We start from the raw sequence: 106,043 nt of genomic DNA, 5'->3' as shown, positions 1-106,043 counted from the left end.
CGGTCAAAACGTGCCTGGAACTACGTTCGCCGCGCGTTTCCCGTTCATCAGCCAATCAGATTCAAGTACATATAAACTACTGTTGGTCAATATTTTTTTAAAATTAATACTAATGTATAGAAAGGAATCATTAAATTGTTCAAGAGTGACAGACAAAGCATTTGTGTTACAATAGATTTCTATTTCAAATAAAAGCTGTTGTTTTGTACTTTCTATTCATCAAACAATCCTGAAAAAGTGCAACTGTTTTCAACACTGATGTTTATTGAGAATCAAATCAGCATATTAGAATGATTTCTGAAGGACCATGTGACACTGAAGACTGGAGTAATGATGCTAAAATTCAACTTTGCCATCACTGTAAAATATAGAAAAGTTAGTTTAAATTGTAATAATATTTCACAATATTATTGTTTTACTACTGTGATGTTGTTACTATATGTGTAAAAGCACTTTTAAAAAATTATAACATTTGAGCTGCAGTGCAATTCAACATCATTAATCCATTTTAAACCTGATTTAATTTTCTAAATACTTTTTTGGGTTTCTGCAGCTTCAAAATTTATAGAAACAGACCTATTACTGTGCCCCAGTAATGGCACAAAGTCAAATTATTGCACAAAGTAAATTACACACTTCAATATTAATTTTTCTTCATTACAACAAAAGTAAAAATGACCTGATGTTTAAGTTAATATTTATTAACATAAATAGACTTTTTACTTGTTCATCACATACAGACAGCTTTTCTTTGAGCATATTAAATCTAGTAATGCATAAAACCAGTTCAGCACTAAACCTTTTTGTTTTTAAATTACTGATTAATATATGTCAGCAGTATTTTTATAGTGGCTTATTTTGCAACTATAACAAAGTCCACATCTCAAAAAGCACCATACCTGCTGTGAGGTGTGAATGTGATGGCATTATGCTGTGAGGGAGATTTCCATCAGCAGCAACTGAACATCTTGTTAAAAATGGAAGACAAATGGATAGTGCAAAATACTGGAAACGTTCTGAACGTTTTCTAATAAAACATCTTTTAGATGTTTAAAGTATTACAGTATCATACAAAAATGACAAGAATTGGTTAATGCTGTGAATATTTTGAATCAGTATACCTAATCTGAATCATCATGTGTGAGCTATAATTTGGAAGACTTCTTAGATTCACTCTCCTTTTTGTCAGGATTTTGTGACTGAAGAAAATCAGTGATTATGGAGGCCACAGCCTCTGGTTTGTTGAGGTGAATGTGATGATCCCCTTCTACGTCAACAACGGTGGCCTGCAGAGGAGTGAGAATGATATATCTACTTAATAACAGACAGACATTTTGCACTTATGTTTGTGTGTATGTGTGCACATCTCACTTTTTGATCAATCCAGCTCTTCCGAATCACATCACCATATCCATTAGGTAGAGTAAATGTTTTGAACAGACCATCTTTTGCCCTGAAGAAAGACACAAACAGCAAAGTATGTCACAGGACACGAATGCAAGATACAAATGCAGTCTGAGAGTGTATGTAATTGTTGTGTAGATAAAAAGTGTTTTTAATAGTTCACTCAAATTGAAAATTCTGTCAGCACTTGCTCACCCATAAGACCTTAATTCATCTTCGAAACACAAATTAAGATATTTTTTATGAAATCTGAGAGCTTTGGGACCCTGCATAGACAACAACGCAACTACCACGTTCAAGGCCCAGAAAGGTAGTAAAGACACTGTAATGTCTTTAGCAGTACCACACATAACGGACATGATACTCTTGTGAATGTGCGGCAAAGACTGACATGGATGAGAAAAAAAAAAAAAAAAACTGTTGAATAAAGTAGTTATTTTTGTTTTCTTTGCACACAAATAGTATTCTCGTAGCTTCATAATACAGTTGAACCACTGATGCCACATGGACTATTTTAACAATGTTCTTACTACTTTTCTGGGCCTTGAACGTGACAGTTACATTGCTGTCTATGTAGGGTCAGAAAGCTCTCGAATCCCATCAAAAATATCTTCATTTGTGTTCTGAAGATAAACGTCTTGTGGGTTTGGAACGATATGAGGGTGAGTAATGAATGACAGAATTTTCATTTTTGAGTGAACTAGCCATTTAAGATTGATTTAAGTCACATTTATACATTAAATGTTTACGGATGCCACTTTGAGTTTATACCTCTTATTATCTACTACAATGACATTCAGGCATTTCAAATTTGACTTAACCGTCTTAATCGTTTTTGAGACCAGTATATTTCAAATAGCAACACATTTTTCATACTGTACATTATAAAGCTGTGATGCCTAAACTTTTTAGCTTTTGACTTTTAGCATTTAAAAATGACTGAATGTTTTAGTTTGCATTTATTTAGACATAATAGTAGAGAATTTAATATCTAACCATTGATATCCGGCCATAACATGAAAATAATTATCTTCTTATCAGTACTGGACAGAATTTTAATAATGGTGCATCTATTGCTTCTATTGTATAAAAGCGTCTGCTAAATGATTAAATGTAAATGTACATCTCGAACAGTTGCGCATAAATGTGCACAGTGTTTCTCTTGAAGACTATGAAAACTATGGAAAAACTGTGTGTGTGTATGTGTGTGAACTCACAGCACTAGCATCACTCTGGCTTTAACTTGTGACAACATGTGGAGGCACTGTTCCATATTATTATTTACAATGTTTTTCTGAAACAAAAAGAACATTTTTAATGATGTGTATAGTGTTTTTTTACACATTCCTTTCTAAACGGAAAACATCTGAATAGCTGAAAACATGACATAAAAGGAATAAACTGCTGTACATAATAACATGAGAAGATATGAGTATGACACGGATAAATATGGGTCAAACAGTCAAACTAAATCTGAAATCTTGTTGTCGTGAGTAAACAAACAACTAAAATGTCAAGACATTAAGAAATATATGCTCACCAGGTTGATCCTGAAATCTCTGGTAAATACAAATCCTTTAAGAGAAAGGATGTAATTTAGAGAGGAAAAAGTGAGAAAATCTAGGTCCCTAGAGTGAGCGTACAGTATGTCTTACCTCCCTCAACTTCTCTGACCGCTCGCTCTAACAGAATATCTGCAGATTGATCGGTAAGGAAAGGGCTTGCAGCCTTCAGTCTGGGTGATTTCACAGACAAAGACACTCAAATTGTGAGAAATGTGACAAACTCAACAGAAAACGGGAACATTAATGCACTATACATGTTTGTCTGTAACCAAACTTCACCTTTCTTTGGCTTTCTCATAAGTGTATACCCTCTCTTTCCTCTCATTCGTCTTGTTGTCATACTGGATTTGATCATTTATCCCTTTCCTCATGTTTTTAAACATGTCCGTCTAAAAAAAGGACAAAAAACATGCATGTTGTTATCATTACTGCATGCACAATGAATAAGTCTTCTCTATGATTTACAGACTATTTATTCTTACCACGTGTGTTGGGAGGAATCCATAAGCATCCAAGAGAACAACATCATCAACCATCTCTGGGTACAAGGCACTAAACTAGAAAACCAGAAGGAAATGCTACACACAGTGCTACAACACTGGTTGTCAGATGTTGCAAAAACCAGAAATGTATCCATTTAAGGACAGCAGATAAAAACAATTCTAGCCAGCATTATACTCATGCATACCAAGATAGCAAAAAGTTAATAATTTTACAAAATGTTGGACCATCATCTTAAATAAAGACATTTTTGTTTCCACTGCATCATTTTAGTTCTGTGATAGGTTGTCCTTTTATGTCAAATATGGGTCATGAAGTAAAACCTGCGGAGAAACACTATACTAAACAACTATAACATTTACATAAATAGAAAACAAATATTATGAATACTCACTATTCCTGCCACATTCCCGCCTGTTAAACAAAACAAAACATAAAATTATGGTAAATGAACAAATAATTAATCCAGTTTAAAAATGTGACCCTGGACCGCAAAACTAGTCATAAGGGTAATTTTTTTGAATTTGAGATTTACAAAAGCTGAATAAATAAGCTTTCCATGATGTATGGCTTGTTATTTGAAAATCTGGAATCTGAGGGTGCAAAAAAAATCTAAATTTTGAGAAAATTGCCTTTAAAGTTGTCCAAATGAAGTTCTTAGCAATGCATATTACTAATCAAAAATTATGTTTTGATATATTTACGGTAGGAAATTTACAAAATATCTTCATGGAACATGAACTTTACTTAATATCCTAATGATTTTTGGCATAAAAGAAAAATCAATAATTTTGACCCATACAATGTATAGTTGGCTATTGCTACAAATATACCCATGCTGCTTATGACTGGTTTTGTGGTCCAGGGTCACAAATAGTTTCCACTTATTTGAACGTCATGAATATGTTACTGATATGTGAAATGTATAATTTCTTTTATTATAATTACATTTATATTCCAGTGTTATCCAGTAACCATGATTATTATTTATTATATTTAATAATAATTTAATTGCCCAAACTGGATCATCAACTGTCATGAATAAGGGTGATATATAGAGAAGTGGTGATGCTATAAATAGTAGAGGAATACAAAGTCAAGTTTGTGGCATTCATCCCAGTGTCCTCCTAATGCTCTCTTGCTAATCTACTAACATATATTTACGTCACTGAAGAAAAGCTATAAAATATATAAATACAGAAAAGACTTTACAGAGCACTACAACAACACAGCTTAACAATAATGATTTATCATCAGTTAACATACAATTTGCATAGATCCTCTGACCTTTCACACACTAAAGAGTACTTTGACCTGTCAGTGAATGAAGACAGCAGGAACAATGCTGACTCACCCATACTATGTCCAATGATAGAGAACCGCTTCCACTGAAGAGCTGAAAACAAATGGAAAAAAATAAAATATAGTCATATCTATGTTTTAAATTAGTTGTTGCCTTGGTTTCAAATAATAAAAAACAAAAAACAAAAACAAGATCACTACTTTAGAAGCAACTCTTAAATCTTGTTTTCACAGATTGTATCTATATAATAGTGTATTTTCTCTCTTGGTTATGTATAAAACAAGAAAAACGAATTGCCAGAATCCACTAAAATCAAATTTACGTTTGAAAAGTCTTCCTGTTTAAAGCTGTGTTGCTTCTCAAGCATATTTATCTCTTTCCAAGGATTTTTTTTTGTTTGGGTTTTTCTTTTGTAGTCAAGATAATTCATTAGTGGTTTGTAACAAAGGCTGAGTCGCTTCAAACCTTCTACAACTCGCCGAACATCTGCCACATACAAAGGGAAGGTGTAAAAACATCCATCAGGCCTGTGAGACGAGAGACCGTGACCTGGAAAATCAATGGCTACGAATCTCCAGTCTGAGAGAGATGTGGAGAAAAAAAGAGAAAATGAGAACCAATGTTTGTAGATGAGATATGTAATAATAAATGGATGTCCAAAATGTTAATAAATTCTCTGGAATCAAACACCGCACCTTTAGGAAGCAGCGGAATCAGAGTATTGAACGTCCCACTGTTGTCAGCCCAACCGTGCAAGCACAGCACGGGACGACCATTGGAAGGACCCCAAACCTGACCTCTCATCTCTCCCCATGGGACAGTCATTCGGAACTCAGACACTGTGTTGAAGTACAAAAGGTCATAACATCTTAACACAACATAACTCATAACATTCATGTATATTCTATAAAATATGAAGCAACTACAATGAATGTTAACCAATTTAAATATTCAATACATTTTCTTACCTGCTCTCCTCATGGTAGTTGTGGAAAAGTGTCTGAGGCTCTTAAAGGCAGGAAGCATTCTCACACCTTGTAGTGCAGTTTAAACCCCCTTACAAGAGAGAAAGAAACTGATGTTTAATGGAAAAACATTTTAGTAAAATTTCTGAAGGTCTCTAATTTTGTAGACAAAGAAAGTTCGTTTTCAGATTAACTTCACAAATGCAGAACAGATATGAAACTCGAGTAATTTAACATGTATAAAATACAATGCTGTTATGCTTATAAACTCTCCTGAACTTATATGTACGTAAAACATATGTTAAATATATATTTCCACTTTTCAAATTAATTGCAAACTTACACGAAGGACATAAATAGCCGGTTCTTCAAGTTCACTATTTACAAGCGCATCACGCACTGTGAACAAAGCGCATTCTGGCCAGTAACTTTTGACGATTTTAAAATAAAAGTCACTGCCGCTGAATCATCATTTCCTTAAAATGCTAAATAAATAAATAAAACAAAAATTACATTTTCAAAACTGTGAATTGAATTAGAACTACAAAACACGTTGCTTTATTTCTAAAACATAAATTCATTACTATTTCCAGTCCTACTTTTATTTTGAAAATATCCGGTGACAATGGAAGAACAAGGATTTGCACTAATCCTGGCTTCACGCATCCGGAACTGAAACCCAAACATCAGGTAAACGCCAATAAGCCCTGAAATATGCTTTGATTGTGATACCAGCTCTATAATTTCATAATTTCTGTACGAAGTGCCTCGTTTGCCGTATTATCTAGTTCCTCTACAATCTGCAAAACCTAAAATGCAATCAAAGACCGGCTGTTAAATACATCATAAGCGTAACAATGAATGACAAATCAATGAGAACCGACATTTATGCATTCGGAAATATGTTTTGCATAATATTATATGCTGGTTTTATAACACAAACACTGTTTATATTACAGGACTCAAGCACGTTCATTTTTTAATTCAGATTGTGATTCACTTTCGGTGTGGACGGAATGGAGGTGCGCTTTACGCGAGGAAAATCTGCGATTCTCGAGCGCTCGCTCACGCGTCCCAAAACTGAGGTGAGCGTGAGTGCGTTCGCGCTGCTCTTCTCTGAGATGGTGCAGTACTGCCAGAGCCGTGTGTACTCGGTGTCGGAGCTCCAGGCCCGGCTGGCAGACATGGGCCAAGGTGTTGGAGCCAGTCTTCTGGATGTTCTTGTGATGAGAGAGAAAAATGGAAAAAGAGAAACCAAAGTATTAAACATACTTCTCTTCATTAAGGTATTACTGTTTATTTGTTTACAGATTGTAGATCATTTTTAAATAGTTCACCCAAAAATGAAAATGTATTGAGTTTGTTTCCTCAGAATTGAGAGATATTTAGTATTACATCACTTCCTCAGCAATAGATCATTTGCAGTGAACGGGTGCCGTCAGAATGAGAGTCCAAACAGCTGATATAAACATCACAATAATGCACAAGTAATCTACATGACTCCAGTCTGTTAATTAATGTGTTGTGAAGTGAAAAGCTGCATGTTTGTAAGCAACAAATCCATTAATAAGGCACTTCACATAACCTAAAGAGGGTTTGCAATTATGTCGGATGCGTGGCCATACTGGAGATACTCAGATGTAAACAACAACGTTGATTGCATGATGAATGTACTACTGAATACGTTGTTTTGCTAATGTACGCTGTCTAAACCACAGAAAAACGTGTGGAAGCTGCTAAATCATATAGAGAAGGACTTAGTAAGCAGGAAAGAACTAAAGTTAGTAGGTGGTAAAGATGCGTTTGATCAGTATTAATTAAGATATTAGCCTAATATGTACCTGCCTGGAAATGATAAGCACAAACGTGAATGTTGTCAAGATTCTTGCCCTGGAAATCGTGGTTCAGTTTGGCCAAACACAAACACCTTTTGTTCCTCAGACAGTTTTTTGCACTCTTCTCCTTGATTTGTTATAACTTTTGGGAGTCTATAGTACTCCAAATGTTTTTCCTGGGTCTGACCGATTAGTACAGCCCAAAACATGACAATAATTGATCATTTTCAGCAGCAGTAATTAGCAAAATATCCAAGTTTCATTCGATTCAGTGGCATTGTTTACGTTCAGTGGCAGATTGATGACGCGTTGTGAAAACATTCAATTACATCACTTGCTCAGCAATAGACCCTCTGCAGTGAATGGGTGCCGTCAGAATGAGAGTTCAAACAGCTGATAAAAGCATCGCAGTAATAAATTAATCCATGTCTTGTGATGTGAAAAGCTGCATGTTTGTAAGAAACAAATTCATTATTAAGATGTTTTTACTTTTGTTGTTTATTTTTGGGTGAACTATTCCTTTAAGCTTCACATAGCCGAAAGTGTTAACTCTTTCTTTCTATCTTCCTAGGTCAATGTATGGAAAGCATTATTCGGCAAGGAAGCAGACAAACTGGAACAAGCCAACGATGATGACAAAACATACTACATCATTGAAAAGGAGCCTTTGATCAATGCCTACATTTCAGTACCTAAAGAGAATAGCACTTTAAACTGTGCAGCCTTCACCGGTGGCATCGTGGAGGCGATTTTAACCCACAGTGGCTTCCCAGCCAAAGTCACAGTGCACTGGCATAAGGGAACCACACTGATGATCAAGTTTGATGAGGCAGTCATTGCTCGTGATAAAACTCTAGATGGCAGATAGCAAATTGCTTAGTACATCTAGTCTTAAGTTTTAGCATTAGGTGTGGAGTCTCAACATTGTTTTTTGTCATTTATTTTTATAGCTTTGCTTACAAATTCACTGTATGTAGCACAGACCTAAAAAAGTCTGTCTCTGGTTGTCCTTTTTTTTTTTTTTTTTTGTGATGTTACAGAATATTGATGAGGAAAAGCCACATCAACACAGTCACCTCACCAGTCCATTCCAGTGTAAAATGACCTCTTTACTGATACACTATACTGATATAAAATTAACTATGAACTGTATGTAGTTTTTGGATGTTAGTTTTACACATGTACCATAGTAAGACATGAATAAATTGTAATAAATCATAAATTAAATCAGTATTGAATTTAGGCTTGGATCTCAATGGAGTATCACTGCACTGATATTGGGTGAAAAAAAAAAAAATCACACATTTAACAGTTAGTTGCTACAGTCTCAAAATTGTGCAGATCGATGTACATATGTCAAGATAAAAAAATAGTGCTAGCAGAGATTCATATGCTTATATACAGTAGCAAAGAAGTTTTATTTACAGCATAAATTATTACATTTGGACTGTTTGATTTTTGTATTATAGGGAATTATTCTATGTATGTTTCATTTGTTCATATGTTGTTTTATTTTTCATCAGACAATATAATAAAGTCTTTGTAACCTGCAAGGAGAGATGAGGAAATGTTGTCCCTTACAAGAATGTACCATGATAATATTTTCTGTCTAAATGCTGTACAGTTGTTACGATAGCTATTGTTAATATTTTAATGTAATGTAACATTTTGCCTGCTTCATTTACTTTCTTTTTCTTAATGACAGTTGCAGCAGCTTAATTCCACTAACAATAACTGAAGCAAATGATAGGAACATTTGTCAGGAACTGGATTTAGCAGTTTTGTGTAATAAAGTGTAATCATGACCTTTAGTCTCGATTTCCTGTAATTGCTGTCATGTTGTAAAAAATTAGCAGTACGTCATATGTTAAGCTTCTCACTGATTTTTGAGTACTGGGACAAAACAGGCTAAAAAACTGAAAAATTAAAGAGATTAATCTTAAAAAGTTCAGAGGTAAAACGCTACGTTATATTTTAATTAAAAAAAACAACAAATACAAAATAATATACTTATTCTAAATGTATCGAAGAATCTAGAATGTTTTAGTGCATTACTGAAAACTGTGCTGACAAAATTACCACGTTTTACACATATTAAACAGTAGTCGTTTTATTTTTCTGGTGTTGCTTCAAATAAGAAAAAAAAATAAACTTTATAATTTGTGACAGTTAAGTAAATGTAAGAAAAACAACATATAAAACATAATACAGTTGTTAATTAAACTTTATATGAAAGTGTAACATGTTTTAATATATGAAGTATAATGCAATGTATTCTTTAAAACAAAATAGAGAAAATCAAATTGTACAGCAGTGTTCTAGCATTCCAGTATAGTATGAAAGCCAGTTACCGCAACTAAATAAAAAATAAAGGTTTTTTATCTCACAATTATGACTTTTTTCTCGTAATTGCAAGTTTACATCTCACAGTTCTGACATTTTACCTCAGAATTGCATGAAACAAACTCACAATTGCGAGTTATAAAGTCAGAATTGAGATATAAACTCACAATTCTGACTTTTCTCCTTAGAATTACGAGTTTATATTTGGCAATTCTGTATAGCACGAGTTATTAAGTCAGATTTGTGAGATATAAACCTTTTTTCCCGCGCTTCAAAAGAGAAATAAAAATCAGAACTGTGTGGCGGGAAAAGTCAGAATTTGCTATAAACTCTGATAGATATAAACTCTGTGGTTAGTTTGCGAGCAATAAAGTCAGAATTGCTAGTTTTTATCTCGCAATTCTGACTATTTCTCGGAACTGTGAGTTTAAGTTCCATAACGCAATTCTGAGAAAAAAAGTCACAATTGTGAAACGGGCTTCCATCATCTGATTTATTTCAAAGTAGATATGAGAATACATCCGCAAAGAACTCCCTTTTTTTCACTATCATATATCACTTAATGTGAATAATACACAACAAGCTCTGTTTACAGTATCCACAACAAACCATGAAAGTTTTATGGCGCCTCAGCAGCATCAGAATTGTCACATGATGCTGTCTAGTCACATGACCTCATCGGAAGTTGCTTGTGCTGTTCGCCTGTGGATGCATGTAAACATGCGGTAACCGGAGAGGAACCCTTCAACTAACCACAGAGGGACAAAACAAGCTAATTGAACAGAGTCGGGTCTCGTTGTACTGTGAATTAAACTGGGATTTTAATGCCGACAGCCTCTGCACGTGATTTTAAATCGCTGACATGGCCGAGGTGGACGCGAATAAAGTCAATCATATTTCCTCCGGTGAGTGATCGGATCTGACGATTATGAACTAGATGTTGAGTATAATGTCTATAATGGAGCCTTTCGGTGCGTCGACGGGATGTTAAACCGCAAGAATGGAAATATAGTAATATAGTTCTGTATTCTTAGGAAATGGAGTACAAAACTGCGTTTATTTTCTGTTTTGTGAAAGTGTAACGTATATGTTGTGCACAGACGTGCTGAGGGTGCACAAGAATATCAAATGTAAAAGACACAGGAGTCTAGACTGAGTATTAGTGGTAACGAGTGGTTATCAGTGGCTATTTACAGTCTTAGTCTCGAACTTTTTACATTTTTTTTAGAAGTAAATAAATGTTCTGTAAATAAGGCTGCTCTTGTATGTATATTTTAAGTGCCATTATGATGATTCATGTAATTGTCTTAAACAGTCTTTCTTGTCCTACACCCTCAGAGCCGTTTCGAGCAAACTAGTAAACCTTCATTCATAATGCAGAAGCATATGGTCACCATTTACAGTTTCACTTATGCTCAGGGCCACAACTACCATTGATCAGGAGTAGGGATTTGTGTGGAGATGGCAATGACCTGTATCTTCCCTTTGGTCCTTTAGTCCTAAATATTTGTTTGCGTCCTATTTGCAGATAGCCCTGTTTGATGTTTGTTGAAAGTTTTGTGGTTTGGATGATTCAGTATTTCATCATGAGACTGGATAGACTGCTGTGTTAGTATATGGATTGGTGTGATTTATTTTCCACTCGCTTGTTTTCGTGTTTTCTTCCTCATTTGTGTCCCATTGACCTTATTTCTATAGTAACACCAAATTGTGCTTATGAAGTCATAAAACTTTATTTTCAAATTATAACTTCATTTGACAGGTGTTTTTAATTCTGTTTCACTGGGTTTATAATGACCATAAAAGTCACTAAATGTGAGAATTTAAACCTGATCTGCTCAACAAGAGCCAATGAATGGGATTTGTAGACTGGAGGCGTATAGTTTCCAAACTGTGTTTTATACCACAGTATTACTGTTCATTCTAATTGTTGATGGGTCCTACTGCAGTTTCTATTCATGGTATTCTGTCTAAAATCCCGCCATGAAATTGCCTGGCAACTGCATTTTTAGCCTCAAAGTAGTTCAGGTTTGTGACTAAAATAGGTATATCCATGCTAAAAAAAAGTAAAAAGTAAAAAAAAGTCCTGTATTTGCTTTTGTATTTTTGTCTTAGTTCCTGGTCATATTGTGAAAGAGTCTTCGTCTTATTGTGAAAGAATGTTTTTTTTGTTTTGTTTTTGTTTGTTTTTTTTAAAAAAAATGTTGTAATCTTTAGCAATTTGTTCCCCCCCGTTGCAAAGACTTTCTCGTGGTCATATGATAATGTTAACCAATAGTCAAAAACCTATTTAGGATTTATTATAGAACATTTTCATTCATTTTAACTGTGTTCTTTAATGTAATACACACTTATCAGCATCCAATCAATTCACAATGGATTAAAGCACATTTGTGTTCTTAATAATTATGTTTTGCTCAAAAATATGTTAAATTATTATGATTGCATACATTAATTCAAAAGGTAAATCAGTTGCATAAGGGGACGTTCACACAGAACACCTTTAAACATTTACAGCTTTTCAATCCCTTTTCTTTGAAAAACATGCGCTTGACAGACAGTTTGCATCTTTTGCCACATCTAAAATAAAAAGAAAATGTAGCACTCAAGTTAATAGAAGTTCAACTTTTAAACAAAGCTCCTCTTTTCTTAAACACAAAAATGTTTTTCAGTGTTTTTCTCTGTTAAAGGAGAAGTCCACTTCCAAAAGAAAGATTCACATATAATGTACTCACCCCCTTGTCATCCAAGATGTTCATGTCTTTCTTTCTTCAGTCGTAAAGAAATAATGTTTTTTGAGGAAAACATTTCAGCATTTTTCTCCATATAATGGACTGATATGGTGCCCTGAGTTTGAACTCTTGAATACACAGAGATCAGGAAGAGAAAGGCAAGATGAGCATTTGAGATTAAAAAGTATTTAAATTGTATTCTTTAATGAAAACAACCGATCGTTTTGCTAGATTAGACCCTTCTTCCTTGGCTGGGATCGTTTGAAGCCGCATTTAAACTGCATTTTGGAAGTTCAAAATCGGGGCACCATACCAGTCCATAATAATGACTTCTACACACAAGAAAAAAATATTGAGAATATTTCATAATGTATTTTTTGTCTAGTGTTGCACCAAAATTGTATTTTTTTATTTTTTATTTTATGTATTTATTATTTTCTGTGTTTTTTTTTTGTTGTTGTTTTTTTTTTTGTTTTTGTTTTTTTTACAGAAACCAATTTTTTTCATTGAGCTGAAAATAAAGTTTCTGTAATCAGTCATAATGTTCTTTGGGAATGAGCCACCTCTCAATATTTTAACCAAATACAAATTTTACATACTACTGTTCTATCATATTTTTTTGTTTGTTTTTTTTGAAGATGAAGTGCATTTAGTGCACACATCTGACATGATCAGCTGTTGAAGTTTATCCACATTTTTGTACATCAGTGTTTTAGTCAGTAATTGTGGCCCTTGAAAACCATTTTAACCATTTGAATACTTGTGATGCACTGAAATTTTAGCATCCAAAAAAAAATTTAGATGGGGAAAATGAATGAATGAATGAATGAATGAATGAATGAATGAATGAATGCATATATATAACACAAGTTTTTCTTAATATATAAATTCATAAGTGTGTGGCCTTATATGTACCGACAGATCTGTCATTTGCTTGTATTGTGTTTGCATGTCGGTGTGTAGTTCATGGGTGGCTCGGGCAGAACGACAAACCCTGATGTCACCTGCGATAGAGTTATTATAACATGCTGATAGTCATACCCTTGACTTATTATGACAGCAAGAGCGTGTGAGAAGCCAGTGTACGCTTGTGTGCTGAAACATGGCTACCTGTAAAACTGGATGGATGAGATTTTTCAGTTTATTTTTTGGCATTTGAATGACTCTATCACTTGTAGTCAGGGTTTGTGAGCAGCTTTGGATGCCCGTATCCACCGCAATTTTGCTGTCAAGATTCCTATCGCTTCACTGGGCTGCATTATCAATCATTCTGCTATGCAGAAACTAAAATGTCCTGCGTTTGAGGCACTGTGCTTTAAGGCAAGATTATAGTATCTTGGCTGTGACAGACAGACTGGCACACAGATCTGCTGCTAGATGAACGATGGTTTTGATTAGAGAGACCAATGAGAGCCAGTAGGTAGAGTTTCAGAAACACTCTCAGTCTCTCTCAGTTTTTGCTTAATCATGCAGTCATCGGCAGGTCAGATGTTCAGGAAGGTAAAGAAATCAGAGAAATAACATCAGCTTGAATACTCAGTGTGAACATTACAGGAACTTAAGAGTATGAATCGGTACTTTTCTGCTGTGCAGTACTACAGCTGCATGAAATTTCCCCTTTGTCAGGCCACACACGCTGTGATCATTAATCACACTTAAGTGGCTTGACCCACTTACTTTTGTCTTTTGTATTTCACTTTCCGTTCATCTTAGATTAGATGCTGTCACTTTGGATTGTGATTAATGTGTTATTTATGAGGCATGAAAAATTGTGTTCCACTATACTTCCGTTATATGTAGGTGTGTAGCTGTGTGTGGTATGATTAATCTTAATAAAACAGAAATTCATTTGGCTGAGTACCATTATCAAACGTGATCCTGGACCATGAAGCCAGTCATAAGAATCAATTTTTTGAATTTGAGATTTAAACATCATCTGAAAGATGAATAAAGCTTTCTGTTGATATATGGTTTTGTTAGAAAAGGACAAAATTTGGCTGAGTTACAACTATTTGAAAATCTGGAATCTGAGGGTGCAAAAAATCAAAATATCGAGAAAATCGCTTCTAAAGTTGTCCAAATTAAGTTTTTAGCAATGCATATCACTAATCAAATATTAAAGTTTGATATATTTACGGTAGGAAATTTACAAAAGATCTTCATGGAAAATGAACTTTACTTAAAGGAGTAGTTCACTTCCAGAACAAAAATTTACAGATAATGTACTCACCCCCTTGTCTTCCAAGATGTTCATGTCTTTTTTTCTTCAGCCGTAAAGAAAGTATGTTTTTTTGTTTTGTTTTTTTTTTAGTTAAACATTTCTGCGTTTTTCTCCATATAGTGGACTGATATGGTGCCCCAATTTTGAACTTCCAAAATGCAGTTTAAATGCAGCTTCAAACGATCCCAAATGCAGTTGTAAACAATCCCAGCTGAGGAAGAAGGGTCTTATCTAGAAAAATGATTGGTTATTTCCATTAAAAAAAAAAATAAAATATATATATATATATATATATATATATAAATAATCAAGTAATCTAATCAAAAACTGTATTCTGACAGTTAGGTTATGTCAAAAAACTCCAATCAAATTTTTTTCTTCAACTTCAAAAATCATTTCAAAATCATCCTACATCGCTGCAGAAGTACCGACCCAGTCTTTGCAAAGTAAACATGCAAACAAGATCAGACACCCTCAACAAAAAAGGTAAAACAGCGATATAGGACGATTTTGAAGTTGAGGGAGAACATGAGATGGGTCTGTTATGAACCGGAAAAAAACAGTTCAGGCAAAGTGAGACAAGATGAGCGTTTGACATTAAAAAGTATATAAATTGTATTTTTTTAAATGAAAATAACCGAACGTTTTGCTAGATAAGACCCTTCTTCCTCGGGTGGGATCATTTACAACCGCATTTGGAATGGTTTGAAGCTGCATTGAAACTACATTTTGGAAGTTCAAAATCGGGGCACCATAGCAGTCCATTATATGGAAAAAAATCCTGAAATGTTTCTCTCAAAAACATATTCTTTACAGCTGAAGAAAGAAAGACATGAACATCTTGGATGACAAGGGGGTGAGTACATCATCTGTAAATTTTTGTTCTGGAAGTGAACTTCTCCTTTAATATCCTAACGATTTCTGGCATAAAAGACAGTGTATTTTTGGCTATTGCTACAAATATAACTGTGCTACTTAAGACTGGTTTTGTAGTCCAGGGTCACAAATCATTTATTATTTAATTAAATAAATATACGCAACATGTTTCAGCAACATTTTGAGCCAATTTGTCCATCCCTACAATCACAGCAAACCTTTTTTTATTGAATTAATTTTTTTATTTTATATATATTTTTTTATATTTATATTTCTTGGCAGTTCTTTGTCTGTAGTCATGAAAGTCATGAGATAACCGGTCATTGTGATAGAGCAATTGCATAAATAACACAGGATCTTTACAGAATTGCACAAGAAAAACATGCTTATATTTTAGCCACCACTTCCAAAAGTCAGATTTCCAGTAGTTTCAGACTTAGAAATGCTTTTGGAAAGTGTTTAGTCAGTGATTTTTTTTTTTTTTAAAGAAAGAAAGAAACGAAGCATAATTTTTGACTCTACATAACAGCAGTACAGGAAGTGCATAGGCAGGATTGACGTTATTGACACTTCTTCATTGTGTGAAATGAAGACAAGCTGATAATGTTTTGTTGAACTCACAGAGCTTTGAGGCCATAGTAAGAGACTGGAATAAAATAAATCATTCATTCACAAACCAGCCGTGCTAATTTAAAGACGTGTCCTTGACAAGCTAACTAAGCTAAACAGCTTAAGGCCCTTTCACATGACTCACTATGGAGTGAAACATCAAGATTTGCTGCATTGCAGGTCAACAATGAAGCTTTGACAAATTTTGTTCTTTTTTGAGTAGTCTTTGACAATCCAGCCATGGTTTTAAAGCCTTCAGAACATTTCTCAAGTGATTTCACATCACTTTAAAGAAGAGAGCACTCATCAGATCTCAAGTTTTAGGTTGTGAACATATAGGTGATCCCTGACTTACTAAAGTAGACTGAAGGTCATGGCCATCTTCTCTTTCAGTCTGTCTCTCACTTTCAAGACACAAGTTCACCACTGTGTTCTGGTGAACTAAGTGTGAACTGTGATTCATAATGAATGAACTGTTCTGTTGTTCTTGACTGTATGCATTAAGTAGGGTAAGTGTAATTTAATCCTGTGATGCAAAGCTGAATTTTCAGCATCATTACTCTAGTTTTCAGAGTCACATGATTCTTTAGAAATCATACTAATATGCTGATTTGATCCTCAGGAAACATTTCTTGTTATTGTCCCATTGTTGTTTATTGTTTTGCTGCTTGAAGGAGACCTATTATGCACCTTTTTACAATATGGAATATACATCTCAGGTGTCCCTAGAATGTGTCTGTAAAGCTTCAGCTCAAAATACCCCACAGATCATTTATTATATCTTATATAATTTTAAAAATACCTATTGAAACACGTTGTTTTCGTGCATGTTTCTTTAAATGCAAAGAAGCTGCTGCTCCCCGCCCTTTTCCAGAATAGGGCTGTGCCTTTACAGCTCATACTTCAGTTACTCTGCTAAAAAACATCTGTTTGGTTTTGATTATCATGTTTATTGTGCTGAAATCATGCGTTAGTTTAAACTTCTGATATAGAGTTTTCTGAGCGCACACATCCGAAGCACATGTACAGAAAGCAGCTGTTACACGGCATGTGAGTACTAAACTAAGTTCTCTTCCATGTCATATTGCGCGTAAACTGTCAAATACACACAGGTTTATGTTAAAAACACACTTGAGTTACAAAAACTGTCAGTTATGTCTGTGAAGGTTAACAGCTTGGAAAAAAATGGCATGTTTATATTAGATCTGTGTGGCAGCAGGGTAACATACAGTGAATAAATCAATAAATCCACTGCTCTCTTGTTTCCTCTGAGGCTGAGACTCTAAACAGTGTTCTGTGCTCATCTGTGAGGCCAAAGAGGGAACAGTTAGCTTGCATTGCTCAAACTTTCGCCATGGCGTTAGAACTGGTACACCATTGTCGCTTGCGAAAACAAAATGACCGCGCCATGGGTGGAAACGTGCATATTATGGGGCGGTAATATTATAATAATATCTTACGTGCTCGTTTTTTCACATGCTTGCAGAGAAAGGATTACCAAAACAAAGTTACTGGGTTGTCCTTTTTCACATTTTCTGGGTTGGCAGATGCACTGGGGACCCAAACATAGCACTTAAACTGAAAAAGTCAGATGTTCATGATATGTCACCTTTAATGATTTGTGCATGTTTTTTCAGGATTCTTTATATGTCATTTGATTAATTTAATGTATCCTTAGTGAAAGAAAGTATTGATTTCTCAAAAAAAAAAAGTGAATGTAATTAAAAAGGTGAAACAAAGAGACAATTTCATTGTGATTTATCTCACTGGTACTATATGTGTCTCTCTTTCGCTTTCAGAAGGGGATAGGTTACTATTTCCGGTGACAGACTATGGTTCGAATGACCACAGGGATGAGTATAGCAACCCCAGGCCATCCCCAGTAACAGGTGGCTGGATAGGGGCTGACCAAGAAGAGGAAGCATTGCGCAGGAAGTTGAAATATTTCTTCATGAGCCCCTGTGAAAAGTACCAAGCCAAAGGCAGAAAACCTTATAAACTGGTGATGCAAATACTGAAGATTCTTATAGTAACTATACAGGTATTTAAATTACTCTTTTCTTTTCTTATTTTTCTTATTTTCCACCCACAGCTCATATACTCAACCCACAGCTTATTAAAGTCAGCGTTGCAGCACAAAGTCTCAGTTTAACCCTCAAATTATTCTTTAACCACTATGATATGCCCTACTGTGGGCTCATCTAAATTCACACCCTGAAGTGTCACAGAGTTTGCTGGCTTGACTAGTAAGCATGAATGTAACTCTGGACCACAAAACCAGTCTTAAGTAGCACGGGTATATTGATTTTTATTTTATGCCAAAAACCATTAGGATATTAAGTGAAGATCATGTTCCATGAAGATATTTTGTAAATTTCCTAACATAAATATATCAAAACTTTTAGTTTTATTTAGTAGTATGCATTGCTAAAACCTTAATTTGGACAACTTTAAAGGCGATTTTCTCAATATTTCGATTTTTTGTCACCCTCAGATTAAAGATTTTCAAATAGTTGTATCTCAGCCAAATATTGTCCTATCCTAACAAACCATCCATCAATGGAAAGCTTTTAGATGATCTCAAATTCAAATATTACAATTAAAAATATCAATTTCAACTGACCCTTATGACTGGTTTTGTGGTCCAGGTTCACAAATATCTTTAGTGGCGTTTTAAGACATTTATTAAAAAGTGGCTCTTACAAAATATTTAGCTGACTGATACAGAAAAAAGGGGAAAAAATGGTCTCATTTGACACGTATCACATTAAAAATGTTTCCTCTCTCTTTTTTGCTGTCTCAATATCTCTAGCTGGTACTTTTTGGCTTAAGCAACGAGATGGCGGTGACGTTTAAGGAGGAAAACACGGCTTCATTTAAACATCTTTTTCTCAAAGACTATGATGATTCAAATGATGGCCTTGCTGTTTACACACAGAGTGATGTTTATGACCACATGTTTTACGCAATAGAACAGGTAATGTAATATTTTACTAATGAATATATTTATAGGGATATTTATGGGTGGTGAGCTCAGTGTAATCACAACACAACCTGGATTACAGTCATTCTTTGTCTTCTGAAAGTATCTGGCGATAAAACTGCCTAAATGTAGTTTAATATAGTTTTCGAATATTCTGCATTGCTCATGTTTATATTTAACACCTTATATAACACCAATTCTTTTTACTTGTCTTTCAGTATCTGGCATTGACGGAGACGACAGTGGGCCGTTATGCGTATGTATACAATGTTGGTGTGAACGGGAGTGCGCTTTCTCTGTGTCAACAGTATTATAAAAAAGGCAGGATTGATCCAGCTAATGACACCTTCATCATCGATCCACATGTGGTCACAGGTGACAGTTTTTCAGCTTCTTTTTCATCCCAGTTTGTTCCTGTTCTGATTTTAGTTTTTTAGTTTTAGTTGCTTTAACCATAACGGATGTTAGGATCCAGTAGGATCAAGGCAAAGACTTAATGAACCTGAAATATTTGTTTTCTAGCACCTGTAAATTTACTGTTAATTAGTGGATGAACTTGATGAAACTAAAAGATCTTGTTACTTCCTCTTTCGCTCATTGTTGTTACTTGCTGTTCCTTCTTACTGAGAGAACCACATGAATCACTTTCTAATGTTAATCTAAAATAGGTCTTGTTGTTGACCACACTTGTCTGCTGAAGACCACTGAAGCTGGTTTAGTTGGTGATGAATTTCTCACTTCCTCTTTGTAGACTGTATCGGCGTGGACCCTTTGTCCACTCCCACAGTAGGTATGGGCCGTGATTTCAGGAACTTCACCCTTAAGTTTCACAAGTGAGTTAAACAGGACTATTTATGTAAGTTTCTTCTTCTCAGATATTTCCATTGATAATCTAAAACGCTTTTAACACACTTTCTCTTTTAGGCTCATTAATGTGACCATACAGTTCCAGCTGAAGGCTATAAATCTACAGACCATCATCCACAATGAAATTCCTGACTGTTACACTTTCTTCATCACGGTGAGTTTACACATAAAATGCTACTTTCACCCAAAAACAAAACAAAAAAAAAACGCAATTGTAAATATAACTTGTTTTTTTTGTTTGTTTTTTTTTTACCTAAATGTAAACGTAATTTTTTAAGAAAACAGTCACGTTAACAGGGCTGTTAATGGAAATTTGACACAGAGAACAAACAATATATATATATATATATATATATATATATGTATATATACAGTATATATACATATATATATATACAGTTATAAATGTATATGGAAAAAAAGACATAGATAGATCTCATATGTAGAAATACATAAAAATATATTCTTTAGTTTAGAGCAGTATGTCTAGATTTTGTTTCCAAAAAGCAGTATGTCTCAATTTTGTTTGTAAAGTATGTTAGTGTCTAACATACATTATCATATAATTATATTTATATTTATTTTATTTATCAAATTATAAAATATAAAAATATATTCTTTAGTTTTGAGCAGTATGTCTAGATTTTGTTTTCAGTTTGCACAGTATGTTAGTGTCTAGCATACATTATCATATAATTATATTTATATTTAATTTATTTATAAAATATAAAAATATATTCTGTAGTTTTAGCAGTATGTCTGGATTTTGTTTTCAGTTTGCAAAGTATGTTAGCGTCTAACATATATTATTATATAATTATATTTATTTTATTTATAAAGTTATAAAATATAAAAATATATTATTTAAAGAATATGTCATTTAAAATGCCTATAAAAGGAAACTTTATTTGTAATTTTACTTTTCAGTTTTGAGCCAGTTTATCTACATTTTCTTTTTTCCCAATTTGGCCAAGTAATTTATTTTTTTCAATACTAACAATGTGAGATATTTCTATAGTCATTTTAATTATGTAATTGGTTCTATTTTATATTCAGATTCTGCTGGATAATAAAGCCCACAGTGGTAAAGTTAAGATCACTCTTGATAATCAGGCCTCCATTAAGGAATGTAGGGACCCCAGTGTGTCTGGACACGGTAAGACTCAACTACCATTACCATTTTTACATTGTGGATAATCAATATATGCTTGTACTCATGCTGTCTTTTTGTCTCCAGCTGATAGTTATGCTCGTGTGTGGTTTGACGTGGCTGTTTCAGTAGTGTGTGTTCTGTCTCTGGTCCTCTGTGGCCGCTCTATCATCAGAGGAATCGTTCTTCAAAATGTAAGACACTATATCAAACAAATCCACATTAAAATGGCAAACCTGTCCTAACATTCTCTCTTGTATTTTTCTCTTCAGGAGTTTGTGCAGTACTTCAGGACCTCTCTGAAGCGTGATGTGTGTTGGGGAGACAGAATGGAGTTTATTAATGGATGGTATATTCTGCTCATCATTAGCGACGTGCTCACTATCGCAGGATCTATCATTAAGATCGGGATTGAGCTAAAGGTTAGTAATCGCAGATGACCGTCGGCTTCAGAAACCCTTATGCATATGGAGGCATTGCATTGGGTCACAATCAGCAGTGATATTTCATGATACTTTGTTTCAACCCTCAGAACGTCTCATCCTATGATGAGTGTGGGATCCTCTTGGGCACCTCAACGTTATTGGTTTGGGTTGGAGTTATTCGCTACCTCACCTTTTTTCAGAAGTACAATGTGAGAAACAAACGCACCCACACACCAGTGTTCACATTTTCTTGCCATTTGCACATTTTCTTGATTGTCAGAACTGAACTCACTATGATTTTTTAAAAATATTGTTTGTTAAATCATTAAATACACCTGAAATGTCACCACATCTCTAGTGGAGATTTGCTTGCAAAAAAAAAAGATGTTTTTTAGAATGTGGATTTCATCTACTCTATTATGTTTTCCATTTCTCAGATTCTCATTGTCACTTTACGAGCTGCATTCCCTAATGTGATCCGTTTCTGTTGCTGTGTGGCGGTAATCTACCTCGGTTATTGCTTCTGTGGGTGGATTGTGCTGGGACCCTACCATGTTAAGGTACACAACTTAGGCCTGACAGAGGCAAAGCAAATAATAATTCAATAACTCCACATGGTAATACATGGGACATGTCCAAAAATGGAATATTTGGTTCTGGGTAAAATGAAAAATGTATCCAGTTGGTTATTAGAAGTATTCGTAATTTACCAATATGCAATTTCCTTTCGACATTTTTTAAGGGCCTGAGCACCGATGGTGCAAGGACCCTATTGGAATTGCTCAGTTTCTTCTTCTTCTCCAAAATGACTTGCATTTTTGATGGCCTAAACATGCGCAAGAATTCTGAATCTTTGTACACACGCTGAAAAAACTAACATTTTGCACACAGGCCAGAAGTGGTGAAAATTATTAGATTTTAGAACGGTGTGTGTCAAAATGTCTTGATAGCGCCACCTATAAAATTTAAACGAAGTGCCACTTAAGCTATGTTTCACATACATTTACGAATTTCGGTAGACACATGTAACACACCAGTACCTACAAAAAAGTCCTAGTACAAAGCTCGAAACCCCACAGGAAGTCTGTTGTTTTTAATTTCCTCAGCCAGTTTTATGCCATTTTTGCCATTTTCAGGCATTTTAACAAACTCCTCCTAGAGATTTAAACAGATCAACACCAAATTTGGTCAGTCTAATCTAAAGCCCTTTGTTATGTTAAGTTGTCTGTGGCGGCCTGACAAACTTTGATGTTTCACCCTGAAATAGGAAGTTGTTATAACTCCGCCATACAGTGTCTGATCTGCACCAAAATACACATTTGATATCATATGTTTGAGTCGTGTTCTGAACACACCACCATGCCCATATTCAGTTGTAGTCATAGCACCACCTGCTGGCAACAGGAAGTGATATGTTTTACACTGTAACAAACTCCTCCTAAAGATTTAATGACAACAACATTATATTTGGTCAGTCTAATCTAAAGGCCTTTGCGATGTTAAATGTTAAAAACGAAGATCCAGAGTTTTCGTTAAAGGGCGTGTCTGTGACGGCCTGACAAATGTTTCGCCTTGGAAAAACAAGTTGTTGTAACTCAGACGTTCAATGTCTGATCTGCACCAAACTTCACATGTTCGATAAGAGTCCTGGTCTGAAGACATCTAAAGGCCAATATTCGGTTATAATGATAGCGCCACCTGCTGGCAACAGGAGATGACTTGTTTTACACTAACTCAAACATACCATGTTCAATCTGTAACAAATTTCACGTTTGATAAAAGTGCTGGCCTGAAGACATCTACATGCTAATATTTAGTTATAGTCATAACACCACTTTGACATATTCCTCCTATATTTACGAGTTTAAATGCAGATTGCTCACCGTATGTTGTTTTCCTAAAGCCACCGACATTGACATTTATATTTTTTGTTTGAGAAAGTGACAAATGATTTTAATTTCCTACATGCTGTGATGTAATTAAATTCAGAGAAATCCAAAAGAGATAATGTTTTTAGAGTCTGTAAAATAGTAGTATTTATACTATTAATACATTGTTTCAAATGTTTGTAGTCAATAAGATTTATTTTTTTAAACAAATTGATTCTTTTATTCAGCATAGATGCCTAAAATTCACCCAGTGACAGTTAAGACATTTATAATGTTATAAAATATTTTCGAACAACTGTTTCCAACATTAATAATAATCACCGAATCAACATATTAGAATGATTTCTGAAGGATCATGTGACACTGAAGACTGCAGTAATGATGCTGAAAATTCAGCTTTGCCATCACAGGAATAAATTATGTTTTAAAACATACTTAAATAGAAAACAGTAATTTTAAATTGTAAAAATATTTCACAATATTACTGTTTTTGCATATGCATATATAATAGAGAGCATATGAGACTTTCAGAAACATTTAAAAAACAAAACTTTTGAACAGTAGTGTATATGTATATGTGTCTTCTCTTTCATTATATATGGTGTTTGGTGTTCATAGTTTTGTTTTGTTTCCTCAGTTTCGCTCTCTCTCGCTGGTGTCTGAGTGTCTTTTCTCTCTGATCAATGGAGATGACATGTTTGTGACCTTCAGTGGCATGCAAGAGAGCAGCATGCTCGTCTGGGTCTTTAGTCAGGTGAGTTTCACCCTCATGTCCTCACACAGGTACTTACGACAAATGCTACAGAATTCAATGCAGTAAATGTACTATGTTCCTTTGCAGGTTTACCTTTACACGTTCATCTCTCTGTTCATTTACATGGTGCTCTCTCTCTTTATCGCTCTCATCACTGGAGCTTATGAGACCATCAAGGTAAGAATGAAAGATGAGGTAGATGAAAAGATAGAAGTGAAAAACATGTTTTGTTCCTGATATAATTTCAGCACACGCACGTGTACAAACATGCATGCATAATACTCAGTGTAAACCATAGAATTCAATTCAATAATTATGTTTTTGTGTATGTAGGTGATTGTGTTTCTTTATTTATTTATTTTTTAATAACAATTTTTGTCTTTTTTTTATTATTTTAAATACGTTTTACCCAATTTTCTTAATTATTTTTATATTCCTATTATTGTAAATGATCAGTATTGATTTTAAATTTAAGAGGTGTTATATTTAGCAAGTAGTAAGACAATTTAAACAACTTGATTATAGTAACATGATGATATCCTTTCATTTCCATTCAGCATCAAACTCAGGAGCCTATCCATATCACTGACCTGCACGCGTTCATCGCTGAGTGCACCGATACGCCCAACTCTGGAAAGTTCCGTGGCATTGAGACCTCACCGTGCTCCGTCTTCTGCTGCTGTGACAGGTTTGTCACCATAGAAACAAAGAAAATGCATCTTATACAAATTTAGCTGTCACTAATTAACACAAATGTATTGCTGTAACATTCAAAATAATTAGAATGCAGTAGAGAAGGGCACAAATAATGCATATGCACACAAAAATACATTGATGTTTAAGAGAGATACCAATTCTTAAAGGCAATGTATATCATTTAAAATGTGTGGGGTGGGGGGGGGTTGCCCTTTTGATTTGGATGCAGCATGCTATTTATATCCTTAAAGGAGTAGTTCACTTCCAGAACAAAAATGTACAAATAATTTACTCACATCCTTGTTATCCAAGATGTCCATGACTTTCTTGCTTCAGTCGTACAGAAATTTATGTTTCTTGAGGAAAACATTTCAGGAATGTTCTCCATATAGTGGACTTCTATGGTGCCCGGAAGTTTGAACTTCCAAAATGCAGTTTAAATGCAGCTTCAAAGGGCTCTAAATGATCACTGCAGAAGTACCAACCCAGTGTTTACAAAGTGAATGTGCAAAGAAGGTCAAATGCCCTTTACAAAAAAAAAAAAGTTAAAACAGCGATGTAGGATGATTTTGAAGTTGGAGGAAAAAATAAGATGGGAGTTTTTCGACCTGCCCTAACTGTATTGACCCGGATTACACAGAGTATGCATGCGCATCACAGAGCTAGACAAGACGAGCATTTGAGATTAAAAAGTATATGAGTAGTAAAATTAAACATTTAAACTGCATTTTGGAAGTTCAAACTCATGGGCACCATAGAAGTCCATTATATGGAGAGAATTCCTGAAATGTTTTCCTCAAGAAACATAATTTCTTTATGACTGATGAAAGAAAGACATGGACATCTTGGATGACAATGGGGTGAGTAAATTATCTGTAAATTTTTGTTCTGGAGGTGAACTTCTCCTTTAACAAATGAACCAACTTACGTTTTTTACTGCACAGCAAGTCAGCATAAAGTAAAAATTCAACCTATTTTCTAAATGCATGTTATAGATCTTATTGTCAACAATTAATCTGTGCATGTGTTGTTGTTTTTTTGTTTGTTTGTTTGTTTTTTTTAAGTTTGACTTTGTAATGATAAATCAAAATCTCATAACTGGATTTTCTGGTAAAAATGCCAGACTTTTATCTGGTGACGTAAACAGGACTCTCTAATCATTTAGTGTGCTTAAAACTCTGCAAGCTTGCGTTCATCTACATCTGCATTGAAAAATTAAGTATGGAACCAGTTTTCACTCAGGAATGTCTAATTTCACAGAAATAACAAATAACACATTAGAACAATAATACAAGTAGAAAAATCGAAATTGTATTTTCTTGTAAAACAATAATTGTTTTATTGTTTTAATGACAAATTTAAAAAAAAATTACACTATACTTTGAGTGCAACGCCTACCTCCAATCAGCAACTGATGGATAGAATAAAGTCCAACCCTAATTTTTTTTTTCACTTGGATATATGTAAAAATTTGGAAGAAAAGATATACTTCTGTTTCATTGTGACTTTAAACTGGGATAGGAAAAAATATTATAACATTTAAAGGGATAGTTCACCCAAAAAATGAAAATTCTGACACTAATTACTCACCATCATGTCGTTCCAAACCTGTAAGACCTTTTGTTCATCTTTGGAACACAAACACAAATTACCTTCATTTTACGAAGCTACGAGAACATGTTTTAAGAGCAAAGAAAACAAAAATAATGACTTTATTCAACAATTTATTCTCCTCCGTATTAGTCTTAGACATGCATTTACGAAAGTAAAGTACGACTGACATGGAAGGAAAGGAATTGAAAAATAAAGTGATTATTTTGTCCTTACTACCTTTCTGGGTCTTGAATGTGTCAGTTGTGTTGCTGTCTATGCAGGGTCAGAAAGCTCTTGGATTTCATCAAAAATATCTTAATTTGTGTTTCGAAGATGAACATGGGTCTTACGGGTTCTAAACACCATGAGGCTAAGTAATTAATGACAGAATTTTCATTCTTGGGTGAACTATCACTTTAACGTGAATTATTTTAACATAAGAAAATTACATACTTGACTTACTTTACTATAACTGAAGGCTGTAATGGTGTGTGTTGGTGTAACCCTGCAGAACCACCACATATGAGGACGTCCACCTCATCAACTAGTGAAGTCATGGGACATGATGCCTGAAGACAAAACCTCCCTCTTCTGGTCACACTGTGGTACTGCAACAGAAAGAAAGCCAGTGGCGATGTGAGGGAAAACTCCAGACAAAAAACCCAAGAAGTCAAAGCCGCTTCATTTAAGTGGACCTTAAGTGGAGAAAATCATATTCGATTTTTACAGAAGAACTGCTCCAGTTAGAGAAAATTGAAGTTTTACCTCAGTTTGTTGCTAGTTTTAATTTAATTCTGGAGGTTGCTAAAGGCAGCCAAGTACACTCTTAGTCTATTCTGATAAAAACACTCAGAAAGTTTGAATTGAGACAATATTAGATAACAAACTGTACAGTATGTACAGTACTCATTCCCTAAAGGTTGATCCCACGTGTTTGTTCGGTGCACGTGCTGTGGTGTGCAAATGGGTCATCAGTCGCCAATACTGAGAGACATAGTGGTCAGTGATTCATAACTGTTGCAGTTATTTCTGTTGTCTCTGAGTAACATCTAGTCTTGTGTAATGTCTGCATCAAAAGGAGATTGGCAGGCCTAAGTGTTTAGCATATGTAAACCTCTGAGACAGCAAAAAATGAGGAGACCATGTGATTTAAACATCACTCCTATTCAGCACTTAGAGCAGAACACAGCACTCCCCGGTGTCTTAATATCATCTCCACTTATTCATAATAAAAAAAACATGCTCTGCTAGTATGAATTCACAGAGAAACTTAGCCTTAACACTTTCCTGATGTATAGAGCTGATTGTATTTTGGAATGTAATACCTCATTGTTAAATAGAATGACTTTCAGTTGCTTTTTTTGTATTTTAATGAGCTTTTCACCAGTAATGACACCTCCATGGTTTTATTCCAAACTGATTCTTTGTTTTATATAAAAACGGAATCAAATGCATACTGTAATGTGAAATCTAATTTCATAAATTCTGTTAGACAGTAAGCCTTAACTTTGATGATCTAGTGTTTTATAGAGAAGTACACACTTTTATGGCCAGCCTTCATCGGGTTTGTTTTAAAACAGAGGCCTTCAAGAACGCTATTATAAGATTACTGGCGAGGGCACAGTGTTCTGTTACCATGGTGACATATTAGAACAATAGAACTCATCAAAAATGCTTGACCCTTGTGTGACTCTCACTTCAGAGCACAAATAAGCCTAATTTTAGCTTTTCCATTATACTTGACTGATAAGAGAAGGAAGTATAAATATTTAAATTTTGGGGCCTGTGCAACTCAAGTACACAATAAGTGGGACCAGTCATATTATTCTGATGTCAGCTAACTGCTTTTTGGTCATATTACATAATTTAATTGTCCTTGTAATGCTTCTGTATTGTTTTAATGTGTGATTGAATCATGTTCTAGTGTAGAGGTTTATTTATATCGTGTTGGCTCTGTTGCGTTTCTGTTTCAAATTAATTTAAAGCGCACAATCTGCAAACAGACCACACTTTCTATTACTAACCTGTAAAAGTCGGAGCAAATGTTGTCTGATGATCCCTGAAATATTTTATATTTCATTTTAGCCTAATAATTGAGTGTTTTTTTTATGTTTTGTAATGAACAACTTGTGCAAATAATTTTGCCAGCAAAGGCAGCACAAACAGAATTATATATAAAAATTATGTTATCAATTTTCTTTTCAAACTGGAGGATTTTTCAATTCTTGATTTTCTTTTATTTGTTTTAAACACTTGTATAAGTGTCATTGCACGTTTTTCCAAATGTTGGTCTTGACAGAATCATGTTTTTTTATGTTCATGTGTATTCGTTCAATACAGAGATTTTCTAAAGTCTGTTTAATATAGACATAGTCTTTTTCTTCTCCTGTTGTTGTTTCACATTAGCGTGAATTATAAAACACACTTTTGAACACTGTATTAACCACCTACCCACCTTATTTTTGCAGTAAGAGCGGGCGCGGCCATTTGTACATTTTTATGAGTCTGACTTCCGGTCTCATCCGCGTCCACCTAGTTGTTTAGACATACAAAACACCTCGTTTTAATGCTTGATATTGCAAATCGGTGTGTCTTACCATATTGTATTAATGTATTATCGTAATTATGAGCACAGTGGTTTGTAGTTCAAACAGTTTTACGTTTACTGCACTTTGTTGTTATTCTCGTTAATTCCCGAAAGCAGCTAATGAACCGGAAGTCTCGCCCAAAAGAATAAGTACATGTACTCATTTTCTTGCTATATCGTATGACCACTAGGTGGTACAAAGTGAGCATTTATCACAAATCTGAACCGCTTCAAATTAAAGGTTGTGTCTGTGGCACCGAAAATTGCACTTGTAAAATATGAAAGTTGCTTAAAAATATTGATCCAAGATTCCTGGAAGAGCTGAGTTTTTAGGCATGTTTGAATAGCTGGTCTAAGCAGGTGCACTAACCATTGCACTAGCCAGTGTACATTGTTTGAATTGGCTATCTGAAACCACAGAAAGAGATTACACACTGTTCAAACAGAGCAAACCCCCCTCAGATGCTGATCTCATACCTGTGGCCATTCTATAAAGGCTTTTGCTTTCCTATTCTCAAGCTGCGGTGGGAGTCTGAATATGAGCCACACCCAGCAATTCAAACAGAATGAGTTTACCAGGAAGAGAGTTCATTTAACCACCTCAATAAGCCCATTGTGATAATATGCAGACAGGTTTTACAGCAGTAAACCAAGAAGAATAATTTTCTAAGGGTTAATTTTGATTTATAGTTCTGTGATGCCCAATGGGCTCAGATTCTCACAATATCTTACTTATATTTTAAGTTAACCTTTTTGTAGGGGTGAGCATAGCAAACGGCAGACTTAAAATGGTAAAGAGGATCTGTATTAATGGTGTTATATGAGATTCACATTTGCATATTAAAGACAAAGCTGATCTTAAAAACTAGACAAGAACAGCGCTGTAGTATAGAACAGTGCACAGCTGTAGGCCTGTGAGAATCACGTGTGATGGGGTAGAGACTGGACTGTTTCTTCTTTTTAAAAGTTTTCTATGTTTCTCTTATGTATGTAAACAAAATCAAGTGTTGCTTGTCTATCAATGACTGATTTTTTTCTGTCTGAATGCTACTTTTAGTCTATGAATGCACTTACACTACAAGTCAAAAGTTTTTGAGCAGTGTTTAAATGATTTTAAAGACGTCTCTTCTGCTCACCAAGCCTGCATTTATTTAATCCAAAGTACAGCAAAAACAGTAAAAACGTTGAAATATATTTACTATTTAAATAACTGTTTTTTATTTGAATATATTTTAAAATGTAATTTATTCCTGTGATTTCAAAGCTGAATTTTTAGCATCATTACTCCAGTCACATGATCCTTCAGAAATCATTTTATTAGCCTGATTTGCTGCTCAAAAAACATTCACGTATTATGTATATATATTATGTTGAAAACAACAGAGTAGTTTTTTCAGGTTTCTTTGATGAATAGAAAGTTCAGAACAACAGCATTTATCTGAAATAAAAATCTTTTGTAACATTATAAATGTCTTTATCATCACTTTTAATCAATTTAAAGCATCCTTGCTATAGTGTATGCTGCAAAAGCTTTTTATTTCAGATAAATGCTGATCTTTGGATAATTCTATTTATCAAAGAATCCTGAAAAAAGTACTCAGCTGTTTTAAATATTGATGATGATGATAATAATAATAATAATAAAGTTTCTTGAACAGCACATCAGCATACTAAAATGATTTAATGTAATCATGGTAATTAGGTAATTATGCTGAAAATTCAGCTTTGAAATCACAGGGACATTTTAAAATATGTTCAAATAGAAAGCAATTATTTTAAACAGTAAAAAATATTTAAAACATATACGATTTTTGCTGTACTTTGGATCAAATACATGCAGGCTTGGTGAGCAGAAGAGACTTCTTTAAAAAACATTAAACATTCAAAACTTTTGACTGGTAGTGTATTTGCTTTAATGCTTACTCTTCTGCTTGAATAATGAAAATTTCATCACATTTGCACAAAAACAATCAATATTCCTTTTGTCTGATTGCTAATAATTAACCCTTAATGTTCTTATGTAATTTTCATGGCAGATCCAACCTATAAAAGTGTAAATAAAACATGTTTAGTCCTAGCTGTGTGGGAAAATATTAATACATTAACAGTGTTTTTATTTTTATATTCCTGCCCATTAAATCCAATGTTGAGTTAGTAGTCCTCAGTCATGCATGTTTTTCAAACACATGATGGAGATACAGCGTGCTGGATGCTAAAAGGGCGGGGCCATAGTTTGTAAAGTGACATCACTGCCCTTTTGAAGTGAATTTCGGTACTTGACCCCATTGGATGAAAACTGAGAGTCCGATGAGCATTTTGGTTGCTTGATCCTTTTTGTTTCTGAATTGCCACGTTAGGATTTGGTCAACTTCCTTCACACTGGTTTCAGCTCACGGTGAATCGCGAGAGTGAAGCAGGGGGTTGAAATAAAGGGCTTTTTTGCACGTTTGTATACTTTAAGCGATTTGCACAAGAAACCACACGCCTCCCGTATCACCTTGTCGCCGGTGTGAAGTCGCGGATTGTCCGCTTTTCCAGACTGAATCGGAGGAGTCGAAAGCGGGCGCTTTTAAAATCATCTGAAGGTAAATGAATGACATTTTGGAGCGTGTTTACTTTGCTTATCTTTCAACCTGTTTGCCTGCTGGTTCACAATCAACTTGGTTACGTTCTGTTTTCGTTCTGAATATTTTCTGGAATCTTGGTTTTGTTCCGATTTTGCATGTTTGGGTTGGGCTGGGCTTTTAAAGGATGCATCGATTTATACACACATGGTATGAACTGAACAGCGGCCTGTGCTCCGTTTGTAACATCGATTCATTTTAAATATACAACGCGTGAAGGGCATCGTAATCAATGAAGTGACTCGTGTCTGCTGTGGTTACATGTAGCGATTCATCTTCGTTAAATAAATAAATCATATTTTCCAATGCAAATATAAATGCGTCAATTATTTATCTCTCTTGAAAACACAAAGATATGGGCTTAAAATGTGAAGTGCAGTGCTTGAGAATGTCATGATTTGATGTTGAGGAATTCAAATTCATTGGAATCGAAACGCGCACGGATAGCATCGCTTCACTTGACAAACCAATCTAGTGCACATAGCTGTCCCGTGTGTTATTCTGACCCGCCTCGCCTCTTTTTCCCCGAGTTAACTACTAAACCTCAGAGAAAATCGATAGTGTAAGTGGACTATCATGGATTGACGTCGTTTGATATGGATATGGTGCTGTCTGTGCTACTTCTTGCAGCTCGTCTGGCCGCTGCCTCGTTTTGACTGGAAATTATCGTTTGAATCGCGTTGATGTCATGCTGTTATCACCCTGCCCTTGTAACGCCAGCAGGTCTGTAGATAACAGCGTGTCTCTCATCACACCCTGTCTCTGTGTACATTCTAGAATTCAGTTCGAGAAGTTCACGACCGCTTTTAACGCTAATGGCCCGGATATTTACGCGGCCTGAGGAAACTGTTGCCCATTCACTAGCATGTCTTTCATGGGCGGTTGTTTTTTTTTGACTCTGATTTGAAGATACATTCATTGATTTCTTTGTCAATTAAAAGGGTTTAGACACAGAGGTGGGCTGAGAAATATTAAAAGGATACACTCGCATGTCAAAGCTGTTTAATTCTACCTAGAGCGGGTCGCCTCTCATGGGCGTGGCCATGTTGAAATCACGTGACCAGCCGTATTATAAAATGAACTGTTTACTTTTTTAACAGTACTGTTATGTTCACTTTGTATAGTGATTTTAGAAAATACTCAATGTGAACTTGTAAGTATTTCTAAGCGAGCCAAGTTAAAGGATAGAGGGTTTGCACTTGCGCCACGGTTTGGTCATTCGGATGCGTGGCCATATTGGTGATACTCAGATGTAAACAACAGCATGGATTGCACGGTTAATGTACTACTGAATATGTTGTTCCGCTAATTTATGCCGTCTAAACCACGGGAAAAATGTGTGGAAGCTTCTAGATCTTATAGAGAAGGACTTAGTAAGCAGGAAAGGGTGCAGTATTTTGACAAACTAAAGTTAATGGGTAATAAAGATACGTAAGAGTAGTATTAAGATATTAGCCTAATCTTTCATCTACCTGACTGGAAATGATAACAACAACCATAAATGTTGTCAGGGTTCTTGCCCTGGAAATCCTGGTTCAGTTTGGCCAACCATAAACGCCTTTTGTTCCAGACAGTTTTTTGCACTCTTCTTCTTGATTTGTTATAACTTTTGGCAGTCTATAGTACTAGTATCTATCCAAATGTTTTTTTTCCAGTCTGACCAATTAGTACAGCCCAAAACATGTCAATAATTGACCATTTTCAGCAGAAATAATCAGCAAAATATGCAAGTTTTGTTCAGTTCAGTGGCGTTGTTTACGTTCCATGCCGTCAATTTTACATTACGTAGTTACATTGGAAAGAACACACGTGATGTAGGTGTAAGTACCAACCCAGTGTGTAGAGCCCCTTGAAGCTGCATTGAAACTGCGATTTGGTCCTTCATTGAAACATTGAAATTTGGACCTTCAACCCATTGGCTCAAAAACTTACATTTCTTTTCGACTGAAGAAAGAAAGACATGAACATTTTGGATGACATTGGGATGAGTAAATTATCAAGAATTTTTCTTTTTAATTTTCCAGATAAAATGGATCAGAGTGCGTGAGATCGTCAAGACAGTCCAAATAAGTACAAGTGGAAAAAAATGCATGCATCCAAGCTGCTAAGGATTACTATAAAGTCTAAAAACCACTGGTACTGTTATGTCAAATAAAAGCCAGCTAAACAAAAACTTCGTAAGGTCAATTTAAGTAATTTGCAAGAGTTCAAACTCTTTGCAGGCTTATTTTAAAATAACCTTGTTGATGTCATATAATGCCATATTGAATTCACTATGATGTCTTGCTAAGACCATAATGGTCTATTGTGTCCTCCCAGTTGTCTCAGGAATTCGTCATCCACTTTGTAATGCCAGCTGCTGTAATGGTCCCCCCCCCCCAAAAAAAAACCTGATTGACTTGACTGAACAGTCCAGAACTAAAACCAATTTGATGCTAGAATTGTAGAACAAAGAACACATGAAAACAGAGCCTGTTTGTGCTAAGATTTATGATAGCCCCTATCTGTTTAGACGTGTGCCTGAGCTCAGGTCGGTCAGAATGGAGCTGAACAGGGCAGCTGCTGTCATTAGTTGTTTTAGCCACACTCCTCAATGAAGGACTCCTGGCACTAACAGCTTTGTTTAAACAGGACACCCACACCAGTCTCTCTTGCCGCTTGGCTAGATTTGGTTTAGAATTACGTAGCGATTGATTGTGCTTTCTGTTGCATCCTATGAGCTAAAGATTTCATCACTTGTTAAGTCATGTTGTGCTGGAGCCAATACAGGTTTTGTCATTGTGGTTTTGTGTTTTAGGTTCGCTGATCCCTCTCAAGTCTGTGGTTGGTGTTTTTCAGCCATTTTTCCGCACATCAGTTTTTTTGCTGAGTTAAGGTGCGGTCGCATTAGCAAAATTTCCGCTAATTGTCGCAGGCGAAATTCAGTTATTTCAGTAGGAATCCACCTACTCCACCCACCATGTTTTAAAGGGATAGTTTACGCAAAAATGAAAATTCTGTCATTTACTCACCTCATGTTATTCAAACCTTTCTTCCGTTGAGCTCAAAAGAAGATATTTTGAAGAATGTTGTTAACCAGACAATGCTATGGAAGTGCCACCATTCTTTAAAATATCTTCTTTTATGTTTAACAGAAGAAAGAACCTCATACAGTTTTGGAACAACTTCATGGTGAGTAAATATTGACAGAATTTTCATCTATGGGTGAATTATCCCAGCATTCATTGTTGATCTTAGTGAATTATTCACTTCATTTAATAAAACTGTGCTAAAGGGTGTTTGTATTAATATCTGTTGATGTCCTGGCCAATGCAGCAGTCACAGATTGTACCATTTAGCAGGTTTTGAAATGTCTGGTTGGCTACAGCTTAGTCGTGACCTCACAGTGGGGTGGTTGAGTTGAACAAGCAGATGCCCAGCAAGGAAGACGCCCCAATTTTCTTTAGCGGATTAATGAAATAAACCATGTTAAATCAGTTTGCTTATGCATCAATCCACTGCCTTACAAATATTCCTAAATTTAACCATAATATATTAATTAATAGAGTTCACATTTGATAATACAAACTGAATTGGCTCCAGTTGCAGTAATGTGAATTCCAGACTTTCGTCTAATAGTGGTACTCGTCTGTTTCCTATGAAACAGATTCCTGAGTTTTTACCATCGGGATAATCTGCTCAGCGCTTGACGTCAGTTTTGCATTTGGAAAGAACATTTTAAAATGCCATGTTATTATATTAAATCTCTTTCGGTGGTTTTATAACCCAGTAATCTGTTAAAACACTGGCACTGACAAAAGAGCTTTTAACTGTCAGCAAACTACTGCTAGATAACTTGGCAGAGAGTTTGTTTGTGTGTGTTTTTAGATGGAGCTGATGTCCTGTTTTAATCCTCTTGGGCTCCGTCCCTATCCATCACAGCGTCCTGCTGCGTGTCCAGTATGCAAACTACACCCATACCATAATGCCACTGTTTGCCATCTGTTCATTCTCTCCTTCTCTCTCTCATAACTCCCTCCATCTTCTATGACACTAATCTTTTTTTGTCTGTTTGTCTTGAACATGTGAGGCGGTTACAGCTTTTGCTTTAGTCCAAGTCTTCCCTGTCTTCAGTAAGATGTGAGTTTCTTCGAAAGTCCTTTTACAGCACTTTTACTTTTGTCCAGTGCCATTTTGCTGCCTGTTTTTTGTCCAATATCTTTCATGGCGTTTTGGCAGCTCCGTTCTAACCATGCCCAGCCCCCGTCAGCATGGTGCGCCGTACACAATGGGGAATGTCCTCTCTTAATCCTTACATTACGCATTGCAAAATCAAACCCTGCTGGGTCATTAAGCCCCATTCACACCCTATACTGAGACAACGCACACAACTCGCTCGTCTGGAGATAATCCTGCTGGGTGAGAGGGAGCGGGGTCGTTGCGTTTCTTCCTGTTTATCTGGATCGTTACTACCGTTTCACACTCTCGGGGTTGTCCGACACTTCAGCTTGACCCCACACACAATACCCATTATCCTTCCCTACACCCATCTAGTAACCATTCACCAATGCAAATGAAACTACTAAAGGTGCTGTTATGCTAAAGTTGAAGTTCTTTTTCGTTCTTTTCTTGGGGGTAAAAAGTAACTGGAGGCTTAGTTTAGATAAATGCATGTAAAAATGTCCTCCAGATGAACTTTGTTTTGGCCTAATTTTGTTCGAAATGACATCATAGCAGTTAGTTTTTTTTTTTTTTTTTTCCCCTAAAGTATATTAGGGGCATTAATAGAATAGTTCACCCAAAATTGAAAATGCTATTAATTTATTCACCCTCATGTTGTCTTTTTCTTCAGTAGAACAGTAAAGATGATTTTCAGGTGAAACTGTCGTTATTGGCGATTCATAAAATTCAAGTCAACGGGTACACTTTGAGAGTTAAAAAAGAAAATCAGGCAACACAAAATTAATACCAGTGGCTCTTGACAATGTGTTACGACAGCGTTTTAGTCCCACGTTAAAAAAAAACGTCTATAATTAAAGTGTAATATTTCAAGAATAAAGTCGAAATGTTTTGATATTAAAGTTCTAATATTTTGAGAGAATATTGTAGCCTATTGCGCATGCAAATGGCCCGGATTGAGAGCATCGGGAGATATTCCAAAGTCTTTCAAAATACAGCTTTTAAAATGTGTTAGTTTTAGCGAAATACAAACCATATGTCTATTACAATGTGTTTTTCACGCTCTTTAATGTAGTTTGACAGATCGCTGTATTTGCCTCTGTTTAAGTGGCATGTGAATCAGTCATCTTTCCGATCACAATGACCCATTCGTTTCATTAAATTAGGCTATACTGTTGTTGTTTTTTTTTTTAAATGTCTTCTGATGTTCCTTTGCATTTATATTGTGCTATAAACTTGAAATAAAGAGGAAGAACACATTTATAATTTGTATTTTGGGATTAAAACTGACAGAATTTGAAAGCTGAGCCGTGTTATGCCTGTATTAAAGGCAACAAAGCACAAAATTATTGCGATTACAAATATGAACAGAAGGCGTTAATTTATTTCCAATCATTTACTGTACTATACCGTGGATAAACTGCTTGTGAATAGTCCCTTATATACCTCAGAAAAGACAACAAAATAATGTATTTTAATGAGGACTTTTAATAAGTCCACTTTAACCTTTATAAAAAAAATTTATTGTTGTTTTTAATTAAATACATGTGAGGAATGAAAGACTGGACGCCACAGACGTTTTTTTTTTGTGGAGTGGGTGGTGGAATTGTCATAAAGAAAACAGTATAATTTAATAAAACTAATGTCTCACTGTAAACGAAAAAGACGAATGATTCGCATAAATACAGTGATTTGTCCCGCCACATTAAAGGGCATGAAAAACATTATTGCAAGACGCACTAACTTTGTTTTATATTAAAAGTACCAAAAGCACAAAGCTTATTGCTATTATTGGGTGGCTTGCGCACTACAAATAGGCCTAATGAATGCAATTGAAGACGGGGCTAATAGTCCCACATATATTCAAACAAGTTCCGGTGCTCCCAGTCTGGGCCATTTGTATGCGCAGACTATACTCTCAAAATATTATAACTTAAATTAAAATCATAGTAATTATCGACATTATTCTCAAAACATTTTGACTTTATTCTCATAATTTTGTTTTTATTTTTAAAACATTTCAACGTTATTCCTGTAATTTTGATTTTATTCTCAAAAGATTACAACAATCTTGTACTTTTAGATTTTTATTTTGGTTCCCAGACCTTCTGCCGTCAATCTGGAGGTCTGACTTCGCAAGACTAGATTCTTTTCTGCGAACTGGTACTTTCAGACAGTTCAATTCAAATGATCGATTCACCAGTTTATTTACATAAATCACTAATAATCAGTAATGAAACCTGTATGAATAAACATAATGGACTCATTTAAATCAACTCGCCTTTTTATATAAACTGTGAGAAACCATAATAATGTTCAGTTTCTTGCACAGACCTATCGTTTCGCTTCATAATATATCTTTAGGAGCCAGGGGTATTTAATTTGTGTTCCTTGATGTGCTTTTTTTATTCTCAAAAATGGGACGCTGCTGTCTTGCATTTTATGAATTAAAGGACCACACTTTCAGCTAAAAATCTTCTTTCTGTTCTACTGAAGAAAACGTCACCTACATCTTGGATGGCCTGAGGGTGAGTAGATTAGCAGCTAATTATTTTTTTTTAATGAACCGTCCCTTTATGGTGACCTGTTGCTTTAGATTGACCAAAATAAGAATTGAAACCACCTAATGGAACTACTGTGAACTGGGGAGCAAATGTATTAAAAGTGTTGATTTGTACAATATATATATATATGGTAGAATTATGTCTCTGTAGGTGGTTTTATGTGATAGTGAGTCAAAAAGATGACTCACACCCACCGCTGGGAACCGTTTTATTAGCTTGAGCATATGAAAGAATTTCCCCTTTCCTGTGAGGAGCCTATTTCACAGGGGTGGTTTTCACTCTCACTGTCGTGGGTGTATATGAATGTTGCGACTTCCCGTCTCTTGTCCATTTTAAGGAATGTGGTGTGCTCATAAACATGCCGAGATGTTACTCAGGGAGAAAGATGGGAATCTGGGTTTTTGAGCACTACACAGCATGTTCCATTTTGTTCTGAATGTAACTGATATGCAGGCAAAGACGGAATCAGTGTTTTTTTTTTTTTCAGTGGTGGTTTTGGAAAATTCTCCGCACTAGGTTTAAACATTGTAAAATGTTTTACAGTTCTGTTTGTTTTTTAAATGTTTTTGCTAATTTGAGCATGCTTTAATCTGTTTTTCCTTCAGCTTTTCTTTCAGTGTTAACACTGAAAATGTTTGGCCTAGTTATTCCTGGCTGTTGTTTCCTATATGGGAAGAGTGAAAGTAAAAAGTGAACACCCACAGACTGATACCCATGCAAATTTCAGCGGTTGGTTTCAAGTGTGCAAATGCTGAACACTGAATCATCAACTTGAAAAGATGATTTATGTAAGCATAGACTTGATTTCAAGTGATGTTGAATTGTATTTATTCAAAATACTTTTTGTAATTTGCCATTATATTTCATTTGCATATTTTCTTGTACAGTCTGAAAGCATAAAGGGTTAGTTCACACAAAAATGAAAATTACCCCATGATTTACTCACCCTCAAACCATCCTAGGTGTATATGACTTTGTTCTTTTAGACTAATACAGTCAGAGTTATATTAAAAAATGTCCTGGCTCTTCCAAGCTTATATAACAGCAGTGAATGGGTGTTGAGATTTTGAAGTCCAATAAAGTGGATCCATCCATCATAAGAAGTCCTCCACACAGCTCGAAATATAAACCATAATTTATTTTAACTGTCGGACATGCATTCAGGAGAGTTGGACGTAGGTGTAGCATAAGCTCTGGAGAGAAAGGAAAGGAAAAGTCTCCTCTTGGCTTATATCAAAATCCTCCAACATTTTTCTTTATAAATCTTCGTTTAGTACTTCTAATTCATGACCTGTGAGCTTACGCTATACCTACATTCTACGTCATCCGCTGGAACGGCACTCTCTTGTGAACGCGTGTACGACAGTTAGTGGAAGCTAGAGATTACGATTTATAAGTTTTAAATATCCATATTTTTTTACACAAATGCAACAGTTTGATTTAGGAGGCCTTTATTAACCCATCGGAGTCTTGTGGAGCACTTTTTTATGATGGATGGATGCACTTTATTGGATTTCAAAATCTTAACACCCGTTTACTGCCATTATAAAGCTTGAAAGAGCCAGGAATGTTTAATATAACTCCGATTGTATTGGTCTGAAAGAAGCAAGCAAGCTAGTGTAGCTTGAGGCTGAGTAAATCATGGGGTAATTTTCATTTTTGGGTGAACTATCCCTTTAAACAATGGCTTTATGCACAGCATTTTAATCTTTAGTGAGAGTGGTCTCGTGGAGTCGTTATGGGAGTCAGATGAATAATTGACTGTAATGTGAAGGGAGTAAAAGAGAGGGAATAGGAGGGGTGTGTTGCTGCGCGCTTTCAATGTTTTCATGTGTTGATTCTTTGGAGTATGTGTGCCAGTAGTAGAGTTGTGAGAGCACTGCCTTGTATGGGCAGAGTGCATGTGAAGTATGTGTTTGTGTCATTTCTGAGCGTTTTTTTTTTTACCTTGCTGGTGAAATCTGTTTTGGTATTCTTAAACTATCCTAAGTATTTTTCTGCTTTTGTTATTGTTAAAGTTACAGATGCTAACTTTCATGTAAAATTAGAAGTTATAGCCAGTCGATTGGAATATGGCATATCTGATAAACAAAGGCCTGCTACTGGGTCTTATTACAAGAATGCAGGATGTGGCCAACTACAGCTGCATGTCTGTCTGTGACAGCTGGTTATGGCTCGGCCCTGAGGAACTAGAGGCCCTGTGGAGGAATTTGGGTTTGTAAGGCCTCCTTATTTGTTCCTTTTAGTTTCTCTCAGAAAGGTTCTCTCGAAACTGAACCTAGAATGTGGCATTTGCTTTGCACCTGTGTGTGTGATGCTGGCTGTCACCTGCAGATGTTTCTGAAGTGCTTAGTTGAAAGCCGTCACAACAGTCCATCAAGCTACTACAGTGCGTAAAACATGACGGATACCCTTTGTTAAGGACATCCCGGTGTGGAAAGCAGCTTTATAAAGGTTTTATTTTAGATTTGATAAGTCCAGGGGTTTATTATGGGGTTAGGTTTAGGATTAGGAAAGCGCACATTTGTTTTAAAATGTCCTTGTGGCACCTTTATAATCCTCTGTCTATACATGTAAATTCCCTAATCCAAACAAATGATGGATTACGATATTGGACAAGATTGGGATGAGGTTTACTAACAGCTAACTGATGGTGGAGAGGCAGAAAGGGTTCCTGCTTTCATTGAAATCCTGGAAATGGCAGAAAAATTGTGTTAAAGTAATGGAAATTTTTACAGTGAATATACATCAGTATAAGCGGTTTCATTTGAGCCAGTTCTTTTTTTTTTTTTTTTTTTTTTTTTTTTAATAAACTGGGTGAATTGGTTCATGCATCTGTCTGAAATTCATTACCCGATCAGTTTGAATCAAAATGTTGAACAGCTGGAAAGGCCATGGAAATTTGTTGGTGGAAAAGAGTTATCTACACTCTTTACAATAAAGGTTGTTTATTGGCATCTGTGGTTCCATAAAGAACCTCTGACATTCATGGAACCTTTCCATTCCACAAAAGCTTATGGATACTAATAGAAAAAATGTTCTTCACACTAAAAATAAATGGTTCTTTTATGGCACCACTGCAAAACCCCCTTTAAGAAACCTTTTATTTTTAAAAGTGTGGACAGCTTTGGTTTGGATGATAAAGCAGGTTTTTTTTTCATGAGCACCTGAGTGTGCCCACAAGTGCTTTTTCTGTTAGATTTCCCTGGAAGAGGTCTGTTTTATTATTTGAAGTGAGTGAAATGTGTGTGTGATGTGTGTGTGTCTTTGTGTGTGTCTGTGTGTGTGATGTAATCGCCAATGCTTTTTGATTAAGCTGTTTGCATTAGAAGGCTTTACCCTTTTCCGCTGTTATTGTGAACACTCACAACTGCTTCATGCAGTCAAACAAGGACACACACAAGAACCTACCCTACCGCTTTATAGACGCAGTCATTATAGAATATCTTATTCTTTCTTACCCTCCCCTTATTGTTTTGTTAGTTTGTTCTTATACTTTACTCTTTTCCCCTGGTTTCTCTTTTATGTGTACCAGAGTTATAGTAAACTGAAACTACAAATAAGACCATTTTTTTTTCATTGCTTAAAAGAAACTAAATGTTAAGTGGAAAAAAAATACAGCATTTTGTTTTGGCTAGTTGCAAAGGCAATTTCTCTTTCATTTAGTTCAGCTTGTTCTACTAGAATGAACTGAATAAAAAAAATGAATAAAAGTAATATAGACATTAAATTAATATATTAAAAATGACAACAAAATTACTAAAACTTTTATGAAAATATGAGAACAAAAACTTTTCCAAAATATTAGTAAAAATATATAATGATATGATATAGTATCATTAATGGTGCATTTCCATTACAGATTTGCACAAAACTTTGGTGATATTTTATAAATGTTGATTAAAAACCATTGCAAAATAACAATGTTCTATGTTGTTTTTGGCAAACTGATGATTGTTCTGATCTGATTCAGTTCATTTGCTATGTTTTTTGCATTTTCTTTTTCGTAACTGTTCAACTTTGGGTAAAATGCAGCACTCATCGCTGACACTCTTTACCCAGCCATCCAATCAATAAAGGTGAGGCAGGACAAGAAGTTGCGTTAGACTAACATTGTCCATGATTTTGACAGACAGCGTCGTAAAAATTCTGTCATAAACTATTATTACCCGTCTTTTTAATTTTCATATTTTAATTATAATAACACATTTAAATGCTTTTATTTTTGTTCACAGTTTCGTTTTTATTCATGAACCTACAGGAAAACAGCACTGTGTTTAAACACAACAAAATATGCTAGTGCTGGGTTAAAAATTTAAATTTTTTTATTTTTTTTTTTTTTTGATTTTTAACGGATTCTCATTGTAATGAACCAATATCTATTCTTAAATCCCAATCGATCTATGCTGTTTTCAGTTGATGAATGAACGGTGCATAGTGCGCCTCCCATCCAATAAATCACAACAGGCTGAGCTCTGTGCTTTGTTACTTTTGATAGGAAACAAAGTCTCAGATTTCACATTCTGTCCATTTAATTTGGAAATTCAAGCAATTAATACCATTTTGGCGCTCTTTAATGTGGCGTAATAGATCGTTGTAGCCTTTAGGTACTTGCCTGTGCGTAATCAAACGCATGGCAAAAGATTTGTGACAGAGCACTGGATCCAGAACAAAAATGAAAGTGTCATGAAACTGGACAGGGGTGGGAATTACAGCTACAATTTACAATAGATCACTTTCAGTGTAATCTGTCAAAGTGACGGATGGCCTTCAGATTTTTCTGTTACCAAATTTTTAAAATTTATTTATTTATTAATTTATTTATTTTTTAAATCCTGTCAATGATGGACAATTTTCGGTTAACACCGTTTCTGGGCGGGACAAATACCACACTGACCTACCATTCTACTTGTACAACAATGGAGATGTTAATGTTACTGGTTACTTAATTTTTCTATTCAGTAATATTCTTCAAAATGTGATACTAGTAATAAGATACTGTCGTGGATCATAGCAACCAAAGCGTCTCAGCTGGGAAAATGCTGTGCCGCCAAAGCGTTCTTAAGCGCCACCAGCTGGCTGTTTTCGGAAGAGCGCCTCACATTTTCAACTGGCTAAAATGGTTTGGTGGACATGTTAATTGAATATTCATTGTTAGGCATATGGTCTATTAGTCTTTTTTTGCAGTTATGCAATATACTCCAAACCTGAGATTGGAGTCCAGAATATTCCACTGCATTCTTGGGCACCTAATTTATGTAGTTGTAATTCATAGGTGGGGATTATGCTAATTGTGGATGAGTGTGCACACACGCCCTATTTACAAATGATTAGAATTGATTAACGTACACGTTTAATTATCTATTATGATGTTTATAAAGCATTTGTGAATCTGGAGAAGAGTTTTCGGGAAGGCCTGTTTTACATGCAAATTATGCCGAATTTACTCACATTTACGCAAGTTGCATGCATGAGGCCATTTGCTCTTGTGGAGAATGACTAATGGAGTGATATTTATGGGAAACAGTCTGAGCAGTGGATATAAAACAGCTGTACTCGTAATTGTAGATTCAACTTATTTTCTTGTTTTCTGAGGATCTGTGCTGTGCAAGTTTTATACTGAAACTTTGTCTTCTGAATAAATTGGATTTTTTTTTGTTGTTGTTCAAATGTCCCCTTGTTAATCTTCACATCTCCTTGGAGACACATCAGCAGGACTGCTGGGTAATTTTTGTCCTGTTGTGGGCAGAACGATGACCTCCCAATTTATCATCTTGGCCTCTAGGGTGACAAGTTTTTAGAACGCGTGTCATGCATCCTCTTTGTTTTCTGTCTCCTGAGGGACATTTCTGAGGAGCTATCGTCATTTTTATTGACAGTTTTGTGTTTGTTTTTGTCTTCTTGATTCTGTCACACATACTTGAGTCCACTCGTTTCTTGGATAGTGCCACATTAAAATTTGATTTCTCTGCTTGCCTTGTCATTGTTACTTCATCCCACGATTTCCCCCTTTCTCTGTCTGTATTTGCTCTCTGGTTTAGTGGCTTGGGCTTGTTGGAGAGCCAGAACAATAGCTCAGCTGCTAGGGCCATCTGTGTGGCTGCAGACAGGGAACGGATCTGATGGAAAGGAGGAGGGGAAGAAGAGTAGAAGAAAGAGGGGGGTTGTGGTTAAGGAGAACTGTTTAAGGGGGGAAGAGGATTCTGAATAAAGGAGTTTGGAGAAAGGACAGGGGTGAATGGGTTCACAGCCCCCCTCTCCACCACATTCAATCTTTATCCTTCTTTCTTCAAATCTCATGCCACAATCTTTTTGCTGACGATGTTTTGCGTCAGTCCCTGAAGGAAAAAAGACGACTTGCGTAGTCCAGTGCTCCAGTGAAATGGTTATATTGAAATTCTTTTCTTTTAGAATTCTGCCAAATTTTGATTTGGGGTTATTAAGTTGCAGATTTGAATCTGTGTTCATGAGAAAGATGTACACTGGGACATGGTGATTCTTTTCTAATAATGCCATCTCTGTTTACACTTGGCAGACAGAGGAAATTACTAGTTTGTATGAACAGATAGATGAAGTCCAGATAATGGCATCATATTTCTGTAGAGCAGGTGGTGGTGAATGCTGTGTAAATGAGCCACACAAATAAATAAATAAATAACCATAAATCATCTTAATACTTTAATTCACGGAGCCTGTTGTTGAATTCAGACTAATGTCTTGGAGACCAACTCAAAATACTTACAAAAACACTTTTCTGCAGCACTCTGCAGAAATGTTTTAGGGTTAGTTCACCCCAAAATTAAAATGGTCATTAATTGCTCGCCCTCATGTTGTTCCAAACCCCTAAGAGCTTTGTTCATCTTCAGAGCACAAATTAAGATATTTTTGATGAAGTCTGAGAGCTTTCTGACTCTTCAGCAATGCAAATGACATGTTCAAGACCCAGACAGTTAGTAAGGTCATCATTAAAATTATGGCCTTATGGTTTTTGCAAGTAAAAACTATGAATTACTGTATAATTACAGTACTACAACAACCCATTTATATATGAGTATTGGTCTTTAATGGACAGGCATCTATAAAACATGGTCAATACTCGTATTTAGTGCAGAGCGTCATACACACAAAGACAAAGCATTGAGGTAAAACACTAAATTAATGCAATAAACATTACCAAAAATTTCCGTTAAATATAATATATATGTGTAACCACCTGTATTATCATGGTATAAAGTACAAAGTAAATTTAACAGGATACTCCATTCTAGACTCTAAACAAAGATGACCTGGACTTATGTCGGGTGTTCGACCTGGACTTGATCTTTTTGTATTTTGGTTCTTACATAATGTATCACTTCCTGTATTTTCCAAGTTTCCCTTCATAGGGATGGTTCCCTTTAAAAACTGCTGTTTCCTCTTGCAGTGGAATGTTTTACTTTTAAACCCTCTTTCAGTTCCATGGTTACTTAGAATTCTTTAATTCTGTTACACACAGCAAATCACTTCTCTGCCAAACTGCGACTGTTGCTCTCCAACGGAGTTGAAATGAAGTTGCTTCAGGTGCATAGAGCCAAAAAAATCACTGCAAATAGCCTTTAATCGTCTTTCCTGTTTTCTTACAGGGCGGTTATTGAGTTGGCGAACACATCTGTTATCTCTGGGTTCAGTGTGTGAGCTGCACTGAATCCAGCGAGCATATTAAGCATCAACTGGTCATCGGGTAGTATTGGCGATGAAACCTGATGGGGTGGCCACAGCACCGTCTGAACCAATGGAAGCCGAAGCAACAGAACCCGTAACAGAACCAGCCAGCAATGACGGGGCATCTCAAAATGGCACTACACCATCACCCCCACAACCTGATGAACCCCAAAATGAGCAAGCGGCTCCTCCAGCTGTAAAGGAAGCTTCTGGGAAAGCAGCAGATGCGAAAAGCAAACCCAAAGGCCCAGTCAAAAGCAAGATTGCTGCAGGTCCAGCTACCACTGGACCAGGCACACGACCCAAAGCAACCCAAAGCCGTGTGGCTAATGGAGTCACGAAGACTGCATCAGGTACCCCAACCAAGAAACCCATTCCTGCTAGCACTGCGGCAGCAGACAAGAAGAAACCCACAACTACCGTTGGATCTTCTGGTCTAAGTAAGAAACCAGTTGGCTCTTCCACTGCCATTACAACCTCAAGGGCCCAACCTAAAGCCACAACTGTTGGAACTAGCAAATCAACGACAACCACCACAGCCAGTGGAACAAAGACAGGACCGGCTGCCAGCACAGCCACCAGCCTGAGTAAGAGACCTGCCACTAGTGCTACAACCAAACCCAAAACCACAGGTAAGATGGCCTGGCATGTATGGATTTACTATGTCACTTACAGAGTTTAGTTCTGGTCTTCTAAGTTTGGATTTGAGCATATACCAATGACTAAACATAATTAGAAAATGTTCCTTTATGGGTTCCATTATTAAGATGCAGTGAGTCATTGTGTAAAATAGAAATGTAATTTTATTTAATTATAGATCTTTTCATCTTTACATTTCACCAGTATTTTCTTGAGCTATCCCAGTTGGGTTTTTCTTTAAAACATGATTTATTTCAATTTCATTTCCTCAGCTCCTGCTCCAAGGCCAGCTGCTGCCCCTGCTGCCAAACCCACTGCAGCTCCCAAGACTAACAGGTAAAGCAGCTTTTTGGAGATTTAGATAGTAGTTTGAGCTTGGACATTTGACTGCATTTAAATGGAAAATTGGAATGCTGGGAAGTGTGCGATTGCACAACTTTTGATGTGGCTTTAAGGTATCAATAAGGCAGATTTCCTGCATAGATTTGGATGAAGTCACGCCTGGGAACTGCTTTGTGTTCTGCACACCATTTAGTGGCCATGTCATACAAATATCAATGGCATGCTTTTTTGCAGTGAATGATCTTTGGTTTGTCTAGTGGTTATTGGCTCAAGTTTCTGTCCTTTTGTGAGTCAGACTCCCTGAAAGACTGCTTAGATCAGGCTTTACCAGAGTATAGGCTCAACAGTGCTCTTTTTGTTGATGCTACTCTCTGGGAATGATAATTGGTATCTTCGCTTGAGTTAAATGGCTTTTATGATGCAAGTTGGCTACATTTATCAATTATGTCTTTGTTGTCTTCAGTTTCTTGTTAGTTTCTTTCAAACAAGATTATATATTTTGTATTTTACTTAGCAGTTTTACTTAGAGATTTTAGTGTTTTGATTCTGATAATGATTAGGATTGATATGTTTTTTTTTTTTAAGAAAAACATTCCAGGATTTTTCTTCATACAGTGTACTTAAATGGGAGCCAATGGGTTGAAGGTCCAAATTTCAGTTTCATTGCAGCATCAAAGGTTTCTACGTGATCCCAGCCAAGGAATAATGGTCTTATCTACTAAAACAATCATTCATTTTGTTCAAAAAAAAAAAAAAAGTACATGCTTTATAACCAGAAATGGTCATCTTGCAGTAGCACACATTGCATAGAAAAGGAAAGACATGCTTTGCATTTCCAGTCTCCAGTGTTTCTAGTCAAATTAGAGTATAGAGTTGATTGATCTAATGCGAAACCTATTAAAATGTTTTTAAAAAGCACATGGCTCCATAGCGTCATCACCTTGCAATGCCGCAATGACCATCATTTGTCAGTGTTTAATGAGTGTAAGAGCATCCAATCGGAAGTTAGAATTCGTAATGACGTTGCTTATCGTTTACTCAGGAAAAAGGTCTATACAAGGCTGTTTAGACTCACTTTTGTTGGATGTGCGTTGTTTTAGGCAAACAGGACTATAGGGTGTGGTTTGTGTGCACACTGTGTGTTTCTGCGCTGACTCTGAATTCAGTCTGGAATGAAATGTCTGTAACTCAATAGCCATTGAATAGTGTGTGTGAATATGAACTCATTTGATCTCTCTGTTTTCCTTTTTCATGTCACACAATATATATACTCACTGCAGCTGCAAATGAAATGTTTGCAGTGCAGAAACACAATCACACTCCCACTGTGGGAAATGCAAACTAGCTCCATCAAAGTCTCATCATGATGCAATCACAGCATCTCCCCCTCTTCTCATCTTCTCTTTCACTCTTACTTTGTTCTATGTATATATTCTGACTAGATATTTCTGGCATTCCTAGGAGAAGACTTTTTGCCAGTTTGTGGGTAATGTTGTGAGGTAAAAAAAAAAGGTTACTTGCCAGGGTTGTTTGCAACCAGCCATCTCGCTTACTTAGTTTGTAGCTTCATGGAACTTGGATAAGTGCTGTGCTTACCAAATCATATTTCCCTTGCATTCTGAGTTTTTTTGTCTATGTTGCAAAGTGAGCCTCTTGAATGTTTCAATTCTTGTGTCATCGACCATTTTAATTTCCCTTGAACCAAACTGCTGGTTAACCTTTCAACGTTTGTTTTCCTTTTTTCCTTTGCTACAAAATTACTGGTAAACCAGATGGCTTCTGTTACATTACACCACAAGACAAATATTTAAAAATGAATGAGCTTATAAATTTTGAAATGGTGCTAATGAGGTTGAAAATAAAAGGCTCACACACCCTTAAAGGTCTAGAATGAATGGAGTAGCTAAAAGTTTAAAAACAATTTCTAACTGGAATGTAAGGGAAATTCATTGCCCCAAGGCTTTGCTGAGTGACACTCATGTAATCCGGAATAGTACCTTCATCCTAATGGCTATTACTTAATTAAAACTTAAATATTGATATGCAAATGTCTGTGCCAGTGGATGTTGTGTTCTTTCCATTTGTGTTAAAAGGAGATTGTTCCTATAGGAACGTCGTTGACCTTTTTTTTTTTTTTTTTTTTTTTTTTGTCATCTTAAACTTCTCCATAACATTATTTTGCTGGAAAAATAATACACATATTGGACAATAATCTTATTGTCTGCTAGTCTTTTCTCTTATCAAAAGGACAGCCATGGCAATTTGTTCTGTTTGGCCACAAGTATAATGAGCCCTAGAAAAGCAAAGTTTTTTTTTTTGTGAAAGCCTAAGCATTTGGATGCCTGAGGTCAACATTTCTGTGGAAACTTCTTGGTTTGTACTTTCCATCTGCATCATTTTAATTGAGTTTTGGTGCCTTTAATAGGCATAATGCTACAGAAAAGAAGATAAAATTGCAAAGTTGTTGCTGTGCTATGCTTATTTTATACTGTAATGCTTTCTATTTATGTAAAGCGATTGCAGTCCTATGTCTCCCTGTAGTTGTGGTCTTTAATTTGGCCAAAGATGGTTTAATCGGTGTCCTTGTTAGTACAAATAAACTTTATGTAGGTCACAGAATTGTAATGGGAAACTCCAGTTCTTTTGTTCTCATTCTTTAACAATTGGCCGTTGTTTCTAAATAATTTGTGGGGGAGATGTTATAGTCTTGGAATTTGGGGCCAAGCCATTTGATTCTATTGTGTGCTACTATAGAAGTGTTCTCATTGCCTGTATCGTCTGTGCAAAGAGCTGGACTATGTCTTGAGCTGTGGTTACTGGCATTGAATTGAGCATGCTTATCTTTTGAAGTTCTGATGGCTCTGATTCTTGGTTACAAGAAGTCTTTGATCATAAAGGCTAATGCAGAGTGCAGAGGTCATGACATTTAAACAGACGTTAATCTGTTCCAATGGCATTCTGCAGTGTTTTACTGTATTTAATTATATCATGCTAATAAGTCATCAGTTTTTCTTGCATATTACTCTGATAATGATTGTCTTATTACTATTAGGTTTCATTAGTTGTAGCCTGTTATTTTGGTTAGTAGATTTTATCACAGTGTCAAGGTGTATGGGTGTAACTGTGACCATAGCATTTTCACTAGCGTTCTTTGTTTTTGTGATGCATACCCTGTTGTGCACCAAATAAAGCAGGCTGTAAGCGAGAACCTTATCAGATCCTATTAGAGTGTTAGGTCCAGTTAGGGCAAATATGACTGTCAGTCATCTAGTTAAGGGCAATTTGTGAACTGCAAAGCTGCAAGCCTAAAAGCATCTATTAAATTGCATGTAAGATGATGCAAGTGATCTTCTCATGACTAATTCTCCCCTATGAGAACATGATAGGGGAAACTAGGAAGCAGCTGCATTAAGGAGGTGTAGGCTGGACTGAAAGAAATGATCATCATCCATTTCTCCCTAATGCAAAACGCTTTACCCATCTCCATTCCTACTCCCTTCATAACACCACTTCTCCCCACCTTTTCCTGTTTCCTCCCTACCCAAGTCATTTTCTCTCAGGTTCGAGAAATGGGATGTAGATGCATTAGTTGATGAATGGCCCCAGTGGATTGGTTTTCTAGTGCTGCTTGAAATTGCTTGATGGTACGCATGCGGACTACAGATTTACTACCCAAGACAGGAAGCTGGTTTGATAAGAGCCTGTTTTGTGCATGTGCCGGCAAAAAAAAACAATATCTCGGAAGGCGTTACAATGAAACAAGCAACTACATCTTAAAACTCCCTCATCTGAATGTGTAAAACACATGCAAAAATGGCAAACATCAAACAGGTAGCTTTTTCTAAGCTGCTCACAATTTTCTTTTGTTTTCTCTCGTAGGGCAACTGGAAGTTCTGCCCCACGACCAGCTGCTACTTCAGCTACAGGAAGAACAGTAACCGGTACAACTACATCTACTTCTGCAGTTCCAAGAACAAGCCGCAGTGCTGCACAACAGCCTGTTAAACCCTTGGTTACAGCATCAGCTGTTCGGAAAGGTGGTGTACCTTTTGTGGGAATGTTTGTATTTATGTTTGTTTTTTTTGTTCATTCCATAATGTTATCAATATTTGTCATTTATAGATGTTGGAAAAACAAATACTACAGCACCTGCGAAAAAAACAGTTGCCTCAACAATATCCCGTCCTGCTGCCAGCAAGCCTTCAATTTCAGAGGCTCCTAAACCAGCAGCAGCTACCAAACGACCTCTACCTGCCGTCAAAGCACCTCAACCCAAACCAGATGACAAAAAAAGTGTACCTACACGTAAGGTTCCTCCTAGTCCACGAAACAATCTCTCACGACCAGCATCAGGCAAGAACACTGCGGCATCTCCCAGTCACAAACCACCAGGTAGCATGGTCAGTGCGAAGCTTCAGCCAGCTAAACCGACAGAGTCTGTCAAAGGAAAGCCTGATGATAAAGAACCTGCAACAAAACCTGAAGATAAAGAACCTGCAGCAGAACCTATGCAGCTTTCAGCAGCTGCAGTAGCTACTGTTGCTGTAGCCACAGCTGCAGCAATAGCTGGGGAAGAATCTGTTTCAGAGCCTGAAGCTACTCCAACTGTAGAGAGCTCTCTGGATGTCCCAACCTCTTCTTTAGATGTTCAGGAGAAGGTAGACATGCAGGTCACTAATGTCAACTCCCAAAATGTGCTGGATATTTCAAACACTGAGCCAGAGGCTCAAGAGGCCTTAATAGAAGCTGGTTCTGTTGAAGTGGTTTGTCCGACATCAACTGTAGTTGATCAAGAATCTGAAGAACAGCCATCTGGAATAGTTGACGAAGTTGCAGCTGTGGCACCAGTTCCAGAGGAAGAAACTGAGCGGGAAACCTTAACGGCTTCACAATTTGATAACTCTGCTGCTGCCATAGTGTCCACTGGCATAGAGGCGGTTGAAAAAGCTGAACAGATTAACAGTGACTGTTATGAAGATGTGGAAGAAGAAGAGAGGGAAGGCAGTCAACAAGTGTCTCTATCAGAAATGAGTGGCACCCAGCCTACTGAAGAGTCTCGACCTGGGTCTGCTGGGCTTGCTGGCTCCGTTTGGCGGGCAGGAGCTTTGCTCTCTGAGCTTGACTCTGAGGATGTGAGTTGCAGCCAGCAGGGAGCATCAGAGCTAAGTGCTCCAGGTGTCCTGGAGGGCACAGAGAGCATGGATGATCTAGGGGATGCAAGCCTTAAAGGAGCTGATGGTGAAGGTGCATCTGTTGGGTCCCCTGACTTTGAGAAGGTTTCTGATATTCTTACTAATGAGGATGAAGATGATGAGGAGGATGATGATGATGACGATCGAGTCTGTGACATGGAGGTTGGGTCAGAAAGAGCAGAGGACTCTAATAGGCAGCATCATGACAATGAGGATGACGAAGAAGATGAAGATGTAGAAATGGCAAGCGAGGGCATTACTGAGAGCGGACTTGAAAGTTATGGGAATGCAGATGAAGATGACTTGACTGAAGACTATAGATTAGACAACTTGAACCGAATCCAGCCTCCTCCATTGGTTCCTTCTGCACCTCTGGCAACCCAGTGGAACCAGCCTAGTTACTTTGCAGATACCTGGGCCCAGCCACCACAACCTGCCTCAACACTTCTTTCAAGTCCTTCCCCTGAATGTTGGCAAGCAGACCCAGAAACCCCAACACAGACACCTGCTCAAGCAAGACTTGATGTTACCTCTGAAGGAGGCTCTCCATCAAACCTTTTAGAGCCTCCACCTTGCACACCTCAACTAGCCCAAGTAGCTGCTGCAGAGGGGAGTGTTAGCCTCAAACCAGGGTTAACACCCTCTCAAACTTGCAAGTTCCTGTCTGATACTTCCAGTGACCCTGACCTAGCATCCGACAGTCCCAGAGACACAAGTATACCAGAAGAGCTGAAAGACAACAACTTTTTGGATATTGAGACTCATTCTAAAGTAGAGCTCCAGCCAGAACCACTAAACCCAGTCCCTGCTGTCTTGCCAGACATCATGCAGGATCTAGGCATCCACCTTGAACGTGCTGATGAGGAAGAAGAACCCGAAACTCTGCCAGCTGATGATGTACTGGGTGGTCCAGCAACTGCCCCATCATCTCCTTCGTCAGCAACTGAGGATGAGGCAAGTGACACCGAAGGTGAAATGCAGATAAGTGACCCTCAAGCTGAAGTATCTGGCACTGGGAATGTCTTTGGAACAGCACCTGTGGAGCATAACTTGTCCACTCTCGAGGAATCTGAAGAAATGAGTGGGGAGAACGGAGGTGGTGGTGGTGGTAGCGAGACCCCTCAGTCTGCCACTTCTGCTGCATCCTACGGCTTCGACTACATGACTTCCAACTCTAATGCCCAGTCATCTGCCGAGAGTTGCAGCAAGAGTCCTGGCATCTTTTCTCTAGAAAATGAAGAGCAGCTCCCAGATGAGGCAAAGGATCCATCTCTTCTTAAAGAGTTGACCCTAATACCCACTTCTGCATCTGGGGACAAGATTGACCCTATTAACAGCCAACATGGAGAGATCCGGTCACACCCAGAGCAGCAGTACATGCTGTGTGGAGAGTCCAGAGAGCTGCCTGAGCCTGATTCGGTACCAGGAGCTGTACCATTAGAGTCTGGCTTGATTGATCCTTCATCCCCACAGCACCTGCAGGAGGACCAAGATCTTGACACTCAGCATCCCTACTACTCCACTATATGCGAAAAAACTGATAGTCCCCTGGCAGGTAATGTATAGAGTGCACTTTAAAAATCCACCTTCCAGTGTACCTTGTTGATGTCATCTCTATATAAGGGTTTTGTCTAGCTTGGGGTTTCCCTGTTAATGATGTCTTTTTATTCAGTTAAGAAAACACTCATTCAGCAGTGCCACTTTCACAATATGATACAGCTGTTGAAATTACATTTATAAGTATATGGCTTAGAACCTGTATGTGCAATAGCTACTACCATTTACACTAAAAGTGACCGTTTTTTCTCAACTGTTCTTTTTAAATCTAATAATGGGTGTTGGTCTAAACTGGCATGAAATTGTGGAGTCGTTCAAAATGACAAAAGTAATCGTTGAAGAAAAATGAACAATGTAATGGACTTTCAACATATTTTGTGTGTATTTACCAATTCTTTTTTACTGAACGAATGCATATTCATTGCTTTTTGTATTCTGTTGTCTATTAACTAAATACCAGTCTTTCATCCCTTTTCCATCGTCACCATATCCTGTCCTCACGTTTCTCTCTTCTGCACTTTAGGGTTTGCTAACCCCTTACTTTTTTATGTCTGGTTTATTTGGAGTACTTCATGTCTTAGCGTTAAATAAAGGTTAGATATTTAACATGATTTCTCTTTTCTCTGTATGTTTCTTGATGTTTGTTTGGGTTTTAAGATTATTTGCACTGGTTTGTTTTGATGCCAACTGTTCAATCACTATGGACTGTCGCAAATTGGTCACATTTTAAGTAACAATGAAGATTTCTTTGTATATTCATTGTATATTCATTCGATCAAGGGTCTTCAGACTTGGTCCTGGAGGGCTGGTATCTTGTAGAGTTTAGCTCCAACCCACCTCAACACACCTGCCTGGAAGTTTCTCGTATGCCTAGTGAGACCTTGATTAGCTAATTCACACGTGCAATTAGGGTTGAAGCTAAACTCTACAGGACAACAGCCCTACAGGACCACGTTTGGAGACCCCTGCATTAGATATTCAATTTTTAGAAACAAAGTAGAACTACTACATAAAGCTGAGACACTAATTCATGGTATTCATGGTGTAAACTTGCACACAAAACACATTAAACATTCTATAAGCGAATTATGTAAAGAAAACGGGATTCTTGCAGCAGAAGGAGAGTGTTTTTTCTATGCCAGTATGTTCCTTCTGCTTGTATTCCTCCTCCCTTCCTTTTCGACCCCGCCTTCCTCTCAACTCCCTACCATCCAGAGGAGGAAAAAGAAGATCTGACCCCACCAACCTCCTGGATCTCACCCTCTATCAAGGTGCTTTAAGTCCTCCACCTCCTTTTTTTTTGTTCTCCATCTTTGTATTTTGATACCGCTGCTTCTGGAGTAGACTTTGCACACCTTCCACTTTGGGACTAACTGGGTGCAACTGCTTTAATCAGTCTGATTATTAACAGTTTGAGCTGAAGCTATTTGAAAGGACCTGGCTTGACACATTTACCTGGACTAATTGGACTTCAATAAATCCCAACGCTGGGTTGTTCTTAATGGCCAAAACTGGACTTGCTTTGCACAGTGCACTTTTCTGTAATTTTTCCTGTTTAAGCATGCTCACCCTCATCAAAGAAATATGCTGTACACTGGGGTGGCTTATTGTGTAAAGCATGTTTTATTTTATATGCATGGGTCTATTGATGGGTCATGTTTTCTCATTGTAAAAAAAAAAATGTTTGCTTCACGCTGTATTGTACTGTGCATGGTGAGCGCTCACTTTTGCATGTGTTCAGCTTGTCACATTAAGGGAGACTGTTTATCTCATCTGCTGCTTCTTTTTTTGTTTGCTCTTCACAATAGTTACTGCATATACAGGGTGTAGCCACTTTTATTGCACAAATATCTTCACAAAATGTTTTTGAGAGAATGTCACCAATTAGTTATGTTATTCATTTCTTCTCCACTAAAATTATTTAATCTTCTATCCAACAATTTTGTTTCCCACAATGCTTTTTCTGCTTCACCACACTCTACAGTCTTTGACGTTATTGCTTTATTGCATTCTGCTTAACTCTCCTTTTTAACACGTTTGCTTCATTCACAGAAAGAAACTCCCACTTTCCACCACAACCAAATGACTTGCTTTCCATCCAAATGACGATGTCATCCAAACTTCGTCTCCGGCCACGTGCTCCCCATGTGACCCAACCACCACGGCTTCCCACCGACCTCCCTCCCAGAATACCAAACATGGTGTCAAACACCCAGCTCCGATGTCTAGAGCAACACCAACAGCACCTTCATGAGATCCAGCAACGGCAGGAGAAACGTAATCGAGAACAAGCTAAACCGGAAGAAGCAAAAGAGGAGAAACAAGCAAGGAATGAGAGAGAGCAGCAAGATGAGGAACAGAGGAGATCTTTACTTGAGTTACAACTTAAGCAGCAAGAGCAAGAACTGAAGCAGCGACAGCAGATCATGCAGTGGCAACAAGAACTTGAACAACAACAACAGCAACAGCAAAAACACAAGGTCCATACACCAGTTGTCCACTCTCCTTCATCAGGTCTCACCACCATCTATGAAACTGTGGAAACGAGTGACTCAGAAGACGAAGAGGAGGAAGGCCAAGGAGTGGTTGAGGAAGTAGAAGATAAAAATTCCTTTAATGTAAGCCCTGGAGAAGATGTGCAAAGATGCACTGAAGAAAATGACTCTGCTGAGCTTTATTCACAATGTACAACACCTTCCCCAGAGTCTATTACTCGGGGTCCACAGCGAGAGCTTCAGGAGACAGAACCTTCAGCAGACCAAGACAGTTCTCCCTTGGGATTTCCTGAACGACCTACACCTCTGGAGTTCGACTGGTGCAAGAAGGTGGACATTGTCCAGCAGCTTATCAATCAGACGTTACTGCTTGCAGGTGATGGTTGCTCGCCACTTCTTCTGCTACCTGGAGGAGCAGGTGGGACACTCAGCCCTCTTGAAAGCAGCCTGTGGCCTAACTTGTTGCCACCTTTGACACCCCCTTCAGCCACTGTGACATCTGTGAGCAGCTTCTCACCTGAGGCTCCAGGCAGCTCTGCTCAGGGTGAGTGGACCGTTGTAGAACTGGAGACACATCACTAAGGAAAGCTGAATGCTTACCAAATATAAACTTTTGGACTCAAGATACTTGAGATGAAGGTCCACCAGTAGGAAAGCGCATGTTGTAGCATTAGATAATGGAGTCTTCTCTTGGCAAAATCTTACTTAGGATGTAGTCACGCATTTGACTGGTTCATCCAATTTTGTTCTGCAGTATTTCAGAGTAGAAAATTGTGTGAACCTGAAACTGATACTGCACAGTGTGCTGGACTATCACCATCTTGCCCTCTCTTTGATTTGTGTTCATACTGACAGTTATTCTAGTGCAGCAAGCTTTCATTTCCACTCCCTGCTCATCCAAAAGCAATGAAACACTACAGTCCATGCTTTATGCCGCTGATACAACCTCCCTGCCAAATTGATCAGCCATATCTGACCTGCCCTCATGCCAAAAGGCCATTTCCTTGAGGCTTAATGGAGATGTCTAGCTGGCTTGAGCTACATACATTTATCTCTTACTCATTATTGAGCCTTCTACCCACAAAGGAGGCAAGATGCCAACTCCGTGACTGAGCAAGTTAAAACCAAATGGGCTCCTTTCTCTGACTTTGAGCAGAAGATTAGTGAAAAAGATAAAACCTTGAGGTAAATTGAAACATGCAGGTTCAAAATTCAGATCAAGCAGTCTTTGTGCACTATGCTGATTACAAAAAAAAAGACCCAAACACGTTTAATTTAGTTCTTGTGCAATTGCACAAAATTATTAGTTATTGAACAACTCTCTGCTTGCGCATTCTACTGTTTGACACGATTTGCAGGAGTTAAGGAGAGTATTTTAAAGTAAATTTGCTGATTCAACAGCTGTAGTTGATCCAAATGGAAATGTTTAATTAATTGAGTAATTGTGATAATGCTAAAATACAAGACGGTATTGCATATTTTCCAAAGCATGCACAGCCATCCAAAATTTTAAACTGATTTGGTTTTGTTTTTGGTTTAATCCTTATCTTAAAGAAGCATGACTCATGAAGTACTAAGTAATGATTTTTTTTTTTCCTCAAGTATATGCACTGCTGTAGCATTTTAAAAATGGCTGACACCAGACGCTTTGCCATTACAGGGATTTTTAATTATATTATTATTATATTTTTAATGACACAGGAAAAACTGTGCAGCTATATCAAATGATCATCTTTACTGTGAACCTTCTGAACACTGTGCCTCCCCTACCGGTCCGAATTATGAATGATTAGTATCTATCTGAGGAAAAAGGAGCAGCTCTTGTAACTGCACTCATGCAGTTTAAGTTTTCTGGTTTGTTGTGCCTGAGATTGACTCTGACATTTAGAGGACCTGAAGGACTTTTTGCTAAATAAGCACTCTCATACACTGTGTCACAATAGCCTCCCAAGTGTTTACTGTCTCTAATTTGGTTAGAGAAATTGTTAGATCTCATCTAGTATGAATGGAAAAAATGTCTTTCTGAAGTGCTCTGAATTGTTTGGTCTCTACGTATTTCTCTGCCACCACCGAGAAAGAAAAAAAAAAAAGAAAAGAAAAAAGTTGGCCTATTATGTTCACCCAAATTTATACTAATAATGATAAAATTGAATGTTGTTTAAACATTGATGTTTGTGAGTCTGGTGAGGAGTTTTGTTTGTCTGAATGAATTGAATGAGGTTGGCCCAGTGAAACGTTCAAGCACAATTTGATTATTGTAGCCCCTATTATCGTTTTTTTGTCATATGTGATGGTACATGTATATTATTTTAAAGGGACAATGATAAAGTCTGTTTACTGTATTATGAAGAGAGATTACTGTTTTAATTTCATTTGTGCTGTACTGGTGTGTACTGCCGATTTGTCTAGTGCTGTGAAGTAGTTTAGAGATTTGTATAATATTGTGTTTGTACACTGTAAATGTAGGAGCATTTATTTAAATCAAACTTTTATCAAAGGAACCGCTTTACATTTTAATCAGGGAACAGGGATTCCAGGTAGATTTTGTCTTTCATTGTATTTTGGCTTAACTACTGTTGTTTAACATATCACAGTTACAAACACCATACAGGGAAAGCTACTGTATCGACACACGAACCAGCAGTAAAAAATGCACTGAAAATAACTTTATAGCTTTGACTGGGTTGATTTACAAGACATATGAAGGAATACAACAGCATTATTCATAATGCTCTACCCATCTCCACTGATCTTTACTGTGTTTTCCAATTGTGGAAAGACTTAACTGCTTCTGTCTTTTATTGTGTATATTTTTGTAATTTATTGTTTTAAAAGGAAGGATTGTTTTATTTCTTTGTTTTATAGAGAAAAGTAGGCAGTGAGCCTTGGCTGCCAGCAGGTTTTGTTTCTGGACTTTGTAACGAATTACTTGGACAGCCACTGTATTTTAATGTTTTCATGAAAAATAAAGTTGGTTTGACATTTAATCTTGAACTTTCACTCTGTTTAATGAGTTTTCTATCGCTAGTGTAAATTATTTACCATATAACAAACTGATATGGCAGAACAATAACCATAACAGCTATGAATGAACTATAAAAACAGTGTTTGAAAATTTGTAAAAACTGACAGGCGTTAGATTTTTCTGTCTGTACTTACATCTGATTTCAATAAACCAAAGGCTCTATCCAGAATGGGTGAGGCCCTATGCAAGCACCACCTCAAGTTTTCATGCCAAATGTGCCATCTGTTTCCTGAGACAACAGCACCCCCAGCAGGCAGTCTGTAGCAGTGCAGGATGAGGGCTCCTCACTTCCCAGACACAATAGCTGCTTGTACTGACCACAAGGAATTGAACACAGCGCCCTACAAAATATACACAGAATTAAGTTTCGTCTAGGTGTTGTTCTTAAGTTACATATTCACACATTGATCTCTTATCAGATATGTGTTTATCAAGAATTAGCTTGTTTTTTCTTTGACTTATGGTAGCTTATTGTACTGTAGCTACGGAATTATAAAATAATGTATAGATGCCATATGTTAAATGATGGCATAAGTAACTATAACTCATTTAATCATCATTTTCTCCATCTTTTCATATGAAACTGAAGGTTTAAGTTAAAAATGCATTACCAATCAGTGACGTCCTCTGTGTCTGGGTCAGGGTATGTCTGGATCCACCGGCCAATAGACCAAATCCTCTCGACTCTATTCTCTCTATCGGTTTCTGTATTTTGCTTCTCACAGCTTCCGTCTCCATCCTTATCATCTGCTGCCTCAATGACATCCTCACAACACAGGAAGTAACTGTGAAGGTAGGAAATGGTCGTTATAAAGACGAAGATATGACATTATCCCTTGCCAGTTAGGCCTGTAATTGTTTCCCTCTGCATCTAACATGTGCTAAATGTTGCTTGGTTGCATTCTATTTGCTGAATAAAATTCAGTACTTGATTGAGTACTTACTAATTTTGGGGTGCTGATTCCAAAAATAGTGGCTGTTTTGCTCTAGCACATCAGACTTTCTCACAAAATATGGTGCGTTTTGTAGCATTTTTGCTTTCAATGACATGATTCATATCATCCTCTAAGCCAGGTTGCAAATATTTAATTCTCAGCCAATTTGCACAAATATTAATGATTCCAAGTACATTAAAGGTGATAGCTGGAAGCTCATTTCAGCCACTGAATAAAAAAATTAAAAAGGTAATTGTGACTTTCTATCTTACAATTCTGACTTTTTTTCTCGGAATTGTGGGTTTGCATCTCGCAATTAGATTTTTTTTTTCTCAAAATTGTGTGATACAAACTAGCAATTCTGACTTTTGCTTTCAGAATTGTGAGATATAAACTCACAGTTCTGACCTTTTTTCTTGCAATTCTGGCTTAACACAAAACTGTGAGTTAAGTCAGCATTGTGAGATATAAACTTGCAATTCTGAGAACATATCAATCTTTTTTTTTTTACCCTTAAAACTGAAACTTTATAACTTTTATATCTTACAATTTAGAGAAAAAAGTCAGAATTGTGAGATATAAACTTGCAATTGTGAGAAAAGTTAAAATTGCGAGACACAAACTTGCATTTGCGAGAAAAAAATTTATAGTTTATATCTCGCAATTCTGACTGTAACTCGCAATTGTGAGTTTATATCACACAATTCTGCGAAAAAATGTAAAAATTGTGAGTTTATATATTGCAATACTGACTTTATAACTCGCAATTGTGAGTTTAGCCTATATCTCACTATGAGAAAAAAGTCATAATTGTAAGATAAAATAAGATAAAATATAATATAAACCATTTTTCTTTTTTTTTCTCAGATGCAGAAACAGGCTTCCACAGATAGCTGATATACATAGCTGATATATAATATGAAAAAAGAAAGACAAATTTGTATATGATGCGAAGTTAAAGTTTTATTGATGTTTTTGAACTGAGCAGCACCAAAATTAGGTAATATTAGGCCTTTTTGCAAGGCTGTTATTAACTGATAATAACACATTATTATTATTATTATGAATAATAAATAAATTATATATACAATTGGCAAACTCCTTTTTTCATTTTTATAAAGAAATGGAAGAATCCCTCAAATTCTACTCTGTTCTATATCTATTCTATCTACTTGTTTTCTTTTTATTTATAAAAAAGGTAACCCTCTAACACTAGTATTCTCTATTTTTTTTTTTTTTTCATTTCATGTACTCGTTTTCCTTTTAATTATTATGAAAAATAATAACTTGACACTTCACTACAGTGTTAGACTAACTGGGACTTATATATTGTTGCTCTTCTGTTGTTTTAATTGCTGCTGTTATCCTCAGTTGTAAGTCACTTAAGATAAAAGCGTCTGCTAAATGATTAAATGTTAATGTAATTCTCTCTGACTGAACCTCACTTACTACTCTGCACCATCATATGTCTGTCCTTCTCCTTCTCCCTCTATTTCTCGCTTCACATTCCAGCGCATACGTTTGTACAGGCCCGTATTGGCTGAGGCAAGAAAGGGGGTGGGGCAACAGTAGCGGAAGATTGACAGCTTCATGCTGTCAATTTGACACTGGCCAATATAGAAGTGTGAGATACTGTAAAAAAGATACATAGTAAAACATCTGCAATATTGAAAATCGTAATAATAGAAATAACCCAATGTGAAATCCCTCTGTATTTTGTGACTACAATCCTCACATTCATTTGTAAATCTGTCTATGATTTATAATCTGTTTGTACCTCAGCGGATCAGATTCCTCCAGTAAAAACAAACTGAAGGAGGCGTACAGCAATACCAGCTGTTCTAGACGAGAACACAGTTGCTGAGAAAACTGCAAAAGCTGTGATGGGATACAAACACATTAAATATGTGGGTTGTGCAGTGTAAGATGTGCAGAATAAATCAGTTTCTCACCTGTGAGCGTATATATGTGGATAGAGGTGGACGGAAGGGGTCAGAGTTTCTGGCTGTGGACTCCAGGTAAGTGAAATATGGCTGACAAGTTTGCAAAAACATTGGGACAATATGGGCAAACCCATAATTCTGGAGGCAGTCTCGGCTAAAAAAAAACATACAAGAGTAGATGCTTTCAAAAAGCATTTGTTTGTTAAAACAAAGACAAAAATATCTAAAATGTACCTCCATAAAAGCTGTGTTTGAAGCTCATCCGCCTTGTTCAGCAAGTACTCAAGTTGCCTTTCAATCGGAGAGATTTTTTCATCCATCATTCTCTTATCCTGATTGGACAAAGCACTTCCTGCGCCTTCTGCACCTTCAGCTAAGAAACCCCTCTCAACATCGAACGAGGGCGCCATTGCGTCTTCTGTGAAAAAGAGCAATATTATGTGCATCAGTGTGCTGGGATTTGGAAATAATTACTTTTAATTTCTTCTTGATTACCTTCAAAAGCTTGTGTATTCGTTGCTAATTCTGTCAGAGACTGGTCCGCTTCATTTTCCTCGCATAGTGAAGACTTCAACTCCTCTTGCTCTGTGTTAGCCATTATGAGTTAATCAACCTAGCATGAAATAATAAGCTCTGTGAGAAAAAAGTATATAAAAATACATTTTAAAGTAACTGACAACTGCACCGTCGCAACACAATCGTTAATCGCATGTAAACACTTCAGTTAGCGTAATACACATGACAGCAGAACTACAAATACCTGCAATTTCACAGACTTTGACGACTAATTGTTAACTTGTCCATTAATATAAATCTGTACATTATATTTCACCAGTGACTAGCCTAATAAATAAAAAAAAACATTGGTTAACTGTGGCAAACTGTCGCGGTTAAAGACTGAGTTAAGTACTTACTATAAGCATATAGTCCGTTGTAGTGCCACTACCATATTTGTATTTCCTCAACCGTTGGCAGGCTCGTTATGACCATATTTGTATTTCCTCAACCGTTGGCAGGCTCGTTATGACCATATTTGTATTTCCTCAAGGGCTGTAAGGCCACTCGTTATGACTATATTTGTATTTCCTATTCTAATCCTGCTGCAATCACGAAAACAGGTAGGCCTATCCGAGTTATACTTGCCTGTTAAAGGTAGGGTATGTTTTTTTTTTTTAATTTATTTTTTTATTTTTTTATTAATGTTTTTTGTTATACTGGTTGACAGTCTCTTCACAGCCTAAATATGATAAAGTATTATTTAAATATTATGAAACATTATTCATCTTCTGTGGATGGCTCAGGACCATAAAATGTTTGTCCAATCATTCACAGTTTGGGGCGTGGCTACTGTAGCAGGCTGAGCCAGAGGGTTTTCAGGACAGACATGTATATCTATGTTGTCTGTATGTACATGGGTCATTCTATAATTAGGGGTACATTTAGAATTTGACAATGTAAAGAAAAAGATTTTCCTGTTTCCCAAAAACCCAAACATGACCTTGCATAGCTGCTTTGAAACAATCTTTATTGTATACAGTGCTATGTAAATAAAGATGATCTGTAGGAATATGTGCATAAAATATGACAGCTAACTCATTTGACATTTTTAGTGTTTTGGGCCTATACTCGACATGGAAGCCTAGAACTACCATGCATTTGGTATGTTTAGAAATATATTTTCATTGACACAGGTTTGCTAACAGGTTTGCTAACAAATTTAACCAATATTAGAGGAAAGAGAGAGAACATAACTTCTAGTGTTTCATCTATGTGCTTCTAGAGGAAATATCATCATACTGTGCAAATGATGTGAGAATGGGACAAACCATTCCTTTTTGAGGGGGGTTTTCTAGTGGGTAACTTAGTTGACAATGGTTTTTTTGGACACAAATAAAACAAGTTATTTCACAATGAACACTTATTATTTTTGAAGCACACACCCAAATGTCTTGATAACCTAATATAAACTGTTGATAACTATGAAATTAATTTATATTTGAGTTCATTTTCATGCTTAAATGCAGAGTAGAATGAGCAACTTTACAAAATTGGCCAGCTGAATACCAGGGTTGTATGTGATATGAACATCATTTTTTAACAAAAGACATGGCTTTTTCAAAATATAGTATTGTGATATTTGCCTATATTTAATTCTGTACTATAAATCAGTGGTGCAAAATCAAATCTTGCATGGTAGTGCTGGTGCAGGTCTCTCAAAACCTCAATAGTTTAACCATGCTATTAGTAATATGCAAATATGAATAGTTTTAAATTCTATAAATAATTAGTAAATCATTAGTTTTTTGTCAACTTTTGCACTACTCTGGACTAAATGATTGGAGAAGTTCTGCACAGAAACAATCATTTTCAGAAGACCAGAAGGTCCCGAGATTATGAGGAAAATTTCCAGTGATAGTAAAACGTAAAGTTTTAATATTTTATTGGTGCACAGATGAGTATGCATAGAGATTATGATGTGTTAATACATTTTTGTAAAAAAAAATACTTGCAATCTTGCAACATTATAAGTGTGTCTCATAAAAACGTTATACACACAAACTCGCGATTTTAAAGCCCACTTAAACACTAGGGAACAAAAAACAAATGGTCAAGTGGAAGCCTGGTAGGTTTAAAGGATTAGTTCACTTCCAGAATAAAAATTTCCGGATAATTTGCCCGCCACTATGTCATCCAAAATGTCATGGAGAAAATGAAGGTTTCAAAAAGAAATTAAGGTTTTTGAGCAAAACATTCCAGGATTTTTCTCCATAGTGGACGTCAATGGGAGTCAACAAGTTGAAGGTCTAAATTGCAGTTTTAATACAGCTTCAAAGCACTCTACACAATCCCGGCTGAGGATTAAGGGTCTTATCTAATGAAACGACCGCTCATTTTCTAAAAAAATAAAACATGTATATACTTTTTAAACACAAATGTCATCTTGCACTAGCGGAACCTCATGCATTACGTAAGCATTTGTGCGTGACGTACCCAGTGTTTACAAAGTGAATGTGCAAAGAAAGTCACACGCTCTTTACTGACAATTTTGAAGTTAGAGGAGAAAATGAGATGGAGTTTTTTGCCCTACCCTACCTTTTTGAACCGAAGTACACAAAGAACCAACTATGCGTGACCTTTCCAACATGATCACGCGATGGTGAAGACACACATGCACATTGCAAGGCTAGTGCGAGATGAGCATTTGCGGTTAAATAGTATATGCATTTTCATTTTTTTTTAAATGACAGATCGTCCCGTGGATAAGACCCTTATTCCTCAGCTGGGATCGTGTAGAGCCATTTGAAGCTGCATTGAAACTCCCATTGAAATCTACTATTATGGAGAAAAATCCTAGAATGTTTTCCTCAAAAGCCTTAATTTCTTTTCAACTGAAAAAAAGAAAGACATTAACATCTTGGATGACACTGTGGAGTAAACGAAGAAGGGTCTTATCCAGCGTAACGATTGGTTATTTTAATAAAAATTATACAATTTATATATTTTTAATGTCAAACGCTTGTCTTGTCTTACTCTGCCTGGAATGTTTTTGTTCCGGTTCATGACAGTTAGGGTATGTCAAAAAACTCCCATCTCATGTTCTCCCTCAACTTCAAAATCGTCCTATATTGCTGTTTTACCATTTTTGTTAAGGATGTTTGATCTTCTTTGCATGTTCACTTTGCAAAGATTGAGTTGGAACTTTTGCAGCGATGTGGGATGATTTTGAAATGATTTGTGAAGTTGAGGGAGAAAATACAATTGGAGTTTTTCAGCATACCCTTGAGTCAGAATACACAGAGTTCAGGGAGTGAAAGGCAAGTATTGAGATTAAAAAGTATTTAAATTCTATTTTTTTTTAATGAAAATAACCGAACGTTTCGCTAGATAAGACCCTCCTTCCTTGGCTGGGAACGTTTACAACCGTATTTGGCATCGTTTGAAGCCGCATTTAAACTGCATTTTAAAAGTTCAAACTCGGGGCACCATAGCAGTCCATTATATGGAGAAAAATGCAGATATGTTTTCCTCAAAAAACATAATTTCTTTACGACTAAAGAAAGAAAGACATGAACATCTTAAATGACAAAGGAGTGAGTACATTATATGTGAATCTTTGTTTTGAAAGTGTACTTCTCCTTTAAGAGAAAGTAAAGACAGTTGCAGACAATGAGAGTAGTAAGTATCATATTTAAGATGTTAACAATACTAATCTTAGTTTGTAATACATTTTGTGTTAAATGAGATTCATTTTAAAACACAAATTTGTTAAACACCGTGACCTTTAAACATATTTTGCAGTGTGAATCAACAGTTTGAAATGCTGCTTGCCACGAGAGAGTGATGAAACCAAATTCATTTGCTTGTGGACACAATGCGAAGTCACGTGACTCGCAGGAGCGCGCAACCGGCATACTGGCTGCGTCCACAATGCTCGCGCCCGGGGATAGTAAACGACCCTCCCGCGCGAGCAATCATCACTGGCGCGAGTCACACAGAGGCGAGCGGCGACAGTATCTTTTACAGAGGACCGGATTCTTGTATTATTCACCGGCTGTGAATGTGAGCTCGGGCCTCGTTGATGATGAGGCAGCGCTTGAACTGAATATACGCGTTCGTGTTTTCTGGTGATGAACTGAGAAGAAAAACTGAACTCTTTTGACCAGTTACCCTGCCCAGTGCGGTACATGTATGCAGCTCTATCGAGCTCCACCACAAGAACTATTTCAGGACGCTATCATGGAAAAATACACGCGACTTTCCACTGGTCTGTCGATATGTCAGAGGATAGTTTGAATGGACGTTTTCATTTATATAGCTAATGCTTTTATGTCATGTTTTACATGCAGCTGTTTTATTCTGAATAGAAGGAAAGCGCATAATAGCTTCGGTTATGTCCAGATGACAACCCGCATCTGGTCTGACAGTGATGCAACAGCATTTATTAACGTTGCATGCACAGAGTTTTAATAAGCTGTTAAAGCGCTGCTGGAGCTTAAACTGTTGCACTGAGAGCTGACATAAGAATAGGATCTCTTTGTCGACGAGCACTGAGAATCTAGGAAGAGGGGGATCGACAATTTGGGTGTCCTGACACAAACGACAATCCAGATACAACAATGGCAAATGACTCCATCCAAGTAAGTTGCTACCTAAAACCTTCCACGTGTTTTATTATACTAAAATAATCCCCATGGATTTGGGAGACGGACAATAGAATGGCTTTTTAAGACCCAACAGATGCATTCACTTTTACTTAACAAGTCCATCTGAATGGAGTTGATCTCTAAAGTGATGAAGTCCCTCATCCACCCTTCATTCTGAGGGGTCATTTCTCTTCCATTATGGTGTAAAGGGACATTTTTGCTGGCTAAACACAGCCAAAGTGTTTGGGTTGTACACTAAATGTACTGTGATTCGTCTGGAAGCCCTGTTGAGCTTTGTAGCTTGAGTTGTTTTAGACCTGCTCTGTGTTAAACACCAATATTTATGTTTTCTCCAACACCCATCATGGTGGTTTGCCAGAAAATTGTTCGTGTGAAATCTCACTGAAGTGAAACATAAGTTTAGGCCTTCTATACAATTTTATGACTTCTGGAACGTGTTTAAAGAACAGGTTTATGTGTCTGTGTATTTGTTGTCAATTAAGTTTAAGGCTGCATGTGTTATTTAACATAGGCACATACGTTGACCAGATTATTTGGGAGAATGTCAAAAGCCGTTTAAAACACATGTATAACAAAAAGCTTTACAAGAGTAATGTGTAGCACCATTAACTGGACTAGTTATAGTCAACATATCAGTCAGGCTGATGGATTTACTTATTTGGTCTTTTTTTTTTAATTTGGATAACCAACTTCACCAGTTAAAAGTGAAGTTAAAAATAATGTTTTTCAATTATTTTACATTTTTATTTAGTTTTTACATTCATCTTTAAGAGGATAGTTCACCCCAAAATGAAAATTCTGTCACCGTTTAATCATATTATTAAAAACCTATATGTGACTCTAGACCACAAAACCAGTCATGGTAGCATGGCATATTTATAGCAATAGCCAACAATACATTGTATGGGTCAAAATTATTATTTTATGTCAAAAATCAGTAGAATATTAAGTAAAGATCATGTTCTATTAAGATATTTTGTACATTTTCTACCATAAATATATCAAAACTTAATTTTTAATTAGTAATATGCATTGCTAAGAACTTCATTTGAACAACTTTAAAGGTGATTTTCTTAGTATTTTCTTTTTTTTTTCTTTTGCACCCTCAGATTCCAGATCTTCAAATAGTTGTATCTTGACCAAATATAGTACCATCCTAACAAACCACACATTAATGGAAAGTTTATTCATACAGGTTTCAGCTGATGTGTTAAATCTCAGTTTCAAAATATCAACCCTTATGACTGGTTTTGTGGTCCAGGGTCACTCGCATATGAATTACTGTCTTCTGTGGGAGAGAAAAGAATTTTGGTAACACTTTTAGGCATCATTGACTTCAAATGTAAGGACAAAACACTGAGACATTTCTCAGAATATAAAAGTCATACAGGTTTATAACAAGATGAGGCTGAGTAAATGATGTTCAGTTTTAGTTAATTTCAAAGAAAAACTATTGACAATTTGGTAGATTTTGAAATTGACACAAGGGAGAACAATTTAATTAATCCTCTGATTTGGTTATTTGAATAATCTGCTTAAACTGACCAAATTATACTGGCCACCAATGTTTTCACATTTCTGTATATTAGGTATACAAGATGATATTGTTGAATATGAGTGTTTGTTGTCAGAAGGGACCAGATACTTGCTGGCAGCATGGAAAACACCAACAAAGTGGTAGTCATACACAAATTCACATGAAGTGTCTCTCCTACACGATTCCAACTAACAATGTGGAGATACCCTCATGCACACACTTGTGTCCACACATAGGATGACTAAGCAGGAACAGTCATCAAGAATGTGATTGTGTCAGCGAATAAATGACAACAGCTGGTTAACATAATGAGCGTAATATTTTTGGTTTGTTTAGAGCTCTGTCAAGTTTCAAATTTGTAGATGCAATGATCTTATCGTTCTTATCCTCCCAGCAGGAGATTCTGTACACAGATGCATCTCACAACCTCCTCGCTGACATAATCTAACACTTAATTTGCTCACTAGATTACTAGTTCACAGATGGAGCTGACAGAACTTAATGTTATGTGCTAGGCTAGCATGTTCTGCAAAGACTTATCCCTGTGAACTCAGATGTCCTGTTGTGTGTCTGTGTGTTTTATTAAGTTCCCTGCCCTCTATGCATTAGGCCAGCTTAATGGGGTTGTAAGAGTATGCCAGTTCCCTGTTTCCTGCCCTGTCTTTACTGGCTCCTAACACAATTGCGTATTGTTTCTGTCAGTACATACCATCAGCAAATCGATGCGCTTGTATGTGGGTTCATAGAATTAGATAAACACTCTACTAGGGCTGGGCAGTATGGCCAAAACAATTATCATAATAAAATTTTTCATATCAGTTAATTTTGATAATTATCATGATAAACTTCAAATCATTATTTCCTTTAAGCTTAAAGGCAGATTTTTGCTCCAGAGTCAAACTTGTAGAAACTAGATCATTAATTGTGGTTTTAAACTACTGGTCAGAACATGACAAATACTTCATGTTTTTGAATACTTTACACATTCCCAGTAATTTTTCCTTAACAAAATGTCTTAATGTAAAATTTGTTTCTTAGTTTCTGCATGTTTTAATGAATGATAGTTTTAAACTAGTTTAAATCACTGGGTTTTTTGTGCTTCACACTGGATCTCACAGCACTGTTTAGTCTTATTTATAATTATATCAAACATTTTTCAACTGTTGTTACGGAGGGAACGAGACGTAAAGCAGGCGGATCCAAGTGCAAGCTTTTATTGAACTGAGACTGAGACATGGTCATATACAGGCAGGGTCGACACCAGCAAACAGATACAAACAGGGCAAGACACGAGTAATCCAGGGACAGGTGAGGGTCGATTGACGGCGATTGTAATCCAAAGGGCGAGACAAATCGGAAATCCAAACAGACAGTCAATAGTCCAAACGAGGGGTGAACAGAGAACTAGACTACAAAACAAGACTAACTAGACTCAGGAAACTTGGAAATGGCTCCATAAAACAGCTAACACTAGAAGAGTGCTAAACGTGGTACAATACTCAGCAATCTGAGAAGGATCTGGGTGGGTGTTAAATAGTGTGTGTGATTGGCTACATCTGTGTGTGTAATCAGCGCAATGGATGATGGGAAATGTAGTCCATGGTGACATGCAACAGATTTGTGATACCTGTTTTCGTTTTATTGAAGAAAATTATATTGTGGTAATTATCATTATTGTTTTATCGCCCAGCCCTTGCGGTCTACATTGGCTTCATTTTGTGTCAAAGAACAACGTTTTAGTGCAGATGGACACTCCTGGTTGAAGAGTAGTTCACCCAGAAATGGAAAATTAATTTTTTTTTTAACCCTAATGTCATTAAATTTATTATTGTATCCGTTGGCGTTCCTATTATTCTTTCCCTTCCATTTCTTCTGCTCTTGAGTCTATGGCAGCCCATAGAACCACTCGTTGGAAAGTTGTGTAATTTGGCACGCTCATATAGGACAGTCTCAACATTAACCACGGCAAATTTGGTGTCTTTAACTCAAACTCTCTAGCGCCACCACTTGTCCAAAGTTTCACTCATGTTTATGCTAATAATGTTTGAACCATAAGGTCTAGAACAAAAATTTTCATCTTAATCCTTGGGTCATGCCAAGTCAAATGATTTTTTAATAGTTCAAAAAACTTACTTTTTCGAACTCGTCCTAGATGGTTTGTCTGATTTTTACCAAAATTGGTTCAGATCATCTTCAGACCATGATGGCAATACGTAACGGAATTCAAGTTGATTAGTCAAACCATTCTCGAATAACATTCTCGTCGACTTACTTTCAAGTGTTCACAGACCTGCTTTGACCATTCCAATATAGCGGGCCACTAAAAGGGCATCTGCCTGTACATGTTAATGTAGATGCTAATATAAAACATTTTTTTTAAGAGTGCTTGGTTCTGTTTTTTAAATTGTCATGAATTACTCACCCTCATGTCGATCCAAACCCATAAGACCTTTGTTCATCTTCGGAACACATTAAGATTAAAGTATTAAGATATTTTTGATTTTTGAGCTTTCTGACCTGCAACACAACTGAAACGTTTTATGGCCCAGAAACCTTGTAAGGACAATGTTATAATAGTCCATGTGACATCAGTGGTTCAAAGTCTACAAGAATACTTTGTATGCGAAGACAAAAAGAATAACAACTTTATTCAACAATTTCTTGCTGTCTATCTTAATTTGTGTTCTGAATATGAACAAAGATCTTGCGGGTTTGGAACGACATGAGGGTGAGTAATCAATAACAGAATTTTCATTTTTTGGTGAACTACCCCTTTAAGTATAGCTAACATTTGGATTTGATTTGGTGAGGATGCTCAAAGATGAGCCTTGTCTGCTTTTCTGTTGGCCAGGAAAGTTATTGCTGAGCTCTGATTGGCTGTGGTGTGTTTGGCTGATGGTGCAGTTTTTGGAGGGGATCAGGAGGGCATGAGACTGATGCTCAGGCATAATAGAGGCCATTGTGTTACCACAGCTCCAAATCGTATTCACCATTGACTTTATGTTGTGCTCTACCGCCACACCCTCACCCTATTTACTGACCACTGCTAGTGTGTGTCCTGGTGATTCGCTTCTGTCATGTTTGTGTTGACCTCCTGGGGCAGCTTTAACTCATTGTTTAAGCCTCGGATTGGGATTGTATTCGTTCCATTGGTTTCTGTAAATATCCATCCTCCAAATTGTTGCTGAGGTATAACATGTAATCCAATACTAGTGTATTACTGTTCTTAAGCTAATCAACAGCTGGCTTAATACTCCGACGGGAGGTTTAGAAACCTGATCGCTTCCCTCCCCATTTTTTCCCCAAGTGTAAAACAGCTGCATTTTCTCATGACCTCATAAAGACAAACTCTGGCCATGTGTTCCATAGCCTTGTTTCCGTTCCAGCTCCTCCCCTATGTGACATCATCAGTTCTGCTGCCCTGATGAGTTCTGCTCATTATCCAGCGTTCTGTAGCATTAGAGCAGCTTGCATAACTGTTCCATTACTAAAACCACGGTTCCATTATTTCAGTGCTTTGGGCTAGTTTTTCATACATTGATCTTGATGTAAAGTACTCAATTATGTAGTAAACGACATGAATGACATTTCTCTTTCCTTCTCTTGATCTAATTGCGGTGTAACTGCTTAATTCGTTATTCAGGAAGAAATGTCACTAATGTGCACTATCAGACTTTGTCATCTATATATATGTGTGTGTTAAATTAATGTTCTCTTAGTATGCTAATCTCTGATTTCCATAAAGCACTTAAAAACCACCGTTTCCTGCATGCAGGAATTTCAATTTGACTCGCTCTGTGAAATCATTTATTTGGAAGCCATCCTGTTAATACATCCCAAAGCGATGAATATTTAATGCTGTGAAAGCTAGCATACTCTGCAGAAAGACACATCCTCCCCTCCCATCCACACTGCCCTGTTGCTCTTTGTCTGCAAGAGCATGCAACAGTTAGGGTGTTGTAAACTGATCCACAGGGTGTAGTAGCGGTTGTAATCTTTCTCTCCGCTTCTATCTCTCGCTCTTCCCCCCTTCCTCTTTGTGAAACACCAGCTGCTCTGCTTCTCCCCCTCCTTCACTCCAAAATTCCCCTCTCGGTCTGTCTCTCCCTTTATCATACCGGTCAGCTCTCCGTCACTCCCCCGGCTCTCTTAGATTTCCAGGCTCAATTTAGGATTCTTTGGAGATCGGATTGCTCTGAGAGAATAAGCTGAATTTGAGCCTGAATTTAGGGGGGCTTCCCGGTTTTGTGTCTCTGACAGAAGATCATCTTTGTAGTCATTCTGTTAATGCAGGGATGATTGTGTCACTCGTGTTTTTGTTTATGGTTGGAAGTAAATGGAGCGAATTAAGTAGTGGTTGGTATATCAGTGCTGTTCTAAAATTAGGAGGCAAAGTCATATCATTCCAAAATAATAACTCAAGGCAGTAACAATTTAAACAATATATTTTAATTGTGAATTTATGTTCAGCTATTCTGTTTAACAGTTAACCTTTAACTGTTTTTGAATTTTTTGGATCATCAGTCATCAAAGCTCAGTAAATATTTTTCACAGACGTGATTTACTTTCAAATTCATTAAGCTCCCACAGATCATGTTTTCATGCTATTTTAAGTCTTATTTTGACATAAAGTGGTTTTATTTAAGTGTGTGAGTTGTTTACCTACTTTTTTAAATAGACAAATTAGGTGTTTGCAAACGGTAATGGCGTTATTGTGGGCGGAGCTTATCTGGTGGCAGAAAATGACCGTTTTCAAGACTTTTAAAGAAATGCTTTTAAAGGATGCTCTTATTTGATCAAAAATATAGAAAAAAAACGTAATATTGCAAAATGTTATTACAATATAAAATAGTGGTTTTTATTTTAATTTACTGTAAAATATAATTATTCATGTGATGCAAAGCTGATTTTTCGTCAGCTGTTACTCCAGTCTTAAGTGTCACATGATCCTTCAGAAATCATTCTAATATGCTGATTTATTATTAGAATGATCAATGTTGAAAACAGTTGCGCTGCTTAATATTTTTTTGGAACCTATGATACTTTTTTTCAGGATTATTTGATCAATAAATGGTTAAAAAAGAACAGCATTTATATAAAATAGAAAGATTTTCTAACAATATACACTACTGTTTAAAAGTGTGGGGGCACACATTTTTATATTTTTATTCTTTCTTTTTCTGAAAGAAATTAATACTTTTATTCACCAAAAATGTGTTAAATGAATAAAAAGTAATAGCATAGATTTACATTGTTAGAAAAGATTTATATTTTGAATAAATACGGTTCTTTTTAACTTGCTATTCATCAAAGAATCCTGAAAAAAAGAATCACAGGTTTCAAAAAAGTATTTGGCAGCACAACTGTTTCCAGCGTTGATAATTCTAATAATAAATCAGCATCTTAGATTGATTTCTGAAGGATCATGTGACACTTAAGGCTGGAGTAACAGCTGATGAAAATTCATCTTTGCATCACAGGAATAAATTATATTTTAAAGTATATTAAAATAAAAACTATTATTGTATATTGTAATAACATTTTGCAATTTTATTTTTTTCTGTATTTTTGAACAAATAAATGCAGCCTTGATAAGCTTAAAAGACTATTTTTATCTATATTCTATATCTATATCTATATTTTTTTATATTTTTTTTATATATATTATAAATTTTTTTCTCATTCTCACATTTTAGCCAGCAAGATACCAGTACTTCGAGATATTTAAATGAGAATGCGCAACAGCAATATTCAGTACATGATGACAGACAAAGCACATGCAAGTCACAATCAGCAAATGATCAATGAATTTAAGCTGTAGTGACAAAACTGCATTAACACAAAAGAGCTAGTAACCATTCCATCAGCTGGCCTAAAACTCACCCCAGGTCATCAGGACATCCATTGTTGATACCGGTCTATTTGCTTATGGCTGATCTAATGCTTACAAACAAAAAGAATTTAATGATAGCACATTAGACCTACACAATGCAGACTAGTTATCACAGACATATCATATGATCATATTTGAAAACAACAAAATTATCATTATACGTTAATAAAGCTGTTACAGATTTTGGAACTGTTACACAACCAGTTTATGCAAATATTTGTTTTCATATTAATATGTGAGGAGAATTTTTTTTCAACTGCAGTCACGCTTCAGTTCATAAACATAAAACACTCATTCACAGTAGAGCGTGCAAGAGAGTTTTATTTAACAACAAGTTTACATTTAGGTGGTTGCCATTCCCAGGAGACCTTTTGTAATGAAGTACAGTACAGTAGTTTGGTTATGTATTTGTCATTTTCTGTTTCTGTTTCATATAAAAGTAATTTACCTGTCAAGACCACAGATTTTCTTTTTGACTCAACGTAAAAGTGCGAGAAGCGACATTTTTAAAAATGCTTGTTAGTGATGTTATGTGGAGGAAGGGCTTCACTTCTTTTTCGTCTGTCACTTTAGAAAGGAGGATGTGCACACACCTTCCTGTGTACATAACCATGTGCATGTGTGTGTGTGCACATGTGGGTGTTAATGTGTGTTTTTGAAAAAGAGAGAACTTCTCTAGGTCAATGTGTCTCAGCCCAGTCCCCTGACTCTGGGTGGATCTAGTATTATACAGGCCACTTAGTCTGTGTAATGCTCTCTCTATATGAGATACACTAGCTGCTACCGCACTTTCAACAATAACGTCATTCATCCAATCTAAGATAACCTTTAAAAAAGTGATAAACCACAGCCATAAATAATCCATTCCAGGAAGAAATTGACTGATTTCCTCATTCACACACACACACACATGGTAAGTGCAGATAGTAAAAGAGATGCACTGCAGTACAATAATGCAGACATACAGGCCTTTGTCTTGCTGATCATGTTCTTTATTCACCAGTAGGATCAGTTTGCATGTGGCAGACTTGTGCTTTATGCAAATACATTATTAACATCCAGTGCATTTCAAACATGACTGTTTTATTCCTCTTCCTGGTTATTTTTAGACGTTTATCAGACACGCATACTCTCAGATGGATTTGATCAGCTGTGGCGGCTTAAATGCACCTTGTTGTAAGTCGTGAATGTGAGACATGGGAGTGGTCCTAGACAGGTGTTTGCACACTGGTTTCCGGGACAACTGCTGCCATAGCGACCATGATTAGTGATGTCACAGGACACTGTCTCACAGGAGGGTGGTAGAACAGGAACAAAACTCTTTAATTAGCTCAGTCCATTAATTAGGGAAAATCTAGTTGTCGTAATAATTCATCAGCAGTGGCCAAGATCTGAGACTTTAAAACTTTTGAGTAAAAAAGATAGAAGTAAAGTTTTGAAATAAAGTAGTTCATATGCATCAGTCATTCAAGTGTTCAAGTACATGTTGTACTTGTGATGTTATGCTATACATTTGTCTTTTTTCCCCCCTAATAATTCCAAGAGCAGTTGTACATCTAGAATAAGGGAAATAGAAATGCCTGTCAAAAACATTTTCACATTGTCACACCAGCAAATGTTGAATAATAAAAATAATAATAATAATAATTATTATTATTATTATTAATTCTTTAACAATTAACTAACCAACAACATTTATTTATATATATATATATATATATATAGTGTCCAAAAAAGTTGTATTTTGTAGTTTTGAACAAATACATGCATATATATATATATATATATGCACATTTATTTGTTCAAAACTACAGAAAAAACTCTGAAATTGCAAAATGTTATTACAATATACAATAATGGTATTTATTTTAATATACTTTAAAATGTAATTTATTCCTGTGATGCAAAGCTACATTTTCATCAGCTGTTACTCCAGTCTTGAGTGTCACATGATCCTTCAGAAATCATTGTAATATGCTGATTTATTATTAGAATTATCAATGTTGGAAACAGTTGTGCTGCCATATATATATATATATATATATATATATATATATAATGTTGTTGGTTAGTCAATTCTTTAACAATTAACGAACCTATATATGAAGAGTTCAGATGCAAAACCAGCTAAATTCATCTGACGTATTTCTTTAAAATGAGCATTTCTTTCTGGCTACTTTGTATAGGTTTCTATGTAAGTACGGGTACTTGTGATTGGGCTGAGGCTGAAATTTGGCAAGTTTGAAGTAAAAGTATTTGATGGACGTATAATATGTGTCAGAAGCATTCACTCAATATCATTATCTCATTTTTGACTGAGATGGCTTTTAGCTGGTTTTGCATCTGAACTCTTCATATATATATATATATAGACTGCTCAAAGAGGCTCTCTATGCTTATTTTCTTGGTACAAACATCTGATATTTGCAGTGTGAAATTTGTTGACTGAGCCAAGCCTTCTATCTCCCTGCGATAGAAGATTTACTCACGCTGTGAAGAAGAAACCGCCTCAGTTCCATCATCATCATCTTCAAGTCAGCCCACATCTTGGCTCGCGATAGGAGCCCAGCCAAAAGAAACGATGTGAGAAACACTGCTGAAAACAGTTGATAAGAGACACCTGGTGCAAGTTTTCACCATTTCTGTAAACCTGGACTCCTCCTCATACTCTTTCAAACCAGTATGACCTTTTTTGTCCATGCAATTGAAGCCAGTTTCATCAAAATGTCTTAAATCTGTCAAAATGCATACAGGTTTGAAACGACATGAGGAGGAGTATTTTTGGGTGAACTATCTCTTTAAAAACTTGATCCTACAAGGATAGTTCACCCAAAAATGGGACTTCTGTCTTTAATTACTCACCCTCATGTCGTTCCAAACCCGTAAGAACTTAGTACATTTTCGGAACAGAAATTAAGATATTTTTGATGAAATCCGAGAGCTGCATCCTGGTACTTTCAAGAACATGCATTGAAGACTAATATGGGACAATATTAATTGTTGTATTCTTGAAGCTTCATAACATGAAGGTTGAATGTGACTGATGTTACCTGGACTATTTTAATGATTATTTTGGTAATCAAGTAGTCTGTTGATTATTCTGATGATTAATCGAGAAATCAGATAATTATAATAATTTTTTTTTTGTAGTAATAAGAATAGACCTAAGTGAACAATAGCCTGTTTAAAATGACTTAAAATGAGGCAATAATAATTAGTTCAAATAAAGTATCAAAAGCAAATAATCATGTTGTTTTATTCAACAAAACTTTTAAAATACATAATGTATTATAAACAATAGAGCTATTGTACATTCCACGTTATATCAAGTGCCTGCAGAGGGCACCAACGGCCTGGCGATTGTTTTTACACTTTACTTCACGATCTAATCTTTGTTTAATATTGATGAAACAACATTTAATTTAAATGTCCACTTAATCTTTAATATTTGGCCATTTCCTAATGATAGAAAAGCTACAGTAATTTATTGAATATGCGGACATCAAGACGAAATGAGGGTAAATGAGAGGGATTTAAACTTTTAGCATAATTGAGAAAGATACTGATGTATTCTCCTGTGTTTGTGTAGGTTTATAAATGATTTACCTTACAAATCTGATGAAATAGCGTATGTTGCGTTCCCAGATGAATGTTATAATAAACCAAAACTCACAACAACGTGCAGAGATGGTGTTTAAAAAGCATGTAAGTAACCTACATATATTAAACCTGCATCACATGTATTTATTTTAACTGAATCGTGGCGTTTGTGAATTCTTAATAGCATTATGCTTTGTTATGATTTTTAAATGGGTTTAATATGTGGAATGCGCCACTTCCGGTATTTTGCCAATTGCTCGACACGGGCAAAATGCAGTTGAGGATTTTTTAAAATCGAATACTCGAATAGAATCAATGAATCGTTGCAGCCCTAATGATATCCTTACTACCTTTCTGGGCCTTCAACGTGTAAGTTGCGTTGCTGTCTATGCAGGGTCAGAAAACTTTCGCTCTTCAACCAAAATATCTTGTGTTCTGAAGATGTACTAAAGTCAAGATGTACTAAGGTTGTACTTTGGAACAACATAACGGTGAGTAATTAATGACAGAATGTACATTTTTGGGTGAACTATCCTTTTAAGAATATACTAAACAATCATCTATATTATTACATATTGTCAACTATACCTATACTGTTTTTCCAGTAGGTATTGGAAATAGTTTTAGGAAAACTCTTTTATTTTTTTTGGCAAATTTTCTTCTTATTCTTGTAATTTTAGTATGTGGTGCTGCAGAAAAACAACTTTCCTCTGAATTGTGTACAGCAGAACTGGGCCACTTCTCACCCACTGACCCTGGACTGATCTTCCCTCAGATCTATCCCTTGCAGTTCGAGGAGATCCGATGTGGTCAGGACGCCCTTGATCTTACACCCACTTCCTGAACGCTTCACTTTCTCTCACTTCCTTCATATTATTTTTCTAAAATAAAAGCCTCTCAAATGGCAGTCACTGGCTCTTAACTTTACTCTCATATACTGACTGCAATATAATCAGTTTATGAAGCCATTATGTAGTTATTTAAAATGATAGTTCAGATACAGTTGTAAGAGTATTAAGAGTGTGATCCACTACGGCACAATGATATCTCAGTCTGAGAGTTCGAGTGAGTACAATAGAGATTTTAAGAAGGCTTTTTCCTGTTGATGCCACAATGAAACCATTCATCTGAACTCAAAGTGCACTCACACACACACTATTCATTTCAACCCATAATGAACACACTGAAAACCCATGGCGAAATGCACAATGACCTCCTCAGGAACTCTTTGCCTCCGCATGTGCGTGCACACACACATATCCAAAATGTCTGTTGGATCATGTTGTTAACAAATGAAAAAGCCATTAGTTTGGAAAATAATCAATCTGACCTATCAAAGTATGCTGTCAGAATATGATCTTGCTCTAAAAACTTCATAAGTCTGAATATATCTAGATACAGTCCTGTGTTTGCGGGCGTCAGTTACAATTCATCAATCTGACACTAAACACTAACGCTCACCACACGAGAATGTCAAGAATGCTCCAGATGTGTCGTGTGTTTATGTGTATATGTAGTAAAGAGCCCAACCGCAAGCTTTGAAAGGGAAACTTCTCTTTTACTTTTTTTTTTAGCTTTCTTTTCCTCACCAAGTTTTTGGGATGAGCCACTGAGGTCAAGCGTTTTTAGTCCAAAATAGTAAACTTTTAAAAATATTTAAAATCTATATTGTTGTACGCTGTGTTGCTGTTTTTGAATGTGAGAATGCATCTTACGTAAATGTTTCTTAAAAAAGGCGCCAGGGTCAGCGAACTCCCAACCTGCCTAATGGACTTCCTTAAAGTCGTGATGAGACGTATGTAGTGACAGATCTTTTTTGCGTAATGTGACTTCAGAGTAAAAATAGTGTTATGGTAAAAACAAGCATGGACTTGATTTTGTTTAAATTGTTGATTGGATGGAGGCATCTCAATGCCTGCTTGCAGTCATTTTAAAGGAAGGAGAGATTTTAGGCAGACTAGATGATTGCAAAAGTCTAGCATGTCACCAGAGATAAGTCTGAAATCATTTTGATTAAAAATCACACAAGTGAAAGTGACACATGCGCACATATCAATAACATGCATTTAGAAAATTGGATTTCATTCCAAATAAAGGGATAGTTCACCCAAAAATGAGAATTCTGTAATTAATTCTAGTTTCTAGTTTCTAGCTGCTCAAGTAGTCTGTCTTAAAGGGACAGTTCACTCAAAAATGAAAATTCTTAGTTGTTAATTACTCACCCTCATGTCGTTCTAAACCCTTAAGACCTTTGTTCATCTTCAGAACACAATTTAAGATATTTTTGATGAAATCCGAGAGCATGATGCATGCTTTGTTAGTGATAGCCAGGATTGCCAGGTTTTCACAACAAAACCCGCTCAATTGCTACTCAAAACTAGCCTTAAACTAGCCCAATTGCGTTTTAAGCCGTTAAAACCAGTATGACTTTTTTGTCTGTGCAATTGAAGTCAGTTTTATCAAAATGTCTTAAATGTGTCAAAATACATTTTTTTACAAGTATTTTTGGGTGAACTGTCTCTTTAAAAACTTTATCCTACAGGAATAGTTCACCCAAAAATGAGAATTCTGTCATTAATTACTCAACCTCATGTCATTCTAAACTCTTAAGACCTTCGTTCATCTTCGGAAAACAATTTAAGATATTTTTGATGAAATCCACTAACTTTCTGACCCTCCACAGACAAAAATGCAACTGACACATTTAAGACCTAGAAAGGTAGTAAGAAGATCATTAAAATAGTCCATGTGACATCAGTGGTATATTTCCACAGTAGTTATTCTTCAGTGTGAACAATCTGCAAAATTGTTAATTAAAAAAATGCATTATAAAGAAATTGTCTCTCAGAAGGAAGAGTCAACTCAGCCAACTTAATGAGTCGTTATATTTTTCAATCTTCACGATGCGCTTGCATAAGTGTTCAAATGTTTTTATGTCTTCATTTTAAGAATAGTTTGGAGCACTGTATTATTGTTTTGGTGCATGTTTTGTTAGTGGTAGCCAGGGTTGCCAGGTTTTCACAGCAAAACCCGCTCAATTGCTACTCAAAACTAGCCCAATTACGTTTTGAGGGGTGGTCCGTTAAAGGAGAAGTCCACTTCCAAAACAAATATTCACATATAATGTACTTTCTTTCTTCAGTTGTAAAGAAATTATGTTTTTTGAGGAAAACATTTCAGGATTTTTCTCCATATAATGGACTCCGCTATGGTAGTAAAAAAGTAAAAAATAAATACAATTTATGTACTTTTTAATGCCAAACGTTCATCTTGTCTTTTGCTGGGGTTTCCCTGGTGAATTCGCATTCCAGAAGCTAAATATGACATTACTGAGGTTGCTTCAACCCGTGGGCATCAAAAACAACCGCAGACTTGGAAACACCGATGACAGCGCTCGCCAACTTGCTGGAGTACTTCTCTTTGTACCAGTCACAACAAGCTTGGCAAACTGACCAATCAGAGCAGAGCAGGCTTATGGAAGGGAGGGGTTTACAGATCTTACGCTCAGAAATGATCGAACGAATGATTATGCATAAATGTTTTCTGACCTTAGATGCATTTAAACCTGTTGTAGGGGACAATAACACAATATTAGGACACTTTAAAATACCATATAAATACCTGCTCTTTAAAATTACGGTTGAACCACTGATGTCACATGGACTATTTTAACGATGCCTTGAAGCCAGTTGCATTGCTATCTATGCAGAATCAGAAAACTCAGATTTTCCCAAAATATCTTAATTGTGTTCTGAAGATGAACGAAGGTCTTGCAGGTTTGGAATTTTCATTTTTGAGTGAACTGTCCCTTTAAGACAGACTACTTGAGTAGCTGTTAAGGCTCATCAACAAGGACATTTTTTGAAAAAATATATTTTTTTCCTGTTTGATTACATTTTATTTTTATCTCAATTTTCTTGGTTGTCCTTTCTATTTGTCACAGTCGTACCCCTCTCTGTTTCGGTCTCTGTTGCATACTGATTCTTTAATTAGTAAAAGTTTTTCAAAATGGTGAAATGAGGGTAAAAAATCCAGAGCTCATGACTGGGCAGAGAGGGAGAACGAAACAGAAGGAAGGACAGTCATTTGGCCTCAGGGCTTTGACTGAGCTCAGGATTGCTGGCATTCTCACGAGCCACAGCAGCTGAATAGAGCTCCCTCTGTATGTGTGTGTGTGTGTGTGTGTGTGTGTGTTTGAGTAAGCGTGACCTGACAATGAGCACTGCTCGGTTATAGGTTGGGCCGACCAGCACAAGAGCTCATATTAGGGTTGTCTTGGCGACTTTCTTCAAGTGCTGTTCAGAGAAGCACAGTTTTATCCCTGTCCCCCATTATCATAAATGTTTATTCATGACACTTATGTGCTTTCTTATGAGAAAAAGTGGTGAAGAAACATCACCTGACGCTCAGACAGTAGCTTAAGTGTATACTGGTGGAGACAGCTTTGTTGATTATAAGGCATTAAGCATCTCTCAAGATCATGGGTTAAATTCTGATAAATATGTACATTTTTTGTACACATTAAGTTATTTTGGATGAAAGCATCTGTCAAATGTATGGTGTATGGTGAGTATAAGTATTTGTATAACAGAGTTCGCAAACAGGATAGGCATGTTTCTATTAATGATTTAGTGTGTGTTAGTTTTGGAAGCTTGTTTAGGGATTTTAAACAAGTCAGAAATGATGTGTACACACCCTAAACAACCTCCCCGCCTCACACATACAGAGATCCAGGCTATTTTTTGTTGGCTGCATCATGCCGTTAAATCTTTGTTAAACCCAGGGCTTTTAGACACGCTTTGAAGACGCATTTAATTTCATGTTTAAAAGTGGCGAAATTACATCTGGGACCAGATTTAAAGCGAAACTGGGTTGAATCTGATATTTTACCCCTTGCTAATTTTTTTATACCTTTATATTTCTCATTATTTATCTATCTTTAACATATTTCTTCAGACTCCGTATGCATCTGCATTCTGTCTTTTACAGAGTCTGCTGTTATTATTACAGCAACAGTCTTCCAAAATAACGTCAATGAAGGCCTCTCCTGCAAAATGATATCAAACAGACGCTTTTAATCTTATTTCGTTTAACAATTCTATTCAAACAGCAAACGCCCCCTGGTGTTTAAGCATGGCAGTACAACCTGCATTCAGCCCTGGGGATTTCTTTTCCTAGCAAATCTCTACTCTTCTTATACACCGGAGCACTTCATCTTTCTTAAAAGCTTGTGAATGTCAGGGGACAGGAATTAGCTAGTATTCCTGCTGTGGTAGTCCTCTGAGAACTGTCGTACACTGAATTTAGGAATTGTGGATAATAATAATTACCCCAAATCATGCATACTGTATGCTATGATTTGTTTTTAAGTATGTGAATATAAAGCATACGACTGGTTGTTGGTTGCTAAGTATCTAGCCATAACATTCTAACATTGCATAATTTCATACTGTACACCTTTGACACCACAATGTGGCGTTGCTTTATAACCCCAGGTAAAAAGCAGTTAAAAGCAGAGTTACAACAATGACGTTGTGTAAAAAGCCCTAAACTGTGTTATTTCACATTTACTGAACTGCCTATGCTGTAAAAGTGACCTTATATTTATTCATTATCTTCTTTCTTGCACCTTTTCATAACACTTATACTAGCTCTCATTTTTTTGGTCTTTCTACTTTCCTCTTTTCATATTTTTTTTCTCTCATCGTGCTGGGCGATATACCAGTTCAAATGGTAAACCAGTTTGAATAATGTACATGGTATACATTTAAAAAACAGCATACCGGTATATACCAGCTAAGCCACATGGACATCATCCCGAACTGAGAGGAGATCCCTGTTAACTGCATGCACTTCTGACTAATGGTTAGAGAATTGTTAAAGGAGAATTCCACTTCCAGGACAAAAATTGACAGATAATGTACTCACCCCTTATCATCCAAGATGTTAATGTCTTTCTTTCTTCAGAAATCCCAAATGCGGTTGTAAACAATCCCAGCCGAGGAAGATGTTTGTTTTTTTTAATCCAGTGAAATGTTCGGTTATTTTCATAAAAATAATACAATTTAAATACTTTTTAATGTCAAACACTCGTCTTGTCTTACTCTGCCTAAACTGTTTTTTTTCCGGTTCATGACAGTTGGGGTATGTCGAAAAAATCCCATTTCATGTTCTCCCTCAACTTCAAAATCGTCCTATATCACTGTTTTACCTTTTTTGTTAAGGGTGTTTGATGATCTTTGCATGTTAATTTTGCAAAGACTGGGTCAGTACTTCTGCAGTACTTCTGCAATGTAGGATGATTTTGAGGGGCAGCTGTGTTATAATGGTTAGGGCGTTGGGCTTGCAATTGAAAAGTTGTGGGTTTGAGTACCAGGTCTGGCAGGGATTGAAGGTGGGGGGGAGTGAATAACCAGTGCTCTCTCCACCCTCAATACCATGACTGAGGTGGTTACGCTTCTGCCTCGGCTGGGATCGTTTACAACCACATTTGGGATCATTTGAAGCTGCATTTAAACTGCATTTTGGAAGTTCAAAATCGGGGCACCATATCAGTCACATCTTGGATGACAAGGGGGTGAGTACATTATCTGTAAATTTTTGTTCTGGAAGTGGACTTCTCCTTTAAATGTTAAATATTAGGAAAAAAGAACAATTTCTTAGAGATATCAGTAATATTGGTATCAGTGATACTCACCTTTACTAATTTTAAAAAACAAATAATAAAAAAAATTCTGTCTTTATGTTGTTTCTACATTCATTTGAAGATTGAATGTGAAATGATTGCAATATAAAAATATATTTAAATTAATGTTAGAGGGTATTAATTGCGAAAAATGTGCACTTTTAAATTTATTGACAGCACTAAATAATAAAATCTGGGAGTCAGACCATTCTGTTTTTGCTTTAAGTTTTGAAATTATACAAATTGACTGTTCGCAAAAACCCGCCCTCCTTAGTTACTGTTGCTATGTCCGACAAACAGTGCTCCTCTCGCACTACACATCATGCTCTCACAAAGTAAAAAATATACCGCAGAGCAAAAGGAAAACTGACAACATGCCAAAAAACAAGACAAATCAGGTTACTTATATGAAACAAGGTCTCAACTTTAAAATGTTGTCATTTTGTAAGAAATTCAAACCATAAAAACCATTTTGTGTCTGTTGTGGCAGATCAGTGTATTGCCTTATTAGATCAACGACACGTGAACCGACCATCTTCTTTACTTAAAGCACAAAAAACATCAGAATGTATTTATTTCAACCGCAGAAACATGTCAACACACACAATGTTTCAAGTTCAAGTCCACCAAAATTAATCTACTCTCCTTTCTGAGTTGTTTTTCGGACAGAATGGCAGATTCAGTGTTATGATTGGTCAGATCGCCTGTCAGTCAAGCTGTTTGCAAAGGGTCAATCAAAAACTGCTCATCATACATGTAGCATGTTTGTTTGGTGTTTAAAATGCAGTGGTTCTGCAACTCTTTCATGTGTTGTGACTCATATAAAGACACAGCGGAAAACTGATGAACATGAAACCACCAGAATCCTAAGTGAAACTGTGATACAGATTTTTGGTCAAAACGCCCAGCACTATCTCTTGTATTGCAACTCATTCTTACTCATTTGCTTGTGGGTATACTGGGTGAAATGTCATATGGTTATTAAAGGATTAGGTCACATAAAAATACACTGCAACCGACACAAAACCAGTATTATACTAAAACTTCCTGTGTCCTCAGTTACAGTGGCATACTTCTTGCTTTCTGTTTAGATGATGATGGTGATTTTTGTATCGCGTCTTAGTGCAACTGCTTGCATCTGTGCAACACACACGCTCATAAAATGTAACACGGTTGACTGGAGAGTTTGAGTTTAGATCGACTTGCTTTTGTAGTGTAGTTGAGGGGTGGGGCTTTGTCACACTTTCTCTCACTTAATCTGTCGCTTTGCTTTTTTCTCCTCCTTCCTGCAGCTCACCCCCACATCGCTTCCGTTTTTCGCCTTTCTTTAGTCGAGAGGGAAGCAGTCTCTGTTGTGAAGTGGCTTTGATAAAGAGGGTCTCGGTTGGGGGGGTGGACTGACCGCCGCTCCAGTGGGAGATTTTATTAGCAGTCTTTATCACGGCCGGGTGGGCAGACGCAGGGAGATAGAGGGTGTGACATGGCTAACGAGGAGGGAAGAAATACATCCCTCACAGAGCAGCACAACGACGACAACAACATCACCCATCCAGAGACTCCAGCTTCACCACAAGGGGTAGGCCTGATAAAGACGCCCCCGAATCCTGAGTGTTTGTGTAAAGCATTGTCTAGAATAGAGTTTTAGAGGTGAAACTAGAATGCTGATCATTTTATGTTAGTTTTTAGTGTACTGTAGCTGCCGTAGTGTGAAATGTGTTACGCAAGAATGCAAATTGTGCAAAAACAAATTGTTAAGTGACCATAATATATATCTATATCTATTATTTGTATTTAGAAAGTAAACATTATTAAATATAAATAAACAAATGTACATGTCGTTTTAAATCATTTTAAATTACATTTATTACAATGTGTCAATGCAGCTTATTATAGCTTGTTTAAATATAGTTTAAAATAATTTATTTATTACAAAACTATAATTCCAGTGTATTAAAATAAAAAACGAAAGTTCCATTTAAAATTTAAAGTTGCTTTTAAAATTAAATTATAATTAAATTAAAATTTAATTATAATTTAATTATAATTATAATTTTATAAAATTAAATTATAAAATTTAAAAATAAAATAATTTTTCATTTAATATATTGATACTAATGCTGTGCTGAAATACTTTAATTTTCCTTATAAAACAAAAAACTATTTTATTTTTTATGTATTGTGGATTGTGACTATAATGTGTTATAAATTACAGTATTTTTATATTTTATAAATAAATACTTGTATTCAAAAACAATAATATACATATACTAAATAAATATAATTTTGCACGCAACTGTTAATCAATCAAAATGGTGTAAATATATAATAAAATATTAATACCGTTTATAATTATAATAAATTGTTTAACTTTATTTTAAAATATATTTATATAATATTGTATTGCAAAATATTGATGAGCTTTATAATTGTAATGTTTTATAAATTTAATTATGTTACTTTTACTAATTATTTACATTTCTTTTTGAATATATTGACAAGAAATGCATGGCTGCAGTTCTTCACTTGTCAGTTTGTACTTCCTTAAAAAAACAAAGATGTTTTGACAAATAGTTGAGAAAACTAACTTGATGCAGTAAGACTTTTGAGTTCCCTCATCAATAGTTTTTTAGTTTTTCTCAATAAAGATACTTTGTTTACCTGCAATAAAGATACTTTGTTTGCCAACATAAATGTGTTTGTTCATGAATTGCTGATTGTCTTATTTTGCGTCACCATCTTTGGTTTTCCAATTTTCTCTTTTTCCTGTCTGTTTCCCCCTCTTTTTTTTCTAGAAGTTAAACTATTCTTATGTGTACTGACTTTTGTTTTCTTTGTGGGCCTTGTCCACCCTCCCCCCTCCCCCAACGTTTGATATCTTTGTGAGTTGCATCACGTCATTTCCTCTCATCCCCCTCTTCCTCTTCTGACTCTCCCTTGTGCTTTTCTGTCATTGTTTATGCTCTTCCTCTGTCTGACACTCTTCGTATCCTGTCTTGCTCTGTCGTAGGTCTTTTCTGTTCCTTTGTGAGAGTTGATGCATGTGAGCTGGCCCACGAAAACCAGCCTTAGATGTAGTTTGCAGTTGAGATCTGATGACTTGCATTCGAGTGGAATGGTCGAAAGGATGCTGTGGTTGTAGAGTTAAACCATTGTTGCTGAAACCATATCACTGTAACCACAGCATTTAGCTCTGATGTTGTGTCACAAAAAGAGTCCCACAGAAGAAGTTTTAGAGTTGTTATGGCAGCGATCCGGTACTACGGTCAGCCTCTGGGTTCTGGGTGCTATGACTGTTATTGGAATTGTTTTAGTAATTGAATTGAAGTTTTGATATTTGTTTATGTTTCATGGTTCTTTAAATACACTATGTCCATCCAGGACACATTTGCACCAAATTCTGGCATAAAAAACAAACTGATAATACATTTCCTGATAATTGGGAGGTATTAAAATATTTTTTTCTGATTAAAAAATTTAAAGAAGACCTTTCATGCCCCTTTTTACAATATGTAATACAAGTCTTATGTGTTCCCAGAATGTGTGACGTTTCATCTCAAAACACCCCACTGATCATTTTGAAAATGCCTATTTTTAATAAAAGCAGAAACACGCTTGTTCTCGTGCATGTCTCTTTAAATGCAAACTAGCTGTTGCTCCACGCCCCTTTTCAAGAATACAACTGTGCCTTTACAGCTCGTACGTCAGATACTCTGCCAGAACACATCTGTTAGGTTTGATTATCTTGTCTATCGTGCTGAAATCATGCGTTTTAAAGTCTTATCTGTTTAAACTTCTGATATATGGATTTCTGAGCGCACACATCTGAAGCACACGCACAGAAAGCAGCTGTCACACAGCATGTGAGTTGTAAACTAAGTTCTCTTTCATGTCTTATTGCGCTTAAATGATCAAATGCACACAAGTTTATGTTTAAAACACACAGGAGCTACAAAAACAGTCGGTTATGTCTGTGAAGGTAAACAGCTGGGAAAGAAATCACATGTTTATGTTAAATCTGTGTGGCAGCAGCATAATATATAGTAAATAAATCAATAAATCCATTGCTGTCTTGTCTCTGAGGCTGGGACTATAAATAGTGCAGCCAATGACAGAACAGTTAGCATGCTTTGCTCAAACTTTCGCCATGCTATTAGAACTGGTACACCATTGTCACAAAAACAAAATGTTGCCACCGTGGGTGGAAACGTGCAGATTAAGGGGCGGTAATATTATAATGAGATCCCCTTTCTATGTCACGGGGGAGTAAAATCTGACATGCTTGTTTTTTTACATACTTGCAGAAAAAGGCTTACAAAACAAAGATACTGGTATGTCCCTTTTAACATTTTCTGAGTTGGTAGATGCACTGAGGACCTGATTATAACACCTTAAACACGGAAAAACTCACATTTTCATATGTCACCTTTAAGAAAATCAATATTTCAAATCCAATAAAGAGTTATCTTAGCATATTCATTTTGAGATTTGCTAAAGATTCCATTTGTTTTTTTTTAATTATTAATAATTTCTAAATATTAACTTTCAGTTAGAGTTAAATAGGAAAATGTAAATACAAAAAGGAAAAAAAAAGCAGATAATCTCCAAAAACTGTCTAATTACCAGTATGGTAATGGTTTGTTGTATATCACTGTCTGTGTTTGTGTCTGAGTTGTAACTGGCATTTGTGGTGGAAATGATCACATTTGACATTTTAGGACTTGGTCGTGGTAAGCAACATTCTTTCATCTACTGGTCACAAAGAAAGTACTATTTATAGCGGTAAGATTAAGACCATTGAGGATTGACGCTTCCTGGACAAAGATTAAGTCTGATTTCAGATGAGACAAAGAAAATGCAGAAAAAATGAATACTTTTGTTTAGTAATATGATGAATAAGATGAATAAAAATGTTGAAAGTGGTAGTCAAGACATTGGAAATGTTACAAAAGATTTTATAGCAGTGTAAGTTGCTCCTGTAGTAAAGGGCTATTTTGATGCCAGTGAGTCAGAGGTTCTTCTCATACACTTATTGCTTCTGTTACTGTAAATGACTCATGTGTTTTTGTGCAAGGTAAACTTTACTGCAACAGTCTAGTCATTGTGAGCTAGTTTATCTGAGGTGGAATCTCTGCTAATGTTGAAACTGTGTTTTTGCAATTATCTGCATCATCCTCAGGCTGTTCGCTTTCATGTGCTTTTATCAGATATCAGTTTGATTACACGAACAGAGAGTTCTTCAGGGTGTCTGCTGTGAAAAAGAAAAACAAATTTTAGAGGATTGAAACTTTATTGGAATTCAAATTTGCATCTGTTGGCTTAATTCGGGCGTATGTGACCTGTTTGTAAGTTTCAGTTTCACAATAGCTGAATACATCAAAGACTTCAGAGCAGCTGCTGTAAGCTCTTTGGTTTTAAACCAGCAATTTGGGTAAATTTTCCAGTAGTAATTAATTAGGTTAATGTCATACAGCTTGTGTGATAAATTCAAATCACACGAGGAGAAACTGAGAAACTGTTATAAATCTGATGCGGGCGTCTCAAACAATGTATTATGTCCAGGCAGTATACCATGGCAATACTGCTACTATGGTTTAGACCCTTTGTTTGATCATATTTGGACATTTGGGGACAGTTTTATTAACAGCTTGCGCTAGCGCAAACTGTCTTTTGGTGTTAAAAGGTGTGGACACAGTTATTTTTGCGCCTGACCTTACTGAATATGCATTTGTATGAGTCTCCCTTTCAGACGCAAAATTTATGGGAGGAGAGTATTCAATTGAATCGCGCATTGTGTTTTACTAACATTCGTGCTCGTCAAATTACTGGCATTTGTGCCATTATTTAACGCAAAAAAAGCATGTCTTAAACTATTTTGCACTTGAAATGTCTGCCATATAGTTGCTAGGAGGAGGCACCGCAGAGAACAGAGAGCGTGTGCAAGGGAGAGGATTTTTTCCACATGTATTATTTTATTTGGAATGCCGGAAGAACACATTATCAGAACAAATCAGTTGCCAAGCCATATTAGTTTTAATTTGCTTCAGGAAATAAAAGACGACTTAGAACCCTCAACTAGGAGTCATGCAATACCATGTCTATCAAAACTTCTAGCAAACCTTCATTTTTTGGCCTCTGGTTCTTTTTAACATACTGTGGCTTCTTTATTTGTTTATTCTTTATTTGTGACTATGCTCTTGGTACATTGCGTTGATCGATATGTAAATTAGATGTTGCATTATTTTGTGCATTGTTAGTAAATCAGAAATTTCCAGCAGAAATTTTTCCTTCCATCGCCACTGTTTTGAGATTACGTTCTCGTGCTAATTTGCCCTGTTTAGTAAAACTGGCCCTTAGGGTGGCCCAATGATAAACCTATTAGTTGCCCTATCTCCATCAGAGGCCACTTTTCCTACTCTTGAGCTTCTCCACAAACTACATTTCCCAGAATCCTTTATAAGAACTCTATGCGCTGGTTAATTTCACCTGTGACTGGTTTGCTTGTTCAGATTTGCCTATATAAGGTCTGTTTTTCTGCTTAATCTTTGTGAAATCTTGACAATAGCCAAATTTCCATCCAGTTTTTGTGCTGTTTTGTTATCAACAAAGAGAATATGAAAAAAAAAATAGCAAAATTTGGTATTGCTGGTGTATTTCCATTAGGGATGTTAACCGATGACCGTTTGACCGGTGGTTGACCGTATCAACGTTAACCGGTCAAAGTTGTCGGTAGTCGGTTAAAAAAAAAAGTGATATCTAAATTAGGCTATTATAGACAGTGGACTATACGCTACTACAGTTAGCCATCTCATTCCTCATCTTTTTGTGTTAAGTGAACAAATTATCCCTCACACTCAATTTTTCATAACTCGCCTGTTTGTACTTAATAAACCAATAAAAACATTTGGCGCGAGGTCACAGCGTTTGGGTTCGCGCGCTCACAAGGTTTGCGAAAAGTAAAGGCAACAGGCTAAAACACTCGAGGTTAGAGCGGCGTCTCTTCGGAGCTGTCATTTTCTTAAATGAGCCGTGGCAATGTTTCAAATGAGCTTCTAACCTAGACAAACGCCTTTATTTTCAAAGCGATCACCTTGTACCCAAACCATTTGAAACTAAGGAGCCATTTGTCCTACGATTACATACAACAAGCTCTTCGGCGCCGCGTTTGCGGGACTCATGTTTCGCGCTGTAGGGGATTTTAAAAAAGTGACGTGAGTGGCAGTGTGTGTGTGTGTGTGTGTGCGGGAGGCAGAGCGGCAGAGAGATGCGACAGAGTTGCGAAATTGCAGGCGCGGCTCGAAATGGCTGTTATTTCAAATAGCGTACCATATTTTAAACTAATCGGTTAACCGGTTTCAACCGGCTAATGAGGCTCGGTGGTCGGTCAAGAAATTTTTTAGTTTTCGCCATCCCTAATTTCCATCCAACTGGCCTTTTACTGATACGCAAGAAAAAATTGCAAATTATATAATAGCCTGTCTGTTCCTCATCCCTTAAAAAACAAAACTTTATTATATATGCTGTTATTAAATTGTATAGACCTACATAAAATTATTAAAACTACAAAGGTTATTCAGTTAAGAGCAGTGAGTGAGTTTCTCTTTTTCTTTTGTTGTTTGATTAACATTAATGACGCAGACAGCAGCAGGTTTATTAGGCTGCTGTCACTTTAAGAATCTGACACATAGATCTAATATACTGACACACTTCTTATTTTCTGTTTACAAACCGTTTACATTTACTTAAGACAAAAGTGACTGTGTTTACGTGCATATTCACCAAGCCGGTAAAGTACATTTTGATATTTTTGCACACAGAAAGCCGCCTGTCAGTCCATTACCAGATTCAGTTCTTCAATCCTGCCTACTGAAATCTGTGTGGATATATGTACATACTAACATAATATGACACATGTATAGGACATAAAAGGTCACTGTCTCTATGATTTGTTTCTAAAGTAGATTGTGGACATCTTCAAGATAAATCGCGATGCGATATCCTCAGATTGTCCACCCATATATAATCATATAATGTTAGATGATATATACCATTCATAAGTTCTCTGATAAAGACAAGAAATGTTTCTTGAGCAGCAAATCAGCATGATTTGAGAATGATTTCTGACGAATCATGTGACACTGAACACTGGAGTAACGGTGTTCAAATTCAGCTCAGGAGTAAATGACACTAAAATAGAACAGTTCTATTAAGTTTTAATAATATTTCACAATATTACTGTATTATTGGATCAAACAAATGCAGTCTTGGTGAAAATATGAGATTTTAACATTGAAAAATGTCTTTACCACAAACTTTTGAACAGTCATGTACGTTTAGTTTTTCTACCCACCCCCACAACTTTGTTTATCTTGACATATCGCTATCTCCCTCTCTCACACACATGTACTAATGCTGTTCTCCATGTTCCTCTGCATTGTTTATGAAGGTCCTTCCTGCCTCAGTTTCTTAGAAGTCTTCTGTCACACTGAGTGAAGCCACATTAGTACTTTAATAGTTTGTATAAACTGACAAATTAGCAACACTTCCGCACTGTAAGCTAAATCTTATTGAAACATGGGTAATATTACTTGACAGTGACGAACACACATGCACACAAACACAATAGCCTTATTCCCCATACTGGTGTCATCTAGTAAAGCCAAGCCTCGCAGAAAACAGGAAGAGACCGTGCAGAGGTTTAACCGGATATCCTGCACAGGGAGGGCGACCCTCGGCCACAGCTTTCCCTTCCCTCATCTCTTTCGCTCTCTTTTCCTCCGTCTCCCTCTGTCTCTCTGTTTCTATGCTACTGGATATCGGTCTCACTGGCGGAGAGAGGAGAATGTGTTGGTCTGGTGAATGGGATCACTGGGAATATCTGGACGTACAGGTGATATTTTATGATTGATAGGACTCTTGGTTGTCAAAACAGATGAAAAGGGGCTTTTTGCCAATTTGATGCATTTCCCTTAGGTTGTGTACGGGAAAGTTGCTACAGCAAATCTGTAGGAGATTATTCTCAGCGTTGTAGTCAGTTTCACAAATTATGACTGGTAGATAGTAAAACGTAATTTTTTCAAAACGTGTTGGCTGACTGTTTTCGATTGTTTAGTGGGTGTGACTAGTGTGCAAACTCTTGTAACCTGTAAAACATTTGAGGTTTGAGGTTTTATAAAGTGGTTTTGTGTGTAACTAAATCTTCAGTATTCTTTTGAAGTTTTGGCAAGCGGTTGTTGTGTATTTTTTACATTTTTACATATGATTGTCAGGGTTTTTTTTTTAATTAAAGATCCATTCTGTTCCAGCTGCATCTTATATATGTGACTCTGGACCACAAAACCAGTCTTAAGTCGCTGGGTTGTATTTGTAGCAATAGCCAAAAACACATTGTATGGGTCAAAATTATTGATTTTTCTTTTATGCCAAAAATCATTAGGAAATTAAGTAAAGATCATGTTCCATAAAGACATTTTGTAAAATTCCTACTGTAAATATATCAAAACTTAATTTTTGATTAGTAATATACATTGCTAAGAACTTAATTTAAACTTTAAAGGCGCTTTGCTCAATATTTAGATTTTTTGCACCCTCAGATTCCATATCTTTGTATCTGAAATATTGTTCTATCCTAACATACATCAATGGAAAGCTTTTATATTCAGCTTTCTGATGATGTATAAATCTCAATTTCGATAAATTGACCCTTATGACTGGTTTTGTGGTCCAGGGTCAAATATGTGCTTTTTAATATCTCTCATCCCAGCGTTGTTTTTTTTTGTTTTTCAGAAACAAAGTAAACTTCATCAGACTGTTTGCATTCATTTCAAATCAATTGCGGTTGCTCTCAGAAAGCTCTTTTATCTAAGAGTTTATATGTCTCTAAATTTAATATATTGAATCGTATTTACTTTTTTTCTCTCAAATGCTTCTGGAGCAAAATAAAATAAGGTTTATAAACTGACTGATTTCAAATGCCCTGGGATTTTTTTTGTTAAACCAATAGAAGCTGATGTCTTGCAAACATTTTTGTTCAATTTGTTTCTGGCAGGCAGGAATATCTTTGGAAGCAGTGAATAGTATCCCAACGTGGAAGTCATAACTAGCAGGATGGGAAACAATAGAAAAAAGGCCCCAAATGTCTAGAATCTGTTGTTTATTTGTAGTTAGTTGGTTTTAGAGCTGTGTAAATCTTCAAGTGAAGTGTTAGACACTTTTAGTTTGTTTCTGGGCACTTGTTTTGGGGTCATAGATCCTAAGTGTATTCTCCACAAATGTAAATATCTGAGAGATATTTAAAGCATTAGTGCACTTCCAGAATAAACATTTCCTGATGATTTATTCACTTCCATGTCATCCAAGATGTTCTTAGCTTTCTTCAGTCTAAAGAAATTAAGGTTTTTGAGGAAAACATTCCAGGATTTTTCTCCATGTAGTGGACTTTAATAGGAGCCAATGGGTTGAAGGTCCAAATTGTATTTTCAGTGCAGGTTCAAAAGGCTCTACACGATCCCAGCTGAGGAAAAAGATTTTTATCTAGTAAAACGATTGGTTATTTTCCATTTAGTAATATACTACTCACAAATGCTTGATAGTTATATAGGTGTTTATTTTTCAGATCTCATCAATTTCAAATGAACCTAACAGCATGTAAATGTAATGACATTGTACTTGTTGGTCACATGGTGTTTTCCTGTGGGCACGTCTTGGCCAGATAAGCCACAATGCCAACATTCATTCGTTCAACAGTGAATTACTAAGATCACTTAGGATATCTGAAGAATTTGACTTTGATCTGCGGTTGCTTCATCTTTCTATTTTGCAGAGTGACCCCGGTGGGTTGTCTGTTCTAGAGCAGCTAGGCTTAGACCACAGCTCCGATTTCTCTGACTCGAGCGTTCAGCAGAGGTTGGATGAACAGCGAGAGCGAATTCGTAGGGAAATCCGGAAGGAGCTGAAGATTAAAGAGGGGGCAGAGAATCTCCGCAGAGCCACTACAGATAAACGAAATGCTCAGCAAGTGGAGAGTCAGTTGCGGACCTCCAATCGACGTCTGGACTCGCTGCACGCTCAGCTTCAAGAGCTGGACGCTCATATCGTCGTCAAAGGGACAGATGATTCACGTGGTGAGTGGACGCACACTGCTCTATATGCACCACCCTCCAAAAGTTTGGAAACGCCCTAGAAAAGTGGGGTTTTGGACAATGTTGGCATGAATCATTTTTAATTTGTGATAGTTTTGCACTGATAAGGGACAACACAAACTACAACATTTTTTAAATTACATAAACAGTTTATACATAGAAAAATGAATCAAAATATCCTCCATTAGCAGCTATTACAGCTCTGGATAATCTGGGCCTAAATTCATTAAATTCTAAACTTAATTGGCAATCAATTGTTGAAGCTATTAAGGTGTGCTGACCCAAAAATCTTTTAAAAACCTGGGCCAAGTTTAAACCAGTAACCAGGCATCACAGCTGGCAAAGGGGCATGTCTGACTTTTATATTTATATATTGCTATTATTATGTAATCAAAATGAAAATTATTATTGCTGGTCTTCAATGATAATGTCAAGTTACTTTAATGTATTTGCACCCAAAAAATGATAAGGATTTATACTGATATCGTCCAAAACCACACTTTGCCAGGGGTGTTTCCAAACTTTTGGAGGGCAGTGTATTTTTCTCATTAAAATATCAGTTAAAATTGAATTAGGATCACAAAAATGTATAGAAATAATTATTTTGAATCAGTGTTTTGATTTACTGAGTGGATGCACATTTATAATTCCAATACTCATAAATATTTAAATCCAACAAAAACACATATGTTTAAAGACATAAATTATAGATGCCTGAAATATTATTAATTCATGTTTTCATATCAAAAACGCTGATTTTACAAACTGCAAGTCAATTTTTAAATACCTTAGCCCTCGTTTTGACTGTAATGTTTTTTTTTTTTGTTTTTTACTCCTAGATGATGCTCCTCAGTCTCCAGGAGCAGAGAGCAGGTCGTCGGCGCATAAGGAGAGAATCGCTGCACTGGAAAGGCAGTTAAACATTGAACTTAAAGTCAAACAGGGGGCGGAAAATATGATCCCCATCTACGCCAACGGCTCCACCAAGGTATACAGATGCACACACAAGCTTTGTTCCGAAACTTAGTGATGTACACTACTGTTAAAAAGATTAGGGTTGGTAAGATTTTTTTTTGTGTTTAAAAGAAGTCTCTAGGGTCCTGTGGTTTCTGTGGAAATGCCCCGTGAATATGCGGATGGAATTGTTGAATCCAGTCATAAAAATGGAATTTATTGTATAACGTGGAATGTCACGGAATTTGGCAAGTTTTGGATGAATAAATCAAAAGCAGGGCAGCACATTACACAAGCTGTCAAAATAAAAGTTTGTTTTAACTTTATAAAACTGTGACAGAAATATATCACTTAATGTAATGATATTAGTACCACTACTAATAAAATGATTGTTAAAAGATTATTTTTAAGGAATATTTACCAGAAAGATGTGAATGCACACATAAATAAATAATGCTAATAATAATAATACAAATTTTTTAAATAAATAAACAATTAGAGATGCTTATGATTAATAAAATGTAATGAAATCCTTAATCCTGAATTTGAAAAAAAAATTGTTACATTTTTAATAAATTGTGTGTTTCATAAAATTTCAATTAATTAGACATGCTTTTTGTTTTTGTTTTTTATTTAAAGTCTATAAAAGTTTAGAAAGATTAAGAGTCTAGATTTCAGACGAATTTCAGACAGCCTTAAAAATTTAATATTTGTTAGACTTTTAATAAATTGCAGTTAAATTGTGTATGTTTCATAATTTTAATTAATTAGGCATGGTTTTTGGTTAATATATATATTTTTTTTTATTTTAAAAAAGGAATTCATAAAAAAAAAAATCATACAGCCTTAAAACTTTCATTTTTGTTAAACTTTACACAAATAAATTACTGTTTCATAATTTCAATTAATTAGGCATGCTTTTGGTTAATGTATTTTTTTATTAAACTATTAAAACAGAATCTAGAAAAATTAAAACGAGAAAAAAAAGAATTCAGAAAAAAAAACAAAATTTAAGAAATAAAATAACAATTTTATATAGCCTTAAACTTTTAATAAATAAAATAAATTGTGTATGTTTCATGATTTCAATTAATTAGATATGCTTTTTGATTACTTATTTTGTTATTTAACCATTAAAACAGAGTCTAGAAAAATAAAAAAAAGGTAATTGAGAAAAATTAAAAAAAAAAATAAAATGGATTTCATAGGGCCCTACTCTTTTATGTTCAAGGCTCCATTTATTTGATCAAAGATACAGTAAAAACAACAATAATAATAATTTCTTATAATTAACAATGTTGAAAACAATTGTGCTGCTTAATTGTTTTTTGTGGAAACCGTAATATAAATATATTTTTATTCAGCATTCTTTTATGAATATAAAGTTAAACAGAACAGCATTAATTTGAAATAGAATTTTTGTAACAATGTAAAAGTCCTTGCTGAATAAAAGTATTAATTTCCTTTAAAAAAAACCTCACTTTTGTACAGTAGTGTTAGTGTACCTACAAAAGCATCATTGACGCACACACTGTGTAAATGCAGTCCTTAAAAAAGTCCTTAATTATGCTGCATCCAAAATCAAAGGCAGCATCGCATATTCATGGTGAAGGCAATCCCAGAATGCTCTTTAGTGTTCTAGCAACATGCTGAATGAGGCACGACAAAGGTCAATATTTTTTTAAATGTCATGCATGTAGTTCAATGTAATGTGTGTGAATTATTTTATCTAATATTTGTAATAAAGTACTATTAAGTTAGCAAATTTCTAACATCAGACTCCAGTGCAGCTTATGTAAGCAGCAAGGCATCTCACTAGATTTTTGGAACAGAGCCAGTCTGTCAAAAGATGTTTAAGCAGTGTTTACTAACTACAATGATGTGCGTTTGTGTGGGTTGTCAGGATAAGAAGATGTTGCAGACAGCTCAGCAGATGCTACAGGACAGCAAGACAAAGATCGACATCATCCGCATGCAGATCCGGAAAGCAGTGCAGGCCTACGAACACAACGATGATACACAGGGTATGGCTGAGCGTGCGTATGTGCTACTGCGCTGTTGCTTTAAGAGTCTGATTTCATAGAGCTAAACAGATCAATAACCACCTGAATCCCAGTGGAAGACGAGTGGTGTGTGTTTTCAGGGTGTGTTTGATTGAGTGTTCAGTGTTTATGCAATCTGGACAACAGCATGCACACACACACACATCAATAAATGCGTCTGTTATGATCCCATTTCGCTTGAAATGAATCAAACAGGGTCAGGTAACTGATTCCAACTCTCTATCTTTTTTATACTTCATGCACACACCCACACACTCTTTGATTAAAAGATTAGTTCACTTCCGGAATAGAAATATCGTGATGATTTACTCACCCCAATGTCATCCAATATGTTCATGTCTTTCTTTCCTCAGTCAAAAAGAAATTAAGGTTTTTGAGGGAAAACATTCCAGGATTTTGCTCCATATAATGGACTTCAATGGTAGACAACGGGTTAAAGGTCCAAACTGCGGTTTCAGTGCAGCTTCAAACACGATCCCACCCGAGGAATAAGGGTGTTGTCTAGCGAAATCACAAATTATTCTTATACTAGCTCTGCGATGCGCATCTGCAACTTCACGCATTACATAATCACGTTGGAAAGGTCACGTGTGGTTAGTTCTTTAAATAAAATAAAAGTTTGTTTTAACTTAAAGAAACTGTGATAGAAATATGTTACTTAATGTAATGATAGTACTACTACTACTACTACAGTTATTATTAAAACATTATTTTTAAGGAAGATTTACCAGAAAAATGTTAATACACAACACAGTATTTCTGAAAAAAAAAAAAAAAAAAAAGAATATTAATAAATCAATTAATTAGAGATGTTTACAGTTGATCTGGAATCCAGAAAAGTAATGGAAAACAACGAAATTGGTAAAAAATAAAACTTAATTTGAGAAAAAAACATTTCTCAGAGCCCTAAAAATGTAATTTTTGTTCAACTTTTAATGAATTGTATATGTTTCATGATTTCAGTTAATTAGACTTCTTTTTGGTTAATATATATATTTTTATTTAACCATTAAAACAGAGTCTAGAAAAATTAAAGTGAGAAAAAAAATGAATTCAGAAAAATTAAACAATTTGAGAAAAAGAAGAGTTCATAAATCCTTAAAAATGTAATTTTTGTTAAACTTTTAATACATTTCTGTTAAATTGTGTAAGTTTCATTATTTCAATTAATTAGAATTGTTTTTTGGTTAATATATATTTTTTATTTAACCATTAAACAAAGTCTAGAAAAATTAAAATAAGAGAAAAAAACTGAATTTGAAAAAATTGAATCCAGAAAAATTAAAACAAACAAAAAAACAAAACCTGAGTTTGAGAAAAAACTAAAAGATTTCATACAGTCTTAAAAACATATTTTTTTAAACACTTTTAATAAATTGCAGTTAAATTGTGTGAGTTTCATGATTTTAATTAATTAGACTTTTTTGTTGTTTAATATATTTTTTTATTTAACCATTAAAACAGAGACTAGAAAAATTCCAATGAAAAAAAAATGAATCCAGAAAAAAAAAAAAATACAGAATTTGGGGGAAAAAAGGTTTCATACGGCCTTAAAAATGTGGTTTTGTTAAACTTTTAAGAAATTGCTGTTGAATTGTGTAAATTTCATGATTTTAATGAATCAGTGGTTAAATTAATTTTTAACTATTAAAACAGTCTAGAAAAAATTAAATGAAAAAAAAAAAAAAACTAAGTCCAGAAAATTTAAAATGAAAAAAAAAAACAACAAAAAATGGAATTTAGAAAAAAATAAAGGTCCAATTTGAAGGTCCAAAGTGCAGTTTCATTACAGCTTCAAAGGGCTCTACGTGATCCCAAGCGAGGAATAACGGTCTTATCTACTTTATCCACTTTAACCACAAATGCTTGTCTTGTACTAGCTCTGCAACGCATGTCCGCGACTTTACACATTACGTTGTCACGTTGGAAAGGTCACACACGGTTAGCTCTTCGTCTGTTTTCCAAAAAGATAGGATGGGCAAAAAAATCCATCTCATTTTCTCATGCAACTTCAAAATTGTCCGACATCGTTTTTTACCTTTTATTTGTAAAGGGCATTTGACTTTCTTTGCACATTCCCTTTGTAAACACTGGGTCGACACTTCCGCCTACATCATGTGTGACGTCGAGCTAGTGCGAGATGAGCATTTGTGGTTAAAAATGATATAAATTAAATTTTTTTTAGAAAATGACCGATCATTTCACTAGATGGGACTCTTATTCATGTAGAAGCTTTAAAGCTGCATTAAAATTGCAATTTAGATCTTTAACCCATTGATCCCCATAGAAGTCCACTATATGGAGAAAAATCCTAAATGTTTTCCTCAAAAACCTTAATTTCTATGTAAAAAAATTCTCTTGCATTATGATAATAAACAGAGCACAAACACACCTAAGCTGTACATGCTTTCGCAGTAAATATAGCTTATTATATCATAATTCAGTCAGACCAGAGACTACATCATATCATATGAAACAAAAAAGTTACAGGCTTATAGCAGCATTAGTTAACACACATTCTTTAATTCTCTTGTATAAACACACACACACACCTTCAATGTGTACATGTACACACACGCACTCCCCGAGAGTCAGTTTCTGAAATTATGTCACTGCATTCGGCTTCATGCCTTATTAGGACACGAAAACCTCTGCAGTCAATCTTTTCAGTACTTCTGATGGTTTTTTTTTCTCTGTCTCATTACCACTCTTTATATATCCACTCATTCGAGTGATATTTTCATCCAACTCCTCCTTTTGTCATCTTTTTTTACATTTTTTTATGTATTTCAGACTCAACCAAACAGATGAAAATAAATGTTTATATCAAACCCAGAACAGCATGTCAATGTTTTTGATGGTATGACAGAATAATGTAACACCACAGCATCTTAATCTTTCAGTTTATAATCCGTAATAATCCTCTTATTTCTAAAAGTCTGTAGCTGGCAGCATGTTAGGCCTCGGCTGAGCTACAATCATCTCTCCCAGTTTGCATAAGTGTAGTAATTACTATATGGAAACACGCTGTCCTGATCCGAAATCATCCCTCATCAACTTTAAAGTCTGACAGATGCATACAACCTCATGTACCTTTTTTTATATCTCGGTCTTGATGTCTGTACGGTGTTCACATTCAGTTCATTTTCGTTATGTTTAATGCATAGTTGACATTTCAAGCAATGGCATGCTTGTCTTGATCCAAAACCATTTTAGACAGAATTTTTAGTTGTGTAGCGCAGTTTGTATTATGTGGATTCATTTTGAAATGATATTCTTCCTTCCTGTTTAATTACAAGGGTTGAATTGGCCCTGACCCATTCAAGCTAATAGCTTGTGTAATTCTGGAAGTGATATTGATGGCCCTAATATGTCTGTTTGTGTGTGTCTCTTCAGGAAAGCCTGACCCGTGTGGTATGGAGCTACGGATTGAGGAGCTCAGACACCATTACCGCGTTGAGCACGCCGTCGCTGAGGGAGCAAAAAATGTCCTTAGACTTCTTGGAGCCAGTAAAGTACAGGACAAGAAGGCCATGTCAGAGGTATTATATTGTATTATATATTAGGGATTTTCCTGACCGACAGCCACTGTTTGTTATCTGAACAATAACCGTTAACTGATAAGATTAGAATAATAAATTCGTAATAAATAAAAATAGAATGGACAAGTATGATGTAAATAAGAGATTAATTGTGCTGTGTATTGTGCTTATTTAATTACTTCAAGTTAACGTTGTGAGATCAGAATGAGTAACAGCTGATCCTGTGATTATAAGGGGAGTTTGCGCGCTCTCTAGGATATAATTCATTCAGAATTTAAATACATTCACTCACGGATTCTCTAATAACCATCCGATATTGCCAATATTGTTAACTAAGTGAAAGCTCAGCGAAATATGTCTAGGTGTGTGGTTGCATGTGTCGATACACGCCTCTGAGTTAACACATATATAGCATATTTTTCCTAAAATACCTTTTAAACCTTTTAAATTCTAGTATTAATTCCTACTTTTGGTTAATGGTTAAATGGTCACTATTATATGTGACCCTGGAACACAAAACCAGTCATAAGGATAATATTGAAATTGAAAGCTGAATAAATAAGCTTTCCACTGATGTACAGTTTGGTGCAGTACAGTATAGTTAGGATTAGACAATATTTGGCTGAGATACAACTATATGAAAATCTGGAATCTGAGGGTGCAAAAAAATCAAAATATTGAGAAAATCACCTTTAGTTGTCCAATGATGTTCTTAGCAATGCATATTACTATTCAAAAATTAAGTTTTGATATATTTACGGTAGGAAATTTACAAAATATCTTCATGGAACATGATCTTTACTGATTTTTGGCATAAATAAAAATAGTGCTACTTATGACTGGTTTTGTGGTCCAGGGTAACATATTTATTATATTATATTACATTATATTATATTATATTATATTATATTATATTATATTATATTATATTATATTATATTATATTATATTATTGTTGTTCAAAAGTTTGGGGTCAGTATGTTTTTGTTTTGTTTTTTTAAGAAATAATATGCTTAATCCCTTTATTTAGCAAGGATGCATTAAATTGATGCATCAAATTGATCAAAAGTGACAGTAAACACGTATATTGTTACAAAAAAATTCAGTTTTAAATAAAAACTGTTGTATTATTAAAATGTATCACCGTTTCCAAAAATATTAAACAACACAACTGATTTTACTATTTATAATAGGCAATATTTCTTGAGCAAATCAGTATATTAGAATGATTTCTGAAGGATCATGTGACATTGCTGAAATTGCTGCTGAAAATTCTGCTTTGCCATCACATGAATAAATTATATTATAAAATAAATTAAATCTTTCACAGTATTGCTGTTTTTTCTCTGTTTTGTGTATATCAAATAAATTAGAATAAATTCTAAATTCGATATAAGTAAATAAAATATTAATAAATTCTTTAAAACATAAAAAAATCTATATATTATATTATATTATATTATATTATGTAAACAATAGCTTTCAGTTAGATCTTAATTAAGTAAACACATAGCATTTTCCATTTAAGTCAGTAATTATGTCTAATACAGTAAGTCAGTAAGTAAATAATTTTTATTATTGCAGTACCAACTATGTACAGAAGTACTGGTAGTTTTGATGTCCCTGCACTCTTTTAATATATGACCCTGGACCACAAAACCAGTCATAAGGGTCATTTTTTTAAAACTGAGATTGATACAATATATTAAAGCTGAATAAATAAGTTTTCCATTGATGTTTGGTTTGTTAAAATACGACAATACGATGGAAATTTACAAAATATCTTCATGGAACATGATCTTTACTTAATATCCTAATGATTTTTGGCATAAAAGAAAAATCGATCATTTTGACCCATACAATGTATTGTTGGCTATTGCTACAAATATACCCGTGCTACTTATGACTGGTTTTGGGGTCCAGGGTTACATATCATTCCTCATGTCTTCCTCTCTTGGCTTCTTCAGGCTCAGTGTCGTCTAAGCGAGTCTTCTCAGAGGTTGGATCTCCTGCGAGATTCATTAGATCAGCGGTTAGCAGAACTTCCTGAGGATCATCCCAAAGCATCTGTTATTAAAGAGGAGCTGGTGTTAGCCTCCTCACCAGCGTTCAGCTCTCGACACGGCGCCCCCTACCTGCACAACCAGTACAGCACCCTCTCCAAACCCTCTCCCCTCACTGGTATTCAAAAACATCATTTATACATATAAAGTTATCTTCAGGTACTGTCTTCTAAAATCATTTTTTGGTGTATGTGTGTATAGGCACTCTTCAGGTCATATTGCTGGGCTGTATGGGTGTGCTAGAGGTGGTTCCCGGACGTTCCCGCGGCAGCCAGGTAGTGTTGCCCTGTTACAGCCCTGGAGAAGGGCGGTCCTTTATGCGGAGTGGAAAAGGCCTGTACAGTCGCAGTGGCAGCGTTAGCGGAAAAACACCCCCCAAAACAGACGATCTCTCCTGTGAGTGCTTGTGTGTGCTTGGACGATGTAACATTCAAAGTGTGATTAGTCGATGGTGATGTGTGAGTTTTGATATAACTCAGTCTGTTGTGTCAGTCATGTGCGACGACAGCTTTGCATTGAACAGGATGTTGTGCATCTGAGCTTATAACACATGAAGTGTTGCATTGTCATGCTGATGAGTGATTGGTTGACACATTTAACAAACTTAGTTTGTACTTACTAAAATCATTCTGAAAGGGTCAGAGGTAGGCCTTCATTTGAAGTTACAAAATACATTTGAATTCATGTCTGTGTGTGTTTGTGTGTGTAGCGGAGGTGAGCGCAGTGCTGAAGCTGGATAACACAGTCGTGGGACAGACGGCATGGAAGACGGTTGGAGAACAGGGCTGGGATCAGACCTTTACCATAGAGCTGGAGAGAGTGAGTTTAGCTGTGTTAATAGTAGATTTACACAGATTAGAGGTTCAGTGTCTGTTTCGTTAATGAAAGCTCCAGGCAATAGGCTGTAATTATAATTACAAAAGCAAAATC

General features: G+C 36.0%; 6 protein-coding genes across 10 annotated transcripts in view; 4 read left to right on the top strand and 2 right to left on the bottom strand.

Moving 5' to 3' along the window:
* Positions 1-244: 244 nt before the first annotated feature.
* Positions 245-6,179, bottom strand: serhl (serine hydrolase like). The gene is made up of 13 exons (XM_051107644.1): positions 6,082-6,179; positions 5,742-5,829; positions 5,469-5,612; positions 5,239-5,352; positions 4,825-4,866; positions 3,865-3,884; positions 3,452-3,526; positions 3,249-3,358; positions 3,060-3,139; positions 2,945-2,979; positions 2,622-2,698; positions 1,372-1,453; positions 245-1,286 (listed from the first exon to the last, which is right to left on the bottom strand). The coding sequence occupies exons 2-13, from the start codon at positions 5,797-5,799 to the stop codon at positions 1,146-1,148; spliced, it is 978 nt and encodes a 325-aa protein (XP_050963601.1). The 5' UTR covers positions 5,800-5,829; positions 6,082-6,179; the 3' UTR covers positions 245-1,145.
* A 186-nt stretch (positions 6,180-6,365) lies between these two features.
* trappc5 (trafficking protein particle complex subunit 5) lies at positions 6,366-9,436 on the top strand. The gene is made up of 3 exons (XM_051121737.1): positions 6,366-6,428; positions 6,698-7,024; positions 8,145-9,436. The coding sequence occupies exons 2-3, from the start codon at positions 6,755-6,757 to the stop codon at positions 8,439-8,441; spliced, it is 567 nt and encodes a 188-aa protein (XP_050977694.1). The 5' UTR covers positions 6,366-6,428; positions 6,698-6,754; the 3' UTR covers positions 8,442-9,436.
* Positions 9,437-10,590: 1,154 nt separating this feature from the next.
* Positions 10,591-29,150, top strand: mcoln1a (mucolipin TRP cation channel 1a). The gene is made up of 15 exons (XM_051118094.1): positions 10,591-10,821; positions 18,154-18,395; positions 19,167-19,331; positions 19,556-19,712; positions 20,089-20,170; positions 20,262-20,358; positions 21,261-21,360; positions 21,442-21,548; positions 21,627-21,776; positions 21,887-21,988; positions 22,217-22,339; positions 24,306-24,422; positions 24,510-24,599; positions 24,980-25,110; positions 27,223-29,150. The coding sequence occupies exons 1-15, from the start codon at positions 10,779-10,781 to the stop codon at positions 27,257-27,259; spliced, it is 1,743 nt and encodes a 580-aa protein (XP_050974051.1). The 5' UTR covers positions 10,591-10,778; the 3' UTR covers positions 27,260-29,150.
* Positions 29,151-31,545: 2,395 nt separating this feature from the next.
* prr36a (proline rich 36a) lies at positions 31,546-59,557 on the top strand. The gene is made up of 6 exons (XM_051110392.1): positions 31,546-31,883; positions 46,267-46,977; positions 47,257-47,320; positions 51,206-51,363; positions 51,449-54,073; positions 56,128-59,557. Exons 2-6 carry the CDS (start codon positions 46,377-46,379, stop codon positions 57,150-57,152), a joined length of 4,473 nt encoding a protein of 1,490 aa, XP_050966349.1. The 5' UTR covers positions 31,546-31,883; positions 46,267-46,376; the 3' UTR covers positions 57,153-59,557.
* A 120-nt stretch (positions 59,558-59,677) lies between these two features.
* On the bottom strand, positions 59,678-63,514 carry c1h19orf67 (chromosome 1 C19orf67 homolog). Of its 3 annotated transcripts, none has more exons than XM_051110406.1 (8): positions 63,388-63,514; positions 62,969-63,086; positions 62,708-62,891; positions 62,483-62,627; positions 62,308-62,408; positions 61,980-62,162; positions 60,207-60,380; positions 59,678-59,936 (listed from the first exon to the last, which is right to left on the bottom strand). In XM_051110406.1, the coding sequence occupies exons 2-8, from the start codon at positions 63,069-63,071 to the stop codon at positions 59,792-59,794; spliced, it is 1,035 nt and encodes a 344-aa protein (XP_050966363.1). In that variant the 5' UTR covers positions 63,072-63,086; positions 63,388-63,514; the 3' UTR covers positions 59,678-59,791. The 3 variants fall into 3 exon arrangements, with proteins under 3 accessions (XP_050966363.1, XP_050966370.1, XP_050966379.1); XM_051110413.1 differs by lacking the exon at positions 63,388-63,514 and adding an exon at positions 63,234-63,360; XM_051110422.1 differs by lacking the exon at positions 61,980-62,162.
* Positions 63,515-66,937: 3,423 nt separating this feature from the next.
* Positions 66,938-106,043, top strand: part of pkn1a (protein kinase N1a) — a 50,801-nt gene continuing 11,695 nt past the window's right edge. Inside the window, exons 1-8 of one of the 3 annotated variants that reach the window (XM_051109866.1) lie at positions 66,938-67,611; positions 96,173-96,473; positions 97,331-97,479; positions 99,349-99,469; positions 102,905-103,050; positions 105,018-105,231; positions 105,315-105,509; positions 105,823-105,932. In XM_051109866.1, coding sequence (XP_050965823.1) covers positions 67,591-67,611; positions 96,173-96,473; positions 97,331-97,479; positions 99,349-99,469; positions 102,905-103,050; positions 105,018-105,231; positions 105,315-105,509; positions 105,823-105,932 — 1,257 coding nt within the window. In that variant the 5' untranslated portion in view covers positions 66,938-67,590. Of the gene's footprint in view, positions 67,612-86,655; positions 86,930-94,083; positions 94,241-96,172; positions 96,474-97,330; positions 97,480-99,348; positions 99,470-102,904; positions 103,051-105,017; positions 105,232-105,314; positions 105,510-105,822; positions 105,933-106,043 lie in introns of those variants that run through there. The other 2 variants (XM_051109850.1, XM_051109857.1) reach the window with 2 other exon arrangements.

Source organism: Labeo rohita, chromosome 1 (assembly GCF_022985175.1).
Source record: "Labeo rohita strain BAU-BD-2019 chromosome 1, IGBB_LRoh.1.0, whole genome shotgun sequence".
NCBI lineage: Eukaryota > Metazoa > Chordata > Actinopteri > Cypriniformes > Cyprinidae > Labeo > Labeo rohita.
This window is presented reverse-complemented; position numbering and strand designations above follow the sequence as displayed.

What these genes read in the sequence shown, in the direction of transcription:
- prr36a (XM_051110392.1), top strand. Translation starts at nt 46,377, where the DNA reads ATGAAACCTGATGGGGTGGCCACAGCACCGTCTGAACCAATGGAAGCC. An exon ending in AACCAAACCCAAAACCACAG is followed by an intron (nt 46,978 to 47,256) that starts GTAAGATGGCCT and finishes TCATTTCCTCAG; the next exon opens with CTCCTGCTCCAAGGCCAGCT. An exon ending in AACTGATAGTCCCCTGGCAG is followed by an intron (nt 54,074 to 56,127) that starts GTAATGTATAGA and finishes CTTCATTCACAG; the next exon opens with AAAGAAACTCCCACTTTCCA.
- trappc5 (XM_051121737.1), top strand. Translation starts at nt 6,755, where the DNA reads ATGGAGGTGCGCTTTACGCGAGGAAAATCTGCGATTCTCGAGCGCTCG. An exon ending in ACATACTTCTCTTCATTAAG is followed by an intron (nt 7,025 to 8,144) that starts GTATTACTGTTT and finishes CTATCTTCCTAG; the next exon opens with GTCAATGTATGGAAAGCATT.
- mcoln1a (XM_051118094.1), top strand. Translation starts at nt 10,779, where the DNA reads ATGGCCGAGGTGGACGCGAATAAAGTCAATCATATTTCCTCCG. An exon ending in CGATCCACATGTGGTCACAG is followed by an intron (nt 19,713 to 20,088) that starts GTGACAGTTTTT and finishes TCCTCTTTGTAG; the next exon opens with ACTGTATCGGCGTGGACCCT. An exon ending in CCCCAGTGTGTCTGGACACG is followed by an intron (nt 21,361 to 21,441) that starts GTAAGACTCAAC and finishes TTTTGTCTCCAG; the next exon opens with CTGATAGTTATGCTCGTGTG.
- serhl (XM_051107644.1), bottom strand. Translation starts at nt 5,799, where the DNA reads ATGCTTCCTGCCTTTAAGAGCCTCAGACACTTTTCCACAACTACCATG. An exon ending in GATTCCTCCCAACACACGTG is followed by an intron (nt 3,359 to 3,451) that starts GTAAGAATAAAT and finishes TCCTTTTTTTAG; the next exon opens with ACGGACATGTTTAAAAACAT. An exon ending in TATGAGAAAGCCAAAGAAAG is followed by an intron (nt 3,140 to 3,248) that starts GTGAAGTTTGGT and finishes GAAATCACCCAG; the next exon opens with ACTGAAGGCTGCAAGCCCTT.
- c1h19orf67 (XM_051110406.1), bottom strand. Translation starts at nt 63,071, where the DNA reads ATGGCTAACACAGAGCAAGAGGAGTTGAAGTCTTCACTATGCGAGGAA. An exon ending in GAATACACAAGCTTTTGAAG is followed by an intron (nt 62,892 to 62,968) that starts GTAATCAAGAAG and finishes TCTTTTTCACAG; the next exon opens with AAGACGCAATGGCGCCCTCG. An exon ending in CCACATATATACGCTCACAG is followed by an intron (nt 62,409 to 62,482) that starts GTGAGAAACTGA and finishes ATCCCATCACAG; the next exon opens with CTTTTGCAGTTTTCTCAGCA.